The sequence below is a fragment of the Heloderma suspectum genome, chromosome 4, assembly GCF_057233095.1.
Source record: "Heloderma suspectum isolate Gila_16-S chromosome 4, 16-S_ref, whole genome shotgun sequence".
Taxonomy (NCBI): Eukaryota; Metazoa; Chordata; class Lepidosauria; order Squamata; family Helodermatidae; genus Heloderma; species Heloderma suspectum.
In genome coordinates, this window is record NC_139461.1 from 315,164,786 (window position 1) to 315,306,416 (window position 141,631).

At 51.3% G+C, this 141,631-nt stretch overlaps 2 protein-coding genes across 3 annotated transcripts; one reads left to right on the forward strand and one right to left on the reverse strand.

The window, feature by feature from the left end:
- The first annotated feature begins 38,911 nt into the window (after positions 1 to 38,911).
- Positions 38,912 to 85,932, forward strand: SLC12A5 (solute carrier family 12 member 5). The gene is made up of 24 exons (XM_084854968.1): positions 38,912 to 38,941; positions 39,327 to 39,458; positions 40,286 to 40,432; positions 41,524 to 41,578; positions 45,966 to 46,096; positions 51,751 to 51,992; positions 56,576 to 56,787; positions 59,873 to 60,040; positions 60,931 to 61,029; positions 61,631 to 61,688; positions 62,379 to 62,553; positions 68,193 to 68,311; positions 68,733 to 68,831; positions 69,027 to 69,146; positions 69,525 to 69,629; positions 74,424 to 74,592; positions 74,751 to 74,946; positions 75,579 to 75,748; positions 75,918 to 76,049; positions 77,884 to 77,991; positions 78,593 to 78,715; positions 80,025 to 80,230; positions 80,776 to 80,909; positions 83,029 to 85,932. Exons 1-24 carry the CDS (start codon positions 38,927 to 38,929, stop codon positions 83,118 to 83,120), a joined length of 3,207 nt encoding a protein of 1,068 aa, XP_084711094.1. The 5' UTR covers positions 38,912 to 38,926; the 3' UTR covers positions 83,121 to 85,932.
- A 2,274-nt stretch (positions 85,933 to 88,206) lies between these two features.
- NCOA5 (nuclear receptor coactivator 5) lies at positions 88,207 to 107,397 on the reverse strand. Of its 2 annotated transcripts, none has more exons than XM_084854905.1 (8): positions 107,289 to 107,397; positions 95,498 to 95,564; positions 93,152 to 93,418; positions 92,915 to 93,030; positions 92,672 to 92,798; positions 91,740 to 91,939; positions 90,216 to 90,542; positions 88,207 to 89,988 (listed from the first exon to the last, which is right to left on the reverse strand). In XM_084854905.1, exons 2-8 carry the CDS (start codon positions 95,533 to 95,535, stop codon positions 89,375 to 89,377), a joined length of 1,689 nt encoding a protein of 562 aa, XP_084711031.1. In that variant the 5' UTR covers positions 95,536 to 95,564; positions 107,289 to 107,397; the 3' UTR covers positions 88,207 to 89,374. The 2 variants fall into 2 exon arrangements, with proteins under 2 accessions (XP_084711031.1, XP_084711032.1); XM_084854906.1 differs by lacking the exon at positions 107,289 to 107,397 and adding an exon at positions 106,785 to 106,872 and having other exon boundaries at positions 88,213 to 89,988.
- Between the last annotated feature and the right edge of the window lie 34,234 nt (positions 107,398 to 141,631).

The following is a 141,631-nucleotide window of genomic DNA, read 5'->3' on the forward strand; positions in this document are numbered from 1 at the left end:
TGGATGTTTCACTTTTCGCTGGCCAGCCAGGGAGTGGCGCGGCCGGCCGGCCGCCCGCCTTGCATGGCTGAGAGTGAGGAAAGACGCAGCTGCCTCACCATGGCAGTGCTGGGCACAGTGCTGCAGGTGTCTGCATGGGAATGCGCCAGGATGGCAGAAGCCAAAGCAGATACCAGCTGACTTGGCGGGGCCTCCACCTCTCTGCCCCGCTTTCCTCCTTGCAGTCAGTTGCTGGGAACTGCTTTGCTCCCCCACACACCTCTTCCACTCAGCTCCAGTCCCCATTTCTCCAGGAGGTGAGACATCAGTGCGGTGCTAGGCTGGCTGCAGCAGACTTAGGGGGACAGAGACTGCTGCAGGAGCCCAGCAGCTGCATGGCATGGATGTGTGGAGGGGGGTGAGGTGGGGCAGGGGATTAATGCACATAAGCCTCATTGCCCAGCAGGGCTCACTTGGATGAGTGGCTGCCTGAGGCAGGCTGTGTTTGGAGCCTGCCCACTCAGGGGCAGCTTTGCAACGCCAGGCCAGCAGGCCCTGCTCGACCCGAGTCTCAGAGCTGAGCTGGCATTGCTGCTCCAGGAGGCACTTGCTTGGATGTGACAAAGCAAGCAGCCTGTCAGGCACGTCTCCATGCTAGCTGCAGTGACCAGTCCAGGGTGCACTACAGGGCCCTGATGGGGGCCTCTGGGGCTGCCCCAGTACCACTCGATCCAGCACCATCTAAAGGGAAAGTAGGGTGGCCTCCCGGAAGGTGTTGGGCGGCTGCCTTCAGCACCTGGCAAATTACAAGTCCTGAGCATGACTGTTCCTGTGTGCTGACGACTCCTTGTGCAGTGTGGATGACCAGACCCTGCAGAAATCAGACTTCCCTCTGGGATGCTGAGCCCACTGGCTGCAGTCTGGCTCAGGGTGAGCAGTGGGCTTCTTGCGAGGTTAGCACTCTGATGATCCCAGCAACTCTGACCAGAAAAGAAATTTCACCTGGGCTACAGAGAGATCTAGGACCAGCTCAGGGGGTTGGTTGGGGCAGGTGTGTCAGTATTTCTGGGGGCATTACTGAAGCACAGCGCAGGTCAAGAATTGTGGTCAGTGCCCTTTGCAACACTGCATGGGAGCCTGGGACACGTCTCTTGGGCCAGCATGGTGCACAGCTGCTTTGACCATTCTTGCAGGGATCTAGCCTTGTCACAGCTTTAATAGCAGCAGCAGCAGCAGCATCCCAAACACGCAGTTAGTCTTGATGCAGCACTTTGAGCTGTAACTACAGTAAAAGAGGTGAGATATTTATTAAGAGAAATAATGGACTAATCTAAAATATGAGGATACATAATTATCAACCTTATGAGGCTGGTGTAAGAATTACTGGGGGGGGGGGCACCAAGGTGCTTTGGTTTCTCTGAAGTGCATTCAGTGTATAGATCATCTCTATGGAGGGGACCCTCTTTGCTGGATCAGATTTTTGGGTTCTTTGTGAAATCCGATCAAGCGTTCGCAAGACCAAAGACTCTGACAGTCTAGGGCCCATGTCATCACCTCTCCTAGATGGGAAATGGGCTGGGGCTACTGGGAACCAGGCAAGGGAGCCACAAACAAGAAACACATAGCTGGCTGCAGGCAAAACAGCTGGTGGAGGTGCAAAGCCCTCTGCCTGGTGCCTGGGGGTGTTTGTGTGTAGGTTGGGGAAGAGAGGGCAGGAGAGGGGAGAGCCACATTTTGGATTTTTTTTCCGTCAGCACCTCGAATCCCTGCTCAGCCCAATGTGGCCAAGAGACAATCCCTGCAGTGTGAAGGAGTTGGTGGCAGGCAGCGCCAGAGTGAGGGAGAGACAGATCTGTGAGTTTGCTAGGCCCAATACCTCCTCGTATACCCAGAAATTTGAGCTACATGTGGGGAAGGGGACAGTGGAGGAAAACCTGCGTTGGCCTTGAGCAGAAGAGGCCCCTTTCTGGGGTGGAACGAACAGGGACCTTGAAGCTCCACCTGACTCCAGCCCCAGCGGGGTTGATGTGTGTGTGGTCATCTGGGAGCCTGAGCTGGGGCTTGCAAAGGCAGCCAGACCAAGGCCCTTCACAGTCCTCAAATGTTGTACATCACCTTCAGTATGTTTTACAGAAAGGGCTTAGCAGATCTAAGGAATGAATGGACTTCATTGGGAAAGGAAAGGGGCCAACAGAAAGCCACTAGCAGGCAACCCCCCCCCCCCACACACACACACAAAGCTGCAAAGCAGTGACGCCTCATCCTGCTCAAGCAAAGCAAAGCCCGTGCTGAGCCCTCTCTTCTGCCGGGCTCCTTGCATGGCAGCTGTGCTCAGGGCCTGAGCCATGCTGTGGGAGCCAGAAGCTTCAGTCGGCAGCTGATGGGGGGTGCTGAGCTCTGGACTGCCCCAGTGGAGAATGACCCAGACCCTGATCTTCCCTGGCTGCCCTATGCCTGGCAGTGCCATCAAGGGAGGCCAGAGGAGTTTCCCGCACAGGCCAAGACCCCCACCATGCCCCGCTCCCATTCCACCAGCAGCACCCTGTCCTGGACCAGCATCTGAGCAGCTTGGTCTATGCACTGGTGCTGGTGGCCAGATCTCAGGAGCTGGCAGGCCCACTTCTGGCTTGCTTTTGGGGGTGGGAAGCAGACCCATGCACCAGAGCCCTCCTGTGGAAGAGCCCCCTCTGCTGCCCAAAGGCACAGGTGCCCAAGCTGCAGGACTTTGCGGAGCACAAGTGGGACGGGGGGGGGGGCTTGGAGTACGGAGCCAACGGCAGGATGTCCCGCTCTGTGTGTGCGTGGGGGAGATTTCTTGGCAGGGAGCTGGCTGGAGGCATCTTTGGGCCTAGACCAGCAGTCCCAGCTGCAAGTGGAGCTAGGAGACCCCTCTGAAGTGCTGACAAACAGGAGGGATAGGAAGTGGCTCCTTCCATTGGCTGTGGTGGCCTTTCCTCGGGAGCTGCACTCCTGCTTCCCTGAAGAGCCAGAGAAGGAAGCCAAGGGTTACCTGGGGGGCTGCGCAGCATGGGGGTAGTGGCAGGCGCTCGGGGAGCACTGCTTTGGAGGGAGGACAGGGACTGCCCAGTGGTGGCTCCTTGCTGGGCCCCTTCACCATCCACCAGCACAGGAGTGTGCAGGGGACAACATCCAAATGTGCCCTGGCTGTGTCCATTGTGACTGCTCTGCCCTGACAGTGCTGAGCTCATGCACCAGTCTTGTTGCTAGAGCTGATCCTGGGCCAGACCCATGGCCATCTAGCTGGCTGTGCTTTGGGCAGGGCTGGGCCAGGAGGTGGGCGGGGAGGCCAGTGGGCATTGGGCACTTGTGGCAGGCCCTGGCACTGATGGCCAGCCCTCTGGAGGGGGGCCTTCCTGACAATCGTCTGGGCTGCTTCAGGCCCCAGCAGAGGCCGCTGGGCTGCCAGTCAGCTGGACACTGAGCAGGGGAGGCAGGATGATCAATCACGGCTGGTTGGGGAGGGGGAGCGCCCCCAGCTGCTGCCGGGCCTGGCCACCGAGTGGGGGCTGGAGAGCGTGGGCTCCAGTTGGCCAAGCTGAGCTGGGAATGGCAGGAGCACCTGCCTGAGAACAGCCCTTCCCCCACCGCCCCCAAGGCTTGGGGGACCCGGGCAGTTCTGCAGGGGAAGGAAAGCAGCTTGTTGCGGCCTCTGCGAACCTCCCTGTCTCCCTCTGCCTGGTTTGGTTCGAGGATTATCTGATCTTCGCACTGGGGCTGTTGTTTCCCTGCCAGCGATCCAGCAGCCAGCCTTGCCAGCCACCGCAGAAAATTAAAAGGCCGGTTCATGTTGAGTGATCCCTGGGGAGGGGGGGGAGGGGGGGGAGGGGGGAGGGAGGGAGGGAGCTCTCTGAGCATGAATCAAGGAGGCGGTCTTGCAGCGGAGGAGCTGCTCTGGCGCCACCAGCTGCAGCAGCCTCTCCACAGTCACCTGGACACAGCCCACCCTCGGCACCAGTGCCTCCATCGCCCCTCGCAGATAACCTCCTGCCCTCAGTGGGCGCCTGGGGCCTCTCCTCCTGCCCCCCCCAGTGCACTTCCAGACCTGCACCCTTAACACTCAAAGAGGTCTTTTAACACTGAGCACTGAGCGTCCCAAAGCTTGGCACCTTAAGGGGATTTTAGGGACTAAAGACACAGTTGTGTAACCCAGGGGGAATTTATTGAAAAGAATTAAAAGCAACCATTCAAGAGATCAGATCATGGCAGTAGGTATTTTACAGGATTGCTGTTCATTTGTACAGAATTCTAGTTCTAATTATTAAGGCAGACACATTGAAACCAATGGTTTGGCTTAACTGACTAGGAGAGGAAGGGAAAAGAAATCCTGGCAGTGGGGAGACAGAAGGGGGAAGGAAGAGACGTGGGGGGATGGGAAGAGAGGCTGGTAGCAGAGCCTGGGAGTAAAGGGGGGCAGTTCGCAAGTGGCCCATCCCTGAAGACGCACAAGCCTGGGGATGAGAAAGTTGACTGGGTTCTCCAGCAAAGCCGGGGTGACGACAGAAGAGAAGAGAGGGAGATCTGGCAAAGTAGTAGAGCTGTTGGGAAGATGTTAGTAAGGGGCTTGTTAATTCTCCATATCTGCGCAGTTGGGGGTGCAATGAAGTTGGAGGCAGTGGGGTGCTCCTTCAGCAATGAAGGAAGGAAGGCAGGCAGGCAGGCAGGCAGGCAGGCAGGCAGAGGGAGGAAGAAGGGGGAGTTTTATAGGATGCCTCTTGTGAGAGAGGGTGAGCCTTCTTTTCGGTCAAAGAGACCTAACTATTGGGCTGTCCGGGAGCTGGTTATATGCCCCCCAAATTGAGTTTAATCATTAAAACTCAAACAGCGGCCAGGATGCGGTCTCTGCTGGCTCACTGAAACTAAGGTGCATGCTGGCTGGGAATCAAACTGGCCACCTTTCTTTCCTCTGAGCTCAAACAAACAGGTAAACATTAACACCTGATGAGTGGGTTTTACTGAAGACTCTTAGGATGACATTTTGGAGCCTTAATGTAAATTGAAAATGGGATCAAAGGAGGGTAAGAGGCCAAGGGATCGAATCTGAAGAATCATGGTCATGCCGGGGGGAGCGGTGGCTTTGTATCATGTACACCATCCTGCTTCGAGTGCCAGGCCTGGCCTTTAGAACGACAGCCTTCTCCTATGCTTTCCCAAGCCAGAATGAAACCTTCCTTTCTATGTCAAAAACAGCAGACTATTGGGGTGTCTGGCAACACCCTGGCTACCCAACTCATTCTTGGAGGAAGGGTTCCAAGGCTGTTCCAGTCATTGCCGTCTTTCACCCTCTCCATTGTCCTCTGGCCCACATGACTGGGGGCCTCATGGGTGATTGGGAAGGGAAGGATCTGGCTGCCCATGAGAAGGACCACAGGCCCCAACTTAGTGGCAGGGTGGCGAAGGCCGGGACCGGCCTGGTCATCGCTCCACCCACCTCCCCATCACGAGGCTCCTGCCCTGGGCCCGACTCACACTGGGCGCCCTCATGCCTGTCTGCTGCCCCTCCTTGACTCGGCCTATGATGATGGGCCATAGGCCATGATGATAGGAAATGGTGTGCCCAGATGCTGGAATAGCCTGCACCAGCCCCTCTGCGGCAAACCATTCTCCACTAGAGCCAGAAGTTGTCCCTCACGCAGGACCCCCTATGAGCAGCGCTGGATTCCTTCCCACTGGGAGGCAACTGGCCCTTCCTGGTGCCTTGAACAGAGGGCCCAGTCTGCGCGTTCACAGCCAGCGTGGGACCTCCCCACCCCACCCCACCCCGCAAGATCCATGCTTATGCCGAGGTGGCCCCTGGCCCTGACTTTGCAGGGACTGACTGTGCATAGGGGGCCTCCTCGTGTGTGTGTGTGTGTGTGTGTGTGTGTGTGTGTGTGTGTGCATGTGTGGGGGTTGGACTCGATGGCCTTGTAGGCCCCTTCCAACCCTACTATTCTATGATACTGTTCTATGATGTGCCTAAGACTAGAACGGGAGGGGGTACAGCCCTGGATTCCCCCATTTGGGCATAAAGCAAGATCCTGACAAATGCCCAGAGCTGGGACTGGCAAACTGTGTGGGAGAGGAAATGTGTAGCTGCTGGTGTGTGTGTATGTGGGGGGGGGGGAGCAGGAGCCAGACTTTCCAAGCCGCCCCCATGCGACCTGCCTCCTGGTGCTGCAGGGGGGAAACTCTGTTTTCAACGCCCCCCGAGGGGATCTTGAGAAAGTCCCTGCCTCCATCCATTGCTGGAGACCCCCACCACCACCACACACACACAGCTCGAGAGCTGGACAAAGGCTGATCCTGACCCTGCTGGCCTGTGTTCACTGGATGCAGAGTTGCAGTGCTGCCTGTCTCCCATGGAGCTGACATGGCAAGTGGGGAGGGGTCTTTAGGAAGACAGTTGGTGAGCAGGCCATGCATGTGTGCATGCGCATGTGTGTGGTCTCATAAGATGGATACATGTTTTCTTTATTTGAATTTCTTTTCAGATTAAAACCACCACCACTCAGATTTTGCAGTTTGAAGTTCTAGACCTTTTTGGCTACCATTGTGCCTTTACAAAGCATGCCACAAGACCACTTGGGGGGCTCAGTGTGGCCCTCAGCCTCCAGTGGCATCCTGAGCTTGCAAGCAGATCACAGCAGGCAGGAGCTGAATGCTCCTGACTGGCAGAGGATGGGCGCCTTGAGCGTTGCTTCTGCCCAGCTGAAGAAGCAGAGACAGGGCTGAATGGAGCTCTAGTTTGGCTTCCTGTTTCTATGGCTGAGAAGAATGCAGTAGATCTCTCTCTCTCTCTCTCTCTCTCTCCTGTGTGTGTGCGCACGTGCGCGCGTGCTGGAGTTCCAAATGCCCAGTGGGTCACTGCAGTGGATGAGGGGACATTTTTCCTATTCCCATTGAACTCTGAGTTTCATTTAGGGCACAGGAAGCAATGTCAGGCGCAGACAAAGGTGAACGCTTCCTTGGGGATTCCCCCACCCCGCTCTTACATCTGAGCTGCCTGCTCCCATCCATAGGGCCCTGGTGCAGCCAGAGTGAATCTGTGCACTCCCCTATTCTGTATTTGGCCTCCAGTGGCAAAACTAAGCTTCTTTCTTCCCATTTCATTCTCTCTCTCTCTCTCCTGGAGCTTTCAAGCATGTTCCCCCTGACCACTGAGGACAGGACAAGCAGCAGCAGCTTTGAAAGACAGGAAGATAGGTTTAAGTGAAATGTCAGAAAGAATCCTAGAATCCTAGAATAGTAGTGTTGGAAGGGGCCTACAAGACCATGGAGTCCAACCCTCTGCTCAATGCAGGAATCCAAGTCAGAGCATCCCCGACAGATGGCTGTCCAGAGAGAATAGCCCAGCTTAATACTGGAACAAGCTGCTTCAGGAAGGTTGGGAGTCCTCCTTGCTTGGAGATTTTCCAGGAAAAAGGAGAGGGGGCTACTGGAATGTTTCTGCTATGGGAAATACTTTTCTCAGGTGATTAGACTGAGGGTGGTCGGTGGGTGACCCCTGCACTGAATACCTACCAAATTGTAATCATAAGTAAAACAAATGTGCCCACAGTTTCAGTTGTAAGCAAGAGAAAGTTGTTTTCTACAGCTAGGGGACAGACATAGCCCTACTCAGTTCGGCATTGTAGACATCACTGGGTTTTTTCCTGCCACACCATGCCTGGTAGCTACTTGGGATTTTTTCTTTTAGACCCATGAAATTGGTGGTGCAGCAAATGGTAACTTCCAGCCCTCCGATCATGGTCTGGTGAATAGACAGGCTCCTCCTGAGAGAACAGCCATTGGTTGTCCCTGGACTAAATGATCTCTGGGGATCCCTTCCGTAGGATTCCAGCAGTATCCAGCAATGAGTCAGCAGAAGCCAAGTAGGTGTGTGTTGGGGAGCAGCAAGTCAGCAAAGGAGCTTCTCTCCCCAGCCCCCATCTTGCTCTCTGCATTTCCTCCCCTGCCACAGCACTCCAGGCATGGCTATGCGGTGTGTGCTTCTCTGCCTCAGTGGTCAGTGCACTTGGAAGCTTGCTGGTGAGGTGGGTCCTGCATAGTGTCTGCCAGGACAACAAATCCTGACAAATGTCTTGGGGAGAGCAATCCTATGCCCCCTAGGCAGTGTCTGTGGGACATAGGATGTTTCAGTTTCCTGGCTCAGAGCTTGGAGCCAGGAAACCATGCTGCCTCCCCCTCCCCACCAACATGGAATGAACCGCTCTGGCTGCTGCCATGAACTCGCAAACACAAGTTGGTAGGGAGTGAAAGGGGGCATTCCCGGGGTGGGGAGGGGAGGAGACTAGGGACATGGGGGTACAAGGTATCCCTAGCCGTCCCCATCCTCCTTCCCTCCCGCTCCCCAAAGCCTCCGTTAGATGGACAAAATTGCCTGTCCAGCTTAAATGCTGTGTGAGAGGCATGATGCGTGTCCTGCTGTTCTGCAGGACAGCCATCTGTCAGGGATGCTCTGACTTGGTTTCCTGCATTGCGCAGGGGGTTGGACTCCATGGCCTTGTAGGCCCCTTCCAACCCTACTATTCTATGATTCTATGATTCTATGCTCTGCATAGGGTTCTCATGCGCCTCTGTGTTTGGAGGCTTATGAGTGCCCAGGGCACATCCCAAGGGATTGTGCCCTTTGGCCCCTTTGGCTTTGCATGCGTCAAAATTTGCCTCTGCTGGAGCAAGTAGGGCTCCATTTTCCCCTCCCTCCCTCCCTCCCTCCCTCCCTCAAGCTAGCCCAGCTTCTTGTGCACACCTTCAGGGCTTCATTTAAAACAATGGAGCAGGAAGTGCACAGGAGGGAACCTCCCCTGGCAAGTGCATTGTTCCTCTTTACTGCTTTCCATACCCTGTAATCCATATGGCTGCTAATAATCATAGAATCATAGAATAGTAGGGTTGGAAGGGGCCTACAAGGCCATCAAGTCCAACCCCCTGCTCAATGCAGGAATCCAAGTCAGAGCATCTGGGACAGAGGGCTGTCCAGCCTCGTCTTGAATGCCTCCAGTGTGGGAGAGCCCACCGCCTCCCTAGGGAATGGGTTCCATTGTCGTATTGCTCTAACAGTCAGGAAGCTTCTCCTGATGTTCAGCCGGAATCTGGCTTCCTGTAACTTGAGCCCATGATTCCGTGTCCTGCACTCTGGGATGATCGAGAAGAGATCCTGGCCTTCTTCTCTGTGACAACCTTTCAAGTACTTGAAGAGTGCTATCATATCTCCCCTCAGTCTTCTCTTCTCAAGGCTAAACATGCCCAGTTCTTTCAGTCTCCCTTCATAGGGCTTTGTTTCCAGTCCCCTGATCATCTTTGTGGCCCTCCTCTGAACCCTCTCCAGTTTGTCTGCATCCTTCTTCAAGTGTGGTGCCCAGAACTGGAGACAGTACTCCAGATGAGGCCTAACCAGTGCTGAGTAGAGGGGAACTAGTACTTCCCGGGATTTGGAAGCGATGCTTCTATTAATGCAGACAAATAATGGATCACTTGCTTCATCTGCAGGTGTTAATAGTGGCGGCTGCTTGAGGCAGACAAACCACAAGACAGCACAGCTCCTGGAGGGGTCTGCAGCCTGCCAGGCTGGGCTGGGCTGCCCCTGCTTCCAGAGCAGCATTGCCACAGGGCCATTGGTCTGGCAGGACACCCTCAGGTGCAGCTGCCAGTGCATGTTCCTCTGCCCCTGTTGAGGCTGCCTGGGGCACATCCCCTTCCACTTGCCCACATGGCCTGCATGAATGAATGAATGAATGAATGAACGGAGCCACCTTTCTGGGGTGGACTTTGAGGCTCAGGATTGAGCTGGCAAAATTTTAATTTAATGAAATGTTATCCTCGTTTTCTGGGGTGGGTTCAACATCCACCTGGATTTCAGAAACCAGCACACTCCAGCTGGCCATCCAAAGTCAAAGAGCCTCTGAGTGGGAAGCAGCAGCCACAGCCAGTGTGTCCCCTTAGATCCTTCTGTGGTACAGCAGTGAGGAGATTCCCACTCACCGTCCCAGCGCATCTCACCTCCATCAAAGCAATGTTCACAACACAGCTGTTCTCCGGAGCTAAGGCAGCTGAGTCACTGGAATCATGGAATAGTGGGGTTGGAAGGGACCTACAAGACCCTTGAGTCCAACCCCCTGCTCATTGCAGGAATCCAAGTCAGAGCATCCCTGACAGATGGCTGTCCAGCCTCATCTTGAACGCCTCCAGTGTGGGAGAGCCCACCACCTCCCCAGGCAATTGGTTCCACTGTCACATTGCTCTAACAGTCAGGACGTTTTTCCTGATGTTCAGCTGGAATCTGGCTTCCTGGAACTTGAGGCTGTGATTCCGTTTCCTACAGTCTGGGATGATCGAGAAGAGATCCTGGCCTTCCTCTCATAGAATCATAGAATAGTAGGGTTGGAAGGGGCCTACAAGGCCATCGCGTCCAACCCCCTTCTCAGTGCAGGAATCCAAGTCACTCTCTGTGACAACCTTTCAAGTACTTGAAGAGTGCTATCCTGTCTCCCCTCAGTCTTCTCTTCTCAAGGCTAAACATGCCCAGTTCTTTCAGTCTCTCTTCATAGGGCTTTGTTTCCAGTCCTCTGATCATCTTTGTTGCCCTCCTCTGAACCCTCTCCAGTTTATCTGCATCCTTCTTAAAGTGTGGTGCCCAGAACTGGACACAGTACTCCAGATGAGGCCTAACCAGTGCTGAATAGAGGGGAACTAGTACTTCCTGGGATTTGGAAGCTATGCTTCTATGAATGCAGCCCAAAAGAGCATTGGCCTATTTTGCAGCCACATGACATTGTTGGCTCATATTCAGCTTGTGATCAACAACAATTCCAAGATCCTACTCACTTGTAGTGTTGTTGAGCCAAGTCTCCCCCATCTGGTAACTGTGCATTTGGTTTCTTTTTCCTAGGTGCAGAACTAGGCATTTATCTCTATTGAATGTCATTCTGTTCTTTTCTGCCCAGCACTCCAGCCTATCAAGATCACTTTGAATTTTGTTGCTGCCTTCCATAGTATTAGCTATCCCGCCCAATTTGGTGTCATCTGCAAATGTGATCAGCATTCCCTGCACCTCCTCCTCCAAGTCATTAATACAAATGTGGAAGAGCACTGGGCCCAGGACTGAGCCCTGCGGTACCCCGCTCATTACTTCTCCCCAGTTTGAGAAGGTCCCATTGAGAAGCACTCTTTGAGTCCGATTCTGTAGCCAACTGTGGATCCACCGGATCGTTGTTCCATCTCGCCCACTTTGAGCTAATTTGCTCATCAGGATATCCTGGGGCACTTTGTCGAAAGCTTTGCTGAAGTCGAGGTATATGATGTCCACAGCATTCCCACAGTCCACAAGGGAGGCCACCTGATCAAAAAATGACATCAGATCTAGTTGATCACTAGTTCATCCCAGACCAGCATCCTCCAAGGAATTTAACATTCAAATTACAGTAACATAAAAAGGTTTTTATTACAAGAGGCAGATGGTGTTGGGTCAGCAGAGGAGAGTCAGAAGGCTCAGTAACTGAAGCACAGCCTTGGCCTGTCCTCATTGCTCTGCCTGCAGGGCCTCTGCTTTATGGCGTCCTGAGGATCCACGCCATGTGCCACTGCGATATAAGCTGTAGTACCCACCAGCATGTAGAGGAACGTTTGGAAGTGCAGGCACTCCTTAGGACAGTCCCCCCAGCCATGCTTTCAAGGGGAGTCCAAAAATGCAAGCAGATATGTTGATCCATATCAACAAACCAGATCTAGCTATTCCCATATCCACCCTGAGCAGGTCTTTTACACAATTAATGGGTCTTTATTGCCTATTCCAGACCAGGCCACTCCAAAATACATTGCATTACAACAGGGAACACTATATTGTTGTTTGGAAACTCCATGCCTGCCCACCCGCCCCTGTGACAAGTGCAGCTAAGCTCAGAGGAAGCAGGGAGTTCCCGTGGCAAGGCTGGTGGCCTCAGTGTCCCTGCTAGTAAAAACATGCTGGTGCTGTGTCTCTGAGAGTCCTGGCTCCACTGCACCAGCAGTGCCGCCCCGGGCTCTGAGCTCTGGCCCAGCCACGGCTTTGGGCACCTTGGTGCCACTCCCTCAGCAGGCTCTTTTGCTCTTTCCCCACCCCCTGGCAAATCTCAACACTCAGACCCTCCCCCGTCCATAATGGGAACCCAGAGAGTTGCGAATTGAGAAAGGGTGTTTCTGTGTGTGTGTGTGTGCGCGCGCGCGCACGTACATGCATGTGTAGGTTACACACAGGAAGCAGACCCTGGGAAGGTTTTTCTTTTACTTCAATTGTAGCAAGTGTTTTCTTTCTGATGGAAAATGGCTAAAATTGGTTAAAAAAACCAAGCTAGTCTGGAAGGAAGGAAGGAAGGAAGGAAGGCAGGCAGGCAGGCAGGCAGGCAGGGCGGGCTCTCAGCCACCTGAGGAAACCCCTTCTCCCAGGTTCGCAAGTGGCGAAACGGAAGAGCTGCCCAACGTGGATTTGTCAAGGACGAGTCCTGCCAGACAATCCGATCCCGCTGCTTGGTCCCTCGCCTCCCTCGTGGGCCGCGGGAGCGCCGTGGGCGTCGTACACCTCGCCTGCCGCAAAGCTTCCCGCAAGCGCCCCGTGGTCTCCTGAGGAGCGAACTGAGGCGCTCCCGCCCGCCGCCGGCCCGAAGGGGGCGCTGCGGGGCGCTTCCGCCCGCGCCCCTCGCGGGAGGGGGCCGAGCGGCTGACCGACTCCAGGCGGCGGGTCGCGGCGCCGTGCTTCAGCGGGAGCCCGAGCGGCGGGCTGCCGCTGGCGCCCTGCGGGCGGCGGGGCACGAGCCCCTCCCGGCCCGCCGCGCCAGGGAGGCCGCCGTGCGTCCCCCGGGCCAGCCGTCCCGCCGCGCCTGCTCGGGGTGCCGCGGGAACCGGCCTCGCGACGGGGGCGGCAGCGGGCGGTCCGCGCGGGGGAGCGGGCGCCGAGCTGGGGCGCTGCGGGGCCCCGCGCGGGAGCCCGCCCCGGGCAGCGGGGGGCCTCCGAGCCCCGCCCTCGCGCCAGCCCCGCCCCCTCAGCGGGACGGGGCGCCCGGCCCAGCCGTGGGTCCGAATCAGGGGGGGCGCGCCCGAGCGCAGCCCCCCCCCGAGGCGCGCGCACTGAGGGGGGCTGAGAGCTTTGATCGGTTAGCGCTACGCCTGGCCCAGTTAGTGCTTTAATTGCAGATTAACTATCCCCCTGATTAATTCGTGGGAGTGAAAAAGCCCCACGCCCTGGGATCTGGCAGTCGTCGAGGGACCACAAGCACCAGCAGGCTGCTAAGAGGCAGCAGCACCCACCTCCCCTGGCCGGGGAATGCTGGGACTTGTGGGACTTCTTTGCTGCCTAAACATGCACGGGGTCGCCCCTGGCGGGCTTTTCCCCTGGCCTGTATTTCTATCTAGCAGATAGTGTGGCAATGAACGTTTTTCCCCAATTAAGAGGAACCACCTTGGGGAGCCTCCAATGGTATCCTCTTTATGGGTTTCGGGTTTACAATATGTACATGGTGTTAATTTTAACCAATGAATTGACCCAAATTGGTTAATCTATTTTTTAATCCTTTAATTGGCTGACAGCCCTATGATTATGTGTGTGTCCATTAATTTCAATATATTGCTTGTTCTCTCGTAAGGGTTCAAGGGGGTGGGCAATGATCGGTGTTTTAAAACAGGTTTAATACATTTATTTTTATCTAACAGTATGAGGGATCTGGCTTCTGTCATTCATGCCATAGTAATCTCTTGTCTGGTCTACTGTAATGTTTTCTATATGGGGTTGTCCTTGAAAATGGTCTGGAAACATCAACTGGTGCAAAATGGAGAGGCCTGATGATTACCTTGGGCTAATTGTCAGGATGGTGATATCGCTGCCTAACCGCCTGGTGTGCTGCTAAAACAGCATAGCACCAGGCTGCTAACATCTTCTAGGGAGAATTCCAGCAGGCACAGTTTCTCCTGCAACTATGATCGGAAAAGCTGCAACTTCCAGAATTCCCCCTTCTGTCTAACTTTAAAGTTGTCAAAATCATGCCCTAGCCATATTGAATCTGGCAGCTTTAGCATCGAGGCCTTTTTACAAATCTACAGTGCAACCACACTTGGAGTACTTTGTTCAGTTCTGGTCACCACTCCTCAGAAAGGATATTGTAGAGTTGGAAAAGGTGCAGAAAAGGGCAACTAAAATGATCAAGGGGCTGGAGCAACTGCTGGGGCTGTTTAGCTTAGAGAAAAGGCGAGTGAGGGGAGACATGAAAGGTGTACAAAATTATACACGGTGTGAAGAAAGTGGATAGGGGGACATTTTTCTACCTCTCTCATAATACTGGGATCCAGTGGGATCATCCCACGAAACTGGTGGGAGATTCAGGGCAGATCAAAAGAAGCACTTCATTAAACTATGGAATTTGTTACCACAAGATGTAGTGATGGCCACCAATTTTGATGGCTTTAAAAGGTTGGACACATTCAACCTTTTAAAGGATAAGGTTGCCCATGTCTACTAGTCCTGATGGCTGTATGCTACCTCCAGTACCAGAGGCAGGATGCCTTTCAAGTATCAGGTGCTGGGGAACCTGAGCTGCAGGGGGCTGCTGCACTCTTGTCCTGCTTGTGGGCTTCCCATCCGGGCATCTGGTTGGCCACTGTGGGCACAGAATGCTGGACTAGAACATAAGAAGAGCCCTGCTGGATCAGACCAAGGGTCCATCTAGTCCAGCATTCTGTTCACACAGTGGCCAACCAGCTGCCGACCAGGAACCCACAAGCAGGGCATGAGCACAACAGCCCCCGTGTTCCCACCCACGTTCCCCAGCAGGGCTCTTATGTCCTTATCTAGATGGTGATGTTCACAGCAGAGCTGCTGCTACACAAGCATACTGTGTGCATGGAAGCAACAAAGAGTCCTAAAGCACCTTAATGGCTGAGAGTATGGTTGTCAGCTAACCAGGAAAATAAAGGCCTGGTTTGCTGTTGTGCTTTTAACAGAGGCTTGATCTAAAGAAATTAGCAGCTGAAGCATTTGCCAATGTGGAGAGGAACGTTGACTGCTGACTGCTGCATTTTGAAAGGCTCAGGCCACCACTTCAGGAGCTCAGGGGTTCCTGGTTCAAGAGCTGGCAGCCCTGGCATGAAGATGGTGGTGCAGGGGTTGTTGGATCTCATAGAATCATAGAATAGTAGGGTTGGAAGGGGCCTACAAGGCCATTGAATCCAACCCCCTGCTCAGTGCAGGAATCCAAGTCAGAGCATCCCTGACAGATGGCTGTCCAGCCTCGGCTTGAACGCCTCCAGTGTGGGAGAGCCCACCGCCTCCCTAGGGAATTGGTTCCATTGTCGTATTGCTCTTACAGTCAGGACGTTTTTCCTGATGTTCAGCCGGAATCTGGCTTCCTGTCACTTGAGCCCATGATTCCGTGTCCTGCACTCTGGGATGATCAAGAAGAGATCCTGGCCTTCTTCTCTGTGACAACCTTTCAAGTACTTGAAGAGCGCTATCATATCTCCCCTCAGTCTTCTCTTCTCAAGGCTAAACATGCCCAGTTCTTTCAGTCTCTCTTCATAGGGCTTTGTTTCCAGTCCCCTGATCATCTTGGTTGCCCTTCTCTGAACCCTCTCCAGTTTGTCTGCATCCTTCTTCAAGTGTGGTGCCCAGAACTGGAGACAGTACTCCAGATGAGGCCTAACCAGTGCTGAATAGAGGGGAACTAGTACTTCCTGGGATTCGGAAGCTATGCTTCTATGAATGCAGCCCAAAAGAGCATTGGCCTTTTTTGCAGCCATATCACATTGTTGGCTCATATTCAGCTTGTGATCGACAACAATGCCATGAACTTTCTCGCTTGTAGTGTTGTTGAGCCATGTATCCCTCATCTTGTAACTGTGCATTTGGTTTCTTTTTCCTAGGTGCAGAACTAGGCATTTATCCCTATTAAATGTCATTCTGTTGTTTTCTGCTCAGCACTCCAGTCTATCCAGATCACTTTGAATTTTGTTTTTGTCTTCGAAAGTATTAGCTATCCCACCCAATTCTGTGTCATCAGCAAATTTGATCAGCATTCCTTGCACTTCCTCCTCCAAGTCATTCATAAAAATGTTGAAGAGCACTGGGCCCAGGACTGAGCCTTGCGGTACCCCACTTGTTACCTCTCCCCAGTTTGAGGAGGTCCCATTGATAAGCACTCTTTGAGTCCGATTCTGTAGCCAACTGTGGATCCACTGGATCGTTGTTTCATCTAGCCCACTTTGAGCTAGTTTGCTCATCAGGATATCATGGGGCACTTTGTCGAAAGCTTTGCTGATGTCGAGGTATATGATGTCTACAGCATTCCCACGGTCCACAAGGGAGGTTACTTGATCAAAAAATTAGATCAGATTTGTCTGGCAGGACTTGTTTTTGACAAATCCATGTTGGCTTCGAGTAATCACGGCATTGTTTTCAAGGTGCTTCCAGATGGATTGCTTTATGATCTGCTCCAGAATTTTCCCAGGGATTGATGTCAGACTGACTGGTCTGTAGTTCCCAGGTTCCTCCTTTTTACCCTTTCTGAAGACAGGGACAAAGTTAGCCCTCCTCCAGTCATCTGGCACTTCCCCCGTCCTCCACGATTGCTCAAAGAGAATAGACAGCGGTTCTGAGAGTTCTTCTGCCAGTTCCTTTATTACTCTCGGGTGCAGTTCATCTGGCCCTGGAGATTTGAACTCATTCAAAGTAATGAGGTGTTCCTTGACCATTTGCCTAGCGATCACAAGCTGCAATCCTGCCCCTTCAGCCTGCACTTCGCCTTTGCCAGGGGGGTCATAGACCCTCTTTTGGGAGAAGACTGAGCCAAAGTAGGAAATGAGCACCTCTGCCTTTTCTTTGTCATCTGTTATCATTTTGCCATCCTTATTGAATAGCTGAACCACCATTTCTTTCCTCTGCCTTTTACTATGCACGTAGCTGAAGAAAGCCTTTTTGTTGTTTTTAGCATCCCTCGCTAACCTCAGCTCGTTCTCAGCTTTAGCCTTCCTGATGCCGCCCCTGCAATTCTGTGCTACCTGCCTGTACTCTTCCTTTGTTACTTGGCCTCCTTTCCACTTCCTATATGTGTCCTTTTTTGTTTTCAGGTCATCCCTAAGCTTTTTGTGAAGCCACATTGGCTTCTTCTGTTGTCTTCCGCCTTTTCGTCTTGTTGGAATCTTATTCATCTTATTCCCTCACTGTTCATCTTATGTGAACAGTGAGGGAATGAGGGGCTGTTTGGCAAGGTGAACCTAAGAGATTTTGGGGGACACTATGAGAGCTCAGAGGCCCAGTCAAGTGAAGTGGACATCATCCAGTCTTCTAGTTACCTTGCACACTTCTCTCCTGGAAAGAATGTGCATGGCTTGCATGAGCACTCCTTATCTGCCTTGGGATGGTCCATGGCTGAGTGGCAGAGCCCCTGCTTGGCATGCAGAAGGCCCCAGGTTCAATCCCTGGCATCTCCAGGTAGGGCTGGAAAAGTCCTTCCTGAAACAATGGAGGGCCATAGCTTCCAGTCAGTGTCGACAACATTGGGCTAGGTGGACCAAGGGGGTTGGACTCAGTAGAAGGCAGCTTCCAATGTCCTGTGCATGTGGATGTGTGATCACACCCCTGAGGCTTCCTTTGCAGGCGCTTCCAGATTCCAGGCAGAACTCCAGCTTGCCTGCAGTTTATGCCTTCTTGATCAGCAAGGGCTTTTCCCTGTCTCATGCCATCTTCCTTCCAGCTCAGTGATGGTTCCAGCATCCCAGGGTGCTGTGGGCCATGACCAGCCTCATTTCTCAGGACTGCTGCCATGCGCATCCATTTCAGATGCCTCCTTCTCTCTCCTAAGCTTGGCCAGGTCCTGATGCCTGCAGAGCTCAGCTGCGGTGGGCCCTTCTTCCTTGTGGAAGCACTGATCTGTTCTGCTTGCAGGCGTCCTGTTGGGGCATCTGGCTGGCCACTGAGCAAACAGGATGTTGGACTGGAGAAGCTTTTGGTCTGGGCCAGCGCAGCTCTTCTTATGTTCTTCTGGCTTGTCACACACCTGCCCTGCTTGTTGGCCTGGCTGCTCCCACAAGTGAGCTCCAGTTTTTGCTCTCCTGTTAGCATGCGCCCAGCCCAGCTGCTCTGCCTGCAAGCATGCTCCCCTTGGGCTTTGTTTGACCAGCCTGGCCTCTACTCCCCAGGGACACACACACACACACACGTCTGTCTTGACCCTCCAGACTCCTGGGAGGTATTAAGAATTGGGTACAGGATCCCTGGATCTGAAGAGTTGCGACCCCCAAATTAATTCACTTGCCCTGGCTTCCCATCAAATCATCACACAACACGTGTCCAATTATAGTAAATTAAAGAAGAAGTGAATTGAAGGGAAGAAAGTTGGATAGAACAATGGGGAAATGTTGCCTGGAAATCAAAATATAGGCCCAGTTTCTCACAGGTGTTGCGTGCCTACTTGAAAGTTGTGATTGTTTCAGTGTGCCAGCTGGCTCTGAGAGGCTGGACCCTGCCCCACACACAAACATACAGAGCGGTTGCCAGATGAGGAGCAAGTTTAAGGTCCTTCCTTGAATCTCTCCAGGTGGAATCCCATGTCCCTCCTCCTCCTTCCCCTAGAGATGTCCTCTGCCAACCCCACAGCCCTCCTCCTCCTCTTCTGGTGTATGTCTTGGCCTCAGCTTCTGTCCAGGCCCTGGTTTTACCCTCCTCACCTTTCCGATGTGGATTACCTTGTGTAGTTTGGAAACCTGTTGATAAAAAAGATGGGATTTCTCCAGCCACTGATGAGCTGGGGTGGATTTCTAGGCATCTGATATTTGGAGGAGGCACACAGAAAAAAGCTCAGTCAAAGACCCTTGTGCCCCCACTCATGCAGGAGAGATATTTCTCCATTTTCCTGGGTATGTGGAGGAGCATGGAGGCAAACCACCCCCTCTTCTGATAGGTTCCCCAAGTTTTCCCTTCCCATGGGGTGATCATAGGCCCTGGAGGGAAAGCTACATCTGCCAGTTTCAGGCGGAAGAGTTCTCCAGTGGGGCTGCCTTTGCCTTTGGGACATGTCAGCCTCCTGCCCTGGTTCATGAGTTTCCCCACCAGTATGGACTCTTGTCTCTGTCCAGCCCCTCTGTTCTGCTTGGTCATGCGGTCAAGACAAGGACAGAGAAGACACAGCCCCTGGAGCAGCAACAGCAGCAGCCCACTGGGACCCCCAGGGGCTCCCTCTGCAAGCAAGCCGTTTGCTTCATTATCATACTGCCATTAATAGCTGGGGTGGAGAGATGGGGGGGTTGAGATGATGACCCCAGTAGCCTTTGTGCCTGCCTGTGAACGCTCCATTTCTGCTCAGAGTGACTGGGAGCAGATAAATGGTTGCCTTTGGCTCAGCAATCTGCTTTTCAGATGTTTGCCTGTTACCACTTGGGTGGCTGATTCCATGGCTTGCTCTGGCTGGGTTTCTGTGAGCAGCTGTGGCTCTATAAAGTGTGCCTCCAGTCCCCCTTGGGGTGTGAGGGTGCTTATATATTGCAGCGGTGGTGCGGGAGACTCATGACTATTTGCAGAGGGGAAGAGAGAAACATCATGTGAAGGATGCTCCTGCTTATGGGCTTCTTATGCTCACTTATGCCTTTTTCCCAGAGCTCTAGAAGGTGCATTTTTAGGCTGGTGTAGGAGCATTTGTGTGTATTCCTGCACTGCCTGGGGAGGAAGGTAGAATTTCCACATCAACATTTTGTAAAGGAGGCACATTTTGACCCTGTGTTGTAATCGGTGAGAGATGCCTGTAATATTCTATAGGACTAGGCAGGGAGGAGGCTTCCAAGGTAAAGGGGCATCTGGCAAGGGCAGCATAGGCACTGTGATTAATTATTTGGATCTGTGAGGTGGTTAAACATTTCTATACTGCAGTCGTCTGCATATCTATTCAGAATTTAATTCCATTGAGTTCAATGAGACCTACTCCCCAGTGAGTGTGTCTAGGATTGCAGCCTGCGTTTTTGAATGGTCTGGTTTTAACTATTGAATTGACTAGTTAGCCAATGAAATTGAATACATTTGCCTGTTTTAAAACCTCAGTGAAGGTGCCTTTTTGAAGCTGCTGAAAGAATGGGGCATGTTACCTCATGATTTAATAAATAAAAGCTACCATTTGTTGCTAAAAGGAAAGGCCATTTTAATTTGTTGTTGTTGTTCAGTCGTTCAGTCGTGTCCGACTCTTCGTGACCCCATGGACCATAGCACGCCAGGCCTTCCCGTCCTCCGCTCTCTCCCGGAGCGTGCTCAAGTCCATATTCATTGCATCAGTGATGCTATCTAGCCATCTCATCCTCTGCCATTTTAATATCTTCCCCTTTTTCAGAACTTTGAATCTGGAAAGTATAGTTCTTTCCAATCATCACAGTAAACCAAGTGGTTCAGGTTTCATTGGTGTCTTTGTAGTAATTAGTCTTCTGTGGTATAGAGACAGGAGATTCTGCATTTTCACTTTATATTTCTTTGGTCGGGAGGCAGTCATGTCTGCTGGATCCATTTCCCTTTCTCTTCCAGTGTGGTAATTGTAGTTCAGTCTCACCCTTACTTCAAAGGACTTCCACCTCCGAGTAAAGGGAGACAAGATAGAGGTCTACAAAATTATGCATGGTGCAGAGAAAGTGGATAGGCAGACATTTTCTTCCCTCTGTCATAATTGTCAGGATTCCCAGTCCCTCAAGCACACATGCTCAGGCAATGTGACACCCGAATCAGTGAGACTTCTTTATTGTAGGAAATCCCATGGCCAAACCTTTATGGTTACACTCAGAAATCATAGAGCTGATGGTCAGTAGCTATAGGCTCTAAGTAATTCCGGAACAGTCCAAAGCTAAAGACTACCACCATGACAGAGATCCGCATCAGCGTCGTTTCACCATTGCCATCTCTATGACTCTGAACACAAGGGAAGGAACTTGGGATTCCTGGCATGCCCAACCCAGGCAATCCATACATGAGTTTCCAAACACTGGACAAGGAATGAGAATGATTCCTGGAATGATCCCTCCCAGGCAATCAAAGGGGTAGATTCTAGAAAGACCTAAACAAAACCGCACCCATGGAGTGTTAGTCCAACTCTGAACCTTGTGCTGGAAATTGCAGGCTACATGGTTGAGGCCTACCAAATCCAAGGGTAAACCCACACAAGCAAAGAGTTCCATGCCATAACTTGCGCGTTGTTTACTCCATGCAGCATGGATCCAGACAGAGAAAAGTCCAAGAGTCAAGATCAAACCCAGCCTGACAGCACTCTGGGGTGACGACAAGGAAGACAGACAATCCACAGCAAACAAGAGTACAAAGTCTATGAAAAGCATCACGGTACTTTCCATGGCAAATACTTAGCGATCCAAAGTTCCAATTCGAAAGAGAGTCCATGTGCAGAGTACCTCCAGAGGCTCAGATAACATGAATCCAAACTGAGAGGGTTTCAGGCAATGAAGATGAGATGTTCCTAGCAAAAGCTCCTCGCCTTTGCATCAGCTTAAAAGATGAAGGTGTGACTGTAAGACACCTCCTCCGGACCCCTTGACAGACAAGGGCTTTGGCCTTTTAGCAAGGCCCCTGTCTAAACAGGGAATCACTGCTCAGCCCTCCAGCATTGATGCTTCAACCTCGGTGACCCTTCTGCAAACCCCACCTCACCTCGGTCAGGTTCTCACGGACAGCTTCCAGCCTCCTTGCCTGCTAAGGCTGGACCAGCAGGTGGAGAGGAAGTTGGGTGACTCCCCCAGCTCTGCTCTGAGAACACTGACAGAGAGAAGCTTGCACAGACTCTGACATTCTAGCGGCTGACTAGGCCTAGACCCTTCCAGGCTACCTCTAATCAAATCTTAGCTATAACCTACAAGGCCCACTGCAGTGCTGAATCTGGGCCCTGACAATAATACTAGAACCCGGTGGGGCCATCCCATCAAGCCGACTAGTGGGAGATTCAGGAAAGATAAAAGGAAGTCCTTCACACAGCGCATAGTCAAACTATGGAATTCACTACCACAAGATGTAGTAATGGCCACCAATTTGGATAGTCTGGAAAGAGGGTTAGACAAATTCCTGGAGGAGAAGGCTATCGATGGCTCCTAGTCCTGATGTCTATATTCTCCTTCCAGTACCAGAGGTGGTGTGCCTCTGTACACCCGTTGCCGGGGAACATGGGCGGGAGGGGGCTGTTGCACTCATGTCCTGCTTGTGGGTTCCTGGTTGACAGCTAGTTGGCCACTGTGTGAAAGGAATGCTGGACTAGATGGACCTTGGTCTGATCCAGCAGGACTCTTCTTATGTTCTTATGTTCACTGTGTAATGGGATTGCAACCTCTCCTGACAAAGTCCTTTCTGTTTTTTCCTGTGTCACATTCTTTCACTCTGTGGGGGACTAATTGAGGTGACACACCTTCTCTGACGGACCTCCACTCCACATGGTTTGTGACGTTGTCCTTTCCTCAGCCATGTGATTCCTTTTAGGGCCATCATGCCTACTTCTCCTCCTTGATGTCAGTTTAGGGGATAGGGCTGGAGCCAGCCACCCAGGGACCCATAGCAGGGCCAGGGGCTGCTTGAATCATCCTTAAGCTTAACTGAGCTTCTTTGGGGAAACAGACCGAGGCTGGCTGCAGCCTCTTGGGCAGAAGCGGGAGTTTTAGCAGCTTCTCATGGAAATGAAGCCTGCTGAAATCCTTTTTTCTGCATCGGGTTGGGCAAACTTTTGCCCTGAAGGCCATCTGCAGCAGTGGGTGGTGAGTCAGGGGATGCACCCAGGCATGCACACACATGGGGAATGCTCTCCCCCTGCACTGTCTTCCCCAGTTAAATCGCATTCCCGACAGCCCACCCAAAGCTGTTTGGCAGAGAAGCACAATTGTTCTGGGAAAGAGGGTGTTGAGTTTCTCTCCTTGGGTGCTGTCTCCCCTAGCATAATTGCTGTGGCAGGGACGTGTGGGGTGTGGCCACACACAAGGGCTCTGGGGGCCCTGCCCTCTTTTGTATAGAGCTACCCTATATAGACCCCCAATCATCTCAAAACTAGCCAATCCTATGCATGTTTACTTAGAAGTATGTCCAACTGTGTTTAATGGGGCTTACTTCCTAGTAAGAGTGCATAGGATTGCAGCCTGAGTCTAGATATTCTTGAACTTAAATTTAATGTATGGGTTCAGGTAGTGGTTAGCAACAAGGTGCTCTTCTCTTCTCTTCTCTTCTCTTCTCTTTCTTTTTTGCCTCTAATGCCTAAAATTCCAACAGACTGGTCAGATTTTGAGAAATTGTATCTTTTGGGGCTTTCTTTTAGTAGAACCGGAAGACTTAAAAACATTTTAGGTGTCCTGAGTCCAAATTGGCTATTTGCCAGGCTATATTTCAGCCACTTCACCCCCCCAGACTCAAAACCCCCTTAATAATAGCAGCATATTTTCACTGAGAATGGAAGACCAAATCAGACTTCCAAGGCATGAGATGCTGGGAATGCATTTTAATTAAAACACATAAATCCAGTACTTTGATAGTGAAGTGCACAACTGAAGGAACAGGAGCTCCGAAGGGGCAGATGGGCCACAAACTAACTAGGAAAGAGAACCCGGTGGACAGCTTAAGGACAAGGCCAACTCTGTGTGGCACCTGGAGAACTGGAAACAGCTAAATAGGGATGATTAGAAAGGGACTGAAAATAAGAGGCCAGTACTGTCATGCCCTCATCCACAGCTCTGCCACCACTGCTGCTGGAATCCTGTCCGTGGTTCTGGTTCCCACATCTCAACAGAGATATTACTGAACTGGGAAAAGGAAACCAAAGTGATCAGGTGGCTGGAATGTTTTTCCTAGGAGGAGAGGCTAGACAGTTTGGGGAAAAAGAAGAGAAAGCGAGGAGGAGCGAGGCTGCTGTTTATACAATGAGGGCCGGTTTGGAGAGAGTGGGTGGAGAGCGGTTGTTCTCCTTCCCTCCTAATAGTAGAACTTGAGGTCACCCAATGGAACTGAGTGGCAGGAGATTCCAGACAGGCAAAGGAAGAAACGTCTTCATGCAATACGTTATTCACCCATTTACATATTTACGTATTTATTAATTTCATGTCTAATCTGCCCAATAACAAATATTTTCTGGGTGGATAGTGGTGATGGCCACTAGCTTGGATGCCATGAAAAGGGGACCTGGCAGTTTCATGGAAGGTTGGAGGTGAGAGTGAGGTGGTAGAATGGACTGTACCACTTCAGGCTAAATGAGAGGGGGGTGGAATCAGTTTTGAATGGTTTCTTCCCTTGCATGCTAAAAAATCTTCCTGCAAGAAGGAAGACGTCACAGCGGGATCCATGCTGTGTTCTTGAGAGCTCCAACTGAATTGGGGTGGTGGTGGTGGTGGTGGTGGCCTGAGTACTCCCAGCAGCTGTGTGGGCAGGAAGCTTCAGTCTGTTTCCTACTTTCCAGCTGAGCAGAGCTGAGCAAAGGAAGCTGCTCCAGCTGGTCCAGGGACTACAGAAGCAAGCAAGCTCCCAGAGAGCGAGCGACCAGAGCGAGCAAACGGGGAGCAAACAGGAGTTAGCCAGAGGGGGTCGGCAGGGGAGGTCAAGGGGGAGGCCCCTAACATTTTAAAAAAAATTATTTGTCTTGTAACACACACTTCCATACCAGTGGGACTCTGCTTTTACCCTCCAGTGAGTAGAGGACCAGGCACAGGCTAGTCTAGAACAATCAGAAAGCTAGACAGAAAAAAGGAAAAGAGGCAATGGAAGGACAAGACTTTCCAGTGGTGGTGACCTGCAAGGTGTGTGCAATGTTTGTTTTCTTGCCTGAGAACAACATGACCTACACCTGCAACAAGTGCAAGTTGATCACGCTGCTGGAAGAAAAAGTAAGAGGACTGGAGTGGTGACTGTCGACCCTCCGGGGAGTAAGAGAATACGAAGAATTCTTGGACAGAATGGGGGAACTACAGCAGCAGAGTGAAGACCAGAAGCTTGAAGAGCAACAGCAAGCTGAGGCAGTGGGAAATGCTGAGGTGAGGAAAAATGCAGCAGAGCATACTCCTTGGAAAAGGGTGACAGGAGCAGAAGAACTAGACACCACTCTGCACCAGTGGAAGCAGTGGAGCTGTGGAACTGATTCCAGGTACTTGAGGATGAGACTGGAGGACAGACTGCAGAGGAAGAACTACAGGGGAACCTGCATGAGAGTGAGCAAGAGGCTGAAGGTCAGTCAAGCAGAGGCGATGAAACCCAGGCCTACAAGAAGAAGAAGAAGAGAAGAGTGGTAGTAGTGGGAGACTCCTTGCTGCATGGGATCGAAACCCAAGTATGTCGCGAAGACCTGTGGACTCGCCAGGTATGCTGTCTCCCAGGAGGACGGATTAGAGACATGACTGAAAGGTTGCCTGCACCCATAAAGCCCACTGACAGGTATCCCTTTCTCCTCATCCATGTGGAAATAAACGATACCGCCAAGTGGCACTATGAAGAAATCACGTCAGACTTTGAAGCTTTGGGAAGGAAACTCAAGAACTTTGGGGCCCAGATAGTTTTCTCATCCATCCTTCCAGTAGTTAGAAGAAGGAAGGTCCCATGGAAAGCGGCTCTAACAAGAAAAGGAGTCCAAGATGGGTGGGAACTTTTAAAAAGGAAATTCTCAAGGCACAATTACGAACAATTCTGACAAGAAGAAAAGGTGGAAGACAACAAAAGAAGCCAATGTGGCTTCACCAAAAGCTTAGAGATGACCTGAAAACAAAAAAGGACACATATAGGAAGTGGAAGGAAGGCCAAGCTACAAAGGAAGAGTACAGGCAGGTAGCGCAGAATTGAAGGGATGGCGTCAGGAAGGCTAAAGCTGAGAACGAGCTGAGGTTAGCGAGGGATGCTAAAAGCAACAAAAAGGCTTTCTTCAGATAGGTGCATAGTAAAAGACAGAGGAAAGAAATGGTTGTTCAGCCATTAAATAAAGATGGCAAAATAATAACAGATGACAAGGATCTTGGAATTGTTGTCAATCACAAGCTGAATATGAGCCAACAATGTCATGTGGCTGCAAAAAAGGCCAATGCTCTTTTGGGCTGCATTCATAGAAGCATAGCTTCCAAATCCCGGGAAGTACTAGTTCCCCTCTACTTAGCACTGGTTAGGCCTCATCTGGAGTACTGTGTCCAGTTCTGGGCACCACACTTTAAGAAGGATGCAGACAAACTGGAGAGGGTTCAGAGGAGGGCAACAAAGATGATCAGAGGACTGGAAACAAAGCCCTATGAAGAGAGACTGAAAGAACTGGGCATGTTTAGCCTTGAGAAGAGAATGCTGAGGGGAGATATGATCATCCTCTCCATGTACTTGAAAGGTTGTCACAGAGAGGAAGGCCAGGATCATTCCTGATCATGCCAGAGTGCAGGACATGGAATCATGGGCTCAAGTTACAGGAAGCCAGATTCTGGCTGAACATCAGGAAAAACTTCCTGACTGTTAGAGCAATACGACAATGGAACCGATTCCCTAGGGAGGTGGTGGGCTCTCCCACACTGGAGGCGTTCAAGCCGAGGCTGGACAGCCACCTGTCAGGGATGCTCTGACTTGGATTCCTGCATTGAGCAGGGGGTTGGACTCGACGGCCTTGTAGGTCCCTTCCAACCCTACTATTCTATGATTCTATGACAAAGAAAAGGCAGAGGTGCTCTATTTCTACTTTGGCTCAGTCTTCTCCCAAAAGAGGGTCTATGACCCCCCCTGGCAAAGGCGAAGTACAGGCTGAAGGGGCAGGATTGCAGCTTGAGATCGATAGGCATATGGTCAAGGAACACCTAATGACTTTGAATGAGTTCAAATCTCCAGGGCCAGATGAGCTGCATCCTAGAGTAATAAAGGAACTGGCAGAAGAACTCTCAGAACCGCTGTCTATTCTCTTTGAGAAATCATGGAGGATGGGGGAAGTGCCAGATGTTGTTCCTATCTTCAAAAAGGGCAGAAAGGAGAACCTGGGAACTACAGACCAGTCAGTCTGACATCAATCCCTGGGAAAATTCTGGAGCAGATTATAAAGGAATCCATCTGGAAGCACCTTGACAACAATGCAGTGAGTACTCAAAGCCAACATGGATTTGTCAAGAACAAATCCTGCCAGATGAATTTGATCTCATTTTTTGATCAAGTAACCTCCCTTGTGGACCATGGGAATGCTGTAGACATAATATAACTCGACTTCAGCAAAACGTTTGACAAAGTGTCACATGATATCCTGATGAGCAAACTAGCTCAAAGTGGGCTAGATGAAACAATGATCTGGTGGATCCACAGTTGGCTACAGAATCGGACTCAAAGAGTGCTTATGAGTGGGATCTTCTCAAACTGGGGAGAGGTAACGAGTGGGGTACCGCAGGGCTCAGTCCTGGGCCCAGTGCTCTTCAACATTTTTATGAATGACTTGGAGGAGGAGGTGCAGGGAATGCTGATCACATTTGCAGATGACACAGAATTGGGCGGGATAGCTAATATTTTGGAAGACAGAAACAAAATTCAAAAGGCTCTTGATAGATTGGAGCACTGGGCAGAAAACAACAGAATGACATTTTACAGGGATAAATGCCAAGTTCTGCACCTAGGAAAAGGAAACCAAATGCACAGTTACAAGATGGGGGATACGTGGCTCAACAACACTACAAGCGAGAAAGATCTTGGCATTGTTGTCAATCACAAGCTGAATATGAGCCAATGAAGGATACAGGCAAACTGGAGAGGGTTCAGAGGAGGGCAACAAAGATGATCAGGGGACTGGAAACAAAGCCCTATGAAGAGAGACTGAATGAACTGGGCATGTTTAGCCTTGAGAAGAGAAGACTGAGGGGAGATATGATCGCGCTCTTCAAGTCCTTGAAAGGTTGTCCCAGAGAGGAAGGCCAGGATCTCTTCTTGATCATCCCAGAGTGCAGGACACAGAATCATGGGCTCAAGGTACAGGAAGCCAGATTCCGGCTGAACATCAGGAGAAACTTCCTGACTGTTAGAGCAATACGACAATGGAGCCCATTCCCTAGGGAGGTGGTGGCTCTCCCACACTGGAGGCGTTCAAGACGAGGCTGGACAGCCACCTGTCAGGGATGCTCTGACTTGGATTCCTGCATTGAGCAGGGGGTTGGACTCGATGGCCTTGTAGGCCCCTTCCAACCCTACTATTCTATAATTCTTGAGCCTCAGGGCCAAATGCTTCTCACCAGCATTTCTGGATTGAATGTGACCTGGGGTGCTTGCAGACAAAGCTTTTATTATGCTAATGTGCTGCCCCATTCACAGAATTTTGCAAGGGGTCTGTCTGGTATCACCTCTTATTTGTAACCCTCCCATGTTTCTCCACTGTGTCTTTGACCCTTTTTCTTAGCATAGAAAATCCATTACAGAGCAAAAGGTGGAATAGCTGCACAGTCTCTTCAACTGGTAGCACTGGGAGCCCTTTGTCTCTGGAAGCAGCCCAGGTCAAGCTTTTCCAGTGGTAACCAAGTTCTGCACCTAGACTTAGTTCCTGCCATTTTGTTATACAGCTGGTGTCATTCACCAGCTCCAGCTTTGTTTTCGTGCCTAAATCAGTGCTCATTTGTTTCTTTTCTTAGCAGACATGGTCTCATTTGTTCAAGTCCAAACATTTTGCCCTTGGTGGCCCTGTATCGATGCTGTGCCTCTTCCAAAACATAGAATGCCACTGGAAAGGCCACATCTGGGGGCTGCAAAAGAGAGGCTGGGCAGCTGCTACTGGGCTTGCTCCAGCCCAGCTGTCTCCAACCTAGTGGCCTCCAGACGTGTTGGACTACAGCTCCTATGAATTGTAGTCCCAGCTATCAGGGATTATGGGAGCTGTGGTCCAACACATCGGGAGGGCACCAAGTTGGGGAAGACTGCTCCAGTCAAAGCAATGACTCCCTGGTAGGCTTTCAGGGACGGCCCCTCTCAGGCTGATGCACTGAAAGCCCAGGAGGAGGAGAAGGCACCGGCTGAGGCTTGTTCCCCTGCTGCAGTGGCTGAGCATGTCGCATGAGCCCAGGAACTGTGTCTGAGGTGAGGCGCAGAAAGAGGTCCCCCCCATCCTTCCCCGGGCTGCTGTGCTTCTTCTGTGTTCTGCCCACCCAGGGTGCCGAAAGACTTAACCAAAGTGCCACCTCTCAGGAAAGTGACCTGGGGTGGCTGCTGAGCACTGATGTGTGAGAGGGGTGTTCAGTCTCCTTGGAGACATCACAGCTGGAACTTGTGCTGCCTGGGGGGGCAGCCTTTTCCAGCTTCCTCACAACTGGTTGTGATCCCCTCTCTTCCAACACTTCGAAACCCGGTGCTTAAGATGAATTGTGATTTGCTGGCTGCTCCGTCATAGACCCAGGTGGAGGGAGGGCTCCAAATGCTACCAATCACAAAGTACCTTGCAGCAATTTCATCGTTTTCCTTAACGGATTTTCTGCTGTGAGGAAAAAGATGGAAGTCGCAGTGGGGAAACATGGGAGGATGACAAGTGAAAGGGGTTACAAGTGTAGAATTCCATGAATGAGGCAGGGAGGGGCCGTAGCTCAGTGGTAGAGCCTCTGCTTGCATGCAGAAGGTCCCAGGTTCGATCCCTGGCCTCCCCAGGTAGGGCTGGAAAGACTCCTGCTGGAAACTCTGGGGAGCCGCTGCAGCCAGTCAGTGTCGATGATACTGGGCTAGATGGATGGTAGAGGGCAGCTATAAAAATATACAGACAGATAACACACACACGGACAACATATATCTAAAAATGATTTTTTAAACATCCAAAGACAGTCTAAGATGTAATTAATACTCATTATATGCTGCCAAATACCAGAGAGAAGAGAGCAGTTTTTACCTTGTGCCAAAAAGATGACAATGTTGGCACCAGGTGGGCCTCATCAGGGAGATTATTCCACAATTGGAGGGCCACCACTGAGAAGGCCCTCTCTCTTGTTGCCGCCCTCTGAGCCTCCCTTGGAGGAGGCACCCAAGGAGGGCCTTGAATGCTGAGCGTAGTGTATGGGTCAGTTCATGCCGGGAGAGGCGCTACATCAGGTATTGTAGTCCTGAGCCATGTAAGGCTTTATGGGTTAAAACCAGCATTTTGAATTGGGCTCAGAAACATACAGGCAGCCAGTGCAAGCAGACCAGAATTGATGTTATATATTCAGACCTCCTCGGCCTCATTTTGCATGAGCTGCAGCTTCTGAGCTATCTTCAAAGGCAGCCCCACGTAGAGTGCATTGCAGTCATCTAACTTGGAGGTTACCGAGCGTAGACAACTGAAGCCGGGTTATCCCTCTCCAGACAGGGGCATAGCTGGGCCACCAGCCAAAGTTGGTAGAAGGCACTCCATGCCGCTGAGGCTACTTGAGCCTCAAGTGACAAAGTTGGCTCCAGGAGGACCCCCAAGCTACGAACCTGCTTCTTCTGGGGGAGTGCAACCCCACCCAGAACACTTGAGCACCCTCCCTCCGGTTAGGGGAACCACCCACTAACAGCATCTCAGTCTTGTCTGGATTGTGTTTCAGTGTATTAGCCCTCATCCAGTCCTTTGTTGCAGCCAGGCACTGATTTAGCACACCCACAGCCTCACCTGAAGATGAAAAGGAGAAATAGACCAAGGCTATTTCTGTGCCAAAACCCAGCCTGAACCCCGACTGAAACGGCTAACAAGTCCCACTGGTTTCAGTGGGTCTCCTCTATGTATGTCTAAGTCTGGATCCAGCTCAATGTGTTTAACTATGTCTACTACTGCTGATATACTTCTTTTAGTTGTGTGTGTTATTCTGTTTTATTTATATTGTGAGCTACTTTGGGTATCCTCTGGAGGCGGGAAGGCAGGAGAGAAGTGTATTGCTGCTTCTGATGTTTTGAGTGATATGGTATCAAGAGAAGCTATTGCTAAATTTGGGCATAACTGTTCACAAGATGCCAACTTTGGGTTGAATTTGCACCTGGGCTAGTTGGGCCTGGAACCTTGGCTTTGCACGCAGAAGAATTGCTATTCTGTTGCCTATTGTGCTTGATGTTGACCTGGTGGTGAATGGGGTGTGGCTACCCTTGAAAGACCAGTTCTACAGCCTGGGGGTCATTTTAGACTCCCAGCTGTCCGTGGAGGCTCAGGTGTCAGCTGTGAGCCAGACAGCGCTGTACCAACTCCATCTGATATGGTGGTGGCGGCCGTACCTTCCCGACCATCTGCTCCCATTGGTAGTGCATGCCCTGGTCTCCTCTCGTCTAGACTACTGTAATGTGGTCTACGTGGTGTTACCTTTGAAGACGGTTCGGAAGCTGCAGCTGATGCAGAACACAGCAGCTCGCCTGATTAAAGGCAGCCGCTGGCATGATCACATCACTCCAGTGCTGAAGGAGTTGCACTGGCTACCAGTTGTTTTCCGGACCAAATTCAAGGTGTTGGTTTTGACCTTTAAAACCCTATACGGTTCCGGTCCAGCCTATCTCAAGGAGCGCCTCCAGCAACACCAGACAGGCCGCTCAACAAGATCAGCCCCGGATGGCCTTCTCTCTGTCCCATCAGCCAGGACAGCTAGGTTGGTGAGGGCGAGGGAGAGGGCCTTCTCTGTGGTGGCCCCCACTCTGTGGAACTCCCTCCCTAGGGAACTCCGCCATGCCCCCTCTTTGATGAGCTTCCGCCACTCATTGAAAACTTGGTTGTCCAGGCAGGCATTTGGGGTTGGTTAGGATATTTTTAGACAATGTTTTAATGTGTGATTTTACTATTTAAATTATATTGTTGTACATTGCCCAGAGTGGCTGGGTGACCGGCCAGATGGGCAATTAAGACATTTAATAAAATAACAAATAAATTAATATTGTCCCCAGCTTGAAGAATCCTTTTTGGGCTGTTTGGAGTCCATATTGGTTTTCACAATCCTGAATAATTTGATGTCATCAGCATACCCGGCCACCTCACCCTTTCTTCGGATCATTTATGAACAAGTTCAGAGTCCCAGTACAGATGCTTAAGGGACCCCAGCCCACACATGCAGGTTCACACCTAGCAGAAGTGTGTGCTGCAGGTCACTTTGCTCCATATGCCCTGGGAAGTTTCAGAGGAATTTATACACTGGCATCCAGTATGGAATTCAGAGCAATAAGAACAGAAGAAGAGCTGTGTTGGGTCAGACCAAGGTCCATCTGCTCCAGCATTGTGTTCCCACAGTGGCCCACCAGACGCCCATGGGAAGCCCACCAGCAAGACATGGGTGCAGGAGCACCTCCTGATCATGTTCGCCAGCAAGTGTCATATGGAGACATCCTGCCTCTGAATCTGGAGCTAATATGTAGCCATCAACTCTTAGCCATTAACAGCCTGATGCTCCATGGATGCATCTGCTTTGCATGCAGAAGGCCTCAGGTTCAGTCCTTGGCATTCCCAGTTTAAAAGGATCTCAGGTAGGAAGGTTGGAAGGTAGTGTAGAACGTGGCTATGTTTTAGAGGGGGCAGAACTGCGCTAAATGGACCTATCATAGAATCATAGAATAGTAGGGTTGGAAGGGGCCAACAAGACCATCACATCCAACCCCCTGCTCAATGCAGGAATCCAAGTCAGAGCATCCCTGACAAATGGCTGTCCAGCCTCGTCTTGAATGCCTCCAGCGTGGGAGAGCCCCCCCCCCCCCCCGGTAATTGGGTCCATTGTCGTATTGCTCTAACAGGACATTTTTCCTGATGTTCAGACGGAATCTGGCTTCCTGGAACTTGAGCCCATTATTCCATGTCCTGCATTCTGGGATGATTGAGAAGAGATCCTGGCCTTCCTCTCTGTGACAAACTTTCAAGTACTTGAGGAGTGCTATCCTATCTCCCCTCAGTCTTCTCTTCTCAAGGCTAAACATGCCCAGTTCTTTCAGTCTCTCCTCCTAGGGCCTTGTTTCCAGTCCTCTGATGATCTTGGTTGCCCTCTTCTGAACCTTCTCCAGTTTGTCTGCGTCCTTCTTAAAGTGCGGTGCCCAGAACTGGACACAGTACTCCAGATGAGGCCTAACCAGTGCTGAGTAGAGGGGGACTAGTACTTCCCGGGATTTGGAAACTATGCTTCTATTAATGCAGCCCAAAGAGCATTGGCCTTTTTTGCAGCCACATGACATTGTTGGCTCATATTCAGCTTGTGATCTACCACAATGCCAAGATCCGTCTTGCTTGTAGTATTGTTGAGCCAAGGATCCCCCATCCTGTAACTGTGCCAAGAAACTTGGTTTCTTTTTCCTAGGTGCAGAACTTGGCATTTATCCCTATGAAATTTCATTATGTTGTTTTCTGCCCAGCACTCCAGCCTATCAAGATCACTCTGAATTCTGTTTCTGTCTTCCAGGGTATTAGCTATCCCGCCCAATTTTGTGTCAGCTGCAAATCTGATCAGCATTCCCTGCACCTCCTCCTCCAAGTCATTAATAAAAATGTTGAAGAGCACTGGGCCCAGGACTGAGCCCTGCGGTACCCCGCTCGTGACCTCTCCCCAGTTGGAGAAGGTCCCATTGATAAGCACTCTTTGAGTCCGATTCTGTAGCCAACTGTGGATCCACTGGATCGTTGTTTCATCTAGCCCACTTTGAGCTCGTTTGCTCATCATGACATCATGGGACTCTTTGTCGAACGCTTTGCTGAAGTCGAGGTATATGATGTCCACAGCATTCCCACGGTCCACAAGGCAGGTTACCTGATCAAAAAATGAGATCAGATTCATCTGGCAGGATTTGTCTTGACAAATCCATGTTGACTTTGAGTAATCACTGCATTGCTTTCAAGGTGCTTACAGACTGATTCCTTTATCAACTGCTCCAGAATTTCCCCAGGGATTGATGTCAGACTGACTGCTCTATAGTTCCCAGGTTCCTCCTTTTTGCCATTTTTGAAGATAGGGACAACATTAGCCCTCCTCCAGTCATCTGGCCCTTCACCTGTCCTCCACAATTGCTTGAAGAGAATAGACAGCGGTTCTGAGAGTTCTTCTGCCAGTTCCTTTATTACTCTAGGATGCAGTTCATCTGGTCCTGGAGATTTGAACTCATTCAAAGTAATTAGGTTTCCTTTACCATATGCCTATCGATCTCAAGCTGCAATCCTCCCCCTTCAGCCTGTACTTCGCCTTTGCCAGGGGGGTCATAGACTCTCTTTTGGGAGAGGCCGAAGTAGGAACTGAGTGCTTCTGCCTTTTCCTTGTCATCTGTTATCATTTTGCCATCCTTATGTAATAGTCGAACCATCATTTCTTTCCTCTGACTTTTACTATGCATGTATCTGAAGAAGGCCTTTTTGTTGCTTTTAGCATCCCTCACTAACCTCAGCTTGTTCTCAGCTTTAGCCTTCCTGATGCCATCCCTGCAATTCTGTGCTACCTGCCTGCACTCTTCCTTTGTAGCTTGGCCTTTCTTCCACTTCCTGTATGTGTCCTTTTTTGTTTTCAGGTCTTCTCTAAGCTCTTTGTGAAGTCACATTAGCTTCTTCTGTTGTCTTCCACCTTTTATTCTTGTTAGAATGGTTTGTACTTGTGCCTTGAGAATTTCCTTTTTTAAAGGAAAAAACCATCTTGGACTCCTTTTCTCATTAGAGTCGCTTGCCATGGGACCTTACTGATCATTGTTCTGAGCTTATTAAAATCAGCTTTCCTAAAATCCAGGGTACGCGTTTGACTACCCTCGGCTTTTGCTTCCCTTAGAACCAAGAACTCAAGTACAACATGGTCACTTTCCCCCAGAGTTCCTGCAACTGCTACTTTATGCACTAAGTCATCTCTGTTGGTTAGGATCAAGTCAAGGACAGCTGATCCTCTAGTTCCTTCTTCTACTTTCTGTAGGAGGAAGTTATCCACCACACAAGTCAGGAATTTCCTGGAGGGGCCATGTTTTGCAGAACTTGTCTCCCAACAAATATCGGGGAAATTGAAGTCCCCCATTACTACTACATCCTGCTTCCTTGAAACATTGACTACTTGCTTTTCAGAAGTTTCATCCTCGTCTTCTCCTTGATTGGGTGGCCGGTGGTAGACTCCGACCACCATGTTCCTTTTATGCTTTGCTCCATTTGTTTTAACCCAGATGCTCTCGATGGGGCTACCAAGCTCATCCTCCTGTCAGGATAAGGCAACTTCAGATGTATCACTGCCCCACGCCCCACACCCCTGAAATCTGGTAGAGTCCTGCAATTACTAAATTCTATCAGTATTCACAGAGAAGTGAACATTGCACCCCTCCATTCCATTATACAGGTAGAGGCATTACACAGTCAACAGAGATATGCATGTCCCACTTTTCCAGGCTTAGGCCTGCCTATATTTTGAACATGGGTGGGGCCGTTCACAAGAGCAGGGTGCACATGGGTAGCCCCAGGAAAGGAAATAAAGCTACACCAGGGAGGGGAAAAGACAGTTGTCTGAATGTCCACCCATCCCTTTGATGCAGCATTTCCTTACCCAAAGCTTGCTCCTTTTCTGAACTCCCACCCCCTGGTCTGGATCCAGGAGCAAGGGAGAGAGAGCTGCCTTGGTTGCCCTTGGGGGCTTGATGGCTGCTTTGAAGGATGGCCCAGGCAGCTGTTGGCTATTGCCTTGGGAAGATGCTTGAGCCTGAGGACCCGAGAACAATTAACTCCCTTTCCTGGCCTGTGCGCTTGTCAGAGCTATTTGTCAGGCCTGCCCCTGAGGCCCCTCAGCCATTTGGTGCTTTTGCAAGGAGAAATGAAAATCTGACAGCCTCCTCCACTTGGCACTATAGATTCCTTGAGGCTCAGAACTCTGTAGTGGAGAATGACCCCCCCCTCCATTCCAAGATCATGTATTGGCATGACAAATGATACTAGCTGCAGTGCATAGTTCCCATCACAGCCGCAGGTGCATGTGAGCAGGAGTGTGCATTCCTCCCAATACAGGGACTGATGCCCGACATTAGGCATGTGCAAAGCCTTCAGACAGATTCTGTTTTCAATTCATGTTCCTGGTTCTGAGTAGGCAGTCCCCATGTAAACGCTGTTTCCCTTCTCCAGGCCCAGCTGGTTTCATTTGTGGTCCTTCAGTGGTTTGTGTCAGTGAAAGGCCTGAGAGAAGCTGCATATGCTTTTTGTTCATAGTGTCACAGCATCATGGATTTTGTTATCTTTGGGCTGTGTGAACCGTTTGCTCACAGAAGCACCATTTGTGTGACTCTCCTCCCTCAACAAGGGCATGTGCAACACAAAACAGAGCACAATGAAATGAAATGAATAAATACGTAAGCATCTAGTCTGCGCTGGACTATTGGACTAGTGCATTAGCCTTGTAGAAGGGGAGAGCTGGACAGGGGAGGGTCTTTCTTTCCTCTTTTGCAGCACTTGCTGTGCACAGAGTCTTGCCCCAGATCTTAAGACACCCTTACCCCCATCCTAACTGGTGCCAGGCTGGTTACCACAGTCCAGTCCATTCTGCCACACCTCACCCCAGCTAATCCACCTGTCTGCCTTCTGCCCTGGGAAACCCCATGGGCCACCCCCTTTGTCATTCGGAATGCAGGCCTCGTCTGGAGGGTGCTTCTGCAGCAGCAAAAGCAGCAAGGAGTTTGGGCTCCTGCGCCACCACTGTTAGCCCTCCGCAGTGCAGATTGCGCGATATCCACACCTTGCGCCATGGATCCCCCTCTTCAGACAGGGTGGCTCTGCTGTCTTCACCCAGCTTCACCCAGCCAGCCATATTTCTCCCCTTAACAATGGCTCCCATGAATGTGCCTGGAGAATGTTGCCTGCCTCCTCTCTCTATGCTGTTCCCGCTGCTGCTACTCCTGCTCAAGGAGGGGGATTTCCCTGTCCTCTCCCTGCCACACACAGAGGACTTTCCCCATTCATAGAATCATAGAATCATAGAATAGTAGGGCTGGAAGGGGCCTACAAGGCCATCGAGTCCAACCCCCTGCTCAATGCAGGAATCCAAGTCAGAGCATCCCCGACAGATGGCTGTCCAGCCTCGTCTTGAAGGCCTCCAGTGTGGGAGAGCCCACCACCTCCCCAGGTAATGGGTTCCATTGTCGTATTGCGCTTACAGTCAGGAAATTTTTCCTGATGTTCAGCCAGAATCTGGCTTCCTGCAACTTGAGCCCATTATTCCGTGTCCTGCACTCTGGGATGATCAAGAAGAGATCCTGGCCTTCCTCTCTGTGACAACCTTTGAAGTACTTGAAGAGTGCTATCCTATCTCCTCTCAGTCTCCCCTCATTCATCTCTGTAAGGTGAAATTTACAAACTCCTTGTAAATGTCAGCACATTTTAAAAATTTGAAACTGTAGAGGGGGACCTCAGCTTCTTCCGCTGTTTAATGATATTTTATGATGTTGTTTTATGGTTTTTATTTCATTGTAAGCCACCCTAAGGGTTTTGGAGGGGTGTTGTTGTTTTTAATCAAAGGGCAGAGTGGAAATTCACTAAGGGCACAATGCTATGCATATTTAGACAGAAAAAGTCCTATAACTCCCAGCATTCCCCTGCCAGCCATGCTGGCTGGGGAATGCTAAGAGTTATAAAACTTTATTCTGTCTAAACTTGCATAGCATTGTGCCCTTAGTGAATTTCTACTCACACCCTAAATAAATTAATCCCAGAAACTCCATAGTCTAAGGCCAAGAATGTAGAATATGTAATGGTAGAGGGATGGAAAAAGACTGGATTATACACCACCACCAAACACATCACTAACCTCCAAACCACCTTCAGCAATAATGTGAGTTCAGACTTCCAACTGTTGTGTTACACTTGAGATGGAAGCTAAAAATCATAATCATAATCATAATCACTGCCAGATAGCAATTTTTTAAATATGGACCAAAAATGTGGGAATAGAACACTATGGGAACAGCCCTCTCAGGAATAAATCAGTGAGTAATTGCTGCTAATGCCAAGGGAAACGGCTACTGTGGAAGTAGCCTGTGTTACATTAAGCGAGCCACACGGAGTGCAGACAGCTTGCTTGGCAATCATAGGATCAGTTTGAGGATGGGAGAAGCTTATGCGGGGGAGCCAGAATGGAGCAATGATGATCTGGTGCGAAAAGGTTGAAGAATCTCCCAAATGCCAGCATCAAGTGCATTGTAGCTGTGCACACAGGTGGAACCCCTAAGTGGGTTTGTCAAAACAGTGGATTTGGGGTGAGCACCAAAATGGTTAGATCAGGACTCGTATTGCTAAAGAGAAACCGCAATATGCAACTCAAATTCTGTGCACTTGGAGTCTCTCTGATTTTGTTGGCAGATCTGTTCCAATGGCCTCTTGGACATAACTACTCACTGTGGTGATCTCCACTGCTGCAGTTTCTCAGATGCCATTTCTAACCTTTGGGGGAAATTCTGTAGGAACTTTGAGCTCCCAAGCAGATTTCCCGTAGAGGGTCTATTTAGACTTTCTTAGAGTATCTCACTGATTGAGTTCTCTGTTCAAGCTGCCTGCACCAATGCTCCTCTTTGGTTTGTATCTTGCTGGATCCTTTGAAGCAGTCTGGAAAGGTAGTCTGGCACCTTAGATAGGATGCTGCACCCCTTCTTTGCCTCAGGCCCCATGATGGGCATCTCCCAGCTGAGTCCAAGCCATCTCTGTATAGTTCAGGTGGTCTCACAAGGGCTGGTGTCCAACAGAGGATATAGACTCCCCAACATGCTTGGTGAAAATTCAGCCCTGGAGGGAGGGGGTGCAGATGGGGGGGCATTTGATGCGCCTGTCCCAGCCATGCTCTGCTGAAGGAGGAGCTCGAGCAAAGCAGTTGGGGGAGGGCGGGGGTGAACATGGGCCTGGCCTCAGCTTCCAGCCAGCAAATGCAGGAGCCAGTTCTGGTGTCAGCCAGGGGATGCTTGTGCAAGCAAGGAATGAATGGAGGTGGCAAGAAGGGGGCCAGGGACATGGCTGTGTGGCTGGCATTGATCCATCTCTCTTCCCCTTTAGGTGATGGAAACCCCAAGGAAAGCAGCCCTTTCATCAACAGCACAGACCTGGAGAAAGGGAAGGAATATGACGGGAAGAACATGGCACTCTTTGAGGTCGGCTATGTAGGGGGAGAGCTGGGGTTGAGGGGCAGAGATCCCCTCTCAGCCACAGAGCACGTGCCTTGCATGTAGAGGGTCCCGGGCTCAGTACCTCCACCCCCCAGCCTCCCCAGTTAAAAGGCTCAGGAGGAAGGAGATGCAAGAGGCCCCTCCCTGCCCAAGACCCTAGAGGTGCCTTTGCCAGTCCGGGCGGGCGCTCCTGGGCTAGATGGATCAGCGCCTGAACTGGCCCCAGGGGCTCCCCTGCTCCAAAGGGCGGGGGTGCCGAACAAGGGAGCGCTGCGCCGGCCGGCTGGGCTGCAGGAGGGGGCCAAGGAGAGGGCCACTGTGGGAGCCTGGTGGGCCTGCTGCCTCACCCCTCTCTCCTGCCACGAAACAGGAGGAGATGGACACCAGCCCCATGGTCTCGTCCCTGCTCAGCGGCCTGGCCAACTACACCAACCTGCCGCAGGGCAGCCGCGAGCATGAGGAGGCCGAGAACAATGACGGAGCCAAGAAGAAGCCTGTCAAGGCATGTGGGGCGGGGGCGGGCGGGATCCTGAGGCCACGGCGGCCGGGCGGGGAGGCGGCCCTGTGGTGGGTGAGGCGGGCCATTGGCTCTGGGGGCCAGAGGGATGCTCCTCTGCAGCGGCCGGCCGGTGCTCCAGGCCCTGCACCCGGCCCTGGTCCCCAGGCTGCTGGGTGGTGTGCTGAGCCGCAGGTGGGCTTTCCCAGAGCCACCCCAGGAAAGCGTTAGCTGTGCACTGGCTGGCTGTGGCTCATGGTGGCAGCAGCCCGTTTCTCATCTCTGGGAGTTCGGTGTCCCAACGCGGGGAGTGGGACATTCCCTCCTCAGCCCAGAGCACTCCAGGGTTAAGCAGAGCAATGCCACCAGCACCCCGCCACCCTGTCCCGGATGGACCTGTGTGCCATTGGAGCCCAGGATCACCCCCACCAACTGGTGTGTGTGATGGGGGGTGGGAAGCTGTTGCTCTCTCGTGAGCATAAATGCCATATGTCCCCCCCCCCCCGCAGCACTGGAGCACTGTGAATCATTCCCATGCTACAAATTCCTTGCTCCCTGCATGTAAAGATTTTTCTTCTGTGAAAAGCCAGAGAACAAGCCAGACTCTGTGAGAAAAGCATCAGTGATGAGTGGCAAGAGTTTTGAAAGTGAGGTGGTGGAAAGCCGCTTCAGAGCTCCTGAGGCACTGCATGGAAAGGGAGCCCATCGCCCTCATCAGGCCTGCTTCCCAAGGATTCCAGCCTCTTTCCTCCCCGGGTCTGCCATCCTCCTGGGGAGGGACAGAAGCCCTGGTGCCTGGGCGCCTCCTCACAGCTTTGTGCTTCCTCCGGCAGGCTCCCCGGATGGGCACCTTCATGGGCGTCTACCTGCCCTGCCTGCAGAACATCTTTGGCGTGATCCTCTTCCTCCGCCTCACCTGGGTCGTGGGCATTGCTGGGATCATGGAGTCTTTCTGCATGGTCCTCCTCTGCTGCTCCTGTGTGAGTGACACTCAGGGAGGGAAGGATGAGGAGGGAGCGCCCAGGAAACTCTCTGGGGCTCAGCCTCTGAGTCCATGGCCTCAGACAGAGCTCAGCCTGGAAACTTCTGAAAGAAAAAGAGGCAAAAGCCCCCCCCCCCCCGAGCCCTCACCTTGGCAGGCCATGGCACACCCTGCGGCCCCAGAGGGCCCCGCTTGAAAGGTCAGCAGTCTGGCTTGGCCATTGTGGCTCCCCCCTGCAGCGTGGAGGTGGCTGCGGCACACTTGCCCTGCTCAGTGCGCTGACTGCAGCCCTGCTGGGCAGCATCTGGCCAGACACAGCCAGCCGAGATAAAGCCAGGTGCCAGAGCTGTGCCTGCCTGGGTGGGCAGCAGTGCTGGCAGATGGGGCTCCAGCGGCCAAACAATCCCAGCCCGTTGCCTCCGGACTCCTGGCGCATCCTGGCCCAAAGGTACTGCTCAGCCCATCCATCTTGTGGCCATTCCCAGAAAGCTATGACCACACCGCAAGCAGCCACGCTGCTTCTCTGAGGTTGTGCATCCCCCCCCATGCAGTGCAGCCTTAGCCTTACCTGCCCACCCTCCACAGGGGCACTGTCTCCAGAGGAGACGTCCCAGCTGCCTTCCAGCAAATGGGCATAGCCCAGGGCCTTCAGGGGGATGGTGGATGCTATGTCTGAGAGTGGCAGGATCTCAGCAGTCCAATCAAGGGCCCCAGGTTCAGGGGGAAGCCAGGACTCAAATCCTGAGTGTCTCTGACCCAGCGTGTGGCCTTGGGCGCAAAGACAAGAGTGGTATTTTCCCCACTTGCACCTGAACCCCATGCCCGGCCACCATTACTCTTTACCCCCTTTACTGGCTGCATGGCAGGGCAGGGTTGCGGTAGGTTCAGTTCTCCCTGGCCCTATGCTGCAGCCCCTGCCCCCAGCACCTTCCCAACTTCTCTCCTCTCTTCAGCCATGCAGGAGTTGGACAAAAACCACAACAAGAAACTGTATATCCTTTCTGCCTTGTCATGAGTAGGGGCAGGTGATGGCTTTCCTTCCCCTTTCCCTTCCCCCTCCAATATCTCTGCCTTTCCCCCCACCCACAGACGATGCTGACGGCCATCTCCATGAGTGCCATCGCGACCAATGGAGTTGTGCCAGGTTTGTAGAGGGTTGTGGGATGGGGGGGGGGTAAAGGGTGTAGACAAGAAGGCAAGGGGTTGATGGGGGCTTTGACTGAGGCCCCTGGCTGGGCAGGAATGTCCCTCCTGCTCCCCCCAGCCCTGCCTGCAATGACAGGGGGCCTCTGTAACACAAAGAGAGCCTGCCTGATGACACAGCTGCAGGGCCCCAATGGGAAAACAGGAAGTGCCCCAAGCAGGGCCTGCACCTTCCCCTGGAATCCCTCTGGGCTCGCCCTAGGACACCAGCAGTGGGGGCAGCCAAAGTCCCATCCTGCAGCGGCCAGCACAGTGTGGTGTTCCTACATGGCTGGACTGTGCGGGACAGGAGCTCCCTCATCGTCCCAAGGAGGTGGGCCTCTAGCAGGAGGGCTTCCATCCCAGGACTGACTTGAATCCTGGAGCTCTTGGAATGGGCCCCACAGAGGGGTGGGCTTCCCTCCTCTCTAAGTGCAGCCACACTTGGGCGCAGGACGAGGACGGGGGCGGGAGCTTCCAGCCAGAGCAAAGGACATCAGCAGTTAGCCTGCCAGCCGGCACATCATAGAATCATAGAATAGTAGGGTTGGAAGGGGCCTACAAGGCCATCGAGTCCAACCCTCTGCTCAATGCAGGAATCCAAGTCAGAGCGTCCCTGACAAATGGCTGTCCAGTCTCGTCTTGAATGCCTCCAGTGTGGGAGAGCCCACCACCTCCCCAGGGAATTGGTTCCATTGTCGTATTGCTCTGACAGTCAGGAAGTTTTTCCTGATGTTCAGCCGGAACCTCAGGGCCTGCCTGCCCCCTGCTGGGTAGTGGCCGCTGGCCGGGAGGCAGAGGAGACGTCTTGCTGTCCCCTCGCTGCTGGGCAGCCTGACCCTGGGCTGCCACTGGCACTTCTTGCTTCCATGGCCACTTGGCACAAATGGGTGTGGACTGAGGTACAGCCTGGAGCCCAGGAAATGAGCTGCCTCCCTTTCCCAAGGGGCTGTGTATTCTCAATGCCTGCAGCTCCTCTCCACCCACACCATCCACGGCCAAGAGGTGGCCTCTGTTGCTGGAGGGGTGGACAACTGCAGCCCAAGGGCCACATCCAGCCTTCAGCTTAATTTCAAAAGCCCTTGGAAGGGATCCATTCAGACCTCTGGCAAAAGTGATCTGTTCCTCCTCGAGTTGGGTGGGGAGAGAGAAGGGGGTGTCCCAAAGGGAGGGAGGGAAGGAAAATGGGGTGGCCCAGAGAAAGAGAAAGAGGGAGAGAGAAAGCAGTGCCTATGTTGGCACTGCTTGTGCCCATCGCTGGCTTTGACCCCATCCAGATTGATTATGTACTTTGCAGCCAAAGATGGAGAAGCTCTATACAGTAAGTAAAAACAAGACCTGGAGCTGACTGTGGCTCAGATCATGAGCTGCTTGTTGCAAAATTTCGGCTTAAATTGAAGAACGTAGGGAAAACCACTAAACCATTCAGGTATGACCTAAATCATATCCCTTATGAATATGCAGTGGAGGTGAGGAATAGATTTCAGGGATTAGACCTGATAGACAGAGTGCCTGAGGAACTATGGACGGAGGTCTGTAACATTGTTCAGGAGGCAGCAACTCAATCCATCCCAAAGAAAAAGAAATGCAAGCAAGCAAAGTGGTTGTCTGATGAGGCTTTACAAGTAGCTGAGGAAAGAAGGGAAGTGAAAAGCAGGGGAGAAAGGGGAAGATATATCAAATGAATGCAGAGTTCCAGAGAATAGCAAGGAGAGACAAGAAGGCCTTCATAAATGAACAATGCAAAGAAATTGAGGAAAACAACAGAATGGGAAAGACTAGAGATCTTTTCAAGAAAATCGGAGATCTCAAGGAAACGTTTTGTGCAAAGACAGGCATGATAAAGGACAAAGGAGGCAGGGACCTAAGAGAAGCAGATGAGATTAAGAAGAGGTGGAAAGAATACACAGAAGAACTATACAGGAAAGATCTGAATGTCCCTGATAGCCATGATAGTGCGGTCACTGAACTTGAGCCGGACATCCTAGAGAGTGAAGTCAAGTGGGCCTTAGGAAGCATTACTAACAACAAAGCTAGCGGAGATGACAGTATTCCAGCTGAGCTATTAAAAATCCTAAAAGATGATGCTGTTAAAGTGCTGCACTCAATATGCCAACAAATTTGGAACACTCAACAGTGGCCACAAGACTGGAAAAGGTCAGTTTACATTCCAATTCCAAAGAAGGGCAACGCCAAAGAGTGTTCAAACTACCGTACAATTGCACTCATTTCACATGCCAGCAAGGTTATGCTCAAAATCCTACAAGCTGGGCTTCAGCAGTGTGTGAACCAAGAACTACCGGAAGTACAAACTGGGTTTCGAAGAGGCAGAGGAACTAGAGATCAAATCGCCAACATTCGCTGGATCATGGAGAAAGCAAGAGAATTCCAGAAAAACGTCTATTTCTGCTTCACTGACTATGCTAAAGCCTTTGATTGTGTGGATCACAACAAACTCTGGCAAATTCTGAAAGAGATGGGGGTACCAGACTACCTTACCCGTCTCCTGAGAAACCTGTAAGAGGGTCAAGAAGCAACAGTAAGAACCAGACATGGAACAACCGATTGATTCAAAACTGGGAAAGGAGTACGACAAGGCTGTGTATTGTCGCCCTGCTTATTTAACTTATATGCAGAGTACATCATAAGAAACGCTGGGTTGGATGAATCACAGGTCGGAATTAAGATTGCCGGGAGAATTATCAACAACCTCAGATACGCAGATGATACCATCCTAGTGGCAGAAAGCGAAGAGGATCTAAAGAGCCTCTTGCTGAGGGTGAAAGTGGAGAGTGCAAAAGCTGGTTTGAAAGTCAACATTAAAAAAACAAAGATCATGGCATCTGGCCCCATCACTTCCTGGCATATAGAAGGGGAAGAAATGGAAGCAGTGACAGATTTTATTTTCTTGGGCTCCAAGATCACCACAGACGGTGACTGTAGCCATGAAATTAAAAGATGCTTGCTCCTTGGGAGGAAAGCTATGGCAAACCCAAACAGCAGAGTAAGAAGCAGAGACATCACCTTGCCGACAAAGGTCCGTCTAATCAAAGCTATGGTTTTCCCAGTAGCAACGTATGGCTGTGAGAGCTGGACTATAAGGAAGACTGAGCGCCGAAGAATTGATGCCTTTGAAATGTGGTGCTGGAGAAGACTCTTACGAGTGCCCTGGACTGCAAGGAGGTCAAATCAATCCATCCTAAAGGAAATCAACCCCGAGTGCTCATTGGAAGGACAGATACTGAAGCTGAAGCTCAAATATTTTGGCCACCTAATGCGAAGAGAAAACTCCCTGGAAAAGACCCTGATGCTGGGAAAGACTGAAGGCAAAAGGAGAAGGGGACAGCAGAGGATGAGATGGCTAGATAGCATCACCGATGCAATGAATATGAACTTGAGCACACTCCGGGAGAGAGCGGAGGACAGGAAGGCCTGGCGTGCTCTGGTCCACGGGGTCACGAAGAGTTGGACACAACTTAATGACTGAACAACAACAACAACAATGGCTGACATGAGATTCCTGGAAGGGTGCCCCTAAAGGAGGGGGCCTCTTGAAAGAAAAAAGGCTCCCACCTGAATCATATAGAATAGTAGGGTTGGAAGGGGCCTATTAGACCATCGAATCCAACCCCCTTCTCAGTGCAGGAATCCAGGTCAGAGCATCCCTGACAGATGGCTGCCCAGCCTCATCTTGAATGCCTCCAGTGTGCGAGAGCCCACCACCTCCCTAGGGAATGGGTTCCACTGTCGTATTGTTCTAACAGGCAGGACATTTTTCCTGATGTTCAGCTAGAATCTGGCTTCCTGTAGCTTGAGCCCATGATTCCATGTCCTGCATTCTGGGATGATGGAGAAGAGACCCTGGCCTTCCTCTTTGTGACAGTCTTCCAAGGACTTGAAGAGCGCCATCCTCTCTCCCCTCAGTCTTCTCTTCTCAAGGCTAAACATGCCCAGTTCCTTCAGTCTCTCCTCACAGGGCTTTGTTTCCAGTCCCCTGATCATCTTTGTGGCCCTCCTCCTCTCCACCTTGTCTACATCCTCCTTAAAATGTGGTGCCCAGAACTGGACAAGGTACTCCAGATGAGGCCTAACCAGTGCTGAGTAGAGGGGAACTGGTACTTCCCGGGATTTGGAAGCTACACTAGTAATACTGAATTACTAGTATTACATGTTGGGGGCACTTTGGGCCTGATGTGGATTGGGCAGCATGTCTGATTGGGGGGCGGGGGCGTGCAGCAGATTCAGCTTAATTAGCGCAGGCCATATAGAGAGGGGAGGGATTTCATGCCGTGTGATCTTGCTCATGTGCCCCCCCCCCGCCCACTCTGTCTCTCTCTTTCTTTTTCCAGCTGGGGGCTCCTACTACATGATCTCACGCTCACTAGGCCCTGAATTTGGAGGCGCTGTTGGGCTCTGCTTCTACCTGGGCACCACTTTTGCAGGTGCCATGTACATCCTGGGCACCATTGAGATTCTGCTGGTGAGTGCTGGCAGTGGGTGGGGATCGGCACAGTTTCGGCAAGGATGGAGCGTGGGCAGCAGCAGCAGCGGCATAGCAGTGTGGCAATCTGGTGCCATCTCTGTTTGGCACAATACATGCAGCATCCTCCTACCCCAAGAAGTGTGGCCTTCTCTGGAAAAAACAGAATGCAACACTTCTATTCACCCCCGCCCCCGGCTGATTTGCAGGCCCTTGGCAAGGTATGGGTGGCACCTCTTGGCCTGGTTCCGCTGGCAGAGCCTCGGCTCTCTGCATCACGTTGTCTTCCTCCGGGGTGCCTGAATGTTGCTCTCCAACCATCCCTCCTCAAACCAGAATAAATAATGCAAAAATGAGCAAATCTTGGTAGATTTGCTTGATTTGCAAATGTGGCTGATGTTGAAGAGGAATTTGGATTTTGTTTTAGCCCACAGAATGTGCAGAAAAGACATCATGGACACACATAGAAGATGCAAAGCTGCTTATTCCAAGGATAAGGTGGTAAATGTATCCCAAAATGCTTCAGGTATCCCATGCTTTTTCATCAGGGGAAAAGAAAAGAGGAGCCAGATAACAATGACCACACAGAATCAACCATTCCTGTATATATTTATATGTTATAAAAGTGCATTTTACAGACCAGAGACTGTGAGAGAAAGTCTCCCCTGCTGCCCCCTGCTGTCTTGCTTGCCCATCTCTCCCTCCCTCCCTCTCTCTCTTCATGTTCCTACCCCACCCCCTTGCCTGTCCCTCCTACCACCCAGGGTCTCTGTCTCTCCTCCCTCTGATGCATCCTCTAGCAAGGCTTCGCCATTCCTGGTGCAAGACAATCTAAGCAAATCTATGGACTGTATGTTGCCAGTTCACAGATAGTCACAAAGAATAATGCTCTTGAATTATACACAGGAGTCCTGGGAGCAAGGTTCTTTAAAAAACTAGAAACAAAGGATCTGATACACTTAAAAGTGATGATACTGAATACTGAGACAAAGGAATAGGATAGATATCTCTCTCCCCTTTTAAATATGCATGTATAAATCTTAAGTTATCTGCTTGAAAAACTGACCTCCCACCTGAGCACACTCCACTTGATCTCCCTGGTATAATATAATGCCTGTTTCCTCCTCCAAACAATTGCTTCTGCTTTTGTTCAATGGCTCTCCTGTATCAATGTAAAAGGGGGAAATGATGTTGCTTTAATGTGTTCAGTGCTTGAACACAATGCAGATCACTTGGTGACCACTTGAAAGGCACCTGGAGACCTTGCCTCTTGCAGGCGAGATCCCTGCTGGTCCCCACAGCCTGTTCTGGGGAAAGGACAACCAGTCTGGCCGCAGCCTCTTGGGTGACGAGCTGCAGTGGAGAAGCCAATTCCAATGCATTCATAGAATCATAGGGTTGGAAGGGCCATCGAGTCCAACCCCCTGCCCAATGCAGGAATCCAAGTCAGAGCATCCCTGACAGATGGCTGTCCAGCCTTGTCTTGAATGCCTCCAGTGTGGGAGAGCCCCCCACCTCCCTAGGGAATGGGTTCCATTGTCGTATTGCTCTAACAGTCAGGAAGTTTCTCCTGATGTTCAGCCGGAATCTGGCTTCCTGGAACTTGAGCCCAGTTCCATGTCCTGCACTCTGGGATGATCGAGAACAGATCCTGGCCTTCCTCTCTGTGACAACCTTTCAAGTACTTGAAGAGTGCTATCTATATATGCTATAGGGGCCGTGGTGGCTTAGTGGTTAAGATGCTGAACTGCAGACTGGAAGGCTGGCAGGACAGCAGTTCGAGACCCGAGTGCTGTGTGATGGAGTGAGCTCCCATCTTCAGTCCCAGCTCCTGCCAACCTAGCAGTTCGAAAGCAAGAAATTGCAAGTAGATAAATAGGTACCGCTTTGGCGGGAAAGGTAACAGCGTTCCGTGCACCTCGGTGTTCAGTCATGCCAGCCACATGACCACGGAAGCGTCTTCGGACAGCGCTGGCTCTTTGGCTTAGAAATGGAGATAAGCACCACACCCTAGAGTCGGACACGACTGGTTGGGGACACCTTTTTATCTTATCTCCCCTCAAACATTTCCTTCCTTCCTTCCTTCCTTCCTTCCTTCCTTCCTTCCTTCCTTCCTTCCAGTATTTGCACTTTTCAGCCACTATAATTCTCAAAACAATTCACAGTAACAATGAAGCAACCTTCTAGTACCAGTTGTCACCTCCTCCTCCTCCCCTTCCCATTTGCACCCCCCCCCGAGCTTTCTCAGCACCCTCTTCTTGTGCCAGAGGAAGGGGCAAGGGGCTCTCTGGACAAAAGTCCCCTCAGAAGAACCTAAGAGACCCCCTGTCTCATCATGGGGGAAGCAGGGGGAAGCAGAGGACTGGAAAACCTGCATCCTTCCCTGCTGCAACCTCACTGTCCCCATCTTAGGTCCACAGCGATGGGGGGTCGCTCCGCTTTCATGCCCTCTTCAGGCTGCAAACCCTCCTTCTCTCCTCTCCCCCTCCACTGTGTACTCAGCCACTTGAAAAGCAAGGGGGACAACCTGCCACCACCTCCCCACCCTGCCCTGTTCTGGTTCCACACTGGTCATTTCTAGTTGACCAGCACACCCTGCAACCACTCCAGTTCAAACACCAACTCCTCTATACGCACGCACGCATGCACACCAGCACCACCACCATTTACAGCTGGGAGACTACATTTTCATGTTTTCTTAGTACGTCAGTTTGTGTTGACACCCCTCTCCCCACCCCCCACACTCAAGTGATTATTGCAATATATGTAAAGGATTTCTCAAAACTATGGGCAATTCCAGACAAGGCTTTTATCTTGCAATCACCCTGCCTCATTCATGGAATTTAGGGGGGGGGGGTCCAAATGGTATCGTCTTCAATTTGTAACCCACCCATGTTTTCTCACTGCTTCTTCCCCGTTTTTCTGTTTTCTTTCCTCCATTAAGGAGGGAAAGAAGAAAAGCTGCCCAATGCCTCTCCAAACTGGGAGAATGGGCATCCAGATGGCAAATGTGGTTCAGTGTAAGCAAGCGTAAGGTGATGCACATTGCAGCAAAAAGTCCCAGCTTCATGTATACGCTGTCAGCCCCAGTATGCGGCAGCTGTGAAAAAGGCAAATTCCATGTTAGAAATATTTAGGACAGGAACTGAAAATACAACTGCAAAGATCATACTCCCCTTATACAAATCTAGGGTGTGACCACACTTAGAATTCTAAGGACGCAATCCTATGAATGTTTAGACAGAGAAAAGGCCTGCAACTCCCTGCATGCCCCAGCCAGCAATGTTGTAGGCCTCTTCTCTGTCCAAACATGCATAGGATTGTGCCCTAAGTGTAGTCACACCATAGTGTACAGTTCTGGTCACCACACCTAAAAAAAGACATTGAAGAGTCGGAAAAAATGCAGAAAGGGACAAGTAAAACAATCCAGGGGCTGGAGCAACTCCCCTATGAGGAATGGTTACACAACTGGGATGGTTTAGCTTAGAAAAAAGGCAAGCAAGGGGAGATGTGATAGAAATGTACAAAATGATGCCTGGTGTGGAGAAAGTAGATAGGGAGACATTTTTCTCCCTCTCTCATAATACTAGACCCTGGGGTCATCCCATGAAGCTGACTGGTGGGAGATTCAGGAGAGAGAAAAGGAAGGGCTTCTTCACATGGCGCAGAGTCAAACTGTGGAATTCACTTCTGCAAGATGTAGTGATGGCTACCAGTTTGGATGGCTTTAAAAGGGGATTTGAAAAATTCAGGGAGGATAAAACTATCAATAGCTAAAAGTCCTGATCAGGGGCATTGCTAGGTTCTTAAAAGATCTGGGGCACAGGCCAATAATACAAATGTGCATATGTATCTGAGTCTAAGTGCACCACATATACACACACATATACACACACACACACACACACATATATATATATATATGGTGTGCTTGCGTGTGTGTATAATTACATACATACATACATACGTGTGCACTGACCCCCCACCCCACTTCAACTCAAGCCCCAATTCAGCGTTTTGGAAAACATCCCACTTCTGCTTGGGCCAATTTGTAGTCATAGAACCACAGAATCATAGAGTAGTAAGGTTGGAAGGGGCCTACAAGGCCATCGAGTCCTGCTTGTGGGTTTCCTGTGGGCAGCTGGTTGGCCACTGTGTGAACAGAATGCTGGACTAGATGGACCCTCGGTCGGATCCAGCAGGTTCATCTTATGTTCTTATAATTGGTAGCCTTAGGAGCCCTCCTTCTGGAAGCACCTTATGTGAACTGACAATTTATAATCCATTGCATTTATCCTCCCATTGATTAATTATTGCCCTAAGATTTTTAAAATATTTCATTCAGTGGTTCTGCATGATGGTTCATTTTTAGGCATGGTTTGATTCCTCATTTATTGAAAGGTTTTTTCTATACATGTTTTAAGTTGGAGGTCTTATTATTGGGATCATAATAGGAATAATACCTATGCTACTCAAAATGAGTTGGGATAATTTCATTGTCTTGTGTTGGAATAAGCACTTTTGCCCCTTTTATTGGTTTCCACAACCTTCTCTTGTGCTTGTAAGTTTGGGTGGACCTTTTCGCATTGGCTGAGTTCATAGTATATGCAACCCTGATGGAACCAGAGTCAGGAGAGGTCCTTCCCTGTGAGATTTCCCAGGGCCTGGTGCCCAGCTGGTGTGCCATAAGGAGGCCATGGCCTTGGGCTGAAGGAGTGACTTGCCCCTTGTGCTGGTTTCTTGACCCACTCCTGGGGAGCAAAGGCAACTGCAGGAGGTCCAGGGGCCATTTCAGCCCTCACAAGCCGCACCCCATCAGGCATCACACAGTCAATGGGACAGCCTGAAATTTTAAAAAATAAATTAGCAGTTTGCTGCCAAAATTCAGTGGCAAGCCACTCTGCAGCACTCCATGGTGCTAAGTGGATTAAACTTAGCTTGTTCTCAAGCTATATTTGCCCCTTTTAGCGCTCTATAGTGCAAGAAGCACAAATGTTCCCTATAAAAACAATAGATTTTTTTGCCACCACTGAATTTGGCAGCATGGTTGGGGCCACACAGGGGACAGTGGGGGTTTTGTGTTGCCCACCTCTATTTTAGACCGAATAATGGGAGACCTGACAGAGGTGGATAGAAGTGTATGCATGTTGTGAGGAAGTGGCAAGGGAGCCATTTTTTCTCCCTCATTGTGCTGGAATCCAGTGGGGCCACCGCCTGCAGCTGAGTGGTGGGAGACTCAGGGCAGATAAACGGCTGTACATCTTCACACAGCACTTACTTCAACTATGGACTTCGCTACCGCAGGATGCAGTGATGGCCACCAAGTTGGATGACTTTAAAGGGGGTTGGCCAAAGGCTACCAATGGCTGCTGTTCCTGATGGCTGTATGTCAGCTCCGGCATCGGGGCAGTCTGCCTCTCAGTGCCACTTGCAGGGAACTTGGGCGGGAGGGGGCTCTTGTCCTCATGTGCTGCTTGTGGGCTTCCCAGAGGCAGCTGCTTGGACAGAGAGGGAACAGGCCACTGGACTAGGTGGGCCTTTGGTCTGATCCAGCACAGCTCTTCTTGCATGAGGAGGGGGACAGAGGTGGGGGGGCTGCAAGTCTGGTCCGGTGTGGGCTGCCTGTAATGCCCAGCTCCTTGCCTCCCATGCAGGCTTACATCTTCCCGCCAATGGCCATCTTCGAGGCAGAGGACGCCAGCGGGGAAGCAGCTGCCATGCTGAACAACATGCGGGTCTACGGGACGTGTGTGCTCACGTGCATGGCCACCGTGGTCTTCGTAGGTGTCAAATATGTCAACAAGTTTGCCCTGGTCTTCCTGGGCTGCGTCATCCTCTCCATCCTGGCCATCTATGCCGGCGTCATCAAATCTGCCATTGACCCGCCCTCCTTCCCGTAAGTGCCTGCGGAAGCTGCCATTCCGGGGTGGGGCTGGAGTCCCATTGGATGGTCAGGCAGGGTGGACGCCAGCGCAGTGTCACCTGATGCTCTTCTCCGCACCCAGATGTTCCTGGCAAATGATCCCCCCGCCCCCAATTTGAATGTGCAAACTGCCCCATCCGGAAGACTGACAGCAGCCGTGTGGGCCTGCCCTCACCTGAGCTCTTCCTTCCTTGCCTTTCAGTGTGTCCCTCAGTGTCCCAAGGCTGATGTTCAGACCACTTTTCTTGTCCATACCTGGGAACTCAGAAGCTCCTGAGTTCCACCCCTGACAGCTGCATCTCCCATTAAAGAAGGATCGGGGGAGGAGGGAGGCAGCTGGCCCTTGCCTGAGGCCCTGCAGAACCAGGCCGCGTCAAGCAGACAGTCGTGGGCGAAGCGGGGCCAGGAGCATCAGGCGGCTCCCGGTGTCCTGCACAGCTTCCCTCCTGTTGGGATGGGCTTCCCTTTGTCACTTTTAAACAGATGATACAGAATGTGTGCAGCTGCCCCACATGCCAAACGACAGGAAGCAAGAGGAGCTTCAGACATAGCCAGAGCTGTGCAAGGCAGAAGCACCCTCTCGCCCCCACAAAGAAATTTAGCCTTAGATATTAGTGGGGTGCTCAGGATGAATGATTGGCTCCATGCAAATGCAGCATTAAGGCAAGGGAGGGGGCTGGTAATAAAAAGGAGGAGGGGGTGAATGGATGGATAGGCATACGGTCAACCTAAGAGTCCATTTTAAGAAGGAAAAAGCACCGAAAATCATAGAGTAGGAAAAGACCTTAGAGGTCATCTGGTCCATCCCCCTGCTCAATACAGGCTGTGCACTGCAGGATCCAGCTACAGCATCCCTGACAGATGATCTCCAGTGAAGGAGAACCCTCCACCTCCTGAGGCAGGCTATTCCACTGCCGAAAAGCCTTCCCTGTTAGGAGGCTTCTCTTAATGTTTAGCCAAAATCTGCTTCCCTGTAATGTCCATTAATTGGTTCTAGTCCTGCCCTCAGGATCAACAGAGAACACGTCTGCTCCATCTTCTGCATGGCAGCCTTTCAGATATTTACAGACTGCTTTCATGTCTCCCCTTAACCTTCTCTTCTCCAGGCTAAACATACCCAACTCTTTTGACCGTTCCTCATAGGACTTGGTTTCCAGACTTCTCACCCTCCTGGCATTCTTCTCTGAATGCACTCCAGTTTGTCAGTGTCCTTCCTAAAATGGAGCGCACAGTACTGGATGCAGTACTCTAAATGTGGCCTGACTAATGCAGAATAGAGCAGAACCCTTACTTCCCCTGATCTGGACATTATGCTTCTGCTAATGCAGCTCAAGATTGCATTAGCTTCCTTAGCTGCCACATCACACTGCTGGCTCATATGCAGCTTGAGATCCACTAAGACACCTAGATCCTTTTCATGTGCACTGCTGCTAAGCCAGGTCTCCCCCTTCCTATACTTGTGTGTTTGATTTTTTTGTACCTTAATGCAAGACTTTTTTTTCTGTTGAATCTCATCTTGTTAGATTTGGTGGAGTGTTCCAGCCTGTCTAGATCCTTTTGAATCTTAATCCTGACTTATTTGGGGTTAGCAATCTTTCCTAGCTTCATGTTATCTGCAGATTTGATAAGCAACCCCTCTACTACTTCATCCAAGTCATTTATAAAAATGTTGAACAGCACAGATCCTAGGGCAGAGCCCTGCAGCAATCCACTCCGGACCTCCCTCCAGGTGTTCTCAAGTGCTTAGAGCTTTAAAGGTTAAAACCAACACCTTGAATTGTGTCCGGAAAGCAGCTGGCAACCAGTGCAGGTCTTTCAGGACAGGTGTAATATCAGTGTCTTGGTGGCACCTTACTCCAAAGCGCCAAATGACTTCTCTCAGCAGTTTCATGCAAATGTGAAACAACATGGGGGCAAAAGAGAGCCCCGTGCGACGCCACAGGCCAATGGTCATGGAGTCAAGCAGTGATCCCCCAGCATTGCTTTCTGGATATGGCCTGACAGAAAGGGCTGGATCCACTGCAAAACAGCACTCCCCAGGCCCAGCCCTGCCAGGCAGTCCAGAAGGGTAGCATGGCTGTAGGTGCTGGAAGCCACTGAGAGATCCAGGAAAATGAACAGGGCTATGGTTCCGCTATCCAGTTCCCAGCGAAGGTCATCCACTAAGGTGGCCACAGCAGGCTCAGTCCCATATCCTGGCCAAAAGCCCAATTGAAATGGGTCCAGATAATCAGTACCATCCCAGTGCATCTGAAGTTGCAAGGCTACCAGCTTCTCAATCACCTTAGCCCAGAATGGTACATTTGAGTCTGGCCTATAGTTAGACAGATCTCCTGACTCCAGGGAAGGTGTCTTTACTAAGGGTCTTATTACTGCTCCTTTTACGCAAGAGGAAATAAGCCCCTCCATCAAAGAAGCAGTAATCGCTTCCCTCAACCACGGTATCAATCCCACCTTGGCCAGTTTAATCAGCCAAGGGCAAGGGTCGAGTACACAGGTGGCGGCAGCCCTCACTGCTCCAGGTACCCTGTCCATATCCCCAGATCCACAAGCTGAATGCGACCAGACAAGCAGTCACTGAGGTTGCATCGCTCTGGCCTGTCCCAGTGCAAATTGAGCTACATTGTCTGCAAAGAATGAAGCATGTTGCTCATTGTGACCCAGGGACTGCTTAATCATCTGTTCTAGAATTTTGCCTGGTATCAACGTCAGGCTGCCCAGCCAGTCGTTTTCCAGGCTGACCTGCCCATCCCACCCCTTTGAAGATGGGGATATTTGTCTGTCGCTGCCTTCTGGCACCTCACCCACTCCCCAAGACTGCTCAGAGGTTACAGACAGTAGCTCTAAAACAGCATCTCCAGGCTCTCCCAGTCCCCTGGGGCATAATTCATCTGGCCTGGGACACTTGAACTCCTTCACAGTAGCAAGGGGTTCGCCAGCCACCCCAGGGCACAGGTCCCTCCTCTTGTCATTTGTTCTACTTGCCCCAAGTTGAACACGATTCCCCCAGCAGGAGGAGACAGAGGCAAAATACTGTGTGAGTTGTTCTGCCTTCTCCATCACCATCCTCCCCAAGCAGCATGCTTGCCCCTGCGGCTGCTGCCTCCTTCTTGCTCTGAACATAGCGAGAGAAGCCCTTTTTGTTGTTTCTTGGCATTCCTCAGCTCATTCTGGGCCACAGCCTTCCTGACATCCTCCTTACAGGCTTGGGCTTTTCTGTTGTACTGCTCCTTGGTGATATGTTCCTCCTTCCATCCCCTACACTTGTCCTTTTAAAGTCTCAGCTCATCAAAAAGCTCCCTGTGCAGCCACACTGGATTCTTCCGCTGTCTCCCATTTCCCCTTCTCATGGGAACAGTTTCTGATGTTCCTTTCATTATTTCACTTTGCAGAACCTCCCATCCCTCTTGGAGTCTTCTTTCCTTCAGAATTTCTAGCCATGGGATCCTGTCCGGCTTTTCTTTGCACTTTTTGAAATAGGCTTTTCTAAAGGCCAAGCTACACCTCTGACTTCACTGCCATGTGGGGCTTTAATGCTTCATAGAATCATGGAATCACAGAATAGCAGGGTTGGAAGGGGCCTCGGAGGCCATCGGGCCCAACCCCCTGCTCAGTGCAGGAATCAAGTCAGAGCATCCCCGACAGGTGGCTGACCAGCCTCGGCTTGAACGCCTCCAGTGTGGGAGAGCCCACCGCCTCCCTAGGCTTCATCCCTGCTGCCTTCCATGTCTTGAGCGGGGCCCCAAGCAGTTGCTATTTACTTGTTAAAAATATTCAATTGCAGTTGCTAAATGCATGAATAACTTCATGCCTAGCTTGGCCCTGAATTCAGGAGAAGGAACTAGGAATCGTCAGAAGGCCAAGGGAGGACCTCAGCTTTTTGAGCCCTTTTCACATCCAAATAAGCTGATGCAGACATGCCCTAAACACGGGAGATCAGACCTGCCTTATACCGAGCCAGACCATTGGTCCATCCAGCCCAGTATTGTCAACTCTAACTAGCAGCAACTCTCTAGGGCTTGAGGTGGATTCGTTCCTGACCCTCCCCAGAGATGCCGCTGGAGACTGAACCTGGGACCTTCCGCAGGCAAAGCGGGGGCTCTGCCACAGAGCCACAGCCCCTCCACTAACCTCCCCCAGGACAGAGGCATTTGTGCCCCCAGGCCAGGCCACACAAAGAGGGCCCCAGTTTAGTGCTTCTGAAAGGGGGTGACCTTCTGTCCCAGGGAAGAGGGCTCTGTTGGATTGCCATTTGCAGTGTTACTCTGCTGTGCTGCTGCAGTGTCAGGGGCAGGACAGGGGAGAGAGCTGTCTGTGAATATGAACGGAATGGTGGCTCAGGCACACTGGGCCAAGCCAGGTAGCTCCTCTGGCACCGGGGGGAGGGGCTGTGCCTAGCCAACAGGCAGGCAACAGGAGGGCACCAAACCACAAGTGTCTCTGGGTGGGATGGGGCAAGTAACAGCATGGCAGCCACTCTTGAAAGGCAGAGGCGGGCTGCCCCCCAGCTGAAGAGATGGGCCCATGCATTCCCCCCCCCGTCCTGTTTTTGCTAGGATATGCCTGCTGGGGAACCGGACTTTGTCCCGCCATGGCTTTGATGTGTGTACCAAGATAGTCCAAGTGGGCAACGAGACAATTGGCTCCCAGCTGTGGGAGATCTTCTGTTCCTCTCGCTTTCTCAATGCTACCTGCGATGAGTATTTCACACAGAATAATGTCACTGAGATCGAGGGCATCCCTGGAGCTGCTTCTGGCCTCATCCAAGGTACGCTGAGCCTGGTGGGACCCCAAGATGTAAGCTGCCTTTAGCATAGGTGTGGAAATTATGGGGTGGCCAGTTAGCTTAGTCTTTGTTCAGGGGAAACTGGTAGAAAGCATTATTAAAGATAAAATTAGTAAGCATATAGAAGGACAAGCCCTGCTGATAACGAATGAACATCGCTTCCACAAAGAGAACTCCTGTTTCCCTAACTTTTAGAGTTCTTTGAGAGTGTTAATAAACATGTGGACAGGGGTGATCCAGTAGAGAGTTGTCACTTGGACTCCCAAAAGGCTTTTGACAAAGTCCCTCACCAAAGAGTCCTGAGCAAATAATTTATTCATAGAATAAGAGAGGTCCTGTTATGGATCAGTAACTTGTTAGAGAACAGAAAGCAGAGAGTAGGAATAAATGGTCAATTCTCACAATATTCTCCCTTTTTAACTTGTTCATAAATGATCTGAAATTAAGGATGAGCAGTGAGGTGGCCAGATTTGCTGACAAAACTAAATTTAGGGCGCAATCCTATGGCTGCTAGTCAGCGGCTAGACAGCCATAGGATAGGTCGGTTCCCGGGATCTGAACTTGGAGCCTGCACTCCGAGGTCAGTTCCCTGAAAACTGACCTCCACCCCCTCCTGCGCTGCCTCATAGGCAATGCGGATCAGCCCCAAGCTTGTAAGAGCAGCACAGAGCAGTGAAAACGGGGCATTCCTGGGGGCGGGGTGGGGCAGGTGGGAGTGCCTTTCCAATGCTTCCTATGCCTCTCTAGCGTCTCCCCCCCACATGCACTTCCTGCGGCTAGACAGCCAGAATTGGCTGCCTAGCTGTGAATGCAGGGCGGCCGAAGCACAGAGGGGAAGATCCCCGCTGCGCTGCACCTGCCCTGCATTGGATAGGCGGCTGCCTCCGAGCTCGGAGATGGCCGCCTATCCTGACAGGGTTGCACCCTTAGGGTGGCTAAAACAAAAAGGGATTCTGAGGAGCTCCAAAAGAATCTCTCCAAACAGGGAGAATGAGCATCAAAATGACAAATGTGGTTCAGCGTAAGTCAGTGTAAAGTGATGCTCACTGGAACAAATATGTTAATGTCAAGTCTGAGTTGATGGTGACCAAGAAAGAGATCTTGGGGTTGTGGTGGATAACGGCATGAAAATGTCAACCCAATGTGCAGCAGCTACATAAAAAAGGCAAATTCTATGTTGACTGTTATTAGAAAAGGATTTAAAACAACAACAACAAAACTGCTAATATTGTAGCACACTGAACACATCTATGATTCAATGACACTTGGGATATTGCATACAGTTTTGGTCACCACATCTCCAAAAAGGTATTGTAGAGCTGGAAAAAGTGCAGAAAAGGGCAACCAAAATGTTCAAGGGGTTGGAGCAACTCCCCTGTGAGGAAATGTTACAACATCTGGGGCTGTTTAGCTTAGGAAAAAGGCAAGTATGTTCAGTTACGGGGCCTCCCATTGGGGCCTCTGGTTGGCCACTGTGGGAACAGGATGCTGGGCTAGAGAGGCCCTTGGGTCTGATCCAGCTTCAGGGCTCTTCTGATGTTCATCTGGACTGGGGACCCTGGGAAGAGATGGGGAGGAGAGTGTCCTTTGCCTCTGACCCGGAGGGCCAGGCCTAGAGAGTGGGTCCCCCTGCATCTGTGGGTCCCTTTGGATGCCTATCCTGCCCTTTGTCCCTCTCAAGTTCTCCGTGTGCCCCTCAGCCCTGCAGGACCCGAGCATCGCTGAAGGAACGCAGGCATTGTGAACATGCCCCGGAGCTTTGGCCAGCTACTGGGGTCAAGTGGGCTTCCGGGCTCCCTGCTGAAGCTAGGCTGTAGTCTGGTGACTTCAGGGAAAGGAGAGAAACACTCCCCACTCCCCCCCACCCCACACCTCCTGCCCAGGTGGGATCAGCACTGGTGTAAGATTTCAAGCACAGACATGCCCTTTCTCCCCTGCCTGCTGCTCTAGCATCCGGCAGCTATTCCATCCCACCCAGAGGGGAGATCTCCAGCATGACAGGCAGAAATCCAGTGGGTGCAGTTTCCCACTTTGGGGATCGCTAGGGGCAGCCGGGCGCTTTCCAAGCCTTGCAACAAAAGGGAGCCTGTAAGTAGGCAGGACTCCTCACGGGCTCTCAAGCAGAGGCAGCGGGTAGGAAAAATGCGAGGCAAAGCGCCCCCCCCCCTCCGACGTCCGGCCGCTCCCATTTCTGTGCACCCTGAGACATCAAAGAGCCCAAGACTCCGGCCAGCAACAGGAGCGCGAGGCGGGAGAAAGCGTCGCCTTCTCCTAGCTGCGGGGGGAGCCTGGAGGGGCCTTCAGGGGCGCCTGCGGTGTGTTTCCACAGCAGCGCCTTCCCATTCTTCTTGCCCCTCACATGCAGGACCGTACCAGCTAATTGCCCCGCAGGGGAGTGTAGGTCGGGGGGCCGAGAGAGAGAAAAGAGGCTGTGCGCGGCGGAAAGCCGGGGGCCCGAGCGCCGGCTGCTCCGGGGATGATGGGCCCAGCTCAGCACAGGCAGAGAGGGGCCCCCCGCATCTGCCGCAGGCCCGCGCCGCCCGGCCCCGCTCCTCTCCTGGGCCGCGTGCAGCGGGGCCCCTTCGGCTTGCGGGCAGAATCCCGGGGCGCAGGGCTTGGGCCGCGCCGCTGAAACGGCCCGCTGCTCTCCGCGAGCGGAGGAGGGGGAGGCGGCCGCCATGAGCGGAGCCTCCGCGAGAACCGCCCCTCGCCCGCGGGGCTCGGCTCCTGTCGCTGGCGGTGGGGTGAACGCCGGACCCCGCTCCCCCGGCCCGTCCCCTCGGGTGGCAAAGCGCCCCGGGACGGAAGGGGCGGCGGGCCCGGAGAGAGGCGGGGGCAAAGCTGCCCTGCGAGCTGCCCGGGCCCCGCCGGACCCGGGGCGCGGCGGCGGCGCGCGCGCGCGGAGCTGCGCCAGGGGCCGGCCGCGGGCGGGCGGGCGCGCGCCAGAAGGCGCCGCGGGGAGGGTCCGCTGCCCCTGCGCCGTGGCCGGCGGGGAAAAGGCGCGGCGGCGCGCCGGGGGCTGGCGGCGGCAGCTGCCCGGCCCACGGCCCGGCCTCTCTCCCCGCAGAAAACCTCTGGAGCTCCTACTTGCCCAAGGGGGTGGTCGTCGAGAAGACGGGGCTGCCCTCCGTGGCCCCCTCCGGCGCGGCGCTGGACCCGGAGCAGCCCTACGTCTTCAGCGACATGGCCTCGTACTTCACCCTCCTGGTCGGCATCTACTTCCCGTCCGTGACAGGTAGCGGCCCCTGCCCGGGGAGCGCCGCGGCGCGCGGGCAGTCGGGCCGCGCTGGTCTGCGGCCGCTCCCGCTGGCGGAGGCGGGCCTTCGGTCCGGGCGGCCTGGCCTTGGCGGCAGCCGCCGCGGGGCGCGTTTCTCGGCGGGGAAGGCTTGGGCCGGGGCGGGCTTACCCCAAGCCCCCGCCTTCCGCGGCCGCCGAAAGCCCGGCCCTTGGGCAGCCGGGATGGGCCCCCGCCCCCGCGAGGACCCGAGGCACGCCGCGCCCGCGCCCCGGGGATGGGCGTCGAGGACCACGGCCCGCCATCCAGCGGCGCGGGGGCTGCGGTGCGCGCAGCTGGGGCGGCTCTCCCAGCCAGCTTCCGTGCCGGGCGGGGGCCTCCGGAGAGGGGCCTCCGGGTTCCACGGGATCTCCTCTCGCCCCGCACCCCAACGATGGCCCCCGGTCTCCAGCCTCGTCCCGTCCCGTCCCGTCGGAGACAGAAGGCCCCACTTGCCCCCCCCCCCCGAATGAGGCTGCCAGAAGAGAGGAGGCGCTGGCGGTTCTGCCCTTGGGGGGGAAGCTGGGGAGTGTGGCGGGGCCCGGGGCTGCATCACGGACTTGGACTGACTAGGAAGGGTCAGAAAAGGCCAAGGCCAGGCAGGCTGGGCCCACAGCACCAGGCTGGGCCAGCTGGCCAGGGGAGTCCGGGAGAAACAGCTCCTGCCCTTCCTTCCTTCTGCTGGCGGCTTTTCAGCCCCTGGGTGGGCGGGCGGCCTATGGCCCTGGCAGACCGGCGCTTTGTTGCCTCCGTCTTCAAGCCCCGCACCCTTTGGGCAGGCTTGTGGCCTCTGCCAGCGGCCCCTAACAGTCCCCCTCTCCTCCCCCCACCTCCTCCTCTCTCCTTCCCAGGGATCATGGCTGGCTCCAACCGGTCTGGAGATCTGCGTGATGCTCAGAAGTCCATCCCCACGGGCACCATCCTCGCCATTGCCACCACCTCGGCAGTCTGTATCCTTGGCTGGGGGGAGCCTCATGGCCGGGCGGCCCCTTCCGAGAGGGGGCAGAAGCCCTGGGAATGGGCCCTGCCAGCTTCGGTGCTGTGGAAAGGGAGGCAGCCAGGGTCCTGTGGATGCCACCTGGGGGATTGCCTGCATGGCCACACTGTGCTGCTGGCACAGCACCTCCCCAGAACAGCGTGGCTTCCTCCCTGCCCAGCACACGCACACGCACACATGTGGGGAACAGGAAGCCAGCCGTGGTGGTGCCCTGGCTCAGCAGCCCCCCCGGGGGGCAAAGACGGCCAGCCAGCGATTTGCCAGGCTCAGCATCACGTCTGGTGCCCTGCTGGATGGTGTCCTTGCAGTCAGCAATGAAGCTCTGTCTTTGCATCCAGCCGTTCAGCGAAGGGGGGCAGCCCTGTCTCGCCCCTTGTGGCAGCTGAGCAAAGGTCAAGCAGGAGGAAAAGGGGCCAGCCGGCCACAGGTTGTCCCTCTGCCTGCTGGCCTGGCCCATTGGTTCTGGTCATAACAGGCCCCCCGCTCGTGGGAAGACTCCCTGTTGCTGGGGCTGTCCCCCCTTCCAGCCCCCTCTTTCCTCAGCGCTCCCCCAGATATCAGCTCTGTGATCCTCTTTGGGGCCTGCATTGAGGGCGTGGTCCTCCGGGACAAGTGAGTATGCTTCTGGCCACTGCTGAGAGGCACAGGGGAGACCTGGCCCCAGTGGGTCTCCTCTTCCTCCCTTCCGCTCTCCGAATCAAAGTGGGGCTGGTGGACCTCTGGAGAAGGGGGAACTCAGTGCCTTGCACATCTTTGCAGCAGCCTGGGCTGCCCTCCTGACCAGCCCCCAGCTTGCACGCTGGCTTCCATGCCCACACTGGAGGGTGAAAGGAGTGAGGGCTGCCTGTCCGTAATTTCTGCTGGCAGCAGGAACTGGGGTTGTTATTCCCCATGTTGAGGCCGCCCAAGCTGCTGCGGCTGCTGCTGCTGCTGACATTGTTGGGTCACTGGTGCTAACAAACTTTGCAGGCTTGGCAAGGTCGCACTGGCTGCAGGGAGGGGAGGAGAAGTGCCCCTCTTGGCCTTGGCCTCGGTCAGCGGCTGGAAAGTTGTCCATCAGGGCGAGGCGGGCCTTTCCTGGAAGCGTGCAACGGGAGATGCAGACCTCTGCCTTCCTGCTGCTGCTGCCGCCGCTGCCCTCCTCTTGCGTGCAGGCTGAGAGGCCCTGGGTACTCTGGGGGTGGAAGGTGCTGGGGAAGGGGCGGTGGCAGTGCTTTTCCTTAGGTGAGAGGAGGAGCGGGGTGGAATCAGGCTGGGGGGGGCTGGCTCACCAGATGACCTGCTGCCCCCTTGTCCTTTCAGGTTTGGTGAGGCCGTCAGTGGAAACCTGGTGGTCGGCACCCTGGCCTGGCCCTCCCCCTGGGTGATCGTCTTCGGCTCCTTCTTCTCCACCTGCGGGGCTGGGCTGCAGAGCCTGACAGGGGCCCCTCGCCTGCTGCAGGCCATTTCCCGGGACGGCATTGTGCCCTTCCTGCGAGTAAGTGGCTGCTGGGAGTGCGCCCTCCCTCTTGCTGGGGCTCTGGGGTGGGAAGCGCGTGGCTGCAGCACTGGGCGCATCTGGGCACCCACAGTGAGGGCCTCAAAGGTCAGGATGGAGGGGCGGGACAGATCTTGGAGGAGGAGGAGGCCCTGGGGACATGTGGGCGAGGGCTGGCCCTCCCCATGGCATCTGGTCTCTCTCTGCAGAGCCCCATTGCAGCTGATTGTGGTGTTGCTCCTGCCCCACTCCCCTAGGCAATCACCCCTTTGGCCAGGGGGCTCCAGCAAAGCAGGCTGGGGTACCATAGGCTGTGGCACCATGGTCGCTCAGTGTGCTCAGTGCCATCGGTGAGGCACATCTCCACAAATCTGAACCGACAGCTCCCTTCCCTGCCTGCGATGGGGACCAGCAGCTAATTTTAAACTTCCTTCCCAGTCCTGGCTGCTGCTTTTGCAGTGTTCACTTGAGGCAAGAGCCATGCTGGCTAATGGGAGGAGACACCCATTCTCCTGCCCTGGCTCCCACCTCTAAAGGTTCTCTCACTCAAACACACACACGGTCAGGGCACAAGAGATGTGGGGAGACTTAAAAACATAAGAGCTGTGCTGGACCAGTCCAAAGGCCTCTTTATATTTCCTTTGAGCCGGAGGAGAAAAGCAGTTACACTGTGGCTAACAGCTGTTGATAGACGACCTCTCCCTCCTTGTCCTCCTCCATGAATTTGCCTTGAAAGCCACCTAAGCTAGTGGCCACGAGCTCCACATCACATGGGAGCAAATTCCATAAACGGAAGGTGCGCTGTTTCCTTCCTTTGGCCTGTCTTGCCACTGCATTTCGGAAGGCGACCCCGAGTTACGGTATTGTAAGAGAGGGAGAAAAGCTTCTCTCCAGCTCTGCTGTGAACTCTTCAGCCTCCAGGCCCTGGGAAATGTCACCTTTCTGCTGCAGAGGAGTGGTCAATCACTCCAAGTGCCTTTGGCCACCCTGGGGACCACCTTGAGGGGGCTGGGACCCTTGTGCTTCTCCTTAGATGGCTGACAGTGTGTGCGTTTAGCACACTGGGGCTGGTCACGCCTGAAACATAGGAGGTAGATCAGGAAACCTCTGAAAGTCAGTGAGACTCAAGCCCCAAGTTCTGGAGCTGGATTGCCCACTCGCTCAAGCTGCCTGGCTCCCCCTCATCCCACCCCCCATGATCACCCTTGTAGAACTAGATGCCCTTGAAGCCCCTTCCAAGCCTGTGACTCCCTCTCTCCTTGGTGTGCCTGTTTGCACAGGGCTCCCCAGCCTTTCATCGAAGCTTAAGGAGGGATTCCAGGAAGGGGGTGAAATGGCACACAACACCACCGCAGCACAGAAAGCCCACTGGAAAGCTCCAGTGGACGCAGGGGGTCATGCGTGTTTAGCTCTGGCTGGTCCTGCTCAGCCCCAGTGCTTCCCCACTGGGCTTCGCTTCCGCTGAGCTGGCCCATCGGGGACTCTCTCTCATGAGGGCCCTGGAGCTGGACCAGGCCACAGTGGCCCATCTAGTCCTGCACCCTGTTTCTGTTGCTGACCAAGCTGATGCCCCCAAGGGAAGCCCACCAGCATGACACAAGGGGGGCAGCAGTCTACTCTGGCTTGCCGTCCCCAGGGGCCGGGAGTCAGAGGCACCCTGGTGCTCTGATCCTGCTGGTGGCTACCTCTTGTGACAGTGAATGGTAGGAAGCGATGAGGCTGCCTCACTCCCCAAATACCTGGGACAGGCTGGAGGAGGCGGGCGTGAGTCTGTCCAGCCAGGTACCTCCTGACTTCCTCTGGGATCCCCTCAGGTGCTCTGCTGTGGCTGCTCCCTCTTTCCGGTGGTTTGCTTCTTTATGTGCAGAATTCTCCCTTCTTGGCCAGGCCTGCCTTCTCAGCCACAGGTTTTTCTTGAAAAAGCTTGGAGGCTGAGGGAGCGAGGGGCAGCCAGGGCGAGTCAGCGCAGGGTTTCAGGGCTGGACCAGAGGACTTCCTTTTTGCATCTCTGGCAAGGACTTTAGCAGCTGCCAAATAAAGGAAAGCATCCATGTACTGAGAGCTCTTCTCTGGACCACCCCCCATGAGAACCCCCCCCAGATTTTCTCCATTGCTTTTGGTTGTATATATTGCTAAGATGAGTCCTTCATTCAGATGCATAGTTATGCCCAGCAGGCCTCTGACCTGATTCTCTTCCAGCAACCACACAGCTCACTTGCGCTGGTTGCCACGGAGCCCAAATAGATTCATCCTATCTTTCAGGGCTGCTGCTGTTTCCTTTTCTTTCTCTTTTGCAGCTCTCAAATCTTCCCTGTATTTAAGGCAGTGTCAGGGCCAGGGGGTAGCTACAACCAGAGGAAATTGCTCACTTCAGCACCCCTCCTCCCCTTAGAGCTGAAAAAGGTACAGAAAAGGGCAACCCAAAGTGATTAAGGGGCTGGAGCAACTCCCCAAGTAAAGGTTACAGTGTTCGGGGCTTTTTAGCTTAGAAAGCAGGCAAGTAGGGGGAGACATGATGGAGATGTAAAAACTTATGTATTACTTCCTATGAGGAAGTGGGAAGGGAGACATTTTTCTCTCTCACTCATAATACTAGAATCCAGTGAGGTCATCCCATGAAGCTGTCTGGTGGGTGATTCAGGACTGGTAAAATAAAGTACTCATTTGCACAATGTATAGTTAAATCATGGAATTCACTACCACAAGACGTAGTGATGGCTTTAAAAGGGGATTAGACAGATTCATGGGGGATAAGGCTACCAGTGGTTACTAGTCATGATGGCCATGTATCACCTCTGTATTACTGGTCATGATGGATATATTACTGGTATAAAGGCAGTATGCCTCCTCATGCCAGTTGTGGGGGAACATGGGTGGGAGGGTGCTGCTGCGCTCGTGTCCTGCTTGTGGGTTTCCCACAGGGGCCTCTGGTCGGCCACTGTGGGGACAGAATGCTGGACTGCAGAAGCCTTTGGTCTGATCCAGCCTGGTTCTTCTGATGTTGTATCCCCTCTCCCCTCCCCTCCCCTCCCCTCCCCTCTCCAGCACCACCACGAGGCTCTTTTTCTCTCTGGAGACGCAGCATTCGCCTCTTCCTCTTGCCTCCCATGCTCTTGAAACATCTTCCATTTCGTTTCAGTATTCATCTTCGAATCATAGAACAGTAGGGTTGGAAGGGGCCTACAAGGCCATCGAGCCCAACCCCCTGCTCAGTGCAGGAATCCAAGTCAGAGCATCCCTGACAGGTGGCTGTCCAGCCTCGTCTTGAACGCCTGCCGTGTGGGAGAGCCCACCGCCTCCCTGGGTAACTGGTTCATTAAGGCAAAGGTTCAGTGAGTGCTTGCCTGTCTGCCTGCAGGCCCTCCAAGGAGCTCAGAATAGGGTTTCAGCCTCTCAACAACCCTGTGGATTAGACCATAGCCAAAGTGATGAGCTCCCTGGGTGAGCTGTGCTGTGAAATGGTGTTTGACACCTGCCACCCAGCACGCTCCATCTCCAAGCTGCGGGGCCACTTAGGTCAGAACCATCTCCAGCAGAAACATCCCAAGCCGGGAGTGAGAACTAAGCAGTCTCTCTCCTCCTCGGGATCCCATCTGGCAAAAATGGCCTCCGTCAAGGCAGCCTTGACCTGACAGTCTCAGCGCCTCCCTCTCCAAAGCTGGGAGGGAAGGATGGGTCCCATCTTGCGTTCCTCCACCCCCATGTTCTCTCCTAAAGGGTTTGCCCTCTCCTCCCATCCTCTCCAGGGTATTCAGTGAGGTGGAGGGGCCCTTTTTGCGGGGACACATTTCATTTCTGTTCCGCCCAATAGCCAAAGATCTCTGGGCGGTTCACAAAAATTCCAAATCCCTCCAGTTGAGGCTTGAGAGCAGGAGAATCTTGCGGGCCAGATTGGTGGGGGGGCTTGCTAGTCTAGCCTTCTTTTTTCCTGGCAGGACCTGGAAGACCACAAGCAGCAGGGCTGAAAGCAGCAGCCCCCACTTCCCCACCCAGCTGCCACCGGCTGTTTAATCAGTTTTCTTTTTTTTGTACAAAACTGATTCTTAAAACTGTTTCATAAAGACTGAAGCAGAGGACTTCAGGAGTAGTTCAGCATCCCTTTTACCCTTAGCTGCTGCCTCTCCTGGCGCCGCAGCCGCCCCGCAGCCAGCTCCCTCCGGCAGGCTTTCTGAGGGCAGGAGGAGGCCGAGTCCGCCCTCGTCTTCCAACATGCGTGCTGCGAAGCTCTTGGCGGCAGCGGCATCTCGCACTTTCTTCGAGCCTTAATTCTCAGCTGCTGCTCAGCGCTCCTGTGCGTTGCCTGCGCACCTCCATAGCCTGCCCTTGAGGTGTCAGCCTGAGTGGCCCCAATAGGTCATCTGATGCCGCGCCTGTCATAGCCACCCTGTGTGCTTCTCAACACTTTTCGCAAGGTGCTGACGGACTGATGGCTCCCTTGGTCACAAATGGATTCACAGGGTCCTTTCTGACCGAATGCAGTTTCTCACTCAAAGCTGTTTGCAAGGAGCTCTCTGCAAGGAGGCTGGAAGACTCTTGTCCTCTGCCTGAGGTGCTCTCTCAAAAGGAGGAGAGGGGCCCGGGGCAGATGCCAGCAGGGCTGTGCGCTTCCTGAGCCCCTGCTGGCTTAGCCACCCCCTCCCCTGCAAAAGCAGCCCCACCAGTCCCCTCTGGAAGGAGCGCTAGAATGTGCTGTGGAATTCTCTCCAACAGCCCCTGCCCATTCATCCCCCCATCAAAGCACTCTGCCCAGGGGCGTCGTTACTCTGGGCCTGCGCTGCACCGAGCCCACCTTAGTGTTGTGCTCTAGCACTATGGTGCTAGAAAGGCCCCGGGCCAGGCCCCCTGCCCAAACTGGCTCCCCAAATGAGCCAGTTCACTGCAGCAAGAGGCCCCTCCCATCTTGTGCATCCTGTGGTCAGGAACCCCGGTGGACGCAGGGAGGGGTGCCAGGACTTTCCTGCCAGAAGAGGTCATGTCCCCAAGAAAGGCTTCGTGATCCACTGAGAAGAGGAGGGCAAGCGGTGGACAGTAGGGGAGGAGGACTCTGGCTCAAGAGGGTCCCACCGAGCAGCCCTCTAGTGGTCTCCATTTCACTTTTGCCCCAGCTATCTTGGAACACTTCCCAAGAACCTATGCTTCCTTTCCCAGTTGAGAACTCTGGGTTTTCTTTGTCCTACTCAGTGCTCAATTCACATCACCACATTGCATAATTTTGCTGAATTTGTATAATCGCACCACACGCACACACCCATATGTTTGCATTGCGCTGTCCAGAAAAAGGATGGGTCTTGAGAGGGACTGTACAAGGTCAAAGTAGGAGAGTGGCTTGGGGAAGAGGTGTGCATGCGTGGAGCTGTGTAAAATGGACCCCGTTTCACAAATAGATAAGTGCAGAGGATGCGGGAGGAGGGGATGGGCCCAGTGCCAGTAAGGGGGGCAGCCTGGGCCTCCGATCGGCCAGAGGAAGGTTCACCCTCCTTCATCGAGGCCCAGCTTTCTGCACTGGCAGTGGGGTGCAGACAGGGCCGCCACAGAACGCAGCAGGGCCTCCTGTGCTGGGCCATTGTACGTGCACGACCTTCTCTAAGAGTCTCTCTCTCTCTCCCTCTCTCCCTCTCCCCCTCCCCCCCCCGCCGCAGGTCTTTGGCCATGGCAAGGCCAACGGGGAGCCCACCTGGGCCCTCCTGCTCACAGCCTGTATCTGTGAAATTGGGATCCTCATTGCCTCCCTGGATGAGGTGGCCCCCATCCTCTCCATGTACGACCCCCCTGCATCCCCTCCTAGAACATGAGCGTGGGATGGGCATGGGGTGGGGGGCTTCAGCAGGGGCACTTCTGGCCGGCCTGCGGAGGGCTCCTCCAGCACACAGGGAACGCCCAAGAGGCGCCATGGCTCCCCTGCCTCTTGTGCGCCTTCCAGACTGCGATGGCCCCCTTCTCTGGGCAGGCCGGGGGCGGGGGGCTGAGCCTGCCAGGGAGGAGTTTCACGCTGACGGGGGCAGGGAAAGCCAGGGGCTGCAGGCTCCGGCCCCCTCCTCTGCAGCCCACATGCAGCCCGCGGCCTGTGACTGGGAGACCGCTGGGCTCCTTCTGGCTCCCTGGGGGGCCTTCCAGGGACTGGGCATGGCTGAGCTCGAGCCACATTTCCCACCCCAAGTCAGGCCTCTCCTTCCCCTCAGGTTCTTCCTGATGTGTTACATGTTTGTGAACCTAGCCTGTGCAGTGCAGACGCTGCTGAGGACGCCCAACTGGCGCCCGCGGTTTCGGTATTACCACTGGTGGGTGTCACCTGCCCAGCCCCTGTCTCTGTCCAGTGCCCTGGAGGGGGGCCGGGGGCACTGCCACAGCATGCCGCCGCAAGGGCTGCCCGTGCCCTGGCGCGGGGAGGGGTGGCTTTGCGGGCCATGGGGGCCTTCGGCATGGAGGAGCCGTGCCCTGGAGGGAGCTCAGCAGCCCTGCCCTGGTGCTTGCAGGACGCTCTCCTTCCTGGGCATGAGCCTCTGCCTGGCACTGATGTTCATCTGCTCGTGGTACTACGCCCTGGTGGCCATGCTGATTGCAGGACTCATCTACAAGTACATTGAGTACCGCGGGTGAGTGGCGGAGCGGCTGCTGTGGCGCCCTCCTTGTGCAGGGTGTGCGTGAGAGACCCCTGATGACATGGCCAGAGGGAGGCAGAACAAGCGCTCCCTTCGGCTGAGATGCCCCATAGAGGAGATCTGCTCCCCTCGGTGGCGTCCTGGGTGCCTGTGAGGCAGACCCTGCACTCCGCACCAGGCCTGCAGTGGGCTTTCACCTGGCTGGTGCTTGCAAAGCACAGGATCCTGGCTGTCCTTGTGGCCCGGCTTGGTCCTGAGCCTCTACTCGGGAGTCAGACAGGAGCCCTGGCTTCTGCCGCCCCATGGCTCTGCAGGAACCGGGGCGGGGGCTCCTCTGTCTTTCACACCCACTCCACTGTTGCCATCTTCCAGGGCAGAGAAGGAGTGGGGTGATGGAATCCGTGGCCTCTCCCTCAGTGCAGCCCGTTATGCGCTCCAGCGCTTGGAGGAAGGGCCGCCCCATACCAAGAACTGGAGGTGAGTGAGCAGGACCAGGGCAGGGGTGTGGCTGGGGGGAGGATGCTCTTGGGCTGCTGAGGCCGGGGGTGGGGGAGAAGGGGGCAAGGGGCAGCTTCGGGGGTTGCTGGCAGGGGTGCCAGGGATGCTCGACTCGGCCTTCCCCGCCTCGGGCGGCACGTCGCATGGGGCACGTCCTGCCGCTGCCGCCCCTCCACAGTTGCTCCGGGATAGAATCATAGAATAGTAGGGTTGGAAGGGGCCTACAAGGCCATCGTGTCCAACCCCATGCTCAGTGCAGGAATCCAAGTCAGAGCATCCCTGACAAATGGCTCGTCTCCAAGGCCTCCAGTGTGGGAGAGCCCACCACGTCCCTAGGGAGTCGGTTCCATTGTCGGATTGCTCTGACAGTCAGGAAATTTTTCCTGATGTTCAGCCAGAATCTGGCTTCCTGTAACTTGAGCCCATTATTCCGTGTCCTGCACTCTGGCATGATCAAGAAGAGATCCTGGCCTTCTTCTCTGTGGCAACCTTTCAAGTACTTGAGTGCTATCATATCTCCCCTCAGTCTTCTCAAGGCTAAACATCCCCAGTTCTTTCAGTCTCTCCTCACAGGGCTTCATTTCCAGTCCCCTGATCATCTTTGTTGCCCTCCTCTGAACCCTCTCCAGTTTGTCTGCATCCTTCTTAAAGTGTGGTGCCCAGAACTGGACACAGTACTCCAGATGAGGCCTAACCAGTGCTGAGTAGAGGGGAACTAGTACTTCCCGGGATTCGGAAGCTATGCTTCTATGAATGCAGCCCAAAAGAGCATTGGCCTTTTTTGCAGCCACATTACATTGTTGGCTCATATTCAGCTTGTGATCGACAACAGTTCCAAGATCCTTCTCGCTTGTAGTGTTGTTGAGCCACATATCCCCCATCTTGTAACTGTGCCTTTGGTGTCTTTTTCCTAGGTTCAGAACTTGGCATTTATCCCTATTAAATGTCATTCTGTTGTTTTCTGCCCAGTTCTCCAGTCTATCCAGATCACTTTGAATTTTGTTTCTAACTTCCAAAGTATTAGCTATCCCTCCCAATTTTGTGTCATCTCCAAATTTGATCAGCATTCCCTGCACCTCCTCCTCCAAGTCATTCATAAAAATGTTGAAGAGCACTGGGCCCAGGACTGAGCCCTGCAGTACCCCACTCATTACCTCTCCCTAGTTTGAGAAGGTCCCATTGACTCTTTGAGTCCAATTCTGTAGCCAACTGTGGATCCATCAGATCGTTGTTTCATCTAGCCCACTTTGAGCTAGTTTGCTCATCAGAATATCATGGGGCACTTTGCTGAAGTCGAGGTATATTATGTCTACAGCGTTCCCACAGTCCACAAGGGAGGTGACTTGATCAGAAAATGAGATCAAATTCGTTTGGCAGGATTTGGTCTTGACAAATCCATGTTGGCTTTGAGTAATCACGGTATTGTCTTCAAGGTGCTCCTGGATGGATTGCTTTATCAACTGCTCCAGAATTTTCCCAGGGATTGATGTCAGACTGACTGGTCTGTAGTTCCCATGTTCCTCCTTCTTACCCTTTTTGAAGGTAGGGACAACGTTAGCCCTCCTCCAGTCATCTGGCACTTCCCCCGTCCTCCATGATTGCTCAAAGAGAATAGACAGTGGTTCTGAGAGTTCTTCTGCCAGTTCCTTCATTACTCTAGGCTGCAGTTCACCTGGCCCTGGAGATTTGAACTCGTTCAAAGTATGAAGTGTTCCTTGACCATTTGCCTATCGATCTCAAGCTGCAATCCTGCCCCTTCAGCCTGCACTTCGCCTTTGCCAGGGGGGTCATAGACCCTCTTTTGGGAGAAGACTGAGCCAAAGTAGGAATTGAGCACCTCTGCCTTTTCTTTGTCATCTGTTATCGTTTTGCCATCCTTATTTAATAGCTGAGCCACCATTTCTTTCCTATGTCTTTTACTATGCACGTAGTAAATGCCCCGCTTTCGCCACGCATTAAAAACGTGGTTGTTCAGGCAGGCATTTGGGGTCAGTTAGGGTATTTTTTATGATGTTTTTAATGTAGAATTGTATTGTTTTAACTGTTTTGTTGTTGTACATCGCCCAGAGTTGGCTGGGTGACCAGCCAGATGGGTGATTAATACATTTAATTAATTAATTAATTAATTAGTAGCTGAAGAAAGCCTTTTTGTTGCTTTTAGCATCCCTCGCTATCCTCAGCTCATTCTCAGCTTTAGCCTTCCTGACGCCATCTCTGCAGTTCTGTGCTACCTGCCTGTACTCTTCCTCTGTTACTTGGCCTTCCTTCCACTTCCTGTATGTGTCCTTTTTTGTTTTCAGCTCATCTCTCAGCTTTTTGTGAAGCCACATTGGCTTCTTCCATTGTCTTCCACTCTTTTTTCTTGTTGGAATGGTTTATAGAATCATAGAATCATAGAATAGTAGGGTTGGAAGGGGCCTACAAGGCCATCGAGTCCAACCCCCTGCTCAATGCAGGAATCCAAGTCAGAGCATCCCTGACAAATGGCTGTCCAGCCTCGTCTTGAAGGCCTCCAGTGTGGGAGAGCCCACCACCTCCCCAGGTAATTGGTTCCATTGCCGTATTGCTCTGACACTCAGGAAGTTTTTCCTGATGTTCAGTCGGAATCTGGCTTCCTGTAACTTGAGCCCATTATTCCGTGTCCTGCACTCTGGGATAATCAAGAAGAGATCCTGGCCTTCTTCTCTGTGACAACCTTTCAAGTACTTGAAGAGCGCTATCATATCTCCCCTCAGTCTTCTCTTCTCAAGGCTAAACATGCCCAGTTCTTTCAGTCTCTCTTCATAGGGCTTTGTTTCCAGTCCCCTGATCATCTTTGTTGCCCTCCTTTGAACCCTCTCCAGCTTGTCTGCATCCTTCTTAAAGTGTGGTGCCCAGAACTGGACACAGTACTCCAGATGAGGCCTAACCAGTGCTGAGTAGAGGGGAACTAGTACTTCCCGGGATTTGGAAGCGATGCTTCTATGAATGCAGCCCAAAATAGCATTTGCCTTTTTTGCAGCCACATCACATTGTTGGCTCATATTCAGCTTGTGATCGACGACAATTCCAAGATCCTTCTCGCTCGTAGTGTGGTTGAGCCACGTATCCCCCATCTTGTAACTGTGCATTTGGTTTCTTTTTCCTAGGTGCAGAACTTGGCATTTGTCCCTATTAAATGCCATTCTGTTGTTTTCTGCCCAGCACTCCAGTCTATCCAGATCACTTTGAATTTTGTTTCTGTCTTCCAAAGTATTAGCTATCCCTCCCAATTTTGTGTCATCTGCAAATTTGATCAGCATTCCCTGCACCTCCTCCTCCAAGTCATTAATAAAAATATTGAAGAGCACTGGGCCCAGGACTGAGCCCTGCGGTACCCCACTCGTTACCTCTCCCCAGCTTGAGAAGCTCCCATTGATAAGCACTCTTTGAGTCCGATTCTGTAGCCAACTGTGGATCCACATGATCGTTGTTTCATCTAGCCCACTTCGAGCTAGTTTGCTCATCAGGATATCATGGGGCACTTTGTCGAAAGCTTTGCTGAAGTCGAGGTATATGATGTCTACAGCATTCCCACGGTCTACAAGGGAGGTGACTTGATCAAAAAATGAGATCAGATTTGTCTGGCAGGACTTGTTTTTGACAAATCCATGTTGGCTTCGAGTAATCACTGCATTGTTGTCAAGGTGCTTCCAGATGGATTGCTTTATGATCTGCTCCAGAATTTTCCCAGGGATTGATGTCAGACTGACTGGTCTGTAGTTCCCAGGTTCCTCCTTTTTACCCTTTTTGAAGATAGGGACAACGTTAGCCCTCCTCCAGTCATCTGGCACTTCCCCGGTCCTCCATGATTTCTCAAAGAGAATAGACAGCGGTTCTGAGAGCTCTTCTGCCAGTTCCTTTATGACTCTAGGATGCAGTTCATCTGGCCCTGGAGATTTGAACTCATTCAAAGTAATGAGGTGTTCCTTGACCATATGCCTGTCGTTTGTAATTATGTTTGTAATTATGCCTTGAGTGTTTCCTTTTTTTTAAACTCCCACCCATCTTGGACTCCTTTTCTCGTTAGAGTCGCTTGCCATGGGACCTTACTGATCATTGTTCTGAGTGTATTAAAATCAGCTTTCCTAAAATCCAGGGTACGCGTTTGGCTACACTCGGCTTTTGCTTCCCTTAGAACCAAGAACTCAAGTACAACATGGTCACTTTCCCCCAGAGTTCCTGTAAATGCTACTTCATCCACTAAGTCATCTCTGTTGGTTAGGTTCAAGTCAAGGATAGCCGATCCTCTAGTTCCTTCCTCTACTTTCTGTAGGAGGAAGTTATCTGCCACACAAGTCAGGAATTTCCTGGAGGGGCCATGTTTTGCAGAATTTGTCTCCCAACCAATATTGGGGAAATTGAAGTCCCCCATTACTACTACGTCATGCTTCCTTGAAACATTGGCTGTTTGCTTTTCAAGTTTCATCCTCGTCCTCTCCTTGATTGGGTGGCCGGTAGTGGCACCTATTCAAGGACAGGGTGCAGGCTGGAGTGGGGCAGGGTGGAGACGGGGTGAGCTACAGGAGGAAGGGGGAAGTGTGTTGGGGGAGATGGAGAGCCTTGGGCCAGAGCAGGAGGGGGAGCTTAAAAAGGGAGCTTTTGAAGTCAGGAGTCAGTGTAGTGGGGTGGGGGGAGGCAGGGCCATCACAGCAGTGTGAAAGCTGGTGATCGGCGTGGGGGTCACTCCAGGGGAGTCTGGCTGGCTGGCTGGGCCATGTCACGGGACCCTGACTCTGGCTCCCACCTTCCCAGGCCACAGCTGCTGGTGCTTGTGCGTGTGGATCAGGACCAGAACGTTGTCCACCCACAGCTGCTGTCATTAACCAACCAGCTGAAGGCCGGCAAGGGGCTGACCATTGTGGGGTCTGTGCTGGAAGGCACCTTCCTGGACAACCACCCGCAGGTCCAGCGTGCCGAGGAGGTGAGCAGCAGAGCCCTCCGCTCCCCCTGTCCCCGTGGGGCCCTGGCTATGAAACTCTTCCCCGTCAGCCCAGCCTGCCTCAGGGCCTGCGGTGAAGCTACTCTGAGCACCTCGGGGGGGGGGGCAGGTTCCACGTGTCTCTTCCGGCCTCTCTGCAGTCCATCCGACGGCTGATGGAGGCGGAGAAGGTGAAGGGCTTCTGCCAGGCGGTGACCTCGTCCAGTGTGCGGGATGGCCTGTCCCACCTCATCCAGTCCAGCGGCCTTGGGGGCCTCCAGCACAACACGGTGCTGGTCGGATGGCCACGCAACTGGCGCAGCAAGGAGGACCACCAGACCTGGAGGAACTTCATTGGTGCGAGACGGGGGCTGACGGGTCAGGGAGGAACGTGGGGCTAGGATGGGGGGCGGAAAAAGTGGGCAGGAGGGCAGGGGAGGCTCCCGCTGCAGGAACCAGGCATCCTGTGTGGGCCAGGTGTCGAGGGGCCCCTCCTGGACGGGAGGGCAGGGCGGGGCAGGGCAAGGCAGGACAGGGCAGCGTCTTTCTGGGGCAGGGTGGGTGCACTGGCAGGCTCATCAGGAGGGATGCCAGGCTGTCCAACCTCTCTCATTCCCCTCAGGCCTGTGGCTGGGAGGGCTGTGCCAGCACTCTGTCCCCGCCCCCCCCCCACGTAGATGGGGCTTCTCTGGAGCTGAAGAGGGAGGCCGAGACACACCCAGGGCTCCATGAAGCCACCGGGCACAGTGTCACGCTTGACCCCCTGTCCCAGCTCACGCTCCTCTGGGTGGGCATTTGGCTCTCGCACCGCCTGTCCCCACGTGTCTCCTGGATGCCAGTGGGACTGGAATGCCTGGCTGGCCGGGGATCTGCTGCCCAGGGCTCCCCAGAGGGCCCCTCCTTCTCGGGGGAGGAACCCCTCCTCCGCTCCCTCCCTGGGCCAGGGCAGCCCCGGGTGGCTGACGCGTCTTCCCCCCACGTGCCCCCAGAGTTGGTGCGAGAGACCACAGCGGGGCACATGGCACTGCTGGTGGCCAAGAATTTGGCCATGTTCCCAGCCAACACGGAGCGCTTCTCCGAGGGCCACATCGACGTCTGGTGGATCGTGCACGACGGGGGGATGCTGATGCTGCTGCCCTTCCTGCTGCGCCAGCACAAGGTAGCCGGGAGGAGCCTGCGGGGCAGGGGGCAGGGCAGGCGGCGGGCTCGGGAGGGGCAGGCCAAGCCCTGGCCGCCGCCTGCTCCGGGCAGAGCTGGGCCATGCTGGCTGGTGGCTCCAAGGCGGCCCCGCGGGGCCTGGCAGCTGCAGCCTGTTTCCTCCCATGCAGGTGTGGCGCAAGTGCAAGATGCGGATCTTCACCGTGGCCCAGATGGATGACAACAGCATCCAGATGAAGAAGGACTTGACCACCTTCCTGTACCACCTGCGCATCACCGCAGAGGTGGAAGTTGTGGAGATGGTGAGGGGGGGCGTCATGTGGGGGGGGCTGTCCCTGCCCCCCAGGACCCCTGGCGGGTCGGTCTCACCCCACCCCTGGCAATGGGGATCGGCCCAGCACTGCATTGCTTTGCTGTCCCCGCACACTTCCACGCCACCTTGCCTGAGGGAATTTTGGAACGCCGAGCGCAAAGGGCATGGCAGGGTGTCCAGCCCAACCCCTGCTCTCAGGCGGAGTTCAGCAACAAAGAACTGCCCTGGCTGGTACTCGTGCCCACTGCCCCGCAGGCCAGCGCCAGCAGCAGTGCAGGAATCGACACCAGAACATCAGAAGTGCCCTGATGCTGGATCAGGCACAGGGGCCATCCAGTCCAGCGTTCTGTTCACACAGCGGCCCACCAGCTGCGCACGGGAGACCCGCAGGCAGGACCCTCCTGCCCATGTTTCCCAGCAGCAGGCATAGAGAGGCTGCTGCCTCTGCCCCTCCCCGGAGCGTGCCCCTTCTTGTCTTCTCATCTGCTAAGATGGAGCTGGAGCTTCCCTGGCCTCCCTGTGGCAAAGGGGAACAACCATCCCATGCCTGCTCTGACGCAGCCTTCTAGCTGCCTTAGGGCTCCTCCTGGTCCCCAGGAATCACCCGCTCTTTAAGCTGAGCAAGCCCAGTTCCTCTCCCTCGGTTGAAAGGGGGGGTTAGTCTGTGGCATACAAATCCAGCACTGTGATGATGACAAGAGACCCCGACTCTGCCCTTGGACTAACTTGTGCAAGTGGACCCCATGGCATGTCTTGCTTCCAAAGGTTTCTGAAAGCACGGCTCAAGGTGCAGGTGTGTCTTCCTGCAGGACTGAGGGTGGGGCTGGGGGCTTCCAGGTGAGGCGTTCACGGTGCTATCACCCTGCCTTATTCATGGGATGTTGTGATGGTGGGGGGTGCCAGACGTCGAAGTCTTCTACTTGTAACGCTCCCATGTTTTCCCTCCACTTCTGTCTTTGCCCTTGACACAGAAACTCCATGAAGGAGAAAAAGGTGGAACAGCTGCACAAGGCCTCCTGACTGGCAGCACTGCCCTCCCTGTCTGGAAGCACTCCGGGAAGATTTTTTGCGCCAGCCTTTCTGATATGGGGTCAGGAGGGGGAGGGAAAGGACAGCTGGGGTCTGCACGGCTCCGGGGGACTACCAAATAATGAGAGGGAGTGGAGTGAGGGGGTCGAGTGGAGGAATGCCATCCTGACCCCTGCGGGCCCCCACCCTGCTCCCCCCAGGTACTGTGGACGCAGAAACTTCGGGTGCTTCCAGGCGGAGGGAGGGCAACTAGCACTTCCCATCAAAAGGCCTCGTGCAGCTCTTCCTCTCTTGCCTGAGAGGATTTTTTGTGGAAAGAAAAAAGGATGGACGAAGTGGTGGGAAAACATGGGAGGGTTACCAATGGAAGATGACGACATCTGGACCCTCCATAAAATTCCATGAACAAGGCGGCACGGTGACTGCACCACAAAAGCCTTGTCGAGGAACACCGTCAGAAACTGCCCACGCATTTCCAAGCATTTCTTCACAGCCATAAGAATGAAAACATGCCCTGTTGTTGTTTCTTCTCGCTCAGTAATTTATTAAGGTTTTTCATTCTTGGTAACCATAAATTATAACACAAATGAAGGAAAAGAATTATAACCAGTTAGAACAAAAAGTAGTAGAATATGACTGAGAAGAAAACAGGAAAAGGAGGAGGCATCTCTGTTTCAAGGATGGAAGCTCCTCTCCCAGCCACACTTCTTGCATTGAACTGCCACGGCCACCCCTGACCATCCACAGAGCCAGACACCCGCTGACTGCGAACCTCCCCCCCCCTTGACCCACAGCACGAGAGCGACATCTCCGCCTACACCTATGAGAAGACGCTGGTGATGGAGCAGAGATCCCAGATCCTCAAACAGATGCACCTCACTAAGACAGAGCGGGAGCGCGAGGTGAGGCCTGCCCTTGGCAGCTGGGTCACAACATATCTGCCCCTTTATGAACTGACAAATGGCTCAAGTACGGTGATGTTGCAGTGAAGCACAGAGGTGCGAGTGACGGGTGGAGGGGGGCATCCATTCTGCTTGAATCTTGCCTGGCCAGGGCTGCATGGGCTGCTGGGTGTTCAGAGCAGCTGCCCCCTCTGCCAGTCCTCGTGGGTGGAAGGGTTCACCCGGGTTCCCGCTTCCCTGCCTCCTCTGGGGGACTGGGTTTTGTTGCTCGCTGGCGGATGCTGCCAGGCCGGGGCAGTGGTGGCCGCTCCACCCCTCCTCCTGGTGTGTGCACCGTGCAATGCACGTCTGTCTGTGTGGTGAGGTTGAGACGAGACACTTTGGCATTTGCACTGCTCACTACGAGCCTGAGGCCGGGATGAGTTGAATGCTTAGCACATGCCGTGATTGGCGAGAAACTGGGGCCAGGGGCGAGCTGGAGCTCCACCTGGTGCGACCTAGCAGGGCTGGTGCCCACTGCCCCACTATCAGTGGGGGTTGACACTGTCAGTGTCAACCCCACTGCCACTGTCGCCTGCCCCATCCCCCGTCTGCTCCCCAGATCCAGAGCATCACGGACGAGTCGCGTGGCTCCATCCGGCGTAAGAACCCAACCAGCACACGCCTGCACCTGAGCGTCCCCGACGAGCAGGCGGGCGACAGAGAGGAGAAGCCTGAAGAAGAGGTAGGGTCTGGGGGGGGCACTGCACGCAGAAACGCTGGGATCCGGGGCTGTGGAGCCGTTTGCGCCAGAGCAGGGTGCATGACAATCAGCCAGGATTTGGCTCCTGGTGGAGGGGCCTGGGTGGCTCCTGGGCAGAGATGCTCCTACCTCACTTCACTGCAGCTGCCTTGAACGGTGTTACTGCACGAAAGCCAGGGCTGGCTGGGGTCGCCCACTTCATGCCTTGTGCTTGCACCCTGGGGGAGGAGGACCTCCTCTCTGCTGCCGCTCCGAGACTCCTGTCCACACAGCCTGGACAATGCTGACCAGATTTTCCCAGGGCAAGGAATGGCAGGGGGAGTGATAGGGAGGGTAGCTGGAGAGGAAGATGCCCCCTCCCGCTGGCTGCACCCAAGGGCAGGCTCCCTCCGAGAGATGGTGTGGCTCCTGCGCTTCCAGAAATGCCTGCTCCTCAGAGGCCCTTCCAGCTGACCAGCAGTGTGCTTTCGAGAAGGGCTGCCCGGCTTTGCGTCTTCCGTGTGTACGGCGCCTGTTAGACGACGGCCAGGGTGTCACCCCACCTGGCAGGGCTGCTCTGACCTGGATTCCTGCACTGAGCAGGGGGTTGGACTCGGTGGTCTTGTAGGCCCCTCCCAACCCTGCTATTCTACCATTCTATGATTTTTCATTGTATTTCTTTCACTGCTACACCACCCAATAGTCAAAGCTCTCTGGGCGGTTCACAAAGTACAACATAAAACAATATGTAGTACGAAAGCATAAAACTACAACCAGAATTAAACCTAGCAGCAATGCAGAGATTTAAAATACAGATTTAAAGCAGCAGAGCTAAAAGACTAGAGTACTAAAATGCTGGGAGAATAAAAAGATCTTCCCCTGGTGCCCCAGCTGGACTTGTGTCAGCAGGGGCAGTGTGCCTGGGTGAGAGAGAGAGAGAGAGAGAGAAGGGGGAATGAGTGTCTCTTCCAGGAGGGCACGCTTGCCATGGGGCAGTTTTCATAATCACTTAACATTCAAATAACACTGCAGAAAGAGTCTACTGCTCAATTAATTGGGACACGTTTTTAGCCAACTAAAGGCTTTTTAGTTGGTTAAACTGATGAAGCAGCAGAGCACTGCGGCCCTCTCCAACGGAAATCAAACTGAATTCCAAGCAGAGAGGAAGGAGGCGAGCCAAGGTAGGCTGGGGGGCGCGGGGCCTTGAGCCTGGATGGGGCTGGGGCCTGGCTTTGTAAGGGATGGAGAGGCTGCCCAGGCTGGAGGGGGCAGAGAGGCTTGGCTCGGCCACAACCACCTCGCCATTCAACAGGTGCAGCTGATCCATGACAAAAATGCCACCACCTTCTCGAGCAGCTCCCAGTCGCCGGGTGAGGATGAAGCGGAAGTGGAGGTGGAGGCCGAGGCGGCCCCAGAGAAGGTGCATCTCACGTGGACCAAGGAGAAGGTGGCCGAGAAGAACAAGGCAAAGAGCCCTGTCAGTCCAGAAAGCATCAAGGACTTCTTCAGCATGAAGCCGTGAGTCCTCGTCTCCTTCAGGGAGCTGTGCCCGCATCGCACGTCCGGGGGCATGACCACAGGCTCGCCCCTGGTGCTGCCGTGCCCAGTGCTGCCCCTGTCCAGGGCACCCATTTGGCCTGTGGTGGGGAAATGTGGCGCACAGGTGGCAGATGGGGGCTCATGGCTGGAGGAGAGGCCGTGCCAGAAAGGGCCTGGTGCTAGAGGTGGGGGGAGCTGGTGGTGCAGGAGAAGGTGCCCTGCATCCCAGGCAGTGAATGACCCGCTCTTTCTCTTCCTCCATCTGCCTGCCGCTGCCAGGGAGTGGGAGACCCTGTAAGTTTGGCTTTGTGCCGTTCTGCTCCATGTTGCGGGAGAAGCCGGGAGGGAGGAGGGAGGGAGTTCCGAGTGTGCCTGTAGCTGTGCCTTGGCCGACTGCCTGCCCCTTCCTCGTCAGACCTTTCCGTTGCGAGCAGGCCATGCTGTGTTGGGGCCCAGGCAGACATGGGTGGATGGAGGGCTTCTAAGCCTGCCTCCCCTCAGCCAGCCCGGCCCTTCCCCTGCAGGAATCAGTCCAATGTGCGGAGGATGCACACGGCCATCAGGCTCAATGAGGTGATCGTGAAGAAGTCACAGGAGGCCAAGCTGGTGCTGCTGAACATGCCTGGGCCCCCTCGGAACCGCAAGGGGGATGAGAACTGTATCCTTCCTGGCCCCTTGCTGAGGCCCGCAGCGTGGGGGGGGGGTGTTCTGGGGCATGGTGTCCAGGGAGCGGAAGAGACTGAGGGCCAGGTGGGCATTCCAGGAGCCCCCAGTGTGGAAAGCCCTTCTGATAGCAGGTAGATCTGTGTGGCTAAGGGGGAAGGACAGGTCCTCCTATCGATCAGTAACTGGTTAAAGAACAGAAAGCAGAGAATAGGAATATGTGGCAAATTTTCCCAACGGAGGGAAGCAAATACTGGGGTCCCACAGGATCTGTATTAGGACCAATGCTTTTCAAACTGTTCATAAATGATCTGGAATTAGGAGTGAGCAGCGACTTTGCCAAGTCTGCTGATGACACCAAATTATTTAGGGTGGTCAAAACAAAAAGGGATTGTGAGGAGCTCCAAAAGGTTCTCTCCAAACTGGGAGAATAGGCATCTAAATGGCAAATGCAGTTCAGCGTAAGCAAGTGCAAAGTGATGCACACTGGGGCAAAAAGATCCCAACTTCAAGTATACCCTGATGGGATCTGAGCTAGTGGTGGCTGACCAGGAAAGAGATCTTGGAGTTGTGGTGGACAGCTCAATGAAGATGACAACCCAGTGTGTGGCCGCTGTAAAAAAGGCAAACTCCATGTTAGGCATAACTAGAAAAGGGACTGAGAATAAAACTGCCAACATCATACTGCCCCTATACAAATCGATGGTGCGACCACACTTGGAACGCTGTGTCCAGCTCTGGTCACCGCACCTAAAAAAGGATATTGTAGAGCTGGAAAAAGTGCAGAAAAGCACAACTAAACAATCGAGGGGCTGGAGCATCTCCCCTATGAGGGAAGGTTACAACAGCTGGGATTGTTTAGCTTGGAAAAAAGGAAGGTAAGGGGAGACCTGACAGAGGTGTACAAAATTATGCATGGTGTGGAGAATGTGGACAGCAAGACATTTTTCCCCCTTTCAAAATACTAGAACTGGGGGTCATCCCATGAAGCTGACAGGTGGGAGATTCAGGACAGAGAAAAGGAAGGGCTTCTTCACACAGCGCAGAGTTACACTGTGGACTTCACTACCACAGGAAGTAGTGATGGCCACGAGTTTGGATGGCTTCAAAAGGGGGTTAGACAGACTCCTTCAAGAAAAGGCTATCAGTGGCTACTAGTCCTCATGGCTATATACTACCTGCAGTATCAGAGGCAGTGAGCCTATGTACACCAGTGGCTGGGGAACATGGGCGGGAGGGTGCTGTTGCACTCATGCCCTGCTTGTAGGTGCCTGGTCGGCAGCTGGTTGGCCACTGTGTGAACAGAATGCTGGACTAGATGGACCCTTGGTCTGATCCAGCCGGGCTCTTATGTTGTTATGGTTGTTATGTTGGCACGTTCTTAATCTTATATATGTAAGCAAAGCAAAGCAAAGCATTTTCTGAGCCTTGGAGATGGCAAGAGGAATTGCAATAAACAGATCTGGTCGCTTTCAAATCCCATGATGAGGCACAGCTGGGGGGCCTTCTGGGTGGAAGGATTCCTGTTTTAATAAGCACACAGTTCTGAGTGGGTTTGGGAAGTTTTGGTGGATGTTGCTGGTCCCCTGCCACTGCACGGGAAGGAAACCAAAGTCCATTCTGGGCCTGAGGAAGTGCACGAAGATGTCAAGAGGGCACTGATTGCGAGGGAGTCGGGCCCTAAGAGGGGGATGAGAAAAGTGGCAGGCACTCTGCTCCCAGGTAGCTTGGCCAAGGCTGAGGGGAGAGCGGTCCACCAATAAACTGCATTTGGATTCAGCACTCCAGAAAACAGAACTCGGGTGCTCCGGCTGAGCAGTGCGGCCCTGGCGAGGCCGCGGCATGCTCTCCCCAGAGGGACAGGCTCCAGTAAGCGCAAGCAGCTCTGCGGAAACCCGCCCTGCCCCTCTGGTGGGGCGGCGGGAGGCCCCCGCTCCTCGCCCTGGGCCAAGAGTCATGCAGAGAGGCCACACTGGAGGACAGAGAGCGACTCTATCCTTCCGAGCTCGGGAAGGGTCTGGCGCGAGCAGGTCCCCCGGAGGTCTGGGCTGGGAGGGTCTCTTCTGCTCTTGGGCAGGAGGTGGTTGTGGGCAAGCCTTGACTGCTCGACCCAGATATGGAATTCCTGGAGGTGCTGACAGAGCACCTTGACCGGGCTCTGCTGGTGCGCGGGGGGGGCCGGGAGGTTATCACCATTTACTCCTGAGAAGCTGGCCAAGATGGCTGCCCGGAGTCTGTGCCCCCGAGAGCCCCGCCCACCCCTTTGCGCCTGTCTCCCAGAGAGCAAGGAGGACGTGCCCCCTGCCCCCCGCCCCGTGCCTGAGCGGCGCACCAGACGCATCCAAGCACCCGGGCACCTGCCGCCTCCTGCCCAGCGGCGCCGCCGTTGCCCACTCAGATGTACACCGCCGGCTCCCAGATTGGCGTGCGAAGCGGGAGGGCACGCCAGCCGCTGCTGGGCCACGCCTCCAGGCACGTCCTGGGGGGCCAGGGACTCGGTTGTGCTGGGCCCCTCATCCTGCCCTGCCTGCTTTTCTACCGCCACCTTTTTCCGGACGTCCTTGCTCCCTGCCGCCCCCAGCCCAGCTCCCGAGATGGGAGAAGGCACCAGCCAAGGCCACCAGCATGCTTTCCTTGCCGACGCTGGCCTCTCCCTCCGCCTCCTGCCCCAGGCTGCGTTCCTTTCCGCAGAAGCGTCCCGTCCCCGCAGGGCGATGCTTGGGGCCAGGACCCCTTGCCTGGACTGGATCTGTGGTGATTTTGTGGTGAGGGAAAAGGCTGAAGCGAGAGCTGGGCCAAGACACCCTGTGCACTTCCTGTATCCCTGCAGGCCAGGCTGTATCCCAGGGCCCCCATGATGGCCTGGCAGCTCCACTTGGGCCCTGAATGCTGGTCCTCTTCTGGACTTGGGCAGCCGGTGCCCCCAGGTCCAGGGAGCATGCCTGGCCCCTGCCTCCTGGAAGCAAAGGCTGCTGGAGAAAGCCTCGGCCCAGCTTTGCACCTCATGTTCTTCAGCCATTTTGCACTTTTGCCTTGTGACCTGAGCTCCCATCTCTCTCACACACGCACACGGGTCCTGTGCACGGACACGTGTCTGTCCAATGCTGGACCAAGAAATGTAGCCCCTGTAGGGCCATTGGCTTCCCCTCTCCCAAATGGCTGCACCCCTTTCTGCTCAGGCACAGGCTTGGGGCCTCATCCGGTCCACAGCCCCTTTGCACTTTAGGACTGGGTCTGCCAGCCCCAGACTTGTGCTGTGAGATGCTCTCCTCAAGCTGAGGGCAGGGGTGAGGCCTGGAACATGGCAGCCACAGCTGTTGTCCAGTGCCAGTTCCAGGGTTGCTTCTGGCAGCTCTCAAGATGCACCTTCTCCCCTTTCTTCCCCAGGAGCCCCCCCCCCCCCCCAGGCACCAGGAAGCCTGGGGGGAGCCCTGCCCCTCGTTCGGGCTCCTGCCCCATCAGTCTCCTCTGGCTCAGCAGAGGTGTTTTGTGGGGTCCTGCTTCTGCCTGCGCAACTTCACCTCGCCTCCTTCCAGTACCAAATCAAGATTGCATGCGAGGCTCTTGGGACCCCATCCCCTTCCTCCTCCCACAGTGTCTGCCCTAACAGAAAAACTGTGGAGCTTTTAAACCAATGTGAATAGTTCTCAGAAACCAGTAGGACGCTGCCCCTGCTGCGGGGCTGTATATAATGTACATAGCACAGGACATGTATTTTTAAAGCGGTCATATTTATGTGAAAAGAGACCAGAGTCTATACGAACAGAGAGAGAGAGATCTAGAAATCTGACAGGAGCCCCTGGTGGCCTGCAGCTGCACAGGGTTGGGGGGGGGGGCGGATTATGACGACACTTCGTGGGGCCAGTAGCCAGAACCAAACATGTTGCTTGAACATCAAGCACTTCTGAGCACGAGAATTCCTAGCGATGGCGCACTGGTGGTGCAGAAAGGCAGCAGCAGAGCCGGTGTCTGTTTCTCCCTTGTGCGCTTGTTCTCGACGTAGCTTCTTCAGAGTCTGATCAGGGAAAAGGGCCAGAACAACCTGCACTGATTTCACCGCAGATCCGAGCGTCCACTCCATGTGCAGCCTGCTGAGCTTCAAACTCTTCACCCCACGCAGCCCCCACCACGGTCATGTCGCTTGGCTCCACCCTTTCCCACATCCCCTGCTAGGCTGGCTCACAGCTGGAGGGCTGGACAACCTCCGCAGCTCGCTCACTGCCACCCACATGGGAGCGAGCTTGGCCTGGAAAGGAGGGCCACCACCATCACAGGGCCCAGCGGAAGGCACATGTCCCATCCCCTGCCCTTCCCAGTCACTTTGCAGCGCCTGGCTTGTTTACCTGTCACCAGCTTAGATAACGTACCCTATTCAAGGAAGATGGACTTTGTGCTTGCCATCCCTGGCAACACCAGAACCCCAGCGAGGGGCCAGGGTGCCGCCTCTTGGCTGCTGCCTGGCTGGCCCCTTCCTCTCCCAGCACCTCCTCCAAACTCCCACAGAGGGGAGGGCCACACTTCGCAGGTGGCACTGCATGCTAGTTTGCACCCCCAGTTCTGACCCTGCACACTTGGCCCCCCTGGCCCTTCTCCAGCCCCCGTGGCCCTGGGGAAGAGGGGTTTGCAGCTCAAGCAGGAAGGTCTAAGGCCCGGGTCCCATTTTAGAATGAACAATACAACAAAATGGACGCGAGCATCTGGGCTGGCCCATTCCGTACCCCGCTGGGCCACAGCTCTCTTGCTGGTTGGGCTAGAGAGAGAAGGGAGGGGCTGGCCAATCCCATCCTTCAGGGATGCTGATCCAAGTGCTCTGCTTGCACTCCTAAAGCAGGATTGGAACCCAGCAAGGGAAAGACCTAGAGGCCGACATTTGTGTTGGTTGAACACACTTCTTTCTGTGCTCCATGTGCAATATCTTTGTTATGAATGTTACCACCAGTCAGCTCATTAAGAAACCTTTATAATCAATCACTGTAGCTAATCTGTTTTATGTCCATCCAAGCGACTTTGATTCGAGTGCAATATTTCTATAGCTATCGTGAGCTCGTTCATAGGCTTTATGTCCTAGAAAATGTGTGCGAAGCGCCAATATGTTACTCCTTGTAAATAAACCAGGTTGCAGATCCCAAGGGACGCACATTGGGCCTGCCTTGACATTGTGTGTTTCTGTGGCCTGTCCTGGGCTGCCTGGGCACTGCCCTTTTATGCTGTTCTCTATGCCAATAGATATCCTTGGGGCTGTGGCTCCTCCTTTGATTGCTTGTGTTGATGCTTCTACGGTATTTTATTTTATAGACTCCTGTCTGCACAAAATGCAATAAAAGGATTTTATTACACCCTTCACTTACTGCTCATGGTGACTTTGGTCTTTTTCAAGAAATTACAAAGCATGGAGCTGCGGGTGGATGTGGGATGGCCGCTCTCTCCAACCTAGGATGCTGGCTCCTGATGAGCAATGTGGGAGGAAACCGGCATGCCAGACCAGAGGGCTTGTGCTGGGCTTAGTTCACAAGACCCCACCCAAGACACAGGACTTGTTCTTGGGCAATGACACTTCTGCTTCTTCCTGTCCCTTGCTTAAAGCCTGACACTTCAGCCTGGACCCCGGGGAAAGAGTGCCTTGCATCTTAACCAAAACATTTACCTCTCATGGAAGGGATGGCTCTTGATACCGAGACTAGGGTGAATAGTTCAATTGAAAGAGGAAATGTGCTCTCACTGGGTGGAGGTGATGGGCTATCTATGGGGCATGTCATCACCCATCAGTGGGTGGAATTTTTCTGAAAAATCTGTGTTACACAGGAAGGCCTCAAAGACAAGCTCCATCTTGGATATGGGTAAGAAGCAAATAGCTCCTTGCCAGGCTGTTGTAGGCTAACCCTCCAGCAGGAGAGACCCCAGGCGGTTCAGGCTCAGCACTCGGAGGCCCAGCTCTGCTGCAAGCACCCTACCGGGGCCAGGCTCTCTTGTGGTAGGGATGGCCTCAGGCTCTCTTGGGCAGTTTACACAGAGCAGGGATAGTCTGCTCCCAGGCACCAGGACATGGCAGAGACCTGTGCCAACACTTTCCCGTTTATTTACACTGCCTTTCCAGCTCGCACATGCTCAGTGTCCTCGCACAAGCAGCCATCTAATCACTCCTTCCTGGTGCTCTTCAGTTGCTAGACCTTTCAGTCATCTCACCTTCAGTACAATGGTCTAGGCCTGTCTCCAAAACATTTTCACCTGGACTGATTACATTTTGGGGACCAAAAAGCCTATTTTCTTATGATTCCACTGCAGAAAGCATCCATAAGGTGGTGCCAGCGGAGCAAGACTGCAAATGAACCTGTGGGGTATCACAAAGTTCTGCCTTCAATGTTGACAGAAACTAGCTGGGCATCTGTGGGATCCAGACCATCTCCCTGGAGTCCCTTCGCTGGGAAATGCCCTTCCTAAGGAGGCCCTAGACACCATCACCCCCAGACCTTTTGAGGCTGGTACAACCCTTCTTGTCTGAGAAGGCTTTTGCACTCCAGGCTGCTTATACAGTGAAGCTGCAACCATTTCTAGTTGGTTTGCTGTTAAAATCGGGCTTTATTGATGTTATTCTTGTGTTTTCATGCTGAAGCCACCTCATAGGGCTTGTGAAATGTCAACAGAGGAGCTCTGTCTGCTTTTCTTAGAACCCCTTGCATTACGTACTCCCTGTCTCACAGGGGGAGCCACCCTTCCAGCTGCTGCCTTGTTTGTGGCCTTTCAACCAATTTCAAATTTGTTCGCTGCCCTGTTCTCTCAGTTCTCCTGTTCTTTCCCTACCCCACTGTCCAGGGGCCCTCTGTAATTGCACCTGGAGCTTTCTGCAGGTCAAGCCCATGCTCTGTCATTGAACTGTGGTGAATTCCCCCAAATGCTGAGTTTTTAACCAATTTAACTAAAGAGATCAAAAGCTGAGAAATGGGCTGGTGGGAAAAACGGAAGAGGTGGGTGAGCCTCTGCTACCAGAGTCCAGATTCCAGCAGAGATATTTCCCGTCACCCTGCTTCAGTAGAAGAGGCCAAAGATGGAGCCCAAGACCATCTGCTGGCAAAGGATGCACTCTGCCGCTGAGTTGTAGGCTCTCCTTTAAAACATCATTGTGTAACATCATATAATTACTGTCTCTGCACCAGCTTATTTTCCTCTTCCCTCTCTGTTCCTTTTCCTTTTGCACTGTATCCTTTTGACTGTAAGCCATCATCCTGGATCATAAACCACCTTCAGTGCATTGGGGGGGGGGGGGGGAATCAATGAAGTCTATACACCAAAAGGTTCAAAAACGCAGAATCAAAGTTTTAGAGACACTTGATAAATAAAACAAATCCAAATAAAATATTAGCAATTGAACTTTGGTTTTGTAGTTTGTTTTTTAACCTCAACTTATTTTGGTGACAAGGTATCTTGAATTGTAAGTAAATGGATAAAGTATTACACACTGACTTGAAGAGCCTGAGGGATGCTCGTGTAGGTGGCTCTCACTTGATTCTGCTATAATTTATTTCAAGACCGTTGGAGTTACATAGCAGAATGGAAAGCAAGAGGACTGTGATAAAACATTGCGGGGGGAGAGGGGTTCCCGGGGTGTGCTCTTGAGGGACTTTCAAAGTATAATCACATCCATTCTCTTCTCAACCATTTTGGAGCACAGAATGTCCTTAGACCAGACTTGCGGTGGTGCCAAGAGGTGATGGGGGGGCCTGGGGGGAGGGGGCGGGCAAAGCACACACAGTGCAGGCACAACATTCTCCAGCCCTCCTGCAATATCTGAAGCGACCTGTAAAGAGCCACATCAGTTCTGTTTTTGTAATATATATATATATTTCTTAAAAAGTTATGTTAACGGTACAGAGGTATCTACATGACAAAACCATTCAAGAACAGAACATCTACAGCTCCAGGAATGAGGCTAAGCAACTTACCCCATATGATCCTCTGAGCAGACTACCTTATCTGCAAAGAAACAGGTACCCGATGTCCAATAAAAGTTTGTACAACATCAAATCAAGAGGGCAGCTGTAGCACCCAACAGGCCCGTTGGCAACACAGAAACATCTCTTAACCATTTGAGGAGAGGACGAAGCTGCACTGCAGAATCTGCAGCAGCATTAAAAAAGCAATTGTGGGCAGCGGAAGTCCATAAGCAGGTTCTCCGACAAGACACTCAGGCCTATGAGCCCTTGGCAAGGATCTCTTGTAATGCACCAGAGATTCCTATCCATGACTAAGCCCACAGTCACCCTTGCTGGCTCACCCACACCCTGGGTCAACCTGGCTGGGAGGAAAAGGCCCAGCGGCTTCAGCACCAGTGGCTATGGAGGAACTGCCTTCTCCCCCACAACGGGAAGGCAGAGATCCACCTGGGTGAGATCTGGAGGGGGTGGGAGAGGAACATGCACGTCAAGGCCATTTAGGGCAGAGGGCAGGAGATACCCTAGGCTGGCATCAGTAATGCCGCTGGTAAGAGCTCAAGGACTGCTGGGCTGCAGGAACTGCGCGGGCCTGGCCCACCGTCTGGCTCACCAGGTGCGAGAGGGCAGGGCCACTCTGGATCAGGGTGTCCAGGGCCTTCTGCACGCTGGGATTGTCGAAGTTGATCCCAGAAGAAGGTGCCTGCCTCGAGGCAGCAGAGTTGCTCGGAGCAGGGGGCCGGCTCTGGTACAACGGCTGTGACGGCTGCGGAGCTGTGGCTCTTGGGCCAGCACCCCTGGCAGAACCAGGGTGGCTCGGGAACTGTGGGCCCTGGGCAGGGGCCCGCTGCTGGGACTGAGCTAGTCCAGCAGCACGGCTCTGTGTGCTGCTGGGGCCCGTGCCAAAGCCGGGGTTCTGAGATGCTCCCACAGCTGAACCGCTGCTGGCGACAGCTGCGACTGCTGCAGCTGCGGCTCCGCTGTTGAAAAGGCTGAGGATCTTGGCCTGCAGCTCCTGCTGGGGATTGGAAGCCGCTGTGGCCGAGGCAGACGATGGTAGCGCCTGGCTGCTCTGGTGGGCCTGGGAGCTGGGCAGACTGGCCGACGAGGACCCCGACGATGCTCCAAGGGCCTGCCTGGGAAGGGCAGCTGCAGGAAGATAAAGGCAGACAAGATGACTAAGTCCTGGGGAGTGGGGACCCCCACATGCCCAGGCTCGTGTCTTGGGAGGCTGAGCAGCCAGCACCCACTTCAGCTCTCTTGGGGCCCCAAACCTTCAGGGCAGAAAGCTCCGAAGGGCATTATCCCTCCTGCACATCCCAGAATGAGCAGCCCATCCCCACCTCCCTGGCTGAGCTGCCCAGCCAACAACTTACCAGGAAGAGGGTCGGCACTGGTTCGCAGCTGCCGCTCCTTGCGCTCCCGTAGGTAGTTAATGATCTTGTCCGTCTCTTCGGTGGTCAAGTAGCGATTGTCTGCCAGCAAGTTCAGGAGAGCCTGGATAGCTGGAGGGTGGCCCCCTCGGAGACCACCCTCCTCGACAGGTGTGGGACGCTCTCGCTCTTGCAGAATGGTTTCGTCAGCCATCTTGGCAGCCTGCCTTGCAATCTCCTCACGCTCCTTCTCCCGGACTTCCGTCTTGTAGCGCTCATAGTTCTTTGCCACCAGCACCATGGCATCTGCCTGTGGCATGTTACGGTGCTCTGTGACAGGAAAGATTGCATGAGCACTGCCTGCATCAGTGTGCTGCCTGATCCTAAGAGGACACCGGGGGGGCAGGGAGGGCAGGACAAGCCCCTCCTGAAAAGCTTGGCTTCCTAGGACCTTCTTTCCCTGTAGCTGGAGGTCCCCCAGCTACTCTGGAGTGGCTCAGGCATCTGCATACCTGCAATGCAACCTGTTGCTAAAGCAGCAGCAGTGCGGCCTCCTCCAAAGGAAATTCTGGGGAGGCCAAAGGACAAAGATGGAGAGCCAGCTGTGCAGTCTGAAGTAGAGATGTGAACTGCCAGGGGGTAAAGCGGCGGTGGCGGGGCGGGGGGGAACTGTTGCCTTCACATCTCCAATTGTGAGCATCTCAAACAGAAGGCTGCCCTTACAGCCAAAGGTCATATGGGAAACAATTCCCCTGCAGGCTCCTTTGCTGATGCTTCCAAGTGGAGGGAGCCCACCATGTTCTACAGCCAGGACCTCTGTCCTCCTCGCGGTCTATTCTACCTGGTTATTAAACATTTACAGTATGTAACTTCATGAAGAATGAGTGCCTGAATTTAATTGTGTTCCTGTTCCTTCCCCATCTGTAGTGTGCCTATTAGCCTGCAGGCATGGACTCCATCATATTCAGTTTTTGTACAGCACCTAGAAAACTTTAGATGCATTATCAATTATAATAATGATGCTTGCAAACATGATGTCCATGGTTATCCCCCCTAAATTCTCCAACTAGAAAACCCAAGTTCAACAGCTGAAATAAATAATCCAATCTGAATTAAGGGGATTAATCTGGGGGATTGGGGGAGACACTAATTTGAGGGAGGAAGTTGATCTAATGGCAATCTTCTTAAACCTCCATTCCCGTGGTCTAAATGACTATGTAGAGTGCAGAGACAGAGACCATGAGAATGGAACAGCACCTGTGCTGCAGCCCCAGAGCGACATGCACAGGTTCAAGTTCCCAATACTCATGAAGGCCAGAGACTGGTTTTAAGGCTGTAACAGAGACATTCCTCCACACAACGTGAATTCTGGGCCATGGACCCTCCTTACAGAGCCGGGCCGGTGGAGAAGCGTAGCAGCAACGCAGCAGCAGCCCTGCGTGCTTAAACTTCTGCGCGGCTTTGCTCTGTGAAAGGCCTTTGTCAGCAGCCCACCGAGGAGCCCCAACCACACTCAGGCCCTCATACCTTGGGGGGTGCCAAACATGATGTTGACCGTGCAGGAGTGGTGAACTTGATGCTGCTGGGTGATGACAATGGCAAAAGCAGAGCCCCCTTGGCTCACATCATCCAGCGCTTGCTGCAAAGACATCTCCGAATTGAGAAAGATGAGGTCCACCATCATGCCAAGGTCACGCACCTTCCGCCCCACCGACTCTGCATACTCCCTGCCCAGAACAAAAGCCACACCATGTGAGAACCATCCTTGCCGAGAGCAAGCTGCAGTTTCAGCATGGCCTCCTGACAGTGGTGCCTCTCAGCTTCTTGCTACGAGCCAGGTGGACTGTGCACCTCCATGCCCCCCATCCTGTTTCAGAGTCCATACCAGTGTTGCATAAGAAGAGCAACAGGCCAACACTACTAGCCACAGAACATGATGCAAGAAAACAGCTGGGAGAATTAACCACACAGCCAAGGGGCAGGGAACCCTTTTGGGTACGGGGTCCAGATGACATCAGGGGGCTGTCCATATCACAGGGGGCTGGGTCCCTGCCCCTGCTGCCAGTGGAGCTCTGACCAAAGTGCTCGCTGCAGCTCCTCCAGACCGCGCCTCAGTTAGGGAGCCTGCTTTGCTCCTTGTGGGCTCCCCGGGCAGAGCAAAGCCAGCTTCTCCGCCAAGGCACTGGCTGGATGAGTGCTCCTCCAGCTGGTGCCTCGGTTGGGGAGCCGGCTTTGCTCTGTCTGAGCTTTCCCTGCACTGGGAAGGTGAGGGAGGAGCAAAGCGACGGAGCTGCAGCTCAGTCGCTCTCCTGCCCCTTCCCCCTCCGGGGGGGGGGGGGGCCTTTGGGGAAGGGCCAGGGCCTCGCCCAAGAGGTTCCCCATCTCCAGCACTGACCTTCCCAGACATGGTCTGCCCAGCCAGCTAATGGAAATGCTCACCCAGCCTAACAAAACCTTACTTGGTCTGCTTGTTGACTACAATCACTGAACAGTCGACAGGCCGCTCTGTATCAATGCGCCTCTTCATGTCCTCAAAGAACTGGCGATAAAGCTCTTCCCGGCGCCGCTCCTCACGCTTCATACGCTCTGTGGGGAAGAGCCACTACAGTCAGGGCAAAAGGCCTTTCCTGCCCCCTTTCCACCTTTATCCAGACCCCCCATCCCACTCCCACCAGCTGGTAGCACGTCCACCAGACACTGACCTTCAGTGCTCAAGGGGGATCTGTCCACGTGATCTCGGTAGCGTTCATAGTATGAGTCCTCCCGCCTTCGGTAATAGTCATCGGGGCGCGTGTAGCGGTCATATCCCTCCTCTCGCCTACAAAGCAGACAGCGGACAGCCGTGTGCCTGGGCTCCAGCACGCAAACATCAGCTGCACATGCCCTCTCTCCAGACACTTTCAATGGGCTCCCAGAATGCTCCTCCCATCCCAGCATACCTGTAGGGAGGCTCTCGCGCATCCTTGTAGCGCTCGTAGAGTGGATCCCGGGGATCTCGCAAGTCCCGGGGATCCCTCAGGTCCCTGGTGTCTCGGAAGTCTCGGGGATCCCTGTGCTCTCGCACACCCCGCACGTCTCTAACCCGAAGGTCCCGTGCATCTCTAGAATCTCTGCCATTCCTGCCATCTCTAGCTTCTCTCCGTGGACTGCCCCGGTTGGGAGAGCGATCACGCCTGGCATCTCTCTCGCCGTATGGTAAGGGCTCTCTACAAGAAGCACCAGGAAAAGCCTTCAGACAGGAGCTGTTGGTGGGAGTGTCCAGAACTGTTGGCCATCAAACATCTAGAAATGCCCCCAAGGTGTGTGGACGTGTGTGCATCCAAGTTTCAGGATGCAAAGTGATTTTGGCATTGTTCAGTCACTACGGTGGAAAACCTCTGATGGGGCTGCTGGTGAGGGCTCAGGTGGCCCCAGTGCTCACTCCTCCACACAAAGCGATCCCCTCTTCACATATAAAGCTAACATGTCACGGAGAAGGCTAAGCTGGAACCCTTCTTCCTGATATCTAGCTTTCTACATGCAGGGAAGATTTCTATGGGGGAGCATCCAGTCATGTGAGCCCCCCACCTGCAGCCTGGAGGGGTTCAGCCCTGGCACAGATAATTAGGCGTCAAATACACCAGAACCTTCCCCCTCCCTACACTCCTATGTGGGCTTTTCTCAAGAACAGGATGCTAAAAAAGTTAAAATCGCGGGTTGGTCTGAAGTGAGCCTGCAGTGGAACATGTTCTGCCATGTGCACAAATTACCTGGGGTCCCTTGAGATTGGTTCATAACGCATACCATTTAGCAAGACCTGCCCTGACCCCTGAGGAAAGTGTGTGTTGCCACAGGAACTGATGGCCCGTGGAAGAACTCTACACCCATAGCAGGCGTGAGGCTCTCCCCTTCAGAATGGGGTGTTGTTTCACTTGCATGCCACTTCCACGACCTGCAACACAGCGCATCTCCTGGATGATAGGCCACGAATGCCAGGAAGGCAAGCAGATCCCCACTTTTCAGGACGCCTAGAAAAGTTAAGGGAGCAGGACAGTCGCAGGAGTAGTCATCTGGTCGCCAACTTCAGCCCGTGTTGATGAAGCAGTCAATAGATCAATACCCTCAGCTTGCAGGGTCCCATACCCAGGTCAAGCGTAGCTGACCCTCCACCAGGCAACCGACACTGACTGAGAACAGCTGGAAGACCTCTTGGCTCAACTTTGAACATCACGGAAAACTCAGGTGGTGTTGGATGGTTCTTTATTTTAACTTCTAACTCTCCCTCAACTTGGTGCAGGTAACACCGCTTTCCAGATAGCTTTTGACCTCATACAAGTGAAGCCTGAAACAGATTTCAATTGAGCAGGGGAATTTACAGGGAGATTGAAGAAAAGCCACAGAGTCAGAAAGGATCCCCAACGTTTGCCAGAAGAGCAGATCAAGCAACTTGGGACGATGGGGGAAAGATGAACATTGTAGTCCCCCAGGATGGCTACAGTTCTTGAATGAAGACTGGGCTAAAGCCCACTGCTGCTTTCAACCAATACAGGCACACCATGTGCAAGAGCTCAAACAAGATGTGGCCACGTCTCCACTCCTCCCTTCCTCCCCATTTTTGCTCTGCCCACTGGCACCCAGGACAACGCCATGTCTGGGTACCCGCATGCGCTCTGCCCACAGCAACCAAGGCCCCAGCATCCGCATGCGCTTTGGCCACAGGCATCAAGAACGATGCTCTGGCACCTGCTTGCGCGTTGGCCACTGGCACCCCTGGCAGTATTTCAGCTCCTGATCTTGCAGAAGTGGCAGCCAGGTCTGGGACTTGTGCACAGCTTCCTCCTAGTGCCAAGAGAAGGACCCAGGTGTGACGGGGCACACACTGATGTAGCGCCAACAGAGGCCAGGAGAATCCTCTTGCTTGCCAAGTAGATGCCATGCCCCCATTCAGGGCAATGCAGCTGCACAGAAGAGGCCCGCGGGCATGAGGGAAAGCGCTCCCTTGAAGCCTCTGCCCTTGGGCGCAACGTCTGCTGCCGCCTTCTCCTCTGTGGTACAGCCCGAAGGACGCTCTCAGCTCCACAGCGCTCCCTAGGGATGCTCCAGAGTCAAACAGGCAGCAGCACTCTCCTATCCACACCTGTGCTGAGCTCGGGTGGAGCTCAGCGGCAACACAGGTGGGGAGCCTGCAACCACAAGGAATCCCCTTCAGATTCCCTTCCAAGGAAGGTCCACCATTAGCAGAGGAAGGTGCATTTCTGACCTATGCCCAATTTCCTAGGGGAGCTTGTTGCTTCATGGTACTTTACCTTCGTGCTGGGCTGGACCTTGAGGGAGCCTTATTCATATTTCTTCTTTCCGCGGCTTTATTAATATCTGAAAAGAATAATCAACCCATCTGTTCAATGCTATGAGACAAAGAAAAGATCATCAGCATATTGAAAAGAAAGCAACAAAGTTCAAAGTCCGCCAGATGGAGCAAGAAAATCCATTCAATGAGGCACTGTCACTTCAGCAACCTTTATTACATCAAAAATAGAGTACAGCGCAATTGTTGGCCGAAGAATTCCTCCAAGGAAGCTCCAGGAAGTAGTCAGCTTTTTTTGCTACGACTGCCCCAGAGGCACGCGCTTTCCCATGGAAACTGAGGTCTAGGACTCTTAAGAGCCTAGGCAAGGCAGGACTGGCAGGTGGCTAGCCAGCCCCTGGCCCTGTTGCCACGAAGCAGGCCAGTATCTGTGGTTCACGCAGCGGCTGAGAAAAAGAATCCAAAGGGACAGGACGCAGAAGCTACGGCACAAAGTCAAAACAGCATCCATCCAGCAACCATGGCGGAAAGGAGAATAGGTCGGAAAAGTCGGTTCACAAAGCTGCACTGGAAATGACCCTCTTCCCCACTCCCAAGTGTCCACACCGAGCTGATCATGTGGCAGTATAAGTACCAGGGCTGTTGACCGATTACAAGAAATCTCAGTTGATTAATGATATGAAGTAATGGAATTATATTTGAAAAAATTAAAACTGAATTAATTTACACGTGAGTAAAGTAGTTCTGAATAAAGAAGCATCTGTGGTTTTAGAATATGCAAACAGGTATCACAGCAGGAATAATCTTAGTTACAGGAGACATTTCTTCCTGAGTGCGGAGGAATCCCTCTTCTAAGATGGTGCCCGCCTCTTAAAGCCTTTGTAAATACTTAAGATAAAAAATAAGTAATGACGTTTTAAAAAACCTGCTGCCTCATTAGTTGGGAACACCTTTTTTACTTGATCACCCTAATAAAATTGACTAATGTGTAGCAACCACAGGGAAATTCACACTACTTGCAAGGGTGGAGATGATTATTTTTTCTTTTTTTTAAGAAAAACAAAACACAACAACAACAGAAACACAACAGTACATATACACTAAAATCTCTCTTAAAATTTAATCTACCTTTGGCTCCCCTTACACAACAAATGCTTATTATTATTATTCTCTAAGGGTGGAGATGATTCTGTTGACCCCCTTGGTTTCCTTTAGGCTTATCATTCAAACCCACAACACACAGGCTTTTATCATACAGCAGATGAAAACACAACAAAACCAGAAATCAGAAAAGATTTGTCATCACCCTGACTTGCTGAATTTGGCAGATACAATTAGAACAAAAGTGCTACTCTAAATCATTACCCTTTCTTTTTAAAGTGGGAGGAGTAAGAAGGAAAATACAAGACAGATAAGGAATCAAAACACGAAAACTAATGTTTGAAGGAAAGAAGGAAGGCTACTTTAATTGCAACGTTCAGTCACATTTCTCCTTGGAAACAAGAATCACTTCCACCTTGGACAAATGGATTCATAAGGGGGTGCTAGTGTAGTTACTATTTTATTAAGCCATTTATATACTGCTTTTCTGCCCACCAAAGGGTCTATTAGTAAACTTATCCTGATAGTGTAAGTATATATAGTACATAGTTAAATATATATATTTAACTATGTACTACTTTTCTATCAACATTTAATGAACATAGGATGCTCTAGTGGATTAACATATACTGGACATATGACTGTGAACAGTTTCCCTAACAAATAAAAGTGGCCATCAATTTTACCATTTTTTTCAATCATTTACAAGTTGGTATCCTAGGAAAGTATTAAATATTTAGAACATATATATTTGCAAGCACAGACATTTCAACAGCTGAAACTTGGACAGTCCTGGACGTACCAAGTTAAACAATTCCACAGTAAACTATCCACTTGCTGAAAGACTGAGGTGAACCAGCCACCAGCAAGGCAGAGCTTGGAATTGAACACAGGGCATGCCAGGGCTCCTACAGCAAAAGGCATGCAGTTCTTTTGTGCAGAACAGGTAGCCCTGAAAACATCCGCTCACTTGTTACAAAGCACCCCCAATCACAATCTGCTGTTTTGGGAAGAAGGGGCAGGTATCCGGAAGGGGCTAGGGTTTTTTGATCTTGGAGAAGAGCAGAAAAGCAAGTTCTGTTATGATATTGAAGCCTTGTACGTCCCAAGTGAAGCTGCAGATTTCTCACAAACAACTTTCTGGCCAGCCATCGTGCTCTTATTGCCTTAATTCCTCTGTGTTAACACCTGCAAATATCAGATATTGGCTCAGGATGACAACCACAAAAGCCCCTGCCATGATATGATATTATTTAAAATATACAAATGATTTGCTTTTGTTTTTATCTTTTTCTGAAATTTATTTTCTCTTTTTATTATTGTTATTAATAATATTAATATGGCATTAATATTATTACTATTCCTTGTTGGCTAACCCTTTAATGATTATTAATACGTGTTAACTGAATGGTATGGACTGCTTGCTCCCATTCCTTTGCTACAAGACTGAGGTTTTGATACTAAAAGATAAGGTTTACCATTTGTGGTGTAGCGGATTGAAGATTTAATAATACTTGCAATGTTTGGAAGAATGCTGTATAGGTATAATATGCAATTGGACTTATATTTGGATATTTGCTTTGTTCTTATTGAAGTTTAATATAATCCCTTCCCCACCTCCCTTTTCCCTTTTTTGCTTTCCCCCCCTTAGAATACTGTAATGTTGGCAACTGAAGATTCTGATTGTGTTGTTGGTAGTGTTTATTTCATTTATAAAAATAAAATAAAAATAGATTAAAAAAAGAAGAAGCCCCCACCATGAAGTAATGTATACTGATTTCTAACCTTCCTGTTTAAGCCAGATGAAAAGAAAAATTAGGAATTCAACACCTTTTAAAAAGCTGTGACACCCTCTATGACCACCCTGGCAAAGGAGAAGTACAGACTGAAGGGGCAGGATTGTAGCTTGAGATCGACAGGCATACGGTCAAGGAACACCTAATGACTTTGACTGAGTTCAGATCTCCAGGGCCAGATGAACTGCATCCTAGAGTAATAAAGGAACGGGCAGAAGAACTCTCAGAACCGCTGTCTATTCTCTTTGAGCAATCGTGGAGGACGGGGGAAGTGCCAGATGACTGGAGGAGGGCTAATGTTGTCCCTATCTTCCAAAAGGAGGAACCTGGGAACTACAGACCAGTCAGTCTGACATCAATCCCTGGGAAAATTCTGGAGCAGATTATAAAGCAATCTGTCTGTAGGCACCTTGAAAACAATGTCGTGATTACTCAAAGCCAACATGGATTTGTCAAAAACAAGTCCTGCCAGACGAATCTGATCTCACTTTCTGATCAGGTAACCTCCCTTGTGGACTGTGGGAATGCTGTGGACATCATATACCTCGACTTCAGCAAAGCTTTCGACAAAGTGCCCCATGATATTCTGATGAGCAAACCAGCACAAAGTGGGCTAGATGAAACAATGATCCGGTGGATCCACAGTTGGCTACAGAATCGGACTCAAAGAGTGCTTATCAATGGGATCTCCTCAAACTGGGAATAGGTCACAAGCAGGGTACCGCAGGGCTCAGCCCAGTGTTCTTCAACATTTTTATTAATGACCTGGAAGAGAAGGTACAGGGCATATGTATCAAATCTGCAGATGACACAAAATTGGGCGGGATAGCTAATAGTCTGGAAGACAAACAAAATTCAAAGTGATCTTGATAGGCTGGAGTGCTGGGCAGAAAACAACAGAATTACATTTAATAGGGATAAATGCCAAGTTCTGCACCTAGGAAAAAGAAACCAAATGCGCAGTTACAAGGTGGGAGATACTTGGCTCAACAAGACTACAAGCGAGAAGGATTTTGGAACTGTGGTAGATCACAAGCTGAATATGAGCCAACAATGTGATGTGGCTGCAAAGAAGGCAAATGCTATTTTGGGCTGCATGAATAGAAGTATAGCTTCCAAATCCTGTGAGGTACTAGTTCCCCTCTACTCAGCACTGGTTAGGCCTCATCTGGAGTACGGTGTCCAGTTCTGGGCACCACACTTGAAGAAAGATGCAGACAAGCTGGAGAGGGTTCAGAGGAGGGCAATGAAGATGATCAGGGGACTGGAAACAAAGCCCTATAAGGAGAGACTGAAAGAACTGGGCATGTTTAGCCTTGAGAAGAGTGAGGGGAGATAGGATAGCGCTCTTCAAGTACTTGAAAGGTTGTCACAGAGAGGAAGGCCAGGATCTGTTCTCGATCATCCCAGGATGTAGGACACGGAATAATCGGCTCAAGTTACAAGAAGCCAGATTCTGGCTGATCATCAGGAAAAATGTCCTGACTGTTAGAGCAATACAAGAATGGAACCAATTCCCTAGGGAGGTGGTGGGCTCTCCCACACTGGAGGCATTCAAGATGAAGCTGGATAGCCACTTCTCAGGGATGCTTTGACTTGGGATTTCTGCATTGAGCAGGGGGTTGGACTCCATGGCCTTGTAGGCCCCTTCCAACCCTACTATTCTATGATTCCATGAAAACCCCAATACTGTGTAATTGGACATGCCTACATGACTCTTTGCTCCCCTGGACCTGTGGTAGTCAGAGACAGTCATGCAAAAATATTAACTTCTGCCCATTAAGATCATAAGAGCCATGCTGGATCAGACCAAGGATCCATCTAGTCTAGCATTCTGTTCACACAGTGGCCAAACAGCTGCCGACCAGGCACCTACAAGCAGGGCATGAGCACAACAGCACCCTCCCGCCCATGTTCCCCAGCCAACAGTGTGCATAGGTTCACTGCCTCTGGTACTGGAGGTAGCACATAGCCATCAGGACTAGTAGCCACTGATAGCCTTTTCTTGAAGGAGTCTGTCTAACCCCCTTTTGAAGCCATCCAAACTCGTGGCCATCACTACTTCCTGTGGTAGTGAAGTCCACAGTTTAACTCTGCGCTGTGTGAAGAAGCCCTTCCTTTTCTCTGTCCTGAATCTCCCACCAGTCAGCTTCATGGGATGACCCCAGGTTCTAGTATTATGAGAGAGAGAGAAAAATGTCTCCCTATCTACTTTCTCCACACCAGGCATCATTTTGTACATTTCTATCACATCTCCCCTTGCTTGCCTTTTTTCTAAGCTAAACCATCCCAGTTGTGTAACCATTCCTCATAGGGGAGTTGCTCCAGCCCCTGGATTGTTTTAGGTTCTAGTATTTTAAGAGGGAGAAAAATGTCTCCCTATCCATTTTCCACGCCATGCATAATTTTGTAAGCTCAAATGCATAATTTTGTATTCTCAAAATGAGTTGTTTTTCACACCCCTGGACCCTTCCCTCCCCTGAACTTGTTCCATTTAGTCTATAAGAGGGGTGGGCAACATGCAGACCCGGTCACAGGCTTCCCCCACCACCCCTTCATTTCTTTTTAAACAAAAAGGAGAAGTTGTAGTTTGCACTACAGAGGCTTAAAATGGACAAATTTAGCTTGGTTTCCCCCATTTTTTGCCACACAGGTGGAGGGGGTGGCAGGTTGGGCAGAGAGGATTCACCGCCAAACTGCCCAAAGTTGCCCAGCCCTGGTCTATGTCTTCCTTAAAAGTGTTGCATCCAGAACTGGATTCCAGATGAGGTGTAACTAATACAGAATAAAGTGGAACAATTACTTTGGAAATTATTATTCCATTACTGTGGCCAAAGAATCAAATTGGTCTTTTTTTTCAGCTGCATTCACTGAGTAGGAAACACCCTTTGTACATACTCAGAGGTCCCATTCTTGGTGTGTCATTAGGCTCAAACCTGGGGCCAAATCCTAGCAAGCTGAACACAGTTATCCATTGTGCAAAAGATTTTTTGCCCTTCGGCAAGAGGGAAGAATGGCTCCTTTGAAGTTACCACAAAGGAGAAACAAAAATGTTTGTGGGCTAATAATATTTGTGGACTTATTTGCAAATCTGTGGGAATTTGATGTTCATTTAATAACACCAAAGTCCTCTCACCTATATCCGATACATTACTAAGGGTTGGGAAAGAGAGTGCTTCACAAGTGCCAGAGACAACTGGAAGACTGTTGTGTAGCTCCTTGACACATCCCATCACTTCCTGCCCAGGTTTATGCTACCTCCTAATGATTCTTCCACATCCAAAAAAAAAGCAGTTCCTGCTTATGTATGGAACCCAGGTCAAGAGGTTAATGTATCCATTAATGTACCTTCTGTGGTCTCACAGAATCAAAGAATAGTAAGGGTGGACAGGGCCTATAAGACCATCAAGTCCAACCCCCTGCTCAATGCAGGAATCCAAGTCTCCACTGTTACAGCTGTCTGGGCCTGCTGGAAATAAGGTTAATGGACAGTGTGACACTGTGGAAACTTGCCACCGCAGACCAGAAGCAACATGACCTTTTGTAAAGTCATGTATCCCTTTACATTTGTTTTCTTCAGAAAGGCTGAGGCAGTGCCTTCTGCCTGACTGCCGAGTAGTTGCTGCACTTGAGATATCCCCCACTAATGCTCGAGGGATTATTCTAATGCAAGAACCATCATTTTGACAACAGTGAAAGATGCTACCCACATGAGCTTGTAATTTCTCTACTAAATTATACTACGACTTATGGATCTTGTTCTTCAATTAGCAACTTTGCTCAGAGCAAAATGGAGTAAGCAAATGAATCTATTTCTCTACATTCTTATTTGTATGTCTGGAGTCTGTTCCCTAATGATGTTTGAGAAATTACTCTGTCTCCTACCTTAGAAGACTGGAATGGCCAACTCCTGTATTCATGGGGCCACCCAATACATCAAAAAGCTATCTGGGAGGCACATGAATATTTTGCCATGCGAGCAGTAAGGGCTTCCTAGCTAGGGAGCACATGCACTCAGGCACAGCACTAAATAGAAATACAAATATGCTGTGCCATTTTAGATGTTCTGATGTGATGATTGGTTTAGATCTTTTCAACTGCATTAGTTTGTGTGCCAGGTCAAGTGACATTCACAGGGAATAGAGTGGCTAAAAAAAATCAAAATAAATACAAATATGACATACAAAAACAAGAAGAGAATTCCCCTGCACCTTACAATGTGAAAACATTTTCCCTTTTGCTTTATGTGTGAAACTCCAGGCAAGTATTCACCATGCCCTAATTAAGGTTTGGTAGGGCCACCAGAGGCCTAGACAAAGTTGCCCCAGCACCTGGATCCAGCCCATAGGCTGCCAGATGTATATAAGAGATGAACAGAAGAAAGCAGGCACTGAAGATCATGTAGCTCATTTCCACTACTCCTTGTGTGGCTCTAGGTTTGCCTACCTGCCTGTTCTTTTTTAAATAATTGGTGGGAAGTACCGCCTGGTATGAAGATCCATCAAGCTCCCTCCTTTAATCGTATTGTGGTTACTGAACAGAGAGTGACAGTTACTTCGCACTTGGACTAGGCCCAATGCATGATGAATGGTAATACCAATTAAGACCCAACGCTATGTAGAGCTATAGTTGGGTCTATCATTCCACTTCAAGCACAGTGTTTCCCATTTGGCTGCCGCCTCTCCCCACATTATGAGATCTTCCTTTAGCTTTTCAGTATTGGTTCCAACTCTTTGGTCCAGAATAATTTTGAATCTTCAACTGTTCACACCTCTGTCCTCCTTACTATATGGGACAGCACAAATTCCAACATAAATATTTTTAAGTGGTTATTTATGCCTCTCCTTAGCATCTTCTCTTTCACTCCTCCATTTCTGCTTATTTGCTGAAGAACCCTTCATAAGCCACTATGCCAAAAACGTGCAAGCATTTGAAGTACATGGGATCAAACACATTGGCTAACTTTAACTGCTTTGCTTCCTGACAACCGTGAAATTACGTTTGTGAAACAGCATTTTCATAAACATTTTGATCCTTCATATATGTTGCTCTGCCATGGCCTCTGCCAATTTGCTCTATGATGATGCTCGGCCCTGTGGCCTCAAGTTCCATGTTGCTTCTGAAATCTGTTGAGATTATGTTGGCTGCAATTCAGGCTTCAGGTCAGCCACCATGTTCCCAGAGTCACACAGCAGCAGTTTTCATGTTTACGTTCCATCGACCCTCTCAGCTGACTATTGCTGAGTTCTATTATTGACTTGATGTGTCAGCTACTTCTTCAGCAGCCCTTCAAAGGGCCACATGCAAACATTCTTCAGATTACCTGAAAGATATGGCCAATGTTCTCTCAAGTAAAGATGTCCACAAAGGATAGATTGAGCTTCTTTGGGAACTGTCTCATCCTCAATGAAGCCCTTAACTTCTCACATTGATAATTTCCAGCATGGGACATTCCACTGGTGGCACTGAAGAGCTGAAAGCTGGCCTTTCAGCAGAGAATGAATGGTGTGGTTCATGGAGGATTTAGGAACAAATCCCATTACAGCTGCTGCTCATGGTAACATTCTGATACAAAACTTACACACATAAAAACATCCGTATTCCCAGAGATAGCAAAATAGCCAGGGCCCCAGAAGGAAACTACTACCATACGCACACACCCTCTACACCTACCGCAAGATGTCTTATTAAGACTACTCAAAACTACAAAGCCTTCCATTTCCATCATAAGTCAAAGGCAGACAACTTACAAGGGGAGAGTATCCTCTACTACACCTTTGCAAATGAACAAAATACAGCAATCACCTAGTCTGGACAACAGAAAATCAAAATGATCTGGCTTAAGTGGCCAGATAAAAAGCAGTTCTATTTACATACAGTTATGTAAATAATGAAATCACTGTCACGTAATAGCGACAGTGATTTCAGAGAATAAGATTTGAGGCTGGTTCACACTGGAAGTCTGGATACTCTACCAGCAATAGAGCACAGGGCCAAGATCACACGCATAAAGATGTGAAAGTCTGTAAAAACATCTTCTGAAACATTTTCTCTTTCACAATAATCAGTGACCTACTTAAAACAATGGTTTAAATGATGCTTCCCAAACAAGTATTCAATATAAAGGCTCTTTATGTAAATCAATTACAAAATAATCCATCACTATTATTCTGTAGACATAACTAATCCCATGGTGCATTGCAGCACCCAACTTATCACATATAGTGATGGCAAAATATTGAGAAATATGGTTTTCATTCAGCACCGTCCTGCTGGTCCTTAATACTATGATCTATTCCCTACATTACTGGAATGTTCACCTTAATACGTCTCCTCTAGAAACATGATTTTGTGTCAATATGATCTGACCACAGAAGGTTCCCACACTTTCTTCCTGCTGTTCACCACAATGCCGATGACTTCCATGTTCAATTTTCACAATGGCTTACCCAAATCTGAGTATTAGCTAGCAGTCCTTTCTGCCTCCTGCCAACAAGCATCACCAACTGAGCTTCGTCCTCTCAGACAAGCAATTCTCCACGACCCAGATTTTTTGTCACATCTTATCACAGGAACATAGGAAGCTGCCTTATACTGAGTCAGACCCTTGGTTCATCCAGCCCAATATTGTCGGTGCTGACTGGCAATGGCTCTCCAGGTTTTGAGGCAGGAGTTTTTCCAGCCATACCTGAAGATGCTGGGTATTTTTGAATCTGGGACCTTTCTGCAGTGTTGTACCGCTGAGCCACGGCCTTTCCCCCTCATCTTCATAATCTGTAATATATCTGCCAACAGGCTGCAAATAAGACATGATCATAGAGATACATAAATGCAACTCCATCAATTTTTATGGAGAAATAAGCATTCCAAGGAAGATTTAATTCCACCGCAATCCTGATCTGGATCAGCCCCCACACCGGGAAGGATGCTATTTGTAAAAGTTCACGTATTCAACACATCGTCACTGTCATCCTATCCTAGTTGGGTCTCAAGCTGTGAATTAAGATAGCAATGCTCTTCTGAAGCGCCACCTGGAAATCCCTTTCTGTATTTATGCTCCAAACAATTCTCTGCAGCAAGCGGTATGCCCTGCAACCACTGCTCTGCTTTAGGAGCTACCATCATTCTGAAACAAAATGTTTCAGGATGGCCTGGATTTCAAGAAGTATCAAGATTCTCCAGAAGAACAGGGACCATTTCAGGAGGCCCTAGACCTGGCTTCCCCAACACACTAACTGGGGAGACCTGCCATAGCATCCATGAGGCCACTCCCTTCTGCTGCCTGCACTTAACGAGATGGTGGTTCAAAAAAAAGAAAGAAGGGGGGGCATATGGGTTCGGAAACATTCTGTGGAAATGAAGGTGATGGGCTGCTGGAGCCTCTGCTGGCAGCTTGTTCTGCAGCATGCCAGGCCACCCTGTGAAAATATAAAAAGGAAGACAAAGGGACCCATTCTTGAGGGTGGGGAAGACAGAAGAGCAACCAGGCAGGGATGGGAGGAATAGCAGACCAACTGCTGCGTGTGCATGATGGACAGACAGAGTGCACGGGTTATGTGAATGTGCATGTGAGAGAGAGAATGGAGGCATGGGTGTGATAGGGTGTATGTAAGAGATTAAAACAAATAGAAGGGGATGACCCTGTGAAATAAACAGTGGGCAAGTGTGATCCTGATACAAGAAGACATGTAATTTGGGTGGGGGGTGAACCTGAGAGTGTGTATTTGTCTGGGGGAAATGAACTTGAAAAAAAGTTTGGAGATAGAGTGATTTTGAGAAATAGTTTGTGGGGGAGTAATTCTGGGAGAGAATCCTGAGAGAAGGGTGGTCAGCAGGGACAGTTATTTTGTAAATAGTCAAGCCTTCCTGGTGCAGACATAATGCTCATGTCACTTTTTCAAGATTCCAAATGTGGCCACAGGCTGGGCCCATGATGGCTGGGGGAACCTATGCTAAACCCGCCCATCACAGGGACAACGCTCTTCCGCAACACATTTTATTGCTGGAGTACCTGATTCTCAATCTGGACCAGGATAAAGAGGGCTCCCACATTTGGCTTAAACCAATTAAACTGTAAAGCTTATCAGAAAGCCTATTCAGAGCTGAAGTATTTCAAGAGATTCATGACTGAGTGCCTATGGCGGCAGCAAGCTGGGAAAAAATACACAGCAATATGTCCTCTTCATCTCTAACTACAAAGCCCAATATTAAGCAGATCCCTATTTTATTTTTTAATTTCCCTTCTGGCTGCAGTATTATTTTCTTTGGCCATTTAAACATCACCATTTATTGGCTGATTCTGACTATCGATTTCCAAAGAAAATAATACTGGCGACAATTTCACGCGGCCGCCAAGGGCGGCTGTCCATGTGCCCTCTGCTGCTCGAGTACCTGGCATTTAAAGCCGGCGGGCCGGGCGCGCAGCGAACGTCCCGCGTGCTTCCGAGGGCGGGGGCGGCGGAGACGTTTTCTGTCGAAGCCGAGCCGCTGCCGCAGCCCTCCCGAGAGCGCGCTGCGGGGAAAGGGGCTGAGGCACCGAGGCCTGCGGGCGGAGCAAGTCGGGTCCCGGCGGCGCGGGGCCGGAGCGCAGATCCCCGGGCCCAGAAGGCGAGGCCGGCCCGCCGGGCGCCAGGAGCTCCCGCCGGGCGCGACGCCGCGCCCCGCAGGGGCCGAGGCCGGGGAGCGGCCGGCCTCGCAGCGCGGCGGCGGGGAGGGCGCGGCAGGCGCGGGGCGCGCGCGCGCGCGCGAACCAGGCGGCGCGGGCGTCCATCCGCGCGTCCCCGGCGACAGCGGCCGACAGGCCCGGCGGCCCGCGCGACGGAGAAGGCGGAGCCCGCGGGGCGCGCGCGAGCCAGGCGCCCTCCGGCGCTGCGGGCGGCAAGGCGCCACACTCACCGCGGCCCGGCCGGGTCCTCGGCGGCGGCGGCGGCGGCGGCAACGACGGCAGAAGGCGCCACCCGCAGCCAACGGCCTCCTCGCAGCGCGCTCTCCTCACGGCGCCGACGCGGGGGCGGGGCGCTCCGCCCGCCTCGGGCGCACTTCCGGCGAGCGACGCGCCTTCCGGCCTCGCGCGCGCCGGGACTCGTAGTCCTCCTGGCGCCGCCCGCGGGAGCGGAAGTCCCGCCCACGAGCGGCGACGGACGCCTCCGGGGGCCGCCGATCCCCTCGGCGGCCGCGGCAGAGGCGGGGCGGGCTTCGCCGGCGGGCCGCCAGAGGCGCGGCCTGCGGCTTCCGCAGCCCCGGCAGGGGGCGCTGCGCGGCGGCCGGGCCTCGCGGGCCCGCCGGCGCCGGGCCTGTGGGCGGGCCGCAGCGAGCCCTTCGGCGGGCAGGAGGCCGCGGGGCGCGCGGCTCCGCGGCGAGCAGGGCGGCGGCGAGCGCGTGGCAGGGCGCTCCGGCGGGAGCGATCCGCGGAACGCCGCCCCCGCGGGCCCTCGGGGCGCAGAAGCGGGCGCGGCTGGCCGGGCTGCGGCGAGCCTGGCCGGGCCGGTCGCCCGGGCCGCCGGGCAGCGCCCTCGGCCGCCCCAGGCCGCGCTCGCCCAAGGCGGCTGGCGGCGCGAGGCTGGCGGCCAGCGGGGTCAGGGCGCCGCAGCTTCGCTTCGCGCTGGCGACCGCTCGGCTCGGCGCTGCCCGCCCGGCCCGCGGCCTCCGCTGCTGCAGCCGAGCGGCCCCGGCGCCTGGCCTTCCGCGCCCCGCCGGCTTCCTCCCCCAGTTCCCTCACGCAGATGCGGCCGCGTCAGAGGGGCTTCCTTGCGGCGTTCCGCGTGCGTGCAAGTTCGGTCTGACGGCGCTGTGGCCGCTGTCGCCAGCTGGCTAAGCAACACGCACCAGGCCTCGGTGGCGCCGCTCACGACTGGGAGGGCGGTCGCTCAGTGGTGTAGCCCCGCGTTGCTTGCGGAAGGCCAGGATCAATCCCCGCATCTCCAGGTAGGCCTAGGGAAGAATCCTGCCGGAAACCCTGCAGTTGCAGCTGCCCGTCAGGGTCAATACCGGGGTGGATGGACCAAGGGGAGTCTGGCTCGGTAGAAGGCAGCTTCCTATGTTCCTGCTAAGTCCAGGCTCACTTCCCTTCCCATTGATTTTGACCAATGCCTCTGAGGCACACTTGTATAGGGTAGGAGCGGGCAATGTGCTCTTCCAGATCTTCTTGGGACTGCAAGTCCTGTCATCCCTCACATTGGCTATGCTGGCTGGGGCTAATGGGAGTTAGAAACACAGGAAGCTGCCTTACACTGAGTCAGACCTTTGGTCCATCTAGCCCAGTACTGTTGACACTGGCTGGCAGTGGCTCTCCAGGGTTTCAGGCAGGAATTTTTCCAGCCATACATACCTGGAGATGCCAGGGATCAAACCTGACACCTGCATGCCAGCCATGTGCTCTACTACTGCGCTACTGCTCCTCCCATAATAGAATCACAGAATAGCAGGGTTGGAAGGGGCCCACAAGGCCATCGAGCCCAACCCCCTGCTCAGTGCAGGAATCCAACTCAGAGCATCCCTGACAGAGGGCTGTCCAGCCTCGTCTTGAACGCCTCCAGTGTGGGAGAGCCCACCACCTCCCTGGCTAATTGGTTCCATGGTCGTATTGCTCTTACAGTACGGACGTTTTTCCTGATGTTCAGCCGGAATCTGGCTTCCTGTAACTTGAGCCCATTATTCCGTGTCCTGCACTCTGGGATGATCGAGAAGAGATCCTGGCCTTCCTCTCTGTGATGACCTTTCAAGTACTTGAACAGCGCCATCATGTCTCCCCTCAGTCTTCTCAAGGCTAAACATGCCCAGTTCTTTCAGTCTCTCTTGTTATGGTTTTGTTTCCAGTCCCCTGATCATCTTTGTTGCCTTCCTCTGAACACTCTCCAGTTTGTCTGCATCCTTCTTACAGTGTGGTGCCCAGAACTGGACACAGGACTCCAGATGAGGCCTAACCAGTGCTAAGTGTTGTTGTTCAGTCGTGTCCGACTCTTCGTGACCCCATGGACCATAGCACGCCAGGCCTTCCTGTCCTGTACTCTCTCCCGGAGCCTGCCCAATTTCATATTCATTGCATCAGTGATGCTATCTAGCCATCTCATCCTCTGCCGTCCCCTTCTCCTTTTGCCTTCAGTCTTTCCCGGCATCAGGGTCTTTTCCAGAGAGTTTTCTCTTCGCATTATGTGGCCAAAATATTTGAGCTTCAGCTTCAGTATCTGTCCTTCCAATGGGCACTCAGGGTTGATTTCCTTTAGGATGGACTGATTTGACCTCCTTGCAGTCCAGGGGACTCGTAAGAGTCTTCTCCAGCACCACAGTTCGAAAGCATCACTTCTTCGGCGCTCAGCCTTCCTTATAGTCCAGCTCTCACAGCCATACATTACTACTGGGAAAACCATAGCTTTGATTAGACGGACCTTTGTCGGCAAGGTGATGTCTCTGTTTCTTACTATGCTCTCTAGGTTGGCCATAGCTTTCCGCCCAAGGAGCAAGCGTCTTTTAATTTCATGGCTACAGTCACCGTCTGCGGTGATCTTGGAGCCCAAGAAAATAAAATCTGTTACTGCTTCCATTTCTTCCCCTTCTATATGCCAGGAAGTGATGGGGCCAGATGCCATGATCTTCATTTTTTTAATGTTGAGATTCAAACCAGCTTTTGCAATCTCCACTCTCACCCTCAACAAGAGGCTCTTGAGATCCTCTTCGCTTTCTGCCATTAGGGTGGTATCGTCTGCGTATCTGAGGTTGTTGATAATTCTCCCGGCAGTCTTAATTCCGACCTGTGATTCATCCAACCCGGCGTTTCTCATGATGTACTCTGCATATAAAGAAGCAGGGTGACAGTATGCAGCCTTGTCGTACTCCTTTCCCAATTTTGAATCAATCGGTTGTTCCATGTCTGGTTCTTACTGTTGCTTCTTGATCCTCGTACAGGTTTCTCAGGAGACAGGTAAGGTGGTCTGGTACCCCCATCTCTTTCAGAATTTGCCACAGTTTGTTGTGATCCACACAATCAAAGGCTTTAGCATAATCAGTGAAGCAGAAATAGACGTTTTTCTGGAATTCTCTTGCTTTCTCCATGATCCAGCGAATGTTGGCGATTTGATCTCTAGTTCCTCTGCCTCTTTGAAACCCAGCTTGTACTTCTGGTAGTTCTCGGTTCGTATACTGCTGAAGCCTAGCTTGTAGGATTTTGAGCATCACCTTGCTGGCATGTGAAATGAGCGCAATTGTGCGGTAGTTTGAACACTCTTTGGCGTTGCCCTTCTTTGGAATTGGAATGTAAACTGACCTTTTCCAGTCTTGTGGCCACTGTTGAGTGTTCCAGATTTGTTGGCATATTGAGTGCAGCACTTTAACAGCATCATAGAATCATAGAATAGTAGGGTTGGAAGGGGCCTACAAGGCCATCGAGTCCAACCCCCTGCTCAATGCAGGAATCCAAGTCAGAGCATCCCTGACAAATGGCTGTCCAGCCTCGTCTTGAAGGCCTCCAGTGTGGGAGAGCCCACCACCTCCCCAGGTAATTGGTTCCATTGCAGTATTGCTCTGACACTCAGGAAGTTTTTCCTGATGTTCAGCCAGAATCTGGCTTCCTGTAACTTGAGCCCATTATTCCGTGTCCTGCACTCTGGGATGATCAAGAAGAGATCCTGGCCTTCTTCTCTGTGACAACCTTTCAAGTACTTGAAGAGCGCTATCATATCTCCCCTCAGTCTTCTCTTCTCAAGGCTAAACATGCCCAGTTCTTTCAGTCTCTCTTCATAGGGCTTTGTTTCCAGTCCCCTGATCATCTTTGTTGCCCTCCTTTGAACCCTCTCCAGCTTGTCTGCATCCTTCTTAAAGTGTGGTGCCCAGAACTGGACACAGTACTCCAGATGAGGCCTAACCAGTGCTGAGTAGAGGGGAACTAGTACTTCCCGGGATTTGGAAGCGATGCTTCTATGAATGCAGCCCAAAATAGCATTTGCCTTTTTTGCAGCCTCATCACATTGTTGGCTCATATTCAGCTTGTGATCGACGACAATTCCAAGATCCTTCTCGCTCGTAGTGTGGTTGAGCCACGTATCCCCCATCTTGTAACTGTGCATTTGGTTTCTTTTTCCTAAGTGCAGAACTTGGCATTTGTCCCTATTAAATGCCATTCTGCTGTTTTCTGCCCAGCACTCCAGTCTATCCAGATCACTTTGAATTTTGTTTCTGTCTTCCAAAGTATTAGCTATCCCTCCCAATTTTGTGTCATCTGCAAATTTGATCAGCATTCCCTGCACCTCCTCCTCCAAGTCATTAATAAAAATATTGAAGAGCACTGGGCCCAGGACTGAGCCCTGCGGTACCCCACTCGTTACCTCTTTTAGGATTTGAAATAGCTCAGCTGGAAAACTGTCATCTCCGCTAGCTTTGTTGTTAGTAATGCTTCCTAAGGCCCACTTGACTTCACTCTCTAGGATGTCTGGCTCAAGTTCAGTGACTGCACTATCATGGCTATCAGGGACATTCAGATCTTTCCTGTATAGTTCTTCTGTGTATACTTTCCACCTCTTCTTAATCTTCTCTGCTTCTGTTAGGTCCCTGCCTTCTTTGTCTTTTATCATGCCCGTCTTTGCACAAAACATTCCCTTGAGATCTCGGATTTTCTTGAAGAGATCTCTAGTCTTTCTCATTCTGTTGTTTTCCTCGATTTCTTTGCATTGTTCATTTAAGAAGGCCTTCTTGTCTCTCCTTGCTATTCTCTGGAACTCTGCATTCAGTTGGATATATCTTCCCCTTTCTCCCTTCCTCTTTGCTTTCTTGCATTTCTTTTTCTTTGGGATGAATTGAGTTGCTGCCTCCTGAACAGTGTTATGGACCACTGTCCATAGCTCCTCAGGCACTCTGTCTATCAGGTCTAATCCCTGAAATTTATTCCTCACCTCGATTGAGGTCACACCTGAATGGTTTAGTGGTTTTCCCTACGTTCTTCAATTTAAGCCGAAATTTTGCAACAAGAAGCTCATGATCTGAGCCACAGTCAGCTCCAGGTCTTGTTTTTACTGACTGTATAGAGCTTCTCCATCTTTGGCTGCAAAGGACATAATCTGATTTCAATATTGACCATCTGGTGATGTCCATGTGTAGAGTCGCCTCTTGTGCTGTTGGAAAAGAGTGTTTGCTCTGATCACCGTGTTCTCTTGGCAAAACTCTATTAGCCTTTGTCCTGCTTCATTTTGTACACCAAGGCCATGCTTGCCTGTTATCCCGGTGATTTCTTGACTTCCTGCTTTGGCATTCCAATGCCCTATGATGAAGAGGACATCTTTTTTTGGTGTTAGTTCTAGAAGGTGTTGTAGGTCTTCATAGAACCGATCAACCTCAGCGTCTTCGGCCTCGGTGGTTGGGGCATAGACTTGAATTACTGTGATGTTGAATGGTTTGCCTTGGATTCGTACTGAGATCATTCTATCGTTTTTGAGATTGTACCCCAGTACTGCTTTTCCCAACCTTTTGTTGACTATGAGTGCTACTCCATTTCTTCTAAGGGATTCTTGCCCACAGTAGTAGATACAATGGCCACCTGAATTAAATTTGCCCATGCCTGTCCATTTTAGTTCGCTGATTCCCAAGATGTCGATGTTCAATCTTGCCATCTCATGTTTGACCACCTCCAGCTTACCTTGATTCATTGATCTGATATTCCAGGTTCCTAAACAATATTGTTCTTTACAGCATCGGACTTTCTTTTCACCACCAGACACATCCACAGCTGAGTGTCCTTTCGGCTTTGGCCCAGCTGCTTCACTCTTTCTGGCACTACTTGGAAATTCCCTCTGCTCTTCCCCAGTAGTATATAGGACACTTTCTGACCTGAGGGGCTCATCTTCCGGCGTTATCTCTTTTAGCCTTGTGATATGTTCCATGGGGTTTTCTTGGCAAGAATACTGGAGTTGGTTGCCATTCCCTTCTCCAGTGGACCACATTTTGTCAGAACTCTCCACCATGACCTGTCCGTCTTGGATGGCCCTGCATGGCATAGCTTATGGCTTCACTGAGTTACGCAAGCCCCTTTGCCACAACAAGGCAGTGATCCATGAAGGGGAGTGCTGAGTAGAGAGGAACTAATATTTCCCGGGATTTGGAAGCTATGCTTCCATTAATGCAGCCCAAAAGAGCATTTGCCTTTTTTGCAGCCATATCACATTGTTGGCTCATATTCAGCTTGTCTCCCCCATCTTGTAACTGTGCATTTGGTTTCCTTTTCCTAGGTGCAGAACTTGGCATTTCTCCCTAGTAAATGTCATTCTGTTGTTTTCTGCCCAGCGCTCCAGCCTATCAAGATCACTTTGAATTTTGTTTCTGTCTTCCAAAGTATTAGCTATCCTGCCCAATTTTGTGTCATCTGCAAATTTCATCAGCATTCCCTGCTCCTACTCATCCAAGTCATTAATTAAAATATTGAAGAGCACTGGGCCCAGGACTGAGCCCTGCGGTACCCCACTCGTTACCTCTCCCCAGTTTGAGAAGATCCCACTGATAAGCACTCTGTGAGTCCAATTCTGTAGCCAACTGTGGATCCACTGGATCGTTGTTTCATCTAGCCCACTTTGAGCTAGTTTGCTCATCAGGATATCATGGGGCACTTTGTTGAAAGCTTTGCTGAAGTCGAGGTATATGATGTCCACAGCATTCCCACAGTCCACGAGAGAGGTGACTTGATCAAAAAATGAGATCAGATTTGTCTGGCAGGATTTGTTCTTGACAAATCCATGTTGCTTTTGAGTAACCTTAAGTTCCAGGAAGCCACATTCCAGCGGAACATCAGAAAAAAACTCCTGACTGTTAGAGCAATACGACAATGGAGCCCATTCCCTAGGGAGGTGGTGGGCTCTCCCACACTGGAGGCATTCAAGACGAGGCTGGACAGCCACCTGTCAGGGATGCTCTGACTTGGATTCCTGCCTTGAGCAGGGGGTTGGACTCGATGGCCTTGCAGGCCCCTTCCAACCCTACTATGATTCTAATCCCTGCATTGTTTTCAAGGCGCTTACAGATGGATTGCTTTAGAATTTGCTCCAGAATTTTCCCAGGGATCGATGTCAGACTGACTGGGAGTTTTTTTCCTGCCTTTTCTTTTGCTCGTGTGTGTGTGTGTGTGTGTGTGTGCGCGCGCGCGCGCGCATGCGCGCACTTCTCTTGTGGTCAAGCAAAGCAATACGTCCACATGGCAATACAGTGGGCAAAGCACTACACCCATATTATTTTTATTAACTTATTCCATCCACACTCCACTGTGTGGCAGAACAAGCTAGCCCAATAGGAGGTATCTTCAGGGTCTCGGCAGGGGCAGAGGTGGGTGAGGTGTTGCTGTCGCCAGCAGCACCATTGGGCAAACTGGGTCTCCCCTAGTCCGGAAAGTGCGTCCTGGTGCATCCAGGCAGCAGAGTGCGGAGACCAGCTGCAGTGCCCGGAGGACACTGTGAAGAGGCTGGTAGTGGCGGCAGCAGTAGTGCTCTTGCCCAAGGAGGAGCGCCATCTCCTTCTGCAGTGGAAGAGGGGAGCCCGCTGAGGGACCTTAGGCCAGAGGCGTCTCGTCCTCAGCATGGTGGAGGGCGAAGAGGAGGAGGTCCTCCAGGGCGTGGGGGAGGAGGAGCAGCAGGCAGAGGCTCCAGCACCCGACCCCGCTTCCATTGTTTCCCCTGCTCGTGTGGTGACCCCTGAGACTCAGGGCAGGCAGCCTGTGTCTCCTCCACCGAAACACCAGGGCAGCATCTTGCGGGACGACTTTGAGGTGGGAGCGGATCCCAGCACTGCCGTCTGCTGCCACTGCAAGGTGCCTCTGAGCAGGGGAAACAGCCAGGGTGCTACAGCGCCAGCAGCTGGCTCCTGCACCTCAGGAGGCAGCACCCATCGGTTTTGCTCTGGGGAGAGGCCCCCACATCCCAGCAGGCTGGCAGCAGGGGCAAGCAGCAGGCTGGCAGGGCCGCTGGAACTCCTGCAAGCTCTCCGTCTCTCACCCCAAGAGGCTTAGGCAGGCCGCCATGGAGGAGATAGGGTGGGGAAAGTATGGGTCCACCAGGTGGAGGTTTCCAGCACCCGACCAGTTCACCAACTGCATCAATGAGATGGTGCTGTTGGACAACCAGCCATTCAGACTCGTCAAAAATGCGGGGTTCCAGAGGTCAATGGCCTTCTTTGCCCCACTACAAGCTGCCATGTCACACCACCCTTAGCAGGCAGGTGGTGCCCTCCCTGTACCCAGCATGCGGGGAGAAAGTGCTGGACCACCTGTGCCAGGCAAATATTGCTTATTTGCATCCTGCTGTATCCATGGGTGTCCCTCTCTGCCACATATGTGCCAGACCCTTGCCTCGGTCCATCAGGACAACTGTCCAATCAGTGTGCCCTCCTGGCATGGCTGGATGTCTCTTTCCAGGAAGATGGACCACAAGTCAGAGGTGTTGTCCTCAGCACAAGAGTGCACGTTCTCCAGTTTGAAGTTCCGATGAGTGATGCACTGTTACTCCCTTCCCCCTACCCTCTGGCGTGTAGGGAGTTTTCTTTCTGTATCTGTCTTTCATTTGCTCTTGCTGTATGCCCCAGGTGGTAGAGCCCCCATCACCCCTCACCGTTGTCCTCTACCAAGTAATATTCCCTCTTGGTGGCCTTGACTTGGTTTGTTTCTGCCTTTATGGCCACAGGCTGCTCTTCCCTAGAGAATATGCCCTGGTGCAGTCTAGTTTGCAGCTCCAGGCTGCTCTTCCCTACACAATATGCCCAGTGGGCAAGGCCTTGCACTTCGATTTATTCCTCTTTCTTTCGTTTGTTCTTTTGTAGATCCTTTATTAAGAAAACCAATGTAAGTATTCCCAAGGTCCAGGGACACTCCCCAGGCTGCTCTTCCCCACAGAAGTGCTCGTTGGCACTTATTAGCTCTAGAACTACCACATACCATTGGCATGTATTAGCTCTAGAACTACCACAGTGCCTGCCTGGCAGGGCTGCTGATTCTTGCTGCCTGTGTCAAACAAGACCACTGTCATTGCTCAGTTCAACGCGATGTGCCCGCCTGGCGGGGTTACTGGCTGTGTCTTCCTGCCTCTGTCAGATGAGACAACTGAGGGCCTGATGTCAACTGAAAGCAGAAATTTGGTTCTCTGTTTTCTGAGTTTGGTTTGAGTTTCTCAGAGCAGCACATTTCATAGAATCATAGAATAGTAGGGTTGGAAGGGGCCTACAGGGCCATTGAATCCAACCCCCTGCTCAGTGCAGGAATCCAAGTCAGAGCATCCCTGACAGGTGGCTGTCCAGCCTCGTCTTCAATGCCTCCAGTGTGGGAGAGCCCACCACCTCCCTTGGGAATCGGTTCCATTGTCGTATTGCTCTAACACTCAGGAAGTTTCTCCTGATGTTCAGCCGGAATCTGGCTTCCTGTCACTTGAGCCCATGATTCCGTGTCCTGCACTCTGGGATGATCGAGAAGAGATCCTGGCCTTCCTCTCTGTGACAACCTTTCAAGTACTTGAAGAGTGCTATCATATCTCCCCTCAGTCTTCTCTTCTCAAGGCTAAGTATGCCCAGTTCTTTCAGTCTCTCTTCATAGGGCTTTGTTTCCAGTCCCCTGATCATCTTGGTTGCCCTCCTCTGAACCCTCTCCAGTTTGTCTGCATCCTTCTTAAAGTGTGGTGCCCAGAACCGGACACAGTACTCCAGGTGAGGCCTAACCAGCACTGTGTAGAGGGGAACTAGCACTCCCTGGGATTTGGAAGCTATGCTTCTATGAATGCAGCCCAAAATAGCATTGGCCTTTTTTGCAGCCACATCACATTGTTGTCTCATATTCAGCTTGTGATCGACAACAATGCCAAGATCCTTCTCGCTTGTAGTGTTGTTGAGCCACGTATCCCCCATCTTGTAACTGTCCATTTGGTTTCTTTTTCCTAGGTGCAGAACTTGGCATTTATCCCTATTAAATGTCATTCTGTTGTTTTCTGCCCAGCGCTCCAGTCTATCCAGGTCACTTTGAATTTTGTTTCTGTCTTCCAGAGTATTAGCAGTCCTGCCCAATTTGGTGTCATCTGCAAATTTGATCAGCATTCCCTGCACCTCTTCCTCCAAGTCATTAATAAAAATGTTGAAGAGCACTGGGCCCAGGACTGAGCCCTGCGGTACCCCACTCGTTACCTCTCCCCAGTTTGAGAAGGTCCCATTGATAAGCACTCTTGGAGTCCAATTCTGTCGCCAACTGTGGATCCACCGGATCGTTGTTTCATCTAGCCCACTTTGAGCTAATTTGCTCATCAGGATATCATGGGGCACTTTGTCGAAAGCTTTGCTGAAGTCGAGGTATATGATGTCTACAGCATTCCCACGGTCCACAAGGGAGGTGACTTGATCCAAAAATGAGGTCAGATTTGTCTGGCAGGACTTGTTTTTGACAAATCCATGTTGGCTTCGAGTAATCACGGCATTGTTGTCAAGGTGCTTCCAGATGGATTGCTTTATCATCTGCTCCAGAATTTTCCCAGGGAAAATTCACCTGTGCCTGGTACAAAGACCACTGGGCCGAAGTGCCTGGACTGTGCCTGAACTCCGGGCAGCTGAGAGCGTAATGACATGTGTTTGTATCTGGTTGTGTTGTATGGGGGGAGTCACTTGAATGTTAGAGTGATTGGTATAAAAGGACTCACCTGATGCAGTGAGAGGGGAATGCGAGCTTGTATCATGACTCAGTCAGTAAAAGCTGCCTTTGCAACCTCGCATTCGGAGTGCTCTATTTATGCCTAAGAACACCAAATATGACATGGTGTCAGAAGTGGAAGGAAATGGATAGCTGAAGTCTCCAGAAAAGCTGTTCTTTGAAGGTAATGTGGCTGAAAATGGGAGAAAATGGAGGCAAGGATTTGAATTATATTGTATAACAAGTGAAGCTGACAAGAAAAGTGAGAAGCTTCAAGCTGCTTTATTCCTGCATGCGGCAGGAGAAGAAGCCCGAGAAATACGTAATACCTTCCATGTTGGTGATGAAGCAGATAAGCACAAGATACAAATTTTGCTGAATAAGTTTGTGCTCCTGAAAGAAATGTTACCTATGAGAGACATGTGTTCTTTTCAAGAGCTCAAAATGAGGAAGAACCTATTGACTCTTATGTGACCGACTTAAAGTTATTGGCCCAGCCCTGCGAGTTTAGCCAGCTGTGTGAATCTTTGATTAAGGACAGAATTGTTCCTGGAATATGATCAGATAATCTCCAGCACAGCTGCTGAGAGAAGCTGACTTAACCTTGGAAAAAGCTGTGGACATTTGTAGAGCAGAAGAAATGACTGTAAAGCAATTAAAAGGGCTGGGATCAGCTGAGGAAAAAGTGGATATTTTGAAAAGCAGCGACAGTGTTGAAAAGAAAATTCAGCTGCATAATGAGAAGACTGTGAAACCCGTTTCAAGTTTTGCTTCAGGCTCAAAGTTTTGTTCTAGATGAGGTAACAACCATAAGATAAGACAATGTCCTACATATGGAAAAGATTGCCAAGAATGCCAGAGACCTAATCATTCTGCAAAGATGTGTAAAGTCAAAGATTCCAAGTTCGTTCACAAGAAGATGCGTATGCTGGAGGAAGAAGATTTGCAAGACATGTTTATTGGGACTTTGACATCTGATAAGTTGGAAGAAGAGTGGACTGTAGATCTTAAAATAAAGAATAAGGATGTGAAGTTTAAGATAGATCCTGGAGCACAAGCTAATGCTATTTCCTTAAGAATTTATAAGAGCCTTCAGAGTGAACATTTTTTTTGAACCGCCCAGAGAGCTTCGGCTATTGGGCGGTATAGAAATGAAATAAATAAATAAATAAAACATTTACAGAAATCAATTATAAGATTAGTTATATCTTATATTAGATATAAGTATCTTATTCAGGTACAAGGTTGCAAATGCTGGGGAAGTGTGTTATGAAATGTACATATCAAGGGAAAGAATTTGAGATAGAATTTCAAGTGGCAAATTTTGAAGCACAAGCAATCTTGGGTTTAAAAACAGTTACTGATTCAGAGTTTGTGAAAAGAGTAAATGTGTTAGGAAGGAAGGAAGGGAAATCTATAAGCATTATGAAGGTGTGTTTCAGGGATTAGGATGTTTGCCAGGCCAGTATGCAATGAAAATGGATCCACAGATAGCAGCAGTAGTGCCTGCTTCTCGTAAAGTTCCAGTTATGTTAAGGGAGAAGGGAGGAAGAGCACTTAGAAGCATGGAGCAAATGGGTGTGATTGTTCAGGTGGAAGAACCTGCAGAATGGGTGAATTCAAGAGTGATTGCAGATACACCTGGTAAAGAATTTGGATATGATTGAAGCTATTCATACAGAGTATTTTCACTTACCAACAGTAGGGGAAATCACTAGCAGGTTGGCAGGTGCCAAATTGTTTTCCGTGTTGGATGCTAGTAATGGATTGTGGCAGATACAGCTGGATGAGAAGAGTTCCAGATTATATACTTTTAATACACCTTTTGGTAGATAGAGATTTACTAGAATGCCTTTTGGTATTTCATCTGCTCCTGAAGTATACCAAAGGGCAATATAGCAAGTATTTGAAAGAGTTGAAGGAGTTATGTTATATTGATATCCTGATATGGGGAAGGAGACAACAGGAGAATGGTGGGGGCATCTACACGGCACCGCTTTCAACGTTCACTCCGTCATAACTGTGCAGCATACACGCACGATTTACTGCAGACCTCACCAGCAGAAAAATCTGCTGTGCCCTGACACATGGCCGTTAAAGCAAAGCAAACTGTGGCAGTTGTGCTGCTCTTTTTTTACCGTTATATTTAAATGCACAGCTGCGCAATCACATGAGGATGGGGGTGCGACATGTCAGGTTTTAGTGGCTGTTTTGAATTTTAGGGGTTCTTTAGCGTCTGTCCATTCCTCTTTTATAAGATGTGGGTAGTCCGCTCCTTCGTTACCCTGCCAACTGTTTGTGTACAATCACAGCAGCAGTCCTCCAGCCCCACTCTTGTGATGGTTCGCACATGTGAAGGGGTGTGCCCACATGAGAGGCATGTGCCTACCCATCATTCCAAAATGGATCCCTCTGTGCTTTGGGCGCAGTTCTCTGTTACTGTGCTGCTGCAAAGGAACAGGGAGGAATGAGGAGGAGCGAAAAGGCATCACAGAGTGACGCAGTCACTAAGCACACCTAGCTCATGCCCACCGCAAACTGCGAAGTCAGTTCAAGGAAGGGACAGACAGCTCAGCAACCATGGTAAACCCTCAGCAAGCTAAAAAAATCACAGCAAAACACCTCTGCAGAAATCTGCATTTTCCCTGTGAAAACCACAGTTTGGCTGTGAAGCGGCGACTGCATCGTATGTTCCGAAGATCCGAAGATTGCAGCAGCCCTGAAGTAAATGGCTCATGTAGATGGGCCAATGAAAGAATTATGCGGGTTTTAGAAAGGTGTAGAGCAAGGAATTTGAAATTGAATAGAGAGAAGTGCAAATTTTCTATGACTGAAATAAATTATTTGGGACATAACTTGTAGAAAAAATAAAACCTGATAGAACTAAAATTGAAACAATAGTTGAAATGCCAAGTCCTCAAAATAAGGGAGAATTGCAGAGATTTTTGGCCATGGTTAATTATTTGGCTAAATTTATTCCAAATCTTGCTACATCGACAACTAATTTGAGGCAATGTTTAGTCCAGGGGGTGGAGTTTGAATGAACAAAGGTCCATGAGGAAGCATATAATGAATTAAAACAGATGTTACCAATAGCTCCTATGCTGAGATATTTTAGTGTTGAAGAACTTGTATCAGTTGATGCTAGTGGTACTGGATTAGGTGCAGTTTTGCTACGAGGAGGTTTACCAGTGGCATATGCTTCTAAGGCTATGAATGAGTGTCAGCAATCATATGCACAAATAGAAAAAGAACTGTTGGCCACTGTATTTGGTTGTACTAGACTTCATCAGTATTTATTTATTAAATTTATTAATCGCCCATCTGGCTGATCACCCAGCCACTCTGGGTGATGTACAACAATTGTTGTTCAGTCGTTCAGTTGTGTCCGACTCTTCATGACCCCATGGACCATAGCACGCCAGGCTGTCCTGTCCTGCGCTCTCTCCCGGAGTGTGCTCAAGTTCATATGCTTTGCATCGGTGATGCTATCTAGCCATCTCATCCTCTGCCATCCCCTTCTCCTTTTGCCTTCAGTCTTTCCCAGCATCAGGGTCTTTTCCAGAGAATTTTCTCTTCGCATTAGGTGGCCAAAATATTTGAGCTTCAGCTTCAGTATCTGTCCTTCCAATGAGCACTCAGGGTTGATTTCCTTTAGGATTGACTGATTTGACCTCCTTGCAGTCCAGGGGACTCGTAAGAGTCTTCTCCAGCACTACAATTCGAAAGCATCCATTCTTCGGCGCTCAGCCTTCCTTATAGTCCAGCTCTCACAGCCATACATTACTACTGGGAAAACCATAGCTTTGATTAGACGGACCTTTGTCGGCAAGGTGATGTCTCTGCTTCCTACTGTGCTGTCTAGGTTTGACATAGCTTTCTTTTAATTTCATGGCTACAGTCACCATCTGCGGTGATCTTGGAGCCCAAGAAAGTAAAATCTGTCACTGCTTCCATTTCTTCCCCTTCTATATGCCAGGAAGTGATGGGGCCAGATGCCATGATCTTAGTTTTTTTAATGTTGAGTTTCAAACCAGCTTTTGCACTTTCCTCTTTCACCCTCAACAAGAGGCTCTTGAGATCCTCTTCGCTTTCTGCCATTAGGGTGGTATCGTCTGCATATCGGAGGTTGTTGATAATTCTCCCAGCAATCTTAATTCTGACCTGTGATTCATCCAACCTGGCGTTTCTCATGATGTTCTCTGCATATAAGTTAAATAAGCAGGGTGACAGTATGCAGCCTTGTCGTACTCCTTTCCCAATTTTGAACCACTCGGTTGTTCCATGTCTGGTTCTTACTGTTGCTTCTTGACCCTCGTACAGGTTTCTCAGGAGACAGGTAAGGTGGTCTGGTACTCCCATCACTTTAAGAATTTGCCACAGTTTGTTGTGATCCACACAATCAAAGGCTTTAGCGTAGTCAATGAAGCAGAAATAGACTTTTTCTGGAATTCTCTTGCTTTCTCCATGATCCAATAGAACAGTTTAAAGCAATAAAATTCTACATTAAAACATCGTATTTCTAAAAATACCTTAACCCACCCCAAATGCCTGCCTGAACAACCACATTTTTAATGCGTGGCAGAAGCTCATTAAAGAGCGGGCATGGTGGAGTTCCCTAGGGAGGGAGTTCCACAGAGTGGGGACAGAGAGATTCCAGTTGAAACTGATCATGAACCATTGGAAGTTATTTTTTAAAAAGTCATTATATAATACTCCAAGAATTCAGAGATGGTTGTTAATATTACAGAAATATCATCTGAATGTAATATATAAACCTGACAAAGAGTTAAAAATAGCTGATCAAGAGTTTATATGTTTATATATAAGTCAGGAGAAGTCTTCAGTACTGAAGAAGCTGATGTTGCTGTGAATTTGGTGGTGTCTTGTCTACCTATTTCTAATTTGAAATATAAGGAATTTAAATTAGCAACATTGGAAGATAACATTTTGCAAGAATTAAAGGCAGTTATTTTGACAGGATGGCCAGATGACACCAGAAAAGAAAACACACATTTCTGAAGAACTTAAACCATATTGGAATTATAGAGAGGAATTGTGTATGATGGTTTAATATTTAAGAATGATAGACTAATTGTACCCTAAAAGTTGAGGAAACAAATGTTGGAATTAATTCATGAGAGTCACTTGGAAATTGAATTGAGTAAAAGAAGAGCTCAAGATGTGATGTTTTGGCTGGGTTTGTGTATGCACATAGAAGTGTTAATACAATCTTGTAAGATATGCCAAAATTTCAGAAATAATAATCAAATTGAACCAATGTTACCTCATGAAGTACCAGAAAGACCATAGCAGAAATTGGCAATAGATTTATTTGAGTTTCATGGAAAGGAATATTTTCTGATAGTAGATTATTATTCAATGTTTTTGGAAGTTTGTTGAAAACTTTAATCAATAAATTTGTGATTATGCATTGTAAATCTGAATTTGCTAGACATGAGATATCTGAAGTTGTAATAACTGATAATGGTCCTCAATTCAATTCTAGGGAGTTTCAATTGTTTGCAAAAGAATGGGATTTTGTGCGTGTCAATTCCAGTCCGTATCACGCAAGGTCAAATGCAATGGTTGAAAGAGCTATCCAAACAGTTAAGAAGATCTTAAAGAAGAGCAGTTTGGATAATACTGATCCATATCTTTGTTTGTTAAATCTTAGAAATTCGCCTCTCCCCCCCCCCCGCATTCACTTTTAAATTCCTTGCTCTTCACCTTTCTAACACTTGCATAACTCTTTCATCATGCTCTTGTCATATCCGTCCCCATATCAGGATATCATCAATATAACACATAACTCCTTCTAATCCTTCAAATTCCTGCTGTATTTCTCTTTGATATACTTCAGGGGCAGATGAAATAGCAAAAGGCATTCTAGGAAGGCACAGTTACTAATGGGAAGCTGTTTGCAAACAAGGTTACCTATAGCGAAATCATTGTTGCAACCAGGAATGTCTCATGTAGTAGTGTGCAAAAACAATTAAGAAAGAGACAGGAAAGGCACAACTGTTATTATGATCAAGTGACTAATCTTTGCCATCATTGAAAGTGGGAGAAAAAGTTACTATTCAAAAAGAGGGAGTGTGGCAACCTGAAAAAGTAACTGAATGTCATCAAACTCCCAGACCATATGTGATGGAAACCCAGGATACAAGGTTGCATAGGACTGAAAGGATGCCTGAAGAAAGTCAGGATAGGGAGACTGGGAAGGAAGATAGTGGAAGTATGAATATAGAACAGAATAATTTTAGAAAGATGGAGCTGGAGGAGAAACCAATAATTACATCTAGAGGAAGAATAGTGAGAAAACCTCTAAGATACGGATATGGAGAAAGAGAAAAAAAGGAGATGTAATGTGTTTGTATCTGGTTGTATTGTATGGGGGGACAAATCTGAGTCAATTGGGACCATTGATTGCTATAAAAGGACTCACCTGATTGTTCAAAAAGAACAGGAGGAACAGAAAGGGAGGTGGGGTTGCACTGTATGTGAAAAATACATCTCTCTGCACAGAAATACAGGAGGATGAGCTTGGTAGCCCCATCGAGAGCATCTGGATCAAAATAAACGGAGCAAAGAATAAAAGCTCAATAAAAGCTAATGTTGTCTCGTATCTTCAAAAAGGGTAAAAAGGAGGAACCTGGGAACTACAGACCAGTCAGTCTGACATCAATCCCTGGGAAAATTCTGGAGCAAAAAGCAATCCATCTGGAAGCACCTTGAAAACAATGCCGTGATTACTTGAAGCCAACATGAATTTGTCCAAAACAAGTTCTGCCAGACAAATCTGATCTCATTTTTTGATCAAGTCACCTCCCTTGTAGACCGTGGGAGTGCTGTAGACATCATATACCTCGACTTCAGCAAAGCTTTCTACAAAGTGCCCCATGATATCCTGATGAGCAAACTAGCTCAAAGTGGGCTAGATGAAACAACGATCTGGTGGATCCACAGTTGGCTACAGGATCGGACTCAAAGAGTGCTTATCAATGGGTGGTATCATTTGTTCCCACATGGATGAGAAGAAAGGGATACCTGTCAGTGGGCTTTATGAGTGCAGGCAACCTTTCAGTCACGTCTCTAATCTGTCCTCCCGGGAGACAACATACCTGGCGAGTCCACAGGTCTTCGCAACATATTTGGGTCTTAATTCCACGCAGCAAGGAGTCTCCCGCTCCTACTACTCTTCTCTTCTTGTTGTAGGCCTGGGTTTCATCGCCTCTGCTTGACTGACCTTCAGCCTCTTGCTCACTCTCATGCAGGTTTCCCTGTGATTCTTCCTCGGCAGGCTGTCCTCAAGTTTCATCCTCAAGTACCTGGAATCGGTTCCACAGCTCCACTGCTTCCACTGGTGCAGAGTGGCGTCTAGTTCTTCTGCTCCTGTCACCCTTTTCCAAGGAGTATCCTCTACTCCATTTTTCTTCACCTCAGCATTTCCCACTTCTGCCTCATCTTGCTGTTGCTCTTCAAGCTTCTGGTCTTCCCTTTGCTGCTGTAGTTCCCCCATTCTGTCCAAGAACTCTTCGTGTTCTCTTATTCCCCGGAGGGTCGACAGTCGCCACTCCAGTCCTCTTACTTTTTCTTCCATCAGCGTGACAAACTTGTACTTGTTGCAGGTGTAGGCCATGTTGTTCTCAGGCAAGAAAACAAACATTGCACACACCTTGCAGGTCACCACCACTGGAGAGTCTTGTCCTTCCATAGCCTCTTTCCCTTTTTGTGTCTAGCTTTCTGATTGTTCTAGACTAGCCTGTGCCTGCTCCTCTACTCAGTAGAAGTTAAAAGCAGAGTCCCACTGGTGTGGAAGTGTGTGTTACAAGACAAAAAAAGGAAAAAATGTTAGGTGCCTCCCCCCTGACCTCCCCTGCTGACCTCCCCTGGCCAACTCCTGTTTGCTCCCCCTATTTGCTCGCTCTGGTCGCTCACTGTCTGAGAACTTGCTTGCTTCTGTATTCCCTGGACCAGCTGGAGCAGCTTTCTCTGCTCTGCTCTGGTCAGCTGGGAGGTGGGAAACAGACTGAAGCTTCCTGCCCTCAGCTGCTGGGAGTACTCAGGCCACACACACCCAATTCAGTTGGAGCTCTCAGGAGCACCTGGTGAGCTCACAGCCACTCAGAAGGATGAAGGACAGCCCCTGGGCTTCCTGCAGCCCATTTACTGTCAGGGTGGAAACTGAGCCCATAGAGCCCCAGAGCAGTTCTGATTCTGAGGAGGAACAGCAATCTGTGGGAGAGGAGCTCACTCATCTCTCACAAGCACAGCAGCTGGCAGAGATTCCTCCTGCCAGCATTCCTGAAAGAGATAGTGACCCTGGCAGTGAGACAGCGGGGGAGGGGGGCTTGCTGGACGCTCGGTGCAGATACAGGGAGCGGCACCAGATGGAGGATGAAACATTCGCTCACCTCCACAAGATTCCTACCCTGCCTCTTCCTGCCCCCTTGGCAGTGGAGACCATCGATGGGCGTCCTCTTTCTTCGGGCAAGGTGATCCGGATTACAGCTCTGCTCACTCTGCGCACCTGTTCCCACGTTGAGCAGATTCAGTTTCACTTGGCCAAGGTTCCCCAATACCCAATCATGCTGGGTGTTTCCTGGCTCTCTAAGCATAATCCTCAGATTCCTTGGGGGCTTCAGCAAGTGGAGTTCTTGTCTCCCTACTGCAGGGAGCATTGCCTCCCAACCGAGGTGCCGGTCCCAGCCCAGGCCTTAATCCTTTCCTCCCCCTCCTTTTCTGCTTCTGGCAGTTCTTCAGCTACTGTGATCCCCCCAGAGAACTATGCGGCTTTTCGGGATGTTTTCGACAAGATGGAGGCCAACCAGCTCCTCCCTCACCGCCCTTTTGACTGTGCCATTAACCTCATTCCTGGGGTGACCATCCCCACCGGCCGGCTGTATTTGATGTCGGAGCCGGAACTTCGAGCTCTGCGGGGGTTTTTGGACACAAACCTCAGCCGTGGCTTCATTCGCCCCTCCTCCTTCCCTGCCTGCTCCCCTACCATGTTTGTGCGCAAAAAATCGGGAGAACTCCACCCGGTGCATGACTTCCGAGCATTGAATTCAGTCTCAATCCCCGACAAGTACCCCCTCCCCCTCATATCGGAGATGCTGGAGTGCTTGGGGCGAGCCAAGTTTTTCACAAAGTTGGACCTGCGTGGTGCCTTCAATCTGATTTGCATCCGGGAGGGGGATGAGTGGAAGACCTGTTTCGGCATCCGGTACAGAGCGTATGAATACCTAGTGATGCCATTTGGGCTCGCCTGCGGGGGGGCCCCCCCCATGTTTTCGCGTTTTATGAGTGTCATCTTCTGGGACTATTTGGACACTTTCCTCATTGTTTATCTCAATGATTTACTTATATTTTCTGAGGACCCCCACGCCCATCAGCATCATGTCTCCACCATCCTCAAGTGCCTCCACGAGCACCATCTTTATGCCAAGCTGGAGAAATGTGCGTTTGACCTAACCTCTTTGGACTATCTCAGCTACATTATCTTAGCTGACGGTATCAGGATGGATCCTGCCAAGGTCCAGGCTGTCCTCTCCTGGCAAGTTCCATCCACCAAGAAGGACTTGCAATGTTTTCTGGGTTTTGTAAATTTTTACAGAAAGTTCCTGCCCAGCTTTGCTTGGCTGACATCTCCTCTCACTGACCTCCTTAAGTGCAGGAAATCTCCTTTTCATTGGATGGCATCTGCCCAACAGGCTTCCAAGGAACTTTTTAGTTCTGAGCTTTTTAGTTCTGAGCTTTTTAGTTCTGAGCCAGTCCTGTTACATCCCGACCTGAGGAAGCCTTTTGTGGTGCAAACTGATGCCTCTGACTTTGCGGTGGGGCTGTGCTTTTTCAGCCAGATCCGGCGGGTGGTGGGTTGCAACCCTGCGCCTACCACTCCAGGAAGCTGAACATGTCTGAGAGGAATTATACCATCTGGGAGAAGGAACTGTTGGCCATCAAGTCCGCTTTGGAGACCTGGCGTCATCTTCTGGAGGGGGCACAGCACTCAGTCGAAGTTAGAACCAACCATCGCAACGTGGAACATCTTCAGACAGCCTGTGCCTTAAACCAGCGGCAGATTAGGTGGTTGCTTTTTTCCCCCCGGTTGCACTTTAAGATTTGCCATGTGAAAGCCTCTGACAACCTACAAGCAGATGCTCTTTCTCGTAAGCCTGACCTCCAGCCAGGGGGTGAGGGGAATCCCCCCTCCGTGATTCTTCCCCCCCAGAGCGTGGCGGTAGCTGCGGTGCCTCGCTCTTGGGAGGAGCTCCTTCACTCTGAACAGGCTCAGGATGCTTTTGTACACACAAAAGTGGAGGAATTGGGGCTAGCCTCTGCCCCTCCCAGTCTACCCCCTTCTCTTTGCGAGGTGGCGTGTTTTACCATTCCGGCCGGGTCTGTGTGCCTTCTAGACCCCTCCGCAAGAAGGTCCTCCATCAATGCCACGACTCCCCCACCGCTGGGCATTTTGGCTTCGCCAAGACCCTGCAAGGAGTGACACGGGATTTTTGGTGGCCTCGTGTGTGTCGGGACGTCAAGACCTATGTCGCCTCCTGCCCAACCTGCCAGTGGGCGAAGGCCCCCTCAGTCAAGCCCACAGGCTTGCTTCACCCCCTGCCTACCCCCTCAGGACCTTGGAAACTGCTCTCCTTTGACTTCATCACTGACTTGCCTCGCTCACACGGTAAGACCACTATTCTGGTGGTGGTGGATTTGTTTTCTAAGATGGCCCATTTCATCCCCTGCTCTGGGTTGCCCACAGCCAGGGAGATGGCGGAGCTTTTTTTGGCGCATGTGTTCCGGCTCCTCGGATGGCCCAAGGGTCTCATTTCGGATTGTTGTTGTTGTTGTTGTTGTTGTTCAGTCGTTCATAGAATCATAGAATAGTAGGGTTGGAAGGGGCCTACAAGGCCATCGAGTCCAACCCCCTGCTCAATGCAGGAATCCAAGTCAGAGCATCCCTGACAAATGGCTGTCCAGCCTCGTCTTGAAGGCCTCCAGTGTGGGAGAGCCCACCACCTCCCCAGGTAATTGGTTCCATTGCCGTATTGCTCTGACACTCAGGAAGTTTTTCCTGATGTTCAGTCGGAATCTGGCTTCCTGTAACTTGAGCCCATTATTCCGTGTCCTGCACTCTGGGATGATCAAGAAGAGATCCTGGCCTTCTTCTCTGTGACAACCTTTCAAGTACTTGAAGAGTGCTATCATATCTCCCCTCAGTCTTCTCTTCTCAAGGCTAAACATGCCCAGTTCTTTCAGTCTCTCTTCATAGGGCTTTGTTTCCAGTCCCCTGATCATCTTTGTTGCCCTCCTTTGAACCCTCTCCAGCTTGTCTGCATCCTTCTTAAAGTGTGGTGCCCAGAACTGGACACAGTACTCCAGATGAGGCCTAACCAGTGCTGAGTAGAGGGGAACTAGTACTTCCCGGGATTTGGAAGCGATGCTTCTATGAATGCAGCCCAAAATAGCATTTGCCTTTTTTGCAGCCACATCACATTGTTGGCTCATATTCAGCTTGTGATCAACGACAATTCCAAGATCCTTCTCGCTCGTAGTGTGGTTGAGCCACGTATCCCCCATCTTGTAACTGTGCATTTGGTTTCTTTTTCCTAGGTGCAGAACTTGGCATTTGTCCCTATTAAATGCCATTCTGTTGTTTTCTGCCCAGCACTCCAGTCTATCCAGATCACTTTGAATTTTGTTCAGTCGTGTCCGACTCTTCGTGACCCCATGGACCATAGCACGCCAGGCCTTCCTGTCCTGCGCTCTCTCCCGGAGCGTGCTCAAGTTCATATTCATTGCATCCGTGATGCTATCTAGCCATCTCATCCTCTGCCGTCCCCTTCTCCTTTTGCCTTCAGTCTTTCCCAGCATCAGGGTCTTTTCCAGGGAGTTTTCTCTTCGCATTAGGTGGCCAAAATATTGGAGCTTCAGCTTCATTATCTGTCCTTCCAATGAGCACTCAGGGTTGATTTCCTTTAGGATGGACTGATTTGACCTCCTTGCAGTCCAGGGCACTCGTAAGAGTCTTCTCCAGCACCACAGTTCGAAAGCATCAATTCTTCGGCGCTCAGCCTTCCTTATAGTCCAGCTCTCACAGCCATACGTTACTACTGGGAAAACCATAGCTTTGATTAGACGGACCTTTGTCGGCAAGGTGATGTCTCTGCTTCTTACTATGCTCTCTAGGTTTGCCATAGCTTTCCTCCCAAGGAGCAAGCGTCTTTTAATTTCATGGCTACAGTCACTGTCTGCGGTGATCTTGGAGCCCAAGAAAATAAAATCTGTCACTGCTTCCATTTCTTCCCCTTCTATATGCCAGGAAGTGATGGGGCCAGATGCCATGATCTTAGTTTTTTTAATGTTGAGTTTCAAACCAGCTTTTGCACTCTCCTCTTTCACCCTCAACAAGAGGCTCTTTAGATCCTCTTCGCTTTCTGCCATTAGGGTGGTATCGTCTGCATATCGGAGGTTGTTGATAATTCTCCCGGCAATCTTAATTCCGACCTCTGATTCATCCAACCCGGCATTTCTCATGATGTACTCTGCATATAAGTTAAATAAGCAGGGTGACAATATGCAGCCTTGTCGTACTCCTTTCCCAATTTTGAACCAATCGGTTGTTCCATGTCTGGTTCTGACTGTTGCTTCTTGACCCTCGTACAGGTTTCTCAGGAGACAGGTAAGGTGGTCTGGTACTCCCATCACTTTAAGAATTTGCCACAGTTTGTTGTGATCCACACAATCAAAGGCTTTAGCGTAGTCAATGAAGCAGAAATAGACGTTTTTCTGGAATTCTCTTGCTTTCTCCATGATGCAGCGAATGTTGGCGATTTGATCTCTAGTTCCTCTGCCTCTTTGAAACCCAGCTTGTACTTCTGGTAGTTCTCAGTTCGCATACTGCTGAAGCCTAGCTTGTAGGATTTTGAGCATCACCTTGCTGGCATGTGAAATGAGCGCAATTGTGCGGTAGTTTGAACACTCTTTGGCGTTGCCCTTCTTTGGAATTGGAATGTAAACTGACCTTTTCCAGTCTTGTGGCCACTGTTGAGTGTTCCAGATTTGTTGGCATATTGAATGCAGCACTTTAACAGCATCATCTTTTAGGATTTTAAATAGCTCGGCTGGAATACTGTCATCTCCGCTAGCTTTGTTGTTAGTAATGCTTCCTAAGGCCCACTTGACTTCACTCTCGAGGATGTCCGGCTCAAGTTCAGTGACCGCACTATCATGGCTATCAGGGACATTCAGATCATTCCTGTATAGTTCTTCTGTGTATTCTTGCCACCTCTTCTTAATCTCATCTGCTTCTGTTAGGTCCCTGCCTTCTTTGTCCTTTATCATGCCCGTCTTTGCACAAAACGTTCCCTTGAGATCTCCAATTTTCTTGAAGAGATCTCTAGTCTTTCCCATTCTGTTGTTTTCCTCGATTTCTTTGCATTGTTCATTTAAGAAGGCCTTCTTGTCTCTCCTTGCTATTCTCTGGAACTCTGCATTCAGTTGGGTATATCTTCCCCTTTCTCCCTTGCTTTTCGCTTCCCTTCTTTCGTGAGCTACTTGTAAAGCCTCATCAGACAGCCACTTTGCTTTCTTGCATTTCTTTTTCTTTGGGATGGATTTCGTTGCTGCCTCCTGAACAATGTTACGGACCTCTGTCCATAGTTCCTCAGGCACTCCCTGAAATCTATTCCTCACCTCCACTGTATATTCATCAGGGATATGATTTAGGTCATACCTGAACGGTTTAGTGGTTTTCCCGACGTTCTTCAATTTAAGCCGAAATTTTGCAAGAAGCAGCTCATGATCTGAGCCACAGTCAGCTCCAGGTCTTGTTTTTACTGACTGTATGGAGCTTCTCCATCTTTGGCTGCAAAGGACATAATCAATCTGATTTCGATATTGACCATCTAGTGATGTCCATGTGTAGAGTCGCCTCTTGTGCTGTTGGAAAAGAGTGTTTGCTATGATCAGCATGTTCTCTTGGCAAAACTCTATTAGCTTTTGTCCTGCTTCATTTTGTACACCAAGGCCATGCCTGCCTGTTATCCCGGTGATTTCTTGACTTCCTACTTTAGCATTCCAATCCCCTATGATGAAGAGGACATCTTTTTTGGGTGTTAGTTCTAGAAGGTGTTGTAGGTCTTCATAGAACCGATCAACCTCAGCGTCTTCGGCCTCAGTGGTTGGGGCATAGACTTGAATTACTGTGATGTTGAATGGTTTGCCTTGGATTCGTACTGAGATCATTCTATCATTTTTAAGATTGTACCCCAGTACTGCTTTTCCCACCCTTTTGTTGACTCTTAGTGCTACTCCATTTCTTCTAAGGGATTCTTCCCACAATAGTAGATATGATAGTCACCTGAATTAAATTTGCCCATGCCTGTCCATTTTAGTTCGCTGATTCCCAAGATGTCGATGTTCAATCTTGCCATCTCATGTTTGACCACCTCCAGCTTACCTTGATTCATTGATCTGACATTCCAGGTTCCTAAACAATATTGTTCTTTACAGCATCGGATTTTCTTTTCACCACCAGACACATCCACAGCTGAGTGTCCTTTCGGCTTTGGCCCAGCCGCTTCACTCTTTCTGGCACTACTTGGAAATACCCTCTGCTCTTCCCCAGTAGTATATTGGACACCTTCCGACCTGAGGGGCTCATCTTCCGGCATCATATCTTTTAGCCTTGTGATACGTTCCATGGGGTTTTCTTGGCAAGAATACTGGAGTGGTTTGCCATTTCCTTCTCCAGTGGACCACATTTTGTCAGAACTCTCTGCCATGACCTGTCCGTCTTGGGTGGCCCTGCACGGCATAGCTTATGGCTTCACTGAGTTACGCAAGCCCCTTCGCCACAACAAGGCAGTGATCCATGAAGGGGCTCATTTCGGATAGGGGGGCCCAATTCACTGCCCATTTCTGGAGGGAGCTACTTGGGCTTCTCCATGTGATGCTCCGTCTTTCCTCCGCCCACCATCCCCAGACGGATGGTCAGACCGAGCACACCAGTGCGACTCTGGAACAATATTTGCGGTTATGTCAATTACCAGCAAGATGACTGATTTTCCTTGCTGCCTCTTGCAGAACTTGCTTATAACAATGCCTGCCATGCTTCCACCCGCCAAACTCCATTTTTTGCCAATTTTGGTTACCACCCCAGGGCTTTCCCGTCCACCCTAACTCCCTCTTCGGTGCCTGTGGCCCATGAGTTTTTAGAGGAGCTGCGAGGGGTACACCACCTCTTACGGGACTCCCTTGAGCAAGCCAAGACAGCCTACAAGGCCTCTGTGGACCGGCGGCACCAGCCGGGTCAGTCTCTGCAACTGGGGGACTGGGTTTGGTTGTCCACACAATACCTCCCCTCTCACTCGCCAGCAAAGAAGCTTGTGCCTCGTCACATGGGGCCTTTCCAGATTACTGCCCAGATTAACCCTGTTGCTTTTTGCCTGGCTCTCCCCCCTCCATGAAGATCCATCCTGTTTTTCATCGGTCCTTTCTGTCCCCCCTGGTTTCTGGTGACCCTCATCGCTCGGCCAGTTCCCCTCCACCGCCAGTGCTGGTGGAGGGGGAGACGGAGTTTGAAGTTGCGGAGATTCTGGACTCCCACCTTTCTCGCGGCCACCTGCAATATCTGGTGGACTGGAGGGGGTACGGGCCAGATGAGCGATCCTGGGAACCCATGGAAAATGTGCATGATCCGTTGCTGCTGAGGCATTTCCACCAGCTGTACCCCCACAAACCTGGGGCCCCATGGGAGGAGCACGAGGGGGGGGCCTCATGGGAGCAGGGATGATGTCAGGGTGGAAACTGAGGCTACTCTGCTATCTACCCCACTGCAGTTCCTTGCTTATTCGCTAGTGATTAGTATCTGTAAGAGTCATTAATAAAGGAATAAAGCCTTGGAAAGAATCCTCGCCATCTGTGTCTTGAGTTGGCTATTGGAGGGGACTGTAAGAGGCAGCTAGGGCGCTCCTGACACTTACCTCTTTGCCTCTTTGTCCTTTGTCTCTTCTACCACTGCAACTCCCCTGGCCAACTCCTGTTTGCTCCCCCTGTTTCCTCACTCTGGTCGCTCGCTGTCTGGGAGCTTGCTTGCTTCTGTAGTCCCTGGACCAGCTGAAGCAGCTTCCTCTGCTCTGCTCAACTGGGAGGCGAGAAACGAGTCCAATTTTACCTGAGCCTAGCACAAAAACCACTGGGCCAGACTGTCTGCACTTTGGCACATGGTGTTCCCTCCAAGTGGTCCCCAAATAGAGCAAGCTGCTCCAGCTGGTCCAGGGACTACAGAAGCAAGCAAGCTCCCAGAGAGCGAGTGACCAGAGTGAGCAAACAGGGGGAGCAAACAGGAGTTGGCCAGGGGAGTTGCAGAGGTTGAAGAGACAAAGGAGACAGAGGCTAAGAGGAAAGTGGGCTGCAGGAAGCCCAGGGGGCTGCCCTTTATCCCTCTGATTGGCTGTGAGCTCACCAGGTGCTTCTGAGAGCTCCAACTGAATTGGGTGTGTGTGGCCTGAGTACTCCCAGCAGGTGAGGGCAGGAAGCTTCAGTCTGTTTCCCGCCTCCCAGCTGAGCAGAGCAGAGCAAGCTGCTCCAGCTGGTCCAGGGACTACAGAAGCAAGCAAGCTCCCAGACAGCGAGCGACCAGAGCGAGCGGACAAGGGGAGCAAACAGGAGTTGGCCAGGGGAGTTCAGCAGGGGAGGTCAAGGGGGAGGCCCCTAACATTTTTTTTCCATTTTTTATTTTATTTTATTTTATTTTTAACTAACTTTTTTCCATTTATTTGTCTTGTCCTTCCGTTGCCTCTTTTCCCTTTTTGTGTCTAGCTTTGTGATTGTTCTAGACTAGCCTGTGCCTGTTCCACTACTCAGTAGAGGTTAAAAGCAGAGTCCCACACACTTCCACACCAGTGGGACTCTTTTTTTAACCTCTACTGAGCAGAGGAACAGGCACAGGCTAGTCTAGAACAATCACAAAGCTAGACACAAAAAGGGAGAAGAGGCTATGGAAGGACAAGACTCTCCAGTGGTGGTGACCTGCAAGGTGTGTGCCATGTTTGTTTTCTTGCCTGAGAACAACGTGGCCGACACCTGCAACAAGTGCAAGTTGATCACGCTGCTGGAGGAAAAAGTAAGCGGACTGGAGCAGCGACTGTCGACCCTCCGGGGAATAAGAGAACACGAAGAGTTCTTGGACAGAATGGGGGAACTACAGCAGCAAAGGGAAGACCAGAAGCTTGAAGAGCAGCAGCAAGATGAGGCAGAAGTGGGAAATGCTGAGGTGAGGAAAAATGCAGCAGAGGATACTCCTTGGAAAAGGGTGACAGGAGCAGAAGAACTAGATGCCACTCTGCACCAGTAGAAGCAGTGGAGCTGTGGAACTGATTCCAGGTACTTGCGGATGAGACTGGAGGACAGCCTGCAGAGGAAGAATCACAGGGGAACCTACACTAGAGTGAGCAAGAGGCTGAAGGTCAGTCAAACAGAGGCGATGAAACCCAGGCCTACAACAACAAGAAGGGAAGAGCAGTAGTAGTGGGAGACTCCTTGCTGCATGGGATCGAGACCCAAGTATGTCGTGAAGACCCGTGGACTCGCCAGGTATGTTGTCTCCTGGGAGGACGAATTAGAGACGTGGCTGAAAGGTTGCCTGCACTCATAAAGCCCACTGACAGGTATCCCTTTCTTCTCATCCATGTGGGAACGAATGATACCGCCAAGCGGAGCTACGAAGAGATCACGTCAGACTTTGAAGCTTTGGGAAGGAAACTCAAGAACTTTGGGGCCCAGATAATTTTCTCATGCATCCTTCCAATAGTTAGGAGAGGGATGTTAAAAACAACAAAAAGGCTTTCTTCAGCTACGTGCATAGTAAAAGGCAGAGGAAAGAAATGGTGGTTCAGATATTAAATAAGGATGGCAAAACGATGACAAAGAAAAGGCAGAGGTGCTCAATTCCTACTTTGGCTCAGTCTTCTCCCAAAAGAGGGTCTATGACCCACCTGGCAAAGGCGAAGTGCAGGCTGAAGGGGCACGATTGCAGCTTGAGATCGATAGGCATACGGTCAAGGAACACCTAATGACTTGGAATGAGTTCAAATCTCCAGGGCCAGATGAACTGCACCCGAGAGTAATAAAGGAACTGGCAGAAGAACTCTCAGAACCGCTGCCTATACTCTTTGAGCAATCATGGAGGACGGGGGAAGTGCCAGATGACTGGAGGAGGGCTAATGTTGTCCTTATCTTCAAAAAGGGTAAAAAGGAGGAACCTGGGAACTACAAACCAGTCAGTCTGACATCAATCCCTGGGAAAATTCTGGAGCAGATGATAAAGCAATCCATTTGGAAGCACCTTGAAAACAATGCCGTGATTACTCGAAGCCAACATGGATTTGTCAAAAACAAGTCCTGCCAGACAAACCTGATCTCATTTTTTGATCAAGTCACCTCCCTTGTGGACCGTGGGAATGCTGTGGACATCATATACCTCAACTTCAGCAAAGCTTTCGACAAAGTGCCCCATCTAGCTCAAAGTGGGCTAGATGAAACAACGATCATGTGGATCCACAGTTGGCTACAGAATCGGACTCAAAGGGTGCTTCTCAATGGGACCTTCTCAAGCTGGGGAGAGGTAACGAGTGGGGTACCGCAGGGCTCAGTCCTGGGCCCAGTGCTCTTCAACATTTTTATTAATGACTTGGAGGAGGAGGTGCAGGGATCAGATTTGCAGATGACACAGAATTGGGTGAGATAGCTAATACCTTGGAAGACTGAAACAAAATTCAGAGTGATCTTGATAGACTGGAGCGCTGGGCAGAAAACAACAGAATGACATTTAACAGGGATAAATGTCAAGTTCTGCACCTAGGAAAAATAAACCAAATGCACAGTTACAAGATGGGGGATACATGGCTCAACCACACTACAAGCGAGAAAGATCTTGGCATTGTTGTCGATCACAAGCTGAATATGAGACAACAATGTGATGTGGCTGCAAAAAAGGCCAATGCTCTTTTGGGCTGCATTAATAGCATAGCTTCCAAATCCCGGGAAGTATTAGTTCCCCTCTACTCAGCACTGGTTAGGCCTCATCTGGAGTACTGTGTCCGGTTCTGGGCACCACACTTTAAGAAGGATGCAGACAAACTGGAGAGGGTTCAGAGGAGGGCAACCAAGATGATCAGGGGACTGGAAACAAAGCCCTATGAAGAGAGACTGAAAGAACTGGGCACGTTTAGCCTTGAGAAGAGAAGACTGAGGGGAGATATGATAGCACTCTTCAAGTACTTGAAAGGTTGTCACAGAGAAGAAGGCCGGGATCTCTTCTTGATCATCCCAGAGTGCAGGACACGGAATCATGGGCTCAAGTGACAGGAAGCCAGATTCCAGCTGAACTTCAGGAAAAACTTCCTGACTGTTAGAGCAATATGACAATGGAACCAATTCCCTAGTTAGGTGGTGGTCTCTCCCATACTGGAGGCCTTCAAGACGAGGCTGGACAGCCATCTGTCAGGGATGCTCTGACTTGGATTCCTTTATTGATCAGGGGGTTGGACTCGATGGCCTTGTAGGCCCCTTCCAACCCAACTATTCTATGATTCTATGATCTTGGAATTGTTGTCCATCACAAGCTGAATATGAGCCAACAAGGTGATATGGCTGCAAAAAAGGCAAATGCTCTTTTGGGCTGCATTCATAGAAGCATAGCTTCCAAATCCCAGGAAGTACTAGTTCCCCTCTATTCAGCACTGGTTAGGCCTCATCTGGAGTACTGTGTCCAGTTCTGGGTACCACACTTTAAGAAGGATGCAGACAAACTGGATAAGGTTCAGTGGAGGGCAACAAAGATGATCATGGGACTGGAAACAAAGCCCTATGAGGAGAGACTGAAAGAACTGGGCATGTTTAGTCTTGAGAAGACTGAGGGGAGATATGATCGCGCTCTTCAAGTAGTTGAAAGGTTGTCACAGAGAGGAAGGCCAGGATCTCTTCTTGATCATCCCAGAGTGCAGAACACGGAATCATGGGCTCAAGTGACAGGAAGCCAGATTCCGGCTCAACATCAGGAAAAACGTCCTGTTAGAGCAATATGACAATGGAACCAATTCCCTAGGGAGGTGGTGGGCTCTCCCCCACTGGAGGCATTCAAGACGAGGCTGGACAGCCATCTATCAGGGATGCTCTGACTTGGATTCCTGCATTGAGCAGGGGGTTGGACACGATGGCCTTGTAGGCCCCTTCCAACCCTACTATTCTATGATTCTATGTTTAATACACAGGTGGAGGAAAACCCATGCTGTGTGTGAACAAACACGGGTTCGAGCTCACTATTGGGCCTACTTTGTGGTGGTGAGGGTGGCAAAGAGAGGTTTCTTTTCCACCACCATTGCATCTTCTCAGTATCATCCAGTGGAGTTTTTCTGAATGGTTCATGGCCTACTACACTCTGTGCCAGGGAGAGAAAACTGTGGAACCCTCCGTAGCACACTGTGATGAGTTTGCATGACACTTTGAAGAAAAAGTCGCTCAGATTCGTCACAAATTGGACACCATGATGAATACAGTTCCATTAGTAGAGGCATCCAGAGCACCATCTAGTCCATTTTTACTGGATGAGTTTCAGTTATTGAGGCCTGAGGATGCAGACAAGGTGCTTGTCCAAGTCCAGTTGACCACCTGTGTGTTCAACCCTTGCCCTTCATGGCTTATCACATCAAATAAAGAGGGGATATCCATCTGGGTTCAGGTTGTAAATTCTTCCTTGAGAGAACTGGTGTTCTCCTCACTTGGGCAAGGCTTCCATTTTTTGAAGGAAGCCTTCTTCTCTCTGCTTTCTTGATACTGCCTGTTAACCATGCTGGTGACCTCTTGGACTTGGTGCTAAATTTCCTAACCTGTGGTATACATTCTAGCTGAGCTTCTGTTATTGTGGTTTTGAGCAACCTTGAAGCATTTTGAAAGGGTTTAATCCTCTTGACTCCCACTTTCGACTTCATTTTTACCAGATTCCTAATTTTAGAGAAGTTTCCTCTTTTGAAGTCAAATGTGACTGTGTTGGACTTCCTTGGCGATTTCCCACTTAAATATGTATATTAAATCTGATAGCACTGTGGTCATGGTTTCCAACTGGTTCAGTGACACTCACATCTTGTACTAGATCTTGAGCAACACCACTTAGGATTAGGTCTAGGGTTGGCTCCACTCTGGTCATTCCATGACTAACTGTTCTAGGGCACAGTCATTTAGGACAAATATTTAACCTCTTTGTCATGACTGGAACATGTATTTATCCAGTCAATGTGGGGGTAACTGAAATCACCCATTATTACAACACTTCCTCATTTGGAGGCCTCACAGATTTTATTTTCCATCTCAAAATCACCCTGAGCCTTCTGGTCTGGGGGATGATAGCATGTTCCTAGTACTAAATTAGTTTGGTGCCCAGTATTATCACCCACAGTGCTTCTGTGGAGGAGTCTGCCTCTTTTAGGTTTTCTAGTCTGCTTGATACTATGTCCTCTTTGACATACAGGGCGACACCTCCCCCAGGAACCCCTCCCTGTTCTTCCTAGAGCATTTGTATTCAGAGATGACCATATCCCACTGGTTGTCTCGATTCCACCAGGTTTCCATAATGCCCGCTATATCTAGGCTCTCCTTCAAAACCAGGCACTCCAACTCTCCCATCTAGTATTAGCATACAAACACCTACACATGGCATCCCTCCCCAGGTTTCTCTGGTGTGTGAATCTTCTGCTATGGCCCTTTGACTAACATCCTCATTTGGGCAATCAGAAACATTTTCGCCTTCATCCCCTAGGGATGACTCAACCCAAACTGGATGCTTCCCAGAGAAGACGGAGGGGAGATATGATAACGCTCTTCAAGGACAAGAATTAGAAGCCACTCTGCACCAGTGGAAGCAGTTAACTATGGAAATGTTTTCAGGTACTTGAGGATGAGACTGGAGGGCAGCCTGCAGAGGAAGAATTACAGGGGAACCTACATTAGAGTGAGCAAGAGGCGGAAGGTCAGTCAAGCAGAGGCAATGAAACCAAGGCCTACAACAAGAAGAGAAGACTGGTAGTAGTGGGAGACTCCTTGCTGCGTGGGATTGAAACCGAAGTATGTTGCGAAGACCCGTGGACTTGCCAGGTATGCTGTCTCCCAGGAGGATGGATTAGAGACGTGACTGAAGGATTGCCTACACTCAAACAGCCCACTGACAGGTATCCCTTTCTTCTCATCCACGTGGGAACAAACGATACCGCCAAGCGGAGCTACAAAGAAATCACATCAGACTTCAAAGCTTTGGGAAGGAAACTCAAGAACTTTGGGGCCCAGATAGTTTTCTCATCCATCCTTCCAGTAGTTAGAAGATGGATAGAAAGGGAAAGAAAAATACTCTGGGTGAATGACTGGCTACGAAGGTGGTGCTGGCGTGAGAGATTTGGATTCTGGGAACACGGGCTGTACTTCCTGGAAGATGGGCTGTTGGCAAGGGACGGGTTGCACCTCACAAGGGCTGGGAAGAATGTGTTTGGCCACAGCATGAAGAACTTCACCAGCAGGGCTTTAAGCTGAATCCTAGGGGGAGGGAGACATAAAGTTGGGGGTAACAATGGACGAAGGCTCATGCACCACAACGGAGAGAAAAGCTCTAATAGTGCCCAATAACAGTCCTCAAAAACATGTAAGAAGAAAGCCAGACTATAAAGTACATGGTCTTCGATGCCTATATACTAATGCCCAGAGTATGGGAAACAAACAGAACGAACTTAAACTCTTAATACAAGAGGGAAATTATGACTTGATAGGTGTAACTGAGACTTGGTGGGATGACTCCCATGACTGGAATACCGCAACTGAAGGATATAACTTGTTCAAAAAGAACAAGAGGAACAGAAATGGAGGCGGAGTTGCAGTATTTGTGAAAAATACTTATCTCTGCACAGAAATACAGGAGGATGAGCTTGGTAGCCCCATCAAGAGCATCTGGGTTGAAATAAATGGAGCAAAGAATAAAAGGAACCTGGTGGTCGGAGTCTACTACCGGCCACCCAATCAAGGAGAAGATGAGGATGAAACTTTTGAAAAGCAAATAGCCATGTTTCAAGGAAGCATGATGTAGTAGTAATGGGGGACTTCAATTTCCCCGATATTTGTTGGGAGAGAAGTTCTGCAAAACATGGCCCCTCCAGGAAATGCCTGACTTGTGTTGCTGATAACTTCCTGCTACTGAAAGTGGAGGAAGGAACTAGAGATTCAGCTGTCCTTGACTTGATCCTAACCAGCAGAGATGACTTAGTGGATAAAGTAGCAGTTACAGGAACTCTGGGGGAAAGCAACCATGTTGCACTTAAGTTCTTGGTTCTAAGGAAAGCAAAAGCTGAATGTAGTCAAAAGCATACCCTGGATTTTAGGAAAGCTGATTTTAATAAACTCAGAACAATGATAAATAAGGTCAAATGGCAAGCGACTCTAATGAGAAAAGGAGTCCAAGATGGGTGGGCAGTTTTAAAAAAGGAAATTCTAAAGGCACAATTATAAAACATTCCAACAAGAAGAAAAGGCGGAAGACAGCAGAAGAAGCCAATGTGGCTTCACAAAAAGC

Bases quoted from the DNA above. Each gene is read 5' to 3' on its own strand.
- SLC12A5 (XM_084854968.1), top strand. The intron at 56,788-59,872 runs GTACGCTGAGCC...CTCTCCCCGCAG, and splicing joins TGCTTCTGGCCTCATCCAAG to AAAACCTCTGGAGCTCCTAC. The intron at 69,147-69,524 runs GTGAGTGGCGGA...GCCATCTTCCAG, and splicing joins AAGTACATTGAGTACCGCGG to GGCAGAGAAGGAGTGGGGTG.
- NCOA5 (XM_084854906.1), bottom strand. The intron at 90,543-91,739 runs GTATGAGGGCCT...TTCCTGTCACAG, and splicing joins CATGTTTGGCACCCCCCAAG to AGCACCGTAACATGCCACAG. The intron at 89,989-90,215 runs GTAAGTTGTTGG...ATCTTCCTGCAG, and splicing joins CAGTGCCGACCCTCTTCCTG to CTGCCCTTCCCAGGCAGGCC.